General features: G+C 40.7%; 2 protein-coding genes across 3 annotated transcripts; both read right to left on the bottom strand.

Annotated features, from left to right (window-relative positions):
- Positions 1-65,723: 65,723 nt before the first annotated feature.
- On the bottom strand, positions 65,724-114,336 carry Sp3 (Sp3 transcription factor). Of its 2 annotated transcripts, none has more exons than XM_048345230.1 (7): positions 114,199-114,336; positions 113,459-113,613; positions 112,822-112,962; positions 102,912-104,271; positions 77,635-77,827; positions 71,410-71,606; positions 65,724-67,446 (listed from the first exon to the last, which is right to left on the bottom strand). In XM_048345230.1, exons 1-7 carry the CDS (start codon positions 114,203-114,205, stop codon positions 67,130-67,132), a joined length of 2,370 nt encoding a protein of 789 aa, XP_048201187.1. In that variant the 5' UTR covers positions 114,206-114,336; the 3' UTR covers positions 65,724-67,129. The 2 variants fall into 2 exon arrangements, with proteins under 2 accessions (XP_048201187.1, XP_048201188.1); XM_048345231.1 differs by having other exon boundaries at positions 112,822-112,833; positions 113,579-113,613.
- LOC125350550 lies at positions 114,245-114,923 on the bottom strand. Its single transcript, XM_048345232.1, has 2 exons — positions 114,614-114,923; positions 114,245-114,537 (listed from the first exon to the last, which is right to left on the bottom strand). Exons 1-2 carry the CDS (start codon positions 114,921-114,923, stop codon positions 114,245-114,247), a joined length of 603 nt encoding a protein of 200 aa, XP_048201189.1.
- Positions 114,924-144,179: the final 29,256 nt, after the last annotated feature.

The raw sequence follows: 144,179 nt of genomic DNA, 5'->3' as shown, positions 1-144,179 counted from the left end.
ATAAGTAGAATTTGAGTTTTTTGCTTATACTTGCTAGGCAGGTACATTTATCACTTGAGTCATGTCCCCAGACCAGAATTTCATTTCTTTAAAAGGACATTCAGGCACTATCACTGAATCTTATCTGAATACATTGGAAACCATGTATACTGGTATTAGAACTAGGAAAGTGAAAGGGAATACCAAAATCGAGAGACACAGGATAAAAAGACAAACGACTACAAAAGCAATACTTGCAAAACTGTTTGGTGTAAACCAACTGAACAACTCACAGGGGAGAGGGAAAAGGGGAGGGGGAGGGGGGAATGAGGGAGGAGGTAACAAACAGTACAAGAAATGTACCCAATGCCTAATGTATGAAACTGTAACCTCTCTGTATCAGTTTGACAATAAAAATTTTAAAAAAAATAAAATAAAAGGACATTCAGGGGGCTGGGAATGTGGCTTAGCATAGAGTGCTTGCCTAGCATGCCTGAAGCCCTGGGTTCAATTCCTCAGCATCAGATAAACAGAAAAAGCCGGAAGTGGCGCTGTGGCTCAAGAGGTAGAATGCTAGCCTTGAGGGATGGTGCTCGGGCCTTGAGTCCCCAAGCCCCAGAACTGGCAAAAAAAAAAAAATGTTTTTTTTTAAAGGACATTCAGGGCTAGAGGCATGGCATAAGTGGTAGAGTATTTGCTTAGCAATACAAGGACCTGCACTCAAACCCCAATACCAAAGGGGGAAAAAAAGCACATTAAAATTGAAATCTAGTTATAGGATCAGGGCTGGATCTTAATGGTAGAGACTTGGTTTGTTCCCAAGCACCACAAAAAGGGGTGGGGGTGGCAGAAGTTATGAATATGTGAATATGATATGTGAATTATGCGATAAAGAGAATGGTGGAAGAAAGGGTAAACAAATCCAGTCATTAGATTCAATGTACATTATGTAAAAATTGAAACATGGACCTTGAGGGTAGGGATGGGAGAGAGAGTAATAGAGAAGAAGGATAGAAGGGGTGACATTGCTCAAGAAGCATTATTCTCATAACCTGACTTATGAAATTGGAACCTTTTTGTACAACTACTTAATATTTGTATAAGCCTGGTTACAGTAATAACCCCCCTTAGTTAAGAAAAGAAATATAATCAAGGCCCAAAACCAAAATACACTCTAAACCAGGAATGGCATGTGTTCCACCAAACTGATGTCTACAACAGGCACCAGGCAATGAGGGAGAGCCTAGTGGTGCTGCTAGCAGACAGGCTAACTGGGTCTTAATCCACCAACATTCTTTGATTGGAGTGTGAATACAGATTCCACTAAATGTTCAAGCTGGTTCAGCTTTTCTACAGCTTTCCATTCTCGCCGCATCTGTCAGAGAAAATAGTCCAAATTTACCTCATGGAGAATATCTCTTTCAGGATGTAAGTGTGTCAAAACTTGGGATATGTCAGGATCCTTCAAAATCTGTAGGCATTGCACTTCCTGGGGAACAGCTGAGAGCTACCCACGTCCACAGCTTGACTGATTTTAACCCTTCCCACTGAGAAGGTGATGGGTGTCTTGTAAATCAGGAGTGATTTCCACCCACCGTCTCACACTCTGTGAGAAATATTTACCATCCCCACCAGCTTCTGCTAGCCTTTGAGCTGCTCTGTGAAAAAATGTGAAGTAGGCTAGCCAGGGCAACTGAACTGCAACTGCCAACCTCCATGGTGGAAAAGATTTATCCCTTAAAAAATGTAGGCTATCTCTGTAGAGATCCATGTCTTAGCAGCTTTCCACTCTGTGCAGAAATTGTTGTCAGGGAGACTGAAACAAGGGCTTGTCATGCAGTGGCCATTTTGTCACTTGTTCACTCAGATACTGAGAGAACTTTGCGGTGGGTGATTGCTTTCCACTTCCCATTTACTCAGCCAGACTAACCCAGAAGCAATCGAACCTACAAAAGATGTGATCCTGCCTGTTAATGACAGATTCATAAAATGGGCCAGATGAGCTTCCAATCAATGCTCAAAGAAAATGCGGACATGAATCCCTGGGAGGGGGGCTGTTGGCACAAAACACTGCGAATTGCTCTATAGTCTTACTCTCCTCCTGTGAATTCCTATAGCACTCATTATGCGACACACACAATTTAGCACTTGATTATATACTGTCTCATATTGTTCTCTAATTGTGTCGCCACCTAGAGAAGAGACAGAGTTTCTTGAAGACATCACTTATTTCCTTCTATGATTCCTATAATTGTCCTTTACATCTCTTGTCTAGTAATTTTGCTTCCTTCATGGTATAGACTTCAAATCTACTCAGATGAGGGAAAATAAAATTAGCACCTTCCAAACTAAAGAACTAATACAAGAACAAAAGAGGACCCAGTCAGAAAATACACAACTAATAATGTGACACCTCTTCAGAAAATCTCTCAGGTAAGAAATGCATAGCTAAAACACCTTTGCCTAAAATGAACAGACTTACCAGAGTCTCTTAGCTCTTTTGTGTTTCCCATGTCTTTTCAACATGGAGAAGGACCTTCAAAAACACAAAAAGGCCAGTGGAGCTATACCTCAAGTAATAGAATGTCAGCCTTGAACTAAAAAAAAACAAACAAGAGCACAAGGCCCTGAGTTCAAGCCCTAGCCCCCTCCCCCAAAAGAAACCCAGCATGGATATATTAAGACATATCTACCATCATAGCTACCTCGTCTCTAGATTAGTTAACATCATAAATGCACAGCCATTACTATGGAATCAGCTGCTTGAGATTCTGCAGACACAGCTATGACCTGTTTCTAGAAGGATTATATTATATCTCCCCTTATCATGGCAGGCAAACAACCATTTTCAAGTACTTTAAAAAAAAAAACACAAAAACAAAAACATTTTGTTAATCTGGATACTTTGTACAAGGCACAACCAACCTCATTGTGAATTCCTTTCAAATAAGCAGTGTGGAACCATCTTCAGAAACGCTCCTGGCCATTCTGGACTAACCCACACAGGTCTAGCAAGAGCTCAATGTGCCCCAAGCAGAAAGACCACGTGTGACAGAGCCAGGAGCCTCCTTTGTGTCTCCTAAGAACATTTCAGGTTCTCACTGACAAGTTTTTGTGAAGATCAATGTACTCCTTAAAAAGAGAAAAACGCTTTCTTTATAATACTTATATGTGACAACTAGAAAAGGCAAAATTCAATGCCACATGAACATCTTGACCCTCCTTGAAGTTCTCTGCGCTCACAAAGGATTTGTGGACAGACAGGCAAGTCAGGAATGATGCCCACATCCCTGCCTTCCGGCAAAACCACACGTTTAAACAGAGCACAAGAGTGAGGCTTTGTACTATTTTTAAACTCTTCAGAGAGAGAATTCCTCCTCCCTGCTCATGGTTTATCAACTGGCTGCCTTACAGAATTATTCTACCTACTGGGTGATTTGTGCCTCAGCAAGATGGGGCCTGTGCTGCCTTCTGCCCCATTTCCCCTCTGCTTTTAGTCAGGACTGTGAAGAGTGCAAAAATGAAAATACAAAGCCCTTTGTTAAGCAGAAAAGGGGGAGGAGGAAGAGGAGGAGGAGGAGGAAGAGGAGGGGGAGAGGGAGGGGGAGGGGGAGAGGGAGGGGAGGGGGAGGGGGAGGGGGAGGGGAGGAGGAGGAGGTTCTCAAGATGATGACAGGGGACCAGTAAGTGGAGAGCAAGCCTGAGAAACTGGCCTGGAGGAGACAATGGTTTAGACACTTAGAAGTCTACTTTGGCCCATGTGTATATATATATATATATATATATATATATATATATATATATATATATGTCCCTCTTTGATTTCTTCATGGCATAATACTGTCTACTTTTTGTTACTTGTTCATTATCTTCCTCATTGGAATGTGGAGACCGCTGTGCATCAGTGGCTCACACCTGTAATCCTGGCTGCTCTAGCAGCTGAGACCTATAGGGTCTCAATTTGAAGCCAGAGTAGATATAAAAGTCTAAGAGACTCTTTCCAACTAACCAGCAAAATGTTGACTGGAGATGTGGCTCAAATCATAGAGTGTCAGCAAAAAGTCAAGCAAGAGGCCCTAAATTCAAGCTCCAGTACTCAAACAAAAAGTGTGAGCACTGTAGATTGTCTCTTATTTAGCAATGCAGTGCCAGCATTTGTTGAGCACAAAGCAAGTATGCAATTTGCAGAAGGAGGAGGATCAAGATAGCACTGGATGGAAAGCAAGCAGGAGAAAGAGGGACAGGAAGGACCATTACCTATAGTCCATCCTCAGCCCTTCCCTAGCAATCATCTGTTCTTCATTGCCTTAATATTCCATCATACCTATTTGGCCCCAGCTGTGTCATGACAGATAGGACTCAAAGAAAACCGGACAAAATGAGCACTACTGAGGACTTGTCACAGAGTCTTCCTCTGTGCCTGTCCTTTAGTATCACTGAGTCTCCTTTGCCTCATCTTGTTAGCAAGAGGAGCTGTGAGACTCAGACTAAAACAGGACAGTGCCTGGAACAATCTCTCCCCTCCATCTTCACTCTTCCTCTAACTGAAGCTCAGTTCTGGGGACACCTTGGCTTTCCAGTCTTGTCTTTCCCCTCTGAATTTTAGCTCTCACATATTCTCTTAGCCCTGACTACTTCATGACTCTTCAGGGGAAAGAGCCCACTAGCAATTTTTCTCAATGTTCTTCCATCCAAATTCCCAAGGCTACCCACAGGTAGCTTCCCAGGCCTATGATCCAAAATCAACAATCATTCTTGTTCTAGTCAGTTTTATTTGAGGGAAGAGAATATCAAGTCACATGATGTACAACTTCCTGTTAAATGAGTTTGAGCATCTGGAGGACCATTTTACAACATAAAGTCCTTGCAATTACCCTAATGGGGTGAGTACTATTAACTTTGTACTGGAGAATGAATGATACATGTTCAATATCCCAGTTGATAAATATTAGAAATCATGTGTAGCTAGAACTACAAAACTCCTACTGGGAAGCTATCTTCAAAAGAGAGACAAAATGAAAGGGGCCCAAATGCTTTCCAGCCCTCTGAAGTCAGAACTTGTGCTTCCCACACCACTTTTCACACGTTGACCCATCAATGAGTGCTCCAGTCACTAGGGCTGTAACCGTGAAGATCAGGTGCTGAAACACTAGGAGTTTATTGATTTGCTTATAATCCAAATCCATGGTGCCTGCTGAAGGAAAGATTTATTCCAGGCCTTTTCCCTTAGCTTATGGGTACCCATCTTCATTTTCCCATGGCATTCTGCCTGTAAAAATCTCCCCTTTGTATGAAAACACAAGCTGGATCCAGGTTCACCCTACTGATCTACTTAGCTTGAAAAGACTCGACTTTCAAACAGTACAAGAAATGTATCCAATGCCTAACGTATGAAACTGTAACTGCTCTGTATATCAGTTTGACAATAAAATTTAAAAAAAATAAAGACTCGACTTTAAAATAAAGTCCCATCCGAGGTGGGGGCGGGGCGCTAGGATTCCAAACAGAGAAGTTTCATTGGAACACAGGTCGGCCCACACTGGCAAGTGAACTGCAGCACTTTGCGGGTCATTACATGGTTCATCCTGTTCTTGGATTTAGGGCCAGAGAAGCAAGAGACACGAAGGTATGTGTATCTGGCCACACCTCCAGGGCTGGGGTTATTGGCTTCTTGGCACTTCCTTTCCCTCCATGAAGGATTCCTTCCAGCCTCATCATCTAGCAGTCACTATCTAACTAATCTCCTACCTTCAGCCTTCATAGACTAGCCTTCCTGGAGCCAGGCGCCAGTTCCTAGTACAGCCTCTCTATGCCATGGGAGGCTCCACATGCTCACTACAGGCCAAGTAGGACTCTTGTTTTAAAACACATGCCTCACTCTGTAGGCTAAGCAGACTTAAAGTGAGCCAAGTTCAGAGATGAGTTGAGGGTGTGGCAATGAGGTTAAAATAACAACACTCACTTGGGGGTACTGTGATCTTGAACTTTCCAGTTTCCACAGCGTGTGAAATAAATCTGTGTTTTTTATAAACTGCCTGACTACCGTATTTTGTTATAGAAGCACAAAGAAAGCTAGTGTCACCCTAAATGGTTGATGCAAGGTTGTAGGCTTACGGCTTGCTTCTACTTCAGCTCTGCTATGGATTGTATGGCCTTCAGTACTTTTTAACTGCTCTGAATTGCAAGTTCTTCATCTTCATTTCTTCAAAATTAGATGATACGCCCAAAAGATTAGACCTATACAAGGCAGTTAGTAAACATTCCAGAGATGGTAGCTACAAAAAAAAAGTTGTTGTTATTATTGTCATAAAATAGTTGTTGTTATTATTGTCATCACAGATTTTGCCTGTAAAAAAGTTATAACCTACCATTTCTCAGTGTAAGTTGTTCCAGTCATATGGAGAAAATCAAACTTGAATAAGAAACCTAATAGAAGATTATCAATCTATTAAATAAAGATAATAATCCGGACTTGACAAATAACTAGTGAGTCTCTGCCTTCTACTAGGCATATTTTAAGATATTGGTTAGTAAGGCACATTTCCTTTTTATGGTTAAATAATAATCATATGTATATACATATACATATATTTGCTTTGTTGTTGTTGGTGGTGGTGGTAGTGGTGGTGGTCAGGGTCTGGGGGCTGCCCCTGAATTCTTCTGCTCAAGGCTAGAATTCTACTACTCTGAGCCTCAACTTCAGTTCTTGTTTTTTAATGGTTAATTGGAGATGAGTCTCACAGACTTTTGTGCCTAGAATGGCTTTGAACCACATTACTCAGACCTTAGCCTCCTATGTAGCTAGGACTACAGGCATGAAACCACCAATTCTTGGCTATATTCACCTTTTCTTATCTCCTGTGATGGAGTCAGCTGTTGAACATTTGGGTTGCTTACACAACACTTTTTAGTTTATAAAATGCCATATTTGATTCTTACAAAAGATATATACATATATGTGTGTATGCATGTATGTGTGTATGTACATAGTCTTTATATACATAATATTAACCCTAGCACTATATAATTTATGTACATATATACTTTATATATAGATCTGTATATAAAGATATACATATATACTGCGTACTTTATATGTAAATTTATAATAAAATTACCTTTTTCATCATAAATATATCATTTATGTGTTTGTTAATATATAGTAGATTCTGCATACATACATAATGAATACTGGTCCTATAATTTCATGTATTGCTGTAACCAGAAAAAAATACTCTTAAGAAAGTTACTAGGTAAGAACAGCTTAGAAAAAGGCAAGAAAAATAAGAGAAAGCAAAATTTATTTGTGTGAACAAACAAGTAGGTGTTATAGGCAGAGGAGAGAAGAGAGAGCTAGGCTGTATCAGCACCAGATGAGAGTTGTTTTAGAAAGAGAAATCTCTAGAATTAAAAACTGTAGAGATGTTTCATATGTCATTAATGTAAATCTCTTCCAAATTCCTAAACTTTTACAAATATCTGCTATATACCCACCAATTCTTGCCAGAGTGGGTTTTACCAGCAGTGTAAGGAAAGGAAGTGTCACTTCAGGGTAGATGAGGAACCTGAAGGGACACATGCATACAGGAGCAAGGTTATCAAGACATTGAGCCATTCAGCAGACATGGGCTCAGGCCACAGGGGAAAATGTTCAACTTGGAGTTTTATTGGCCAGAGACAGGAATAAGAAGAGTATTAGAGCTGGCATTGGTGATTCATGCCTATAATGCTAACTACTCAGGAAGCCAAGATCTGAGGATCATGATTTGAAGCCAGCCCCAGCAGACAAATCCAAGAGACTCATCTCCAGTTAATCAGTAAAATGTCTGAAGTAGCTAGGTGCTGTTGGCTTATGCCTATAATCCTAACTACTCAGGAGGCTGAGATCTGAGTTCTGGGGTTGAAGCCAGTCTGGGCAGGAAAATCTGGGAGAATCTTTTCTCCAATTACCCACTGGAAAACCACAAGTAGAACTGTGGTTCAAAGTGATAGAGCACTAACTTTGAGTAAAAAAGCTGAAGGACGGTGCCCAGGCCCTGGGTTCAATCTCCATGACCAACAACAACAAGAATGTCTAAAGTAGAGGCATGGCTCAAATGGTAGAGTGCCAGCTTTGAACAAAAAAGCCAAGTGAGAGTGTGAGGCCCTGAGTACTAGCAGATACATGCAAACAACCACAACAAAAAAGTAGTACTTTGACTAATCATATGGTGTGAAGATGAGGATGAGAATAGGTAGAGATGGGAATTGGCTAGAAAGAAGCAAAAGGGAACTTCTGTGATGGTGATTTGACAGATGTTTGTGTTACATTTGTCAAAACACAGCAAGTGAACACTGAATAGTTCAGGAGACACAGGGCTCAAACCAGTGAATAAGGGAAACAAACCATTTCCAGAGACATGGTCAGGAGCAAAGGCATATCTCCCCAGGAAATGACAGTCAACCTAATTGCATTTGAATTTCAGGGGACAGGGGAAGTTAAATTCAATGGTGTTAATGTTATGTACAATGGTGGAGAAAAGCTATAGACATATTAAATTCTAGCTTATGACATGCATGTTCAAATGTTTACAGGGAAGTATATAGATGCCTACCAAGTTACTCTGAAATACATTTACAAACCAGAATGATTTGATGGATGGAACGACATGCAGAGACACATAGCATACAGCTTTCGACTTTGGGGCATGCTTCCAATTTTTCCTAATAAAATGTTGGGAGAGAAAGGATCATTATCTTTTAGAGATACAGATTAAAACACTTATGGATAAGATTCTACATTGGCTTGGATTTGCTTCAAAATAATATGGACAGAAGGGTGAGAAAGAATTAAAGAAATGAAGCCAAGAGTTTATAGTTATTGAAATTGGTACATAGGGCTTACTCTCCTGTTCCATTCCTATGTGGTGCTTGAAATGCCCATAAAAAAGGGGTTTGTAGAGATGAAACATAATGTTGCAATATGTTTCCTCCTAATGTCTGCCTTACTAGGGCTTGAACCTCCAGGCTTTGCACCTTTCTCTTGGCTAGTTAATTGGAGATAAGAATCTTGTGCATTTGTCTGCTGGAGCTGGCTCAAACCATGATCTTCAGATCTCAGCCTCTTGAGTAGCTAGGATTGCAGTTGCGAGCCACTTGCACTCAGCTTTAAAAGTCTTTTTTTTAGAAAACTATAAATTCATCAGGTGCTTGTGGCCCATGCTTGTAATCCTAGCTACTCAGGAGGCTGAGATCTAAGGACTGTAGTTCAAAGCCGCCCAAGTAGGAAAGTCCATAACTCTCACCTCCAATGAACAACCAAATAGCCAGAAGCGAAGCTGTGAGTGAACTGGAAGAACACTTGCCTTGAGCAAAAAAGCTCAGAGACCACACCCAAGTTGCCAGGACTGGCACAAACAAACACACAAACAAACACAATGTACATTTTTATCCTTCCTTTCTTCCTTCCTTCTTTTCTATTTATTTGTTCATTTATTGCTGGTCATGGGGCTTGAACTCGGAGCCTGGGCACTGTCCCTGAGCCTGTTGGTGCTCAAGGCTAGCGCTCTACCACTTGAGCCACATCACTTCCAGCTTTTTCTGAGTAGTTTATTGGAGTTAAGAGTCTCATGGACTTTCTTGCCCAGGATGGCTTTGAACCACGATCCTCAGATCTCAGCCTCCCAAATAACTAAGATCACAGGTATCACTCACTGAACCCCAGCTTTTTTTATTCTTCATAGTAACAGACTCCCATTTTAAAAATCAAAGTAGCTAAGCATGGTATAATCCTGACACTCAGATATCTAAGGCCAGAGAATCATGAGTTTGAGGCTAGCCTGGGCTTCTTAGCAAAGTCTTTTTTAAAAAATCAAAAATACATTTTTTTAAAACCAAAGAGCAAGTGTAGTCTTATTAAGGTCATTTAATTAAAACATGTTGCCTATAATGGAGAGGGGCCAGTTCCTTTCCTGAACAGATTCCCAATGGAACCCATCCATGAGGAACTTAATTTATCAACTTCAACTGACACAGCCCTGTGACAAGATGATACTGAGGCCCATCCCTCAGACCACACACATGGATTGAAGAAGCCAAGGCCTGAGATACAGGAGTCAGGCTCTGCTCAGTAAGCAGGCATTCTGTGTCCAAGTCAATACCCTGCCTGTTTTTATCTTGCCTTTCAAGCAAAACACCAGAACTCCTCAGTCCAAAAGAAAAAGAGAATGTTTCCAACGTTCTCCAAAATGGAGTTTCTTCTATATGTTCCCTATGCAATAAAGCCTAATTCAAAGAAACACCCCTGCATTCTGATGTTTAGCCAGAAATATGACAAGGCAGAGCTCTCTTCCAAGATCTTCTGCCTTCCTGCTTGCCATGAAAAACAAAAGCTCCCCGTGCTGCACTCCTTCCTTTCAGCCTTCTCCTCCCTCCAACCCAAACTTTCCTGTGGGATTCCCAAACATTTCTTTATGAACCTGGGTTAAACCTGAACAATCGAGTATAGAAAAACTGAAATGTTGTCTCTGAACAGTTTGACACCTGAAAATAACTTTGTGCTTGTGTGTTTGGTATGCGTTCTGGAAGAAAGCCCAAGTGATTTTCTTTGCTCCTGAACTGGTTTGTCCACACCTGTAAAAGGGAGCCACCCTTCTGTCTGTGAAATAGTGGGGGTTATTGTTCTGTGAGCTGTAAACTTTGGGGTATTATTAAACAGTATTACCCCCAAGGGCAAGAGAGGTACCTGAGGGATGGGTTGGTGAGAACAAAGGAAGCCGTGATCAGCCAGAGGGCCCTGAGGGATCATGGGCACTGAATGGCCATGGCATCCAACTGGACACCAGTGTCACTAAGCATAATCAGCACCCTCGAAGGAAAGCCAAAGAGCAGGAAAAAAGCTAGAAGGTCCAGAGGGAGGGGCAGAAGGACTGATGTAAGTTGGTCTCATGGGAGATGATGGAGCTAGCCATCACTTGGTACAGCACCAATAAAGGAGGAGGAGTCTGGAGCTAGCCTGACTTGAGTTTGCAATATGCCTGCTCTACATTGCAATTGGATGGCCCCAAGTAGGTACTTGGACTTCAGTTTCTCCACTTCTAAAGTGAGGGCAATCATAGTTGGAATTGATCAGGCATCTTGTACAAGCCAGTTCCAAATGATAAAGCTTAGCAATAGAGCCCGGTGATCATTCCCCAGCCTTAGGCTGTTATCTACCTGTTAGAGTTGTTATACAATAATGATCATACATAAGATCCTCTGGGCTGCCAAAACAAAGTAGAGTAATAGCAAAGGAGGTCTTGTTCATCTAAGAAAGAAACAGGTATGAATATCTAGCCTCTGACTGTGTCTTTGGCCATTTTCTGTTGTCATATCAGAGCATTTCAGAGTGACTAACTAATAAGGGAAATGTATGCACTTCATCTCATGCTTCTATAAGCTAGAAAGACCAAAATTGGACAGCGTATCTCATGAAGGCCACATGTAACATATTACTGTAACATAGCCAAAACCCGAGGGCAGTGGATGCCAAGTAAAAGAAAAAGAAAAGCATTCCTGAAAGACAGGATTTCATCCATTCATGAAGGCTTCACGAATCCAGCACCTCTCAATCAGCCTCACCTTCCCAACACTGAGAAAGTGGGGTCCCCATGCATGAATTTTTAGGGGATACACTCATACCATGGCACTGTTAGGTACTAATCAAACTGAGAATAGAAAAGAAGGGCAGGGGACAGAGAAGGCTGTCCAGATTATGGAGCCATGGGGACTACCACTCAAGGGATGTCAGAGCCAGCCAAGATGCCCTGAAGGAAGTGACAGGAAGTAACTTAGGGGAATCCACAGGTAATGTCTTCTGCAGAAAGCTTTAATATTATTTCATGAACGATGGGTAATCCTGGAAGAAACACTAGCCTAAAAAGTACCTAGAACCTAAGAAGTTTGGTGCAGCACTATGATATTGGGAAACAGCTCCAAAAAATCCTTGAATTCCCCAGAGAGTCTTCTGCACACAAATGAAAGGAGTAGTGGTTGGGATCCCCTAGATATGTCAGGGTGAGGGCTGATTGCCAAGGGAATCAATGGAAGTGATTAAAGTGTGGGGATTTTTCAGCCCCATTTTCTGGCTGGAGGTTGACTTGATCAACAGTGGTGAAAGATGAAATCAATCATGCTTACTAAGGAAGGCATCATAAAAACCCAAAAGCACTAGGGTCAGGAAGCTTCAGATAGATAAAGGTTCTTGGGGTCTTCTGGAGGAAGACTCACCAGAGCCCCTTCTCCCACACCCTGCCCCTAAGTCTCTCTTTATCTAGACATTCACCTAGAACCTTGAGGAACTAAAGGATTTCCTTGATTTCCATGAGCCATGGTAGCAAATTAATTGAACCCTAAAAGCAAACTATGAACAGCCTGATTTATAGCCAGTCAGTCTGAAGTACAAGCCACAATCTACTATCTGTGACTGGTATTTGATGTGAAAGGTAACATATGGGACTGAATCTTCAACCTGTGAGATCTGATGAGATCTGTTAATTTGGGCAGACAGTGTGTAGATTGCCTGGAATTAAAGGCCACCAGATTCATGTCCACTCGCGAATTCTTGGTGTGTATCGAAAACCACACACATAGGGCCTCAGATGTGTTGGGTTGAATGTCTGTTTCACAGAGGAGGAGAGGTAAATTTTTATTTCTTTTCTTGCCTTTTCTTTTCCACACCTCTCAGAAGTATGCAATCCAGAAAAGTCTGGACAGAATAAACATCACAAGCAAAATACAGAGAGATAGCCACTAGGACACCTTGACTAAGCACTTAAAGAAAAAAAGAAGAAAAGAAAATCAGGCACTAGAGGGCCAAGAGTCTGAGATCTGAAGATTGTGACACTGTTATCTCCAATTAAGACACAAGATCAAATTTTGAGGCCAGTCCAAGCAAAAGTTAGCTAGACATTACTGCAAAAACTAGCTGAGTATGGGGCCCATACTGAGTATGGTGGAACACACTTGTGGTCCCAGCTACTCCAGAATTAGGAATAGGTATGAGAATCAAAGCCCACCTGGGCAAAAGAATGAGACCTTATCTGGAAAACAAACTCGAACTAGAGTGTGGCTCAAGTGATAAAATACCACCTAATAAATTCAAAGCCTTGAGCAAAATCCCCACTAACTCAAGAAGGGGAAAAAAGGCCTTGCATTCTCCCTTGACTTTTTCATTCAAGGCTGGTTCTCTGCTATTTGAAACATAGTTTCACTTCCAGAAATTTTCTGGTTATATGAAAGTAAGAATCTCTCCGATTTTGTCTGCCTAAAGTGGCTTCGAACCTTGATCCTCACATCCTCAAATCTCAGACTCCTGAGTAGCTAGGATCACATACATAAGTAAACTACTAGCACATGGCTGGAGATATTTTTAATATTCAGAAAGGCAGACTATATTCTAGCCATGAAATAATAATATAATGCTTCTTTCTTTAAAAAAAAAATAAGTCTACAATAGGAGCCTGTAGCAAATGTTCTATAATCAGTGACTATTGTTATTATCATTTTCATTACCACACACTGATGCTTTTCTTATGACTACCAGATAAAGCCTCTTTTACTCTTTACCCTCAGCCCTGCCTGCCTCCTCCCTATTTCCCAGAAGCAAGCCAGCTTCCAGATGTTTCTGCCCGTCCCTCTGTCTGGATCCCTGCATGGTTGACTCCATTTTACTATCAAACTTCCCTAATTAGCTGGCTGAAACAGGGCCTCCTACACCTACTCCTACTTCCCTGGCCCCTGCTTCCTTTTTTCTCCAAACTGCTATATGCATTATTACATTGCACAGTGGCTCATAAATATTTGTTGAATGGGGAGATGGCTAGATCTTCATTATGTCAGGGGAAAGGTGACTGAAAATATTCCACAGAGCACATAAACCAGCCCTTGTTTTCTGTCTCAGCCTGACTTCTAAGATTTCTCTGAATCCCACTCCCAGTCTGGCCTTTTCCCAAGACTGGGCAGCAATACATATGCTCTGAGGGAAGGGAAAGAACAGGACTGGAGTTGCAATGAGAAGCATCACAGTGAACATCATTCCTGTGCACACCAGGCATTTAAAATTCACCCTAATGCCAGGCACCTCCTAACTATCAAGGAGACTGAGAGTTGAGGATCGTGGTTCAAAGCCAGCCCAGGCAGGAAAGTAAGTGAGACTTGTATCTCTAAGTCACTGCTAAAAAACTGTGGCTCAGAGTGGTAGAGTATCAGCCTTGCATATAAAATCTCAGGTACAGGCCCTTAGTTCAAGCCCCAGGACCAATACCAAAAAATTAAATTTAAAATTATAAAAAAGCATCCTTGCTGGGAGCCAGTAGCTCACGCCTGTTATCCTAGCTACTTAGGAGGCTAAGATCTGAGTATCACAGTTTGCAGCCAGCCCAGGCAGGAATGTTCATGAGACTCAACTCCAATTATCAACCAAAATGCCAGAAATGGAGGTATCGTTTAAGTGGTAAAGAGCTAGCCTTGAGATGAAGCTCCAGGACAGCACATAGACCCTGAGTTCAAACACCAGGGACTGGCACACACACACAAAAAAAAATGGCTGGGCACTAGTGACTCAGGCCTGTAATCCTTGCTACCCTGGAGGGTGAGAGTGAAGATTCGGGGTTGAAGCCAGACTGGACAGGAAAATCCATGACACTTATCTCCAATGAACTAGCAAAAAGCCACAAGTGAAGCTGTGGCTCAAATGATAGAGTGCTGCCTTGAGCACAAAAGCTGAGGGACAGCACCCAGGCTCTAGTACCTAGGCCTTGTACACACATACACATACACACACACACACACACACGCAGACACACACACATGCTTGGCCTTGTCTAAGGCAGACCTGTTGTGCAGGGATTTCCAAGTTGGAAGGAAGAACCATGGGCTAGCTCCAGCTTCTCCAACAAGCCAGAATTCCACCAACTCAAAACCAAACTAACAGCTCAGGAATTCTAATCCATTCTTCCAGTCTCGGATTTCTTCTTCATGCTGGCAGGGCAAATTACAGTCTTTTTATTATATTGCTTCTTTACTGTGTATTTTATTTATCTCTGTCCTGCTATCTAGTTTGGGACTTTTTTTTTTCTAAAGCCTTACTTGTTCCCACCATTTGTATTCTTGGCTACACCACCAATCATTGTGACATACCTCTCCAAACCTTCAAGAATATTTCTCTGGGTTGTGTTCTCCAATCCTGCTATCTTCACTAATCTGGGGCCAAATGCTGAACTATCACTTACTGTGGTGAATTCAATATTCTTTTAGTACATGTAGCATTTTCCAAAAATCTCAGATTTTCCTCCCAGGCAAGTGGCTACTCAAACTAGGTCCCCACCAGCCAACCATCGAGAACAAGTCTTGGTAGAATGGAGAGGTTGGACCATATTTACAGGCCTACCCAAGATAGGAGAGCTATAGTCTCCTGTCCTCTGTGGATGGAGCCCCCAAAACACTGCATAAATTAGCATCTCACTTTACTTCTCTGAGCTCTGCAGGGTGAGGCCTATGGAGGTCTTGTTCACTACTATATCCCCACAGTGGTCAGAGTGTCTGGCACATAGTAGGTGCTCAATAAATAATTATTGAATGGATTCATAGATTCCCTCCCTCCCAAAATATAGGTACTCCAGCTTTCTTTTTTTTTTCAAATTTTTATTATCAAACTGATGTACAGAGAGGTTACAGTTTCATACGTTAGGCATTGGACACATTTCTTGTACTGTTTGTTACCTTGTCCCTCATACCCCCCTCCCCCCCCTTTCCCTTCCCCCCCCCAGGTGTTCAGTTCACTTACACCAAACAGTTTTGCAAGTATTGCTTTTGTAGTTGTTTCTCTTTTTTTACCCTGTGTCTCTCAAATTTGGTATTCCCTTTGAATTTCCTTCTTCCAATACCAGTAAACACGGTTTCCAATATACTCAGATAAGATTACAGAGATAGTGTAGGTACAACCACAGGAAGGTGATACAAGAACATCATCAATAATAGAAGCTACAGATACACATAGGACGTTGAAAGTAGTTACAACTGTGATATAACAATTGTTTCCATAACATGGAGTTCATTTCACTTAGCATCATCTTATGTGTTCATAAGGGTATAGCTATTGGGCCTTGTGATGCTCTGCTATGACTTGCCTAAACCTGTACTAATTATTCCCAATAAGGGAGACCATAGAGTCCATGTTTCTTTGGGTCTGGCTCACTTCACTTAGTATAACTTTTTCCAAGTCCTTCCATTTCCTTACAAATGGAACAATGTCATTCTTTCTGATAGAGGCATAAAATTCCATTGTGTATATGTACCACATTTTCCTGATCCATTCGTCTACTGAGGGGCATCTGGGTTGGTTCCAGATTCTCGCTATGACAAATTGTGCTGCGATGAACATTGTTGTGCTGGTGGCATTACTGTGATTTTGTTTGTGGTCTTTTGGATAGATACCCAAAAGTGGGGCTGTCTAGCTTTCATTTATTGGTCACTACAGAGCTGCTGCTCTTGGCTTTAGCCCAAGTGGCTCCGTTTCCTGTTGACTACTGACTAAAGGACACCTTCAGTTACAGAATGGGAGTCAAGGCTTCTAGTAGGAGTGCCAGCAAAGAGGAGGCCATCCAAGACAAATAAGAATATCCTGTCACAAGGCTGGTCCAGTGGCTCACACCTGTAATCCTAACTGCTCAGAAGGCTGAGATCTGAGAATCGCAGTTTCAAGCCAGCCTGGGCAGGAAAGTCCATGAGATTCTTGTCTCCAATAAACTACTCAGAAAAAGCCAGAAATAGCACTAAGGCTGAAGTGGTAGAGAGCTAGTCTTGAGCAAAAGAACCTCAGGGATAGTACCCAGGCCTCATTCAAGCCCCAGGACCAGCAAAAAGAAAAAGAAAAGAATGTCCTCTCCTAACTTCTCCTTTGAGCCTTTCCAGCCATCCACCTCCCATATCCTTCCAGTTCTAGCATGGTCCAACCCCAAAGCAGCCAAGCATCAATTCAGTGAAGCATTCTCCCTGTCCACAACTCATCCTCCTGTGAACCTCTAGCATCCGGGTCAGAAAGGCTCCTCCCCTGATACACACAGCCCTCTGCAGAGCCTTCCTGCATCCTTTATAACTTGCTTTTTCTTGTATTTGTGTCCTATCTCCTCAGCCTCACTGTAAGTTCTACCTAAGTAGAGATTGTGGGGTGTTTTTTTAAAAGTTGTTGTACAAAGGAGTTGCCATTCAACAAAGCCATTTATGAACACAATGGATCTTGATCAGTGTTACCCCTTTCAACATTCTCAACCATCCCTCCCAATCCATCCCTTCCCTCACATTTCTTTTTTTTTTTTTTTTTGCCAGTCCTGGGCCTTGGACTCAGGGCCTGAGCACTGTCCCTGGCTTCTTCCCGCTCAAGGCTAGCACTCTGCCACTTGAGCCACAGCGCCGCTTCTGGCCGTTTTCTGTATATGTGGTGCTGGGGAATCGAACCTAGGGCCTCGTGTATCCGAGGCAGGCACTCTTGCCGCTAGGCTATATCCCCAGCCCCCTTCCCTCACATTTCTTAAATTTTGTAGAATATACATTGACTTTTTGAATGCATGGAGACTGTGTTTTGGATTTTTCTTTTGTTCTGTCTTGGAACATCAGGCCCATAGAAAATTCTTGCTAAAGTTATCCTATTCCAAGTTCTAGCCCCTAATGCATTCCATCACTTCATTTTAAAAGTAGGATCGAGGGCTGGGAATGTGCCCTGGTGGTAGTGTGCTTGCCTAGCATACATGAAGCCCTGGGTTCGATTTCTCAGCACCACATAAACAGAAAAAGCTGGAAGTGGTGCTGTGGCTCAAGAGGTAGAATGCTAGCCTTGAGCAAAAAGAAGCCAGGGACAGTGCTCCAGTCAAGCCTCAGGACTGGCAAAAAAAAAAAAAAAATTGAAAAAGTAGGATAGAAGATGAGAAGAGAGGTCAGAGAAGGGAATGGAGAAGAATATGGGGTATCAAAGTGATACTCACAAGATGCTATGGTGGAAATGAACTTTACAACTTGGGGGGAAGGGAGTCGGGAGGAATAGCATGAGAAAACAAGAGAGGGGGAAAGAAAGAACTGAACAAAGACAAGATGTTAGGTCAAATTTGGATGAAATATTGAGTGAAGAACCCAGTGTTCCTAAAAGAAAAGAACTGGCTCACACCTGCAATCCTAGCTATGTAACGGCCAATGTGAGGCCCTGAATTCAAGCCCCAGGACAGACAGACAGACAGAAAGACAGACAGACACACACACACACACACACACACACACACACACACACGAAAAAGAGCAAAGCATTGTCACCTATTTTAGCAACCCTCTCTGTTCCTTTCTCATATGCATCTCATGACTAAATAGTCAAATCCCTGGACACAGCCTCCAGCATGACCCTCCAGATCACCTGCAGGGCAGTTGTGTTACATTCCTTGAAGCACACAGAATCCAAACACTGGGAAGATCATAGAGCCAGAGATTTTTTTTTTTCAAGCTGGAAGAATGGAAGAAACTAAGGAAAGGGACAATTTTACCGGTCAAGTTCAATGTCCCCTTTCAAACCATGTTTAACTCTGGAAATGGTATAATAGATCTAGTGTGCAAATATGTAAAGTTTCCTGGGAAGAGGATTTATCAATTGTTCAGAATCTTCAAGAGGTCATGCTACCTGAATGTAAGAAATGGCCATTCTGGACTAACGTTGATGTTACAGATGCAAAAGCTCTGACCAGAAGGTTAGATGGAATGCTTCAGGAAATAGAGCCAGCCGAGTGGCAGCCAGCACTATGACCTAATTTTCCTGACTTCTGGCTGTCACTTCCACCCAATGCCTTTTTGTTGTTGTTATTGTTATAAAGAGATTCTCTTTGTGGCACTATTTGCTCTAACAGGATTTGACCTGCCAGTGTTCTGGATGCTTTGTTCTGTTACATTTTAAGTATCTTCCATTTGCCTGCTTTCCTTCACCCTAATCATGCCCACAGAGATGTAATTTTCTCGCTTCTCTTTTTCTATTACCACCTTATTTGGCCTTTGCTCGCTGTCTTTTCTGCTACACATGGCATGTCTCTGGGTGCCCTTTTGTCCTTCCATTCTGATTTTATGAGAAGTATTTATTTCCATGTTTTCTGTATTTGCCTGGATGTATTCTTACCGAGCCAATGCTAAAACTCTTCTGTCTCAGCGGGAAGCTCCTGCTCACAGCAATTACGCCCGCTGTCTTCCTTTTCATTTTCCTTCAGCTCTTGATGAAATTGTGCTTCCAGAAACCCTATGAATTCTTTCTCACTTTCTTATGTAACTCAGTGTATTTGCCCATTTCTTTTCCATATATGTGTGTATACATATATATGTGTGTATATATGTGTGTGTATACATATATATGTGTGTGTGTATGTGTGTGTGTATGTGTGTGTGTGTGTGTGTGTGTGTTTGGTTGGGCATTTGCCTCATTTCTTCTCCAATAATTTGGTGGCTTTTTGGTCTTGCATGTCGGCCATGATCTGCAACCCTGGGGACAGTATTAGTGTCCATTACATTCTGTTGGTACTTATATCATTCACTTGCATAGCAAATCTGTGAACCTGTCAGATGCTTTGACTGTGAGCCTGTTTCCTGGGGGTGGGAGTGGTTTTGTTTTTTCTTTGTGGTTGTCACTGGGTATTCTTTTGAGGAAAAGGAATGATACTCTGGGGTACAATTTTGGGGCTACAATTTGGAATGTGTTCTTATATTCTATGTTATATCCTTTAAAGAGTTTGCACCTTGCTGTGTGTGGTAGCACATGCCTCTAATCACAGCATTGAGAAAATGAAAGCCATAGGATCTCAAATTTGAGGCCTGGGCTGGGAATATGGCCTAGTGGCAAGAGTGCTTGCCTCGTATACATGAAGCCCAGGGTTCGATTCCCCAGCACCACATATATAGAAAATGGCCAGAAGTGGCACTGTGGCTCAAGTGGCAGAGTGCTATCCTTGAGCAAAAAGAAGCCAGGGACAGTGCTCAGGCCCTGAGTCCAAGGCCCAGGACTGGCAAAAAAAATTTGAGGCCAGCCTGTAGTACCGAAAGACCTTGTTTCAAAATAATAAACAACAAAATAGAGCTCATGCTTTGTGTATGTATATGTGAGCCTGGGAAAGAGTCTAGAGTGTATTGATCAGCTTTCTATTACTGTATCAAAATACCTGAGATAATCAGCTTTAAAATGAAGAAAGTTTATGTGGGCACAGTGACTCATGCCTGGTGGAGGAGGAGGAGCTTTCTTTGGCTGACAGTGTTGGAGATTGTGATCCATGGTGGGTTCTGGGGCTTCTGGGCGTATGGAGAAGCAGCCCATCGTGGGTGGAGCCCAGGGAGCATGAAATTGCTCACTTCATGACAGCTTGGAAGCAAGAGAGGGGGAACAGGGTCTCAATATCCTCACCCCCATATGACTAGATGACTTCCAACTACCTCTTTAAGGTGCCTCCATCTCCCAGGAGTGCCACAGAAGGGGAAGCAAGCCTGTAACACATGTACCTTTGGGGGACACTGATCCAAACCACTGCACAGAGATTATCTCATTGGGGACTGCAGTATGGATTTCACTATGTCTATCAATAAATATACATGCAAGAATCAAGTGTCATTTCTACTCCAGCCAACCCAGCTCCTTGCCCTATCCTACTAGAGGCTAAAAGTTCAGCGCCACAGAAGAGTGCTTATGAAATCATGGTCCTTACTTGTCATACTACTGTTCCGAAGAAGCCAATATAGTCACCCGGGCTGGTGTGCTTGAGGACAAGAAGCCACAGGCACTCAGATCCCTGCTGGCCCCTTCTTTGAGCTGTGACCTGATGATAGTGACCGTGCCTCAAGCACAGAGGAGAGACTGATCATTACTGCGCTGCTGCTAGATCTTGACATGAGCAAATTGATTCATTTGAAGCCCCACTGAATAGGTAAGGAGTGGCAGAGAGGTGACATCAAGCCTCTGCTATATTGCCTGGTTGGCACAGAGTAGGACATGTTCCAAAAGGAGTTCATGACGCCTCCCCCAACGTCAGTGAGACAGGGCCAGAGACCCTAAGGCCATTGCCATGGCAACTGCCCACATCCCACCCTTTCTTTTCTGAGTGCCGTAATACTCTGGTGAAGCTTGAATCTATGTACAGTCTGTATTTTTGCTGCCATTGGGAACATATAGGAATAATGTTTTCCAGATAAAAGCTTGAACTAAGAGGATCAAAAACAAATCCAGAGCTGTGTCGCATGTAGTATGGTCTCCAGCCACCCAGGAACACAGAGCACATGCCCAGTGCAAAGCACTCCACCTCAGCCTTTGTGAATTTATAAGACAATAGTGCCTGGCCACTTCACAGTTCTAGTAGAGCGCCAGCCTAGCAGGAAGCCTTGGGTTCAAATCTCAGTTTGGAGCAGAGGAGCAGAGGAACTAGCCAACCATGCAGTGAGAACCTATCTTGAAAATAACCAATGAGGCTTGCAGCATGGCTCAAGCACAAAGCCCTAGGTTGAAAACCCCAATAGAAAAAAAGGAAACAGGAGAAGGAGGACGGAAAGAAGGAACTCTAACCATTCTTTCTACTCCCAACCTTCCTGCCTTGATCTCCTGCTGGCAAGATAGCTGGGCCAGGAGACCCTGCTGTTGCCCACATAGCCAGTGTCAACAGGGAGAGGCAACAGGGAGAACAACACAGGGCCAAGGGAGAAGCCACAGCACAGATGCGGATGATACCTTTACTAGGTGAGAGTGGAATCCACATTCCTCCCAAACACACTCAGGGAACATTAGCAAAAATGGACGTGTGTGTGTGTGTGTGTGTGTGTGTGTGTGTATGCTGATCCTGGGTCTTGAACTCATGGCTCAGACACAGTCCTGGAGCTTTTGTGCTCAAGGCTAGTGATCTATCACTTAAGGTTGTTTTGGGTGTCTGATTAAAGATAAGAGTCTCCCAGACGTTCCTGTCTGGGCTGGCTTCAAAGTCTGATCTTCAGATCTCAGCTTTCTGAGTAACAGAACCTGCCCTCTGATGGTAAAACTATACAGTGATGTAGGCGCCAAAGACAAAAGGCCAGGCAAGGAGAATCTCAGGGACTTGGAAACTTTAGTAGTAAGCCTAGTGTAGTAACTCAAGGGCATGTGCTTATCAAACAGGAAGCCTTGCCTTCCATCTCTATCACCAGGAAAAGAATAAACTTCTTGCCACTGGTAGCTCAAACTTGTAATCCTAACAACTCAGGAGGCTGAGATCTGAGGATGGAGGTCTGAAACCATCATCGGTAGACAAATCAAAAAGACATTTACCTCCAATTAGCCAGCAAAAAGCCAGAAGTGGGTCAATTGGCAGACAACTAGCCTTTAACAAAAAAGCAAAGTAAGAGCTGAGAGAGAGAGAAAGAGAGAGAGAGAAAATATACTTCTTTTTAATTTTTTAATCAACATCAATCAGTTGTACAAGAGGGCTTCACTTTAACATGTCAGTTTATGTACACATTGGATCTTTTTTTTTATTTTTTTGCTAGTCCTGGGGCTTGAACCCAGGGCCTGGGCACTGTCCCTGAACCTCTTTGTATTCAAGGTTAACGCTCTACCACTTGAGCACTATTTTTGTCTTTTTCTAAGTAATTTATTGGAGATAAGAGTCTCATGGACCTTTCTGCTGCCTGGGCTGTCTTTGAACTGTGATCCTCAGATCTCAGTCTCCTGAGTAGCTAGGATTATAGGCATGGGCCACCAGCACTTGCCTATATATTGGATCCATTCCATCATTCTCTCCCCTCCCCCTTGCCATTCCCAAACCAGTTCTACAAGTTTCATTGATCTCTTTTCACAGGTATATAAAAAGTTGTGATTATATACACCCTCTCTCACCCTGTCCATTTGTCCAAGAATAAACTTCTAGTAACTAGGGGGAGGGGAGAGGAGTTAAACCTAGGGTTGTAACAAAAATAGTACTGAAGAGAACAGTTATACCCATAAATGTTCCATATTAAAAAGTTAATGAACTAAGCATCTAATCTAGGACAATGGAGATGAAGCAAAAAATGGTTGTCAAGTGCCAGGGGCTCATGCCTGTAATTCTAGCTACTCGGGAGTCTAAGATCTGAAGATTGTGTTCAAAGCTTCCTGGGTAGGAAAGTCCATGAGATTCTTATTTTTTTTTTTTTTTTTTTGCCAGTTCTGGGTCTATGAACTCAGAGCCCAAGCACTGTCCCTGGCTACTTTTTGTTCAAGGCTAGCACTCTACCACTTGAGCCACAGCACCACTTCTGGCTTTTTTTTTCTATATACATGGTGCTGATGAACTGAACCCAGGGCTTCATGTATACGAGCAAGCACTCTACCCAGCCTGAAATTCCATGAGATTCTTATCTCCAATGAACCGCAAAGAGCCAGAAATGGAGGTGTGGTTCAAGTGGTAGAGTAGTAGCTTTGAGCATTAAAGCTCAAGGACAGTGCCCATGTCCTGAGTTCAAGCCCCAGGACTGGCGCATGTGCACGTGAGTGCACACACACACACACACACACACACACACACACACACAATAAAGGTGATGAAAAAACAAAACTAAAATTGAGAAAACCAATGAAGCCCATTGCTGTTTCCCGGGTAAGACTGAAATAAACTACAGGGCAGATATGGGGGGGAAAGAAGGAAGGGAAGGAGGGATGAAGGAGGGAGGGAGGGGAAAAGAGAGAGAAGGGGAGGAGAGAAGGGAGAAAGGGAGTAATGAAGGAAGAGAGAGAGGAGTGAGCAGGAAGGCACAAACTGCTTCCTCTCTGCTTCCTTCCTCACAGTCTGAGTCTCCAGTTCCTAACCTCCACCACCCTGTCTTTGGCTCTGTATGAGCTGAAGCGGTTGGTGTGTTTGAAATTACAGCCTAAATGGGCCAAGTCTGGGAGTGAATCCGGGGTCTGCTGAGCTTGTGCAGAGTGTACTGTGTAGCCTGCCCAGCAGAGCCTTCTGGGCTCTGATCTGGGATGTGGGAGGCCCAGGCACTACCTAAATGAGGCTAAAACAATAGACAGGAGGCTGAGCCTGCACGGGAGGAAGAGATCACAGGCGGGAAAAACACAACAGTGCTGACCTGGAAAGTGAAACAAGCAAAAGACAGAACAGAGTTTTTCCCTCACTTTATCTCCAGCCAGCTCTGTACTTGCTCTTCACAAAGTGGGACCCATCATTTGGGAGGGATTTGGGGGTGCTGGAGGGCTCTCTGAAGGTACAGAAAAACCTTTTCTGTGTGCTGTTTGGGGAATATTCTTTGAGTTTTTGTTATTTTCCATTTTTCTTCTGTGGCTTTATAATACCTTTTCTACAGGGACCACACATCCCTTCACAGTGCTGCAGGCATCTTTGTAAAATGGAGACCCATTCACGCACAACCTTAAGATATGTGGACCAGAAATAAAGCACTCACCCAACTCATCCAAACCGCAGGGTGTTCCATTCACTGAGGACTCTGAAAGGGAAAAGAACTGGGGACCAGGTGCAAAGAGTCATCTTCAACTCCATAATTACTGAGGGAGACACATTTCAAAACCAGAGGTGTGGAACGGCAGATAGTGTGGGATGGAGGTCCTCCAACACAGGCAAAACTGCTGCAAACCACACCCCTGTCATAAATTAGTAATACACCCCAGACTCCACACTCCACACCCCAGCCGCGGCTGTCCTTTGAATCTCAGCACACAGCAGAGCAGGCTTCCAAAATGGAAACATGGTCATTCATCTGCCCCCATCAAAAGCTGCTTAGCATCTTTCCAACTGTTGATATCCTCTCATTAATCTTCTAAGGCCATCCTTGTAGTAAGAGAAAAATCTCCGCATTCCATCCAATTTTATGAGAAACTCAGTTCAGAATTGAACTAAAATCATCAGTATCCTCCCTTTAAAGAAACATCTCCCTGTCCCAAATGGCTCTTTCACTCCCGAATTTAATTAAAGGGACACCATAAGAATTGCATGTTCTGTTGCTTTCCATGCTCATTAAAAAGTAGAAATAGGGTAGGGGTCATGGTACATGCCTGTAATCTCAGCTACTCGGGAGGCAGATCAGGAGGATGAATGTTTGAGGGAAGCCTAGGCAAAAAGTTAGTGTGATTCCCTTGTCAACAAATAAACTGAGCATTGTGGTGTACATCTACAATCGCGGTACCTAAGCAGAGGCATAGGTAGTAGAATTGAGGCCAAGGCTATCCCAGGATAAAAAGACAAACAAGGTCCTACCTAAAAAATAACTAAAGCAACCTTAAAGGTCTAGAACACAAACGCCTGCCTGGAAAAACAGAAACGCTGCATTTAATCTCTAGTATTGTTCACATGTGCATATATACAGAGAGAGAGAGAGAGAAAGAGAGAGAGAGAGGTGAATGGCATTATCCTGTGACACTGATTTTAAAATTCTTATTCTTACTATTTACAATCATCACAGGTAAGTAGAAGATGTATCTGTATCTACATAGCTTCTAAGGAAAGAGCCTCATCTTCTCCCATTATTCCTTCAACATAGCAGACCTTGAACTTGAATGAGATTTCTTTTTCTGTTTTAGCATCTAAGTATGATGAGGCCTCCAATGGCCAATACTAGTCCTTACTATATTTTTTATCTTAAATTCAGATTCTTCCTATACATGCAGGAAGACACCTTCTGTAGTTTTTAATTCAATGGCTCAGATATCAAAAACAGTCTTTACAAATAATCTCTGAAAATTATCAAGAGCATGATGATTTGACCTGACTGCTCCAGGACCTGTTTATATTGACAATGATTATCCTACAATCAAACCTAAGACATACATACAGTAATAAACCTCCAGGCTAAAGCTCATTACAGAGCCAGATACCAGTGATTCACACTTGCAATCCTAGTTACTCAGGAGGCAGAGATCTAGGGATCATAGTTCAAAGACAGCTTGGACAAGAAAGTCCATGAGACTCTTATCTCCAATTAACTACCAAAAAGGCCAGAAGTGGAGCTTTGGTTCAAGTAGTAAAGCTCTGGCCTGAGCAAAAAAGCTTGGGCCCTGAGTCCAAGCCCCAGGACAGGTATGCAAATAAAACAAATAAATAGCTTACTACACAGGACTATAATTCTTCTTGATCCTTCAGAAGAATTACCATAACAAAATAAGAATGTTGTTTCAGCCTATTTTTCTTTATTTTCATTAACAGTTGTAACACAATTCTGTGATAGGCCAGTGCTGGTGGCTCATGCCTGTAATCCTAGCTACTTAGGAGGCTGAGATCTAAGGATCAAAGTCCAAAGCCAACTCAGGCAGGAAAGTCTGTGAGACTCACATCCAACTAATCAGAAAAAAAGTCAGAATTGGAGATGTAGCTCAAGTTGATAGAGTGCCAGACTTGAGTGGAAAAACTAAGTGACAGCACCAGGCCCAGAGTTTAAGGTGCAGTACAAGTACACATCCACAAAAAGTTCCATGATAAGTTATACTGTGACTAATTCAGAAGTGAGAGTGCAGGCTGCACTTCCAGTATAATAATATAAGCATGTCTCTTAGGCAAAGCCCAGTACTGTATTTTCACCCCCAAATTGCCAGAAGTCTGGTATGCAAATGAAGTGGAAATGAAGTGCTCCCTGAATAGGCATTAAGCAGGCGTTAGGAGGAAAGACAGTAACCGTCCATCATTTCAATGGTCCCAGCCCAAAGGTGCTTGAGTCACTTTGACAGGACAGCCTATGACAGCTTCATAGGCCTTGTTTCAGGCTGCTGGCTCTGGCGGATGGGAAAGAGTGAATGAAAATGGCCCGGTGAGTCACCAGTGGCTGTGGATCAGGCCTTTCACCCCAGCTGGCACAAGGAACCTTTTTCCACCTTGGGCCTGCCAACTGCACCTACATGGGGAAGGATTTTATGGAGCTTGGCTTTAAGTGGATTGTATGCAATCAATCAGAAAAAGAGCCAAACAAATCACTGTTTGAAGCCTGAGTAAGGTTTTGGGGGTGCTCACCAAATAGGCTCTGCTCTGGGACAGCACCGGGCAGGGGGGAAGTCTCAGGAGCTTCACCTACCTCACCATGAAGACAGGACAGTGGCTGCATAGTAATGCCTTTCCTCTACAGGGATTAAGGATAAAAGCAGCCATTGTGTGCCAGCCCAGGACTAATATTGGACTAATATTTCTATATTCCCATGCTGGTGACTCACACCTGTAATCCTAGCTACTCAAGAGGCTAAGATGGAGAGGTTCAAAACCAGCCTAGGTAAGAAAGTCCATGAGACTTCTATCTCCAACTAACCAGCCAAAAGCCAGAAATGGAGTTGTGGTTCAAGTGGTAGAGTACTAGCCTTGAGTGAAAAAGCTGAGTGGAAACACAGGCTTTGAGTTTAAGCTCTAGTAACCCCACACACACACACGCATGCATGCACCAAGACTTCCTCGCACAACAGTCCCACATTAGTAATGATTCATTTATTCATGGAGGAACACAGAGCAGAGCAACTGTAGCTGGGATGAAATGCCATACTCCTACTACCAAACCCTCAATGGGACAGGCACTCAGAATTCCATTCTACAGGCTGATCTTCAGGTATTTCTTGACTGACTGCCGAGTGTACCTGCACCATCTACCCACATGCTTCCATCCTGTTTCACCTCATTGTCTCTCTGGAAGAGAGGATGACCTGTAACTAGGAGAATTCAACTTCATAACCATTTGGGAGAAAATTACCAGTAATATGACCTCATTAATATGACAGTCTACTGATATTGCTAATGCGCTGAGAATTCTACTTCTTGGAAAGAATATATTTTAATTAAATGTTCTAAATCTAATAAACTTCTATGTATAAGTGTCTGCATAAATATATTTTTTCCATATATTCTCAGCCAGGTACCAGTGGCTCACAGTGTAATCCTAGCTACTTTAAGGCTGAGATCTACAGGATAATGGCTCAAGGCAAGCTAAGCAGAAAAGTTCTTTAGACTCTATCTCAAAAGAACCAGCAAAAGCAGGGCTGGAGGTGTGGTTCAAGTGGTAAAGCATCAGCCAAGAGCAAGAAAGCCAAGAGAAAGTGTGAGGCTTTGGTACTGGCATTTTAAAAAAAAAAAAAAGCAGTACTAGCAGAAAAAATAATGTATTTCCCAGAAATAAATGTAACACAGTACAGTTATCTGACCTCATATGTGAGTTCATTTTCCAATAACCTTTTCATTTCAAAAGAGTCTTGATTTTCATCACTTAAATAATAATTTCTTTTCTTAGGAAGTGAAAGCCAGTAATGTAACTTAATCTTTTCTTAATGTTTGTGATTGAGCCAGATGTGACTGGCTCACACCTATAATCATAGCAACTCAAAAGGCTGAGATCTGAGGATCACAATTCAAAGCCAACCCACACAGGAGACCCTTATCTGCAGTTAACCAGAAAGCTGAAAATAGAGCTGTGGCTCTACTTTCTAGTGTTTCTAGTGTTTGCCTAGAGCAAAAAAGATTAAAAAAAAAAAAAAAGGTAAGGGACAGCGTCCAGGTCCTGAGTTCAAGCCCACACTAGTACATACACACACACACACACACACACACACACACACACACACACACACCCCACTGAGCCTCAGGAATAGCTGTAACCAGGACTGCTGAGCCTTTAGAGGTCTTTCTGCTTTTCCCATCCCTTGCTCTCCTGAGATCTCCTTCTTGTAATGCCTTCATCCACCCATTGGAGGCAGAGCCTCTCACCCATCAGCTACAGCTTCCTGGAGTCAGAACAAGAAAGTAAAGACAGCAGAAGATTCTGTGTGGTTTAGTTCAGGATACATGCCAGTTCTCAGACCAAAACCACAATTACCAGGAAACACAGCACCAGGGCGGGTCCAAGAGGCCTTCCTTCGGCCTGGCATAAAGTACCACACTTGGAAATTTGAGTCCAAAGTGTACAAGTGCAACCATATCAGGTGCCAGTGTCTCACACCTGTAATCTTAGCAACTTAGAAAACTGAGATCCAGAGGGCTGTGGTTTGAAGCCTGCCAAGGCAGAAAAGTCTCCAAGATTTCATATCCAATTAACCAGAAAAAAAGAAACCTGGTTGGAGGCATGGCTCAAGTGTTAAGAGCACCAAGATCGGGGCTGGGGATATAGCCTAGTGGCAAGAGTGCCTGCCTAGGTATACCCGAGGCCCTAGGTTCGATTCCCCAGCACCACATATACAGAAAACGGCCAGAAGCGGCGCTGTGGCTCAAGTGGCAGAGTGCTAGCCTTGAGCGGGAAGAAGCCAGGGACAGTGCTTAGGCCCTGAGTCCAAGGCCCAGGACTGGCCAAAAAAAAAAAGAGCACCAAGATCTCAATACCACCACCAAAAAAAAAAAAAAAAAAAAAAAGCAACTCTGTTTGGCTTGTTCTGTTGAGACAAGGTCTCACTATGTAGCCCAGGCTGGCATCAAACTCTCCATCCTAATGCCTTAGCCTCTTAAATTCTGGGACTACAAGTATGTACTACCACACCTGTCAAAACTCCCTTTGCATATTAGATCAGTCATTTCCAAAAGTAGATTTCTTAGAAAGTAGTTTCAGAAAGTAGATTACTTAGCAAACAGAATAGTAAAGCTTCATCTCATTCATAGGACAACCACAACAATACTTGTTTCCCCCAAATAAAACTAATTGTATGACTCACTTAGAATGATGCAACATGAAAAGGAACTGATCTATGGTGACATCAGGCAAGCACTATAGGTTTTTTTATTCCATATTTAATTTTCTCTGATATTCAAGTAGTTCTTCTGAATGTAAAACAAAATCTTTTACACTAGCCATTTTAGAATGCATTGATGACCTGCTGTTCTAATTCTGCGATGTCAGCAGTGCCAGGAAGCTAAGAAAAGGCCCAGAAGGAGTCATTAGAGGAACTGCTTTTCCTTCATCACACCAGCGTACTGGAACTGGCACTAGCTGGAGAGTATGGTGTTGGCCATCTGTGTCAGTCAGCTTTGTAGAACTAGAAGGAAATACGGGAGGCAGTACATTCATGAAGAAAAAAAGGTTACTTAGCTCACAGGGTTGGAGGTTCAAAGTTCAAGGTCAGGTGGCCCCCTGCATTTGGCCTCTGGTTCGGGCAGTGAATGTTGTCACTTAACCGGGAAGTGGGAGGCAGGGATGGGGAGCAGGCTTGCATCCTTAACAATTATCTCACACCTTAATCCCTTTGGCTGGCAGGGTTCTGAATGGAACTCAGAACTTGCCACTAGGCCCCACCTCTTAAAGGCGTCACAACTTCCCAGTGCCACCACCCTGGGGGCCAAACGTAGGCCCTTGGAACTGCTCAAACTACTGCAGCACCACAGCAAACTGACCACAGGACTGTGCCCCAGAGGCAATGGAGGTGGCTTCCTAGTCTTCCCCAATAGTACTACTGCTCTCAGCAAGTTTCCTCACTACTTAGTCTAGAAAAAAATATTTTACAAAAACAAGCCAGGTGCTGGTGGCTCATGCCTATAATCCTAGCTACTTAGGATCTGAGGATCATGATTTAAAGGCAGCCTGGGCAGGATAATTCATGAGACCCTTTATTTCCAATTATGCTGAAAGTGGAGCTTGTGGCTTATGTGGTAGAATGCTAGCCTTGAGCAAGAAAGCTCAGCACCCACACCCAGAGTTCAAACCCCAAGACTAGCAAAAATTAAAAAGCAGCCCTTGGGCCAATACATATTTTGGGGCAGCAAAAAGCCCTACTTTTCTCACCTCCAAAATGAGGATCAGACTTTACAGGTTTGCAATTCAAATCACAGGCAATAATCCATTTAAACCACTCAAGACCTAGAAGCACTCAGCAAATAGAAATCATCTTTGGTGGGTTCTCCCCCCCCCCCGCGTTTGTTATTGTTATTAAGGAGTTGCACAAGGGGGTTACAATACTGTAAGCCAGGTTAAGAGTACAATGTTTCTTGTTCAATGTCACCCTTTCCTTCATGCTCCCCCATTTTCTCCTCCCATCCCTACCCTCAAGTCACATAGTTCATTTTTCATAATGTCTATTTTTATTATCACCTCCTGGAGGGAGCAGGGCTAAGCTGGGCTGCCAGCCTCTCTCCATGGACATGAGGTCCAGCAGAGGGGGGACCAGATGGCCCACAGAGAAGCCTGGGTGACCAGGAGGAGAAAGAGCAGGAAACAGCCTAGGCCTGGTGAGACCCAGCCAGAGAGGCCAGAGAGGAGGCTTCAGTGAGTCAACCGGGGCGAGTCAACCAGGGTTAAGAGACAAGAAGGACACACGTAGACACAATGTGACCATCTGTGACCTGGGGACAGAGCCCAGGAAAAGGCTGCACAGTTTGCTGTGAGGATTCTTGCCTAGTAATCCCAGCACTGGAGACGTGGAGGCAGGAGGGTGTTATATTCAACACCAACCTGCACTCTACAGACAAAGCTTGTGTTTAACACACACACACACACACACACACACACACACACACACACACACACACACAATTCCACTTACACCAGAGGCTGAGATAAGGAAGATTATGGTATGAGGACAGCCTGAAGCAAACGTTAATGAAACCTCTTTCAGTCAATAGCTGGAAATGGTGGCAAACTCTGTGATCCTATAAGGTTCTCTGGAAAGGAAACCCACCAAATGGGTCAGGCAGAGAAGAGTTTATTGGAGGGAAAGCAAACTGCCAGCCGACACAAGATGGAGGCAGCCCTCAAGCCCTGAGTTCAATCCCCAGAAGCAGCACAAAACAAACAACAGAAGACACTGTACAAAAAGAAATATATTCATTACCTGATTTGTGCAATTTTTTTGGGGGGGGGCAGGCTTGAACTCAGGGCCTAAACACTGTCCCTGAGCTTTTGTTCAAGGCTACCACTCTACTACTTGAGCACAGTGTCACTTCTGGCTTTTTCTGTTTCTGTGATACTGAGGAATCCAACCCTGGGCTTCATGCATTCAAGGCAAGCACTCCACCACTAAGCCACATTCCCAGCCCTTCGGTAACCTTAATCCCTCTGTACATCACCTTTATAATAATAAATTATTTTTTAATTCCATATGAAAGAGAAACTGGAATGTTTCCTTTCTGTTGTCCTGTTGTCAGGAAGCCATTCTGACTGCAGTTTGATGATGCTAGCAAGCCCTCCTGTCCTAACTGAGTAACACACACACACACACACACACACACGCCACCGCCCATGTAGTCAAGACTGAACACTTCCTATACCCCAGCTATTGGGGTACCCCAGCAAACCAGACAGGTGCAAATCCCTGGGTCCCAGCAGCTCCCATTCTAGTACATTTGAGCAGAGATAAGCAAGCAGAAGCACATTCAATGCAAAATGACATTAGCATGGTGGAGCGCCCAGCATGAACAGACAATGGCAGTTTGTACCTGCAGATGGCTTAGAAGATTCTGTTAAATCAAGACCCAAAGGAAGTAAGGAGGTGAACAACATGGCTATGTGGGGCCAAGTGTTACCAGCATGGTAAAAAAAAAAAAAAAAAGCCAGTGCAAAGGCCCTGGGGCAGCAGTGTGCCCGGCTGGGGAATAAGGAGGCCTATCTGGCTAGAGAGGACTGAGCCAGGAATAGGAGAACTCCAGGAGTTAGTACAGATTCCGCTGGGCCTCAAAGGCCACCGTGAGAAGTTTTGCTTTTCCTGTGGGGGAGAAAGCAAGCAAAGAGGATTCTGAGCAAAAGGACTTGATTTGGTGTTATTGGGGTAGGCTTGCTCTAGCGTCCAAGTCTGGGAGAAGCAGAGTAGGCGGAAAAGCTGGAGGCACTGAATGCCAGCAGAACTAATAGGAAGGAGCCCCGGAGTTGGGGGGAAGGGAAAGGGCAAGGATGCTGGATGCCAGCAGGGAGGTAGATCCGGAAGGATTTCCTGGCCTGCACTGTGGGAGGTCTGCCTTCATCAACTCTGGCTGGGGAACGGTGGGTGGGGCAGGGGAACGGTGGGCGGGACGGAACTGCGGTGGGCGGGGCGGGAAGGGGTGGGCGGGGCTGGAAGGATGTGGGTGGGGCAGGGGAAATGGTGGGCGGGACGGAACTACGGTGGGCAGGGCAAAGGAAGCGGTGGGTGTGGCGGGAAGGGGGTGGGAGGGGCAGGGGAACGGTGGGCGGGGTGGGAAGGAGGTGGGCGGGGTGGGAAGGAGGTGGGCGGGGCGGGGGAACGGTGGGCGGGGCAGGCCACTGTGGCACAGGGAGGATGTTGCAAAGCCGGGAAGGAAAATCCTGTATGCTACTTTCACTCCACATGTTGTGGCCGCAAAGGGCAGTGGCCCTGCCTTCCCTGCCTGTAGCATCACCAAGGCTGGGCTGCCCAGACCCGGAGAGGAACCTGAAGTGCACACATTCTAGCCATCCATCATGCCAGCACCGGGGAGTGGGGGCGGGGGGGGGGGGCGGGCAGAGGAGCAGCTCACCTTGGTGAAAGCTGAGGGCTTCTAGGCCCCTTCGGTGGCAGCGCCATAGTTCGGGTTATCTCAGGGTGACCTCGGTGAGTGCCACTTGGTGGCTACCCACAGCATCTCTGACGCTGCCGGAAGAGACCCAGCCCCACACCACAGGGCTTGGCTCCCAGGAAATACGAAGGCGCAGTGCTAATAGGCCTGTGATCACATAAAGTAATGCTTATCGGGCTGGGAATGTGGCATGGTGGTAGAGTGCTTGCCTCGCATGCATGAAGCCCTGGGTTCGGTTCCCCGGTACCACATAAACAGAAAAATGGCAGAAGTGGTGTTGTGGTTCAAGCCGTAAACTGCTAGCCTTGAGCAAAAGAGGCTCACAGAGAGCCCAGGCCTTGAGTTCAAGCAATAAATAAATAAATATTTATCGAAATGAATTCCAAGATAGGGAAACAAGAGGTGTTTTTTTTTTTCTTGTTGTTTTTGTTTTCGTCTTTTTTTGTCTTGTTTGTTCATTTATCTGCCTTGAGAGAGGATAAGAGGGGGGACAGAAATGGAGGGAGAAAAGGTGTGCAAATGTAGCAATGGTACCCACTAGACACTATGTTAAAAATGAACTATATACAACTTGTAGGTGGGGTTGAGAGAAAAACTGGGAGAGAAGGAGGAAAAGGGTGACATTGTCCAAAAATAAATGTACTCATTACCTGACTTATATAACTGTGACCCCATGCATATCACCATTATAATAACAGTTTAAAATTTTAGAAGGGCAGCCTAGTGGTAGAGGCTTGCCTCATATACATGAAGCCCTAGGTTCGATTCCTCAGCACCACATATATTAAAAAAAAAAAAGAAAAATTTAAAAGACACCACTGACTCAAATTGAGACATCTTCCTTCACCAGTTTTGCTTCCAGTGTGTCCCCCAGATTTCGTGCACTCAAAATTCAATCCCCAAATGCATAATGGTAGTGGGAGATGAATGAGTCCCAAGGACTCTGCCTGCATGGATGGCTTCATCTACTTGGGGATTTATGGACTAAGGCATTGTTCAGGGGATGCCTTGGTACAAAAGTGAGTTCTCCCTGGCACCCTCACCGGCCCCACACCCACTATGTTGGGGTACAGCCTGAGGCCCTCCTCCCTCGATGCAGAACAAATGCCAGGCACAGCGTTCTTGCACATCCTCGCCTCCAGAGCCAATGTGCTAAGTAAACCTTTGTTCTTGTCTGGTATAGCAACAGAAGACAGACTAAGACATTAACCTTTGTGAAAATCAACATGAATAACAAGTTCTTTCACTTGAAGGTAAAATCTGGTCATTCTCTTTTTTAAAAAATGATAAATATATGTACAATAGAATAAGTCAAGATGCCCCACAACAAATGGATGAATAAATAAGATGTGGTATATGTATACTATGAGATTTTAGCCAGACATAAAGAAAAATAACATCATGTCATCTGCAGGAAATGGATGCCATTGAAGGACATCATATTGAGACAAAACAAGCTTAAAAGATAGAATGATAAATGTTTTCACTCATATGAGGAAGTCAGATTAAAAGACATACACTTCATGTACACATGTATATAAATATATATATACATGTGTACATATATATACATAGTTATTTGCATAAGTAAACATGAGCCTAACTGAAGGACTACTTAGAAGGAGAAAGGGAAGGGGCAAGTGAAAAAGAGTGAAATTTTTTTTAAATAAATATAGAAACAGCACAAAGCACCTCCATGAAAGCTGTCCATCAATGGGGGGCGGGAAGGGGTGACAAAAGCGGCTCTGTAAGAAGAGGCTGGGCTCACAAGGAGGATTAAGTCTGTTGAACATGGTTGAAATAGATGGTTTGCAACTATGAAACTCAAACAATGGAACCTGGTAAAATGGTTTAGGGTAGGAAGGAAGAGTGATAGAGGGGTGTGACTGACTTGAATAGATGGTAGACATGTATAGAACGATATCAATGAAATCCCCCTTTATAACTGATATAAACTTTTTTAAATGATGGCTTGGAGCCTTTTGTAATACGGACAATAGAGATAATGCCTGATCAGGATTGATACGGCTTTTTCTGGAAATATGCTAAGTTCCTGGTACCTCTCCCAGCATATGAGGAGGGCTGCAGGCCTTTGCACTTGATTCTGTTGCATTGTAAGAAAGTTTTAAAATGAAGCACTGCTCCAACCCCTCACTTTGCATCATCCCCACCCCCTGACCACCTCTCCTGCTTCTTGGAGAGACTGAGATTTAGCTTGGACCAACCAGCCTCCACTTCAATGCCATGGGAAAATGACTGGCAAAGAGAGCACCCCTCGCTGGGCACCAGGCTTACAGTGACCGGTGACCGTACCAGCTCCTCTGGGGTTCCATGAGGAGAGGACAATCTTAACACTACCACTGCTTTTCTCCTGATCAAAGCTCAAGTGGTGTAAGATATCACAAGAAATGTATTCACTGCCTTATGATGTAACTGTACCCCCTTTGCACAACACCTTGTCAATAAAATTTAATTTAAAAATTTTAAATTAAATTTTTAAAAAAGCTCAAGTGGCTCCCAAGATCCGAAATGTCTGCCTGGTCTTTCAAAGTCTTTCTTCACCCTTAACTAACTCCATTCTTTTACAGCATTCTAGAGGCAGTTTCTAAACATTTTCTTAGGAAGAAGATGTGCACAAGCAACTGGCAGGAAGGACATATTCGACACATATATTCTGGTCCTTATAACGAAGTGAGCCGGCTCACTTTCAGTATAACTAGGTGCGACAGAGGAATCTGTGGGGGAAAAAAAAGTGTTAGGCTCATTCAGAAAGAAATATAAAAAGAGCCAGGCACCAATGTCTCACACAGGTAATCCTAGCTACCCAGGAGGCTGAGATCTGAGGATTACAGTTCAAAGCCAGCCTAAGCAAGAAAGTCCATGAGATTGGAGGTAAGAATGTCCAATTAACCACTAGAAAACCAGAAGTGGCGCTGTGGCTCTAAGTGGTAGAGCTCTAGCCTTGAGTGAAAGAGTTCAGAGACAGCACCCAGACCCTTTAGTTCAAGCCCTGCAACTGACACCCCCCCCCCAAAAAAAAATCTTTCTTGAATGGTTATCTTTTCTACAAACAGTCTCGGTGACACTGAATCCAGCAGGTAGCAGATACCAGCCTCAAGAACGCTGTGGTGTAATAGCATATGCTTTCATCCACGCTAGCTTTCTCTTTCACATGGATGATGAAAGTACATTGGAACAATGGCAAAGCCTTCTGCCTACAAAAATACACCCCCAAATGAGACAGGTTTGCATACTTTGCACTTCTAGGCTTATGAGGATTTCAATGATATGCAGAATAATAATTGAAGAGTTAGTAGAAAGTTTAATCTCTGATGTGCTCTTACATATTTAAGTTCTACTTTCATTATTTTCCCCCTTGAGCTCAGGGCCTGGGTGCTGTCCTTAAGCTTTTGTGCTTCACCACTTTAGCCATAGCTCTACTTCTGGCTTTTTTGGTGGTTAAGTGAAGATAAGAGTCAAATTGACTTCCCTGTTCTGGCTGGCTTTGAACCTTGATCCTCAGATCTCAGCTTCCTGAATGGCTAGGATTACAGGTGTGAGCCACCAGCACCTATTCCGCTACATCCTTTCAAGGTAGAGTATGAGACAGACCCACGCCTGACTTCATATGGATCTGAAGTCCATGTCAACACACATAACTCAAAGGTATGTTTGTCACAAGAAATAGGCTCTCATTACTTTTGACTAAGCATGAATGCACACATCCGCACACACACATGCATGGGGACAAACACTCTGATCCTCCACAAATCTTCCCTGCGGGCTTCCAGGAGTATTCATAAGAGTGACATAGGAATCCTCCCAGCCTTTCACACACCCGACACACTCCTGCCGGCCAGTGTATGTGGGACCTGAGTCCCCTCCTGAGGCAGCTGTGCCGTGCTTCTACGTGCAGTTTCTGTCACTTACCATCTCTCCTGCATTGCACAATTGTCCTTTAGCTCATCCTCGTGCAGCAGCACGGCCCTGGAAGAACTCCCACAAGTGATGGCTTGCCCTGCAGCTGGACTTGCCAGGAAGGGAGGGAGTGGCGTTTTGGAGGAAGCAGAAAAGCCCGGCTGAGCTCACCAGGTATTTCCCCCAAAGCTTTCTGCATTCTCCAGCAACAGACGCCCCACCCCAGGGTGCCAGCAAACACCACATCCAGGGCTACCCAGCACCCCGCCTTCCACACACCTGCCAGGCGTCTTCCACGCCCTCTGCAACCAAGATTGCTGCCAAAACAGCCTTCTCCCCAGATGTTCAGGGCCCCATGCCAGCTCCCCAGGAGATCCTCCTGTCCTTAGGTGGCCCCCTGCTCATCTCAGTTCACCACCCATTTCTCCCACAATCAGGCAGAGACTTGCTGCTCGCCATCCCACACCGCTGTTCCTAAGTAAAAACATACCCCTGCATTTTGTCTGTTGCCTACCATAGGAGCTCAGCCCCTGTCCTGGGGAGCCGGGGGAGTGGGAGGAGCTGGGGGCTGATGCCGCGCTGCAGGGGGGACTGCGTGGTCCTCCGAGGACCTCCTTAGCACGCGCGCTTCCAGCTCAAGGTCTTGCAAGGCTCCCCTTCGGATTTTCCACGGTTTCCTTTCCCTCCGTGGAAGCCTGCCCCTCCTGCTTATTTTTAGATTTGATTTTATGCCTTGGAAGAGGCCAAGACAGGGAATGTTGGTGGGTACAGAAGAAACAAAACAAAACCAAAAAAAAAAAAAATCCTTCCTTTTCTTTTTTAAGTAAAAGCAGATGACAAAGACAAGTCAGTCATGGAAAATAATAGAGGTCACATGTTTCTGGCTACATCAGACCTAACTGATCAGAGCATGCTCACCAAATCTCCTCGGCCTTGCTGTGTGTGTGTGTCACTTAGCTTTCATGACTGGCACTCTATCACGTGAGCCACATCTCCAACCTGGCTTTTGCTGGTTTTTGGAGATGGAGTCTCATGGACATTTCTGCCAAAGCTGAACTGAAACCTAAATCATGAGATCTCGGTTTCCTGAGTATCTAGGATTACAGTCATGAAACACTGGCAGCCCGCTAAGGTGTTCTCTAATCACAGAACAATTCAAATTCCTGGTCTCTGCTCCCTGGTAAGTCACCCTGAATGGAATGCAGTCATCTCATGGAGCTCTATTTTGTACTGTGCACCACTTCCTTATTCTCTCCTATGTAAGAAGGTGGCTTTGGAGTGGGAGTGACCAAATAGGATGGGTTTGAAATGATCAAGTAGAAGAAGCCAGAAGTCCAGGTCAATGTCAAAAGGCAGGTAGAAAAAAATAAGTATTCCCAAACTTTTGTCCCACTCAATAGGAAAATCAGGACTCTTGATTGCAAAAGACAGAAACCCAGCTCAAACTAGCTCAGTCAAAAAAAATCTAATTCAAAGACTCACATTGTTCGGGGTAAGGCTGGCACACACCTGTGATCCCAGTACTCTAGAGGCTGAGGGAAGAAGATCAAGAATTTGAGGTCACACCACGAAATGAGTCTGGGGAAAGGAACAGATAAGATGAGGAAGAACGATGGAAGGAGTGCTTCTAATCAAGAAGCACTGGACATTTGGGCATATTAAATTGTAATCCCTTGTACGAGCTTTTCTTTCATTTCCTTTCTTTCTTCTTTGTTTCTTGCTTGCTTGCTTTTTTGGTGCTGGTCCTGGGGGTTAAACTTAGGGTCTATACACTCTTCCTGAGAATTTTTGCTCTGCCACTTGAGCCATTCTGACTTTTCCTTTCCTTCCTTCCTTCCTTCCTTCCTTCCTTCCTTCCTTCCTTCCTTCCTTCCTTCCTTTCTTTCTTTCTTTTTTTTTTGGTAGTTAATTGGAAATAAGTCTCACAGGCTTTTGTTGCATGGGCTGGCTTTGAATCATGATCCTCAGATCTCAGCTTCCTGAGTAATTAGAATAACAAGTACGAGCCACCAATGCTCTGCTTTTGTTTTAACCTTCCAATGTTCAGAAAATAAAATAAATAAATAAATTTCAGGCCAGCCCAGGCTACATGGTGAAATCCTGTCTAAAACCAAACCAAACCAAAAGAAGAGCTCATATCCCCATCTGGGAAGATCCGGGCGCTGCTGGATATCAGGGACCTGTGATAGACACTCACATGTCCCAACAGCATGCTGTGTGCGCTGCCATAGACTCCACCTCTCCATCACACACACACACACACACACACACACACACACACACACAGAGTTCTGTGATTTTTGCACCCTCCCACTCTCTTTGTCCATGTGTGCAACCCCAAACTTGTTGCTGTTTCCCAGCCTAACCAGAAGAGAAGGATTTGCTCTCCCCCATTTCCAGTTGCAAATCCCCCAAGCAGTGACTCAATTGGCACATGCCTACTCCTACGATGAGAGGAAATCATTAAGGCCTTGCTACCCCACCCCATCATCTTAACTCATCTTCTCTGAGCCTTGGCTTCCCCAATTATAAAAGGAAAAGGCTAGTGAGGAAGACATGAAGAATACTCTTTTCTTGATACCCCATGGCAAAGGCTGATACAGTGTCTACCATAGTTGAAGCACCAGTAAATGTTCGTTTTTCTTCCAAGGTGAGTCTTAATGAAGGAGGATGTCATCACACAAAATGGAAAGATTCCTTGAGGCACAGGGAGAGGTGGAAAGTGCTGTACAATTTGAGTAAGAGGCACTATAAGAGTTGTTCAAAGGAGGAGACGGGAGCCTTATATCATCCCTGTGCACAAATCACCCACAAGTTCTATGCTCTAGAAAAGGGAGGAGAAGTATTAGCTTCTGGGGGACCTGCAATGTCAAGTTGACCCATTAATCTGTAGCTGGTGAGACAGTCTTGCTGTCAAGAGGAAGATTTTAGGGCCAATATAAAAAGAATTGTAAAAAGATTTAGATTTTGATGAAGTCTGACGAGCAAAAGCTGCATTCGCTTCCATTCCTTTTTTATCACATTTTGGAGTCAAGCCAATGAACGTACCCAGCTGTGTAGCTGATGGCTTGAATTTACTACCATTTCTACAAAATGTTCCCTGTGTTGTCTTCCCTCAGACATTTCACCCTTCAGTTTTATGGGAAGAAATAGAGACTTCATAGTAAGATTACTATACCTATCATGCACAGAATCCAGCCATGCTATGATTTCCCATCTGTGCAAGCTTTAGGAGTTCAGTGCCTCTAAGACTTGGGGTTTTACATAGAATCAATTTGTCTCACACTAACACCAGGTCTTTGTGAAAGTGTGAGAAGTGATGCTGGGTTTGAACTCAGTGCCTGTGCTCTCACTTGGCATGCTCTCTCTCTCTCTCTCTCTCTCTCTCTCTCTCTCTCTCTCTCTCTCTCTCTCTCTCTCTCTCTCTTTCTCTCTTGGCTGGCACTCTACTACTTGAACCATAACCCTACTTCTGGCCTTTTGCAGGTTAATTGGAGAAGAGTCTCTCAGATTTGTCTGCCCAGACTAGTGTGAAACCTTGATCCTCAGATCTCAGCCGCCTGAATAGCCAGGGTGGCAGGTGTGAGCCACAAGCTGCCCAACTCTGATACCTGTTCTTGATAGCCAATACAAAATGTGCAAACTGGTGGCACAGGAGCAAACTTTCCCCTACCCCACTCCCCTTGTTCCTGTCCTTAGCTGTGGTATTGCCCCCGGCATCCATTCCTCTAGTTTGTAACCATGACATCTCACCGGAACTCACCTGCCTTGAGTTTCATTTCCCTGAACCCACAGCAACGGCTACCCTTTCCACCACCTGTGCTGTGTAGGGTCTTAAGAGGAGAACTCATGACTTGGTTCAGTCCAACCCTAGAACTTCAACTCATCCCAGATCCTGGTCCCGAGACCCCCATCTTCTGTGAAAGCCCTTATTTCAGTACACAGCAGTCTTCTCTAACTCACTGTAGCTTTGATCTTAACCAAAGGCTACCTGGCATTGCAATGAACTTTTATGTGTATATGTATGTGTTTCCATTCACAGTACTTAGCACCATTCCATTACACAAGAGACTCCATTGGTACATAAGTGCAGGAGTGAGTAGAATGCTTTTCTCTATAGGTTTGCAGTTTTAGTCTTTGGGAACTGAGATCTATGTCAGGCTTGAGTCTAAAAATGGCAGGTGCTGGTGCAACACTGTTGGTTACTCTTACATCAACTTGTCTCATGAATCTGGAGAACCTAAGACCAACATATAAAGATAGAATGAAACAGAACACCATGAAGGATGTCACTGAGCTATAGGCAGGCATAAGGATAGATACAGCGGAGCATCGCAAATCCTGGCCCAAGATGCTAGAACTGCATTGTGGCCCTCCCTGATCAACCACCAAAAAGCAGGCTCTGCATTCCAGTGCAAGTTATCTCCTCTCCCTGAGCCCAAGGAATTCCACAGACATCTCTCAGTACCTACACGGTCCCGACCTCCTCGCCAGCAGAGCAGATCCACACAGCAAGCATTCACAACTCCACAACTCAGAACCCAAATATTTATTATTCCAACATATTATTTTAAGATACTGTTTCCAAATGTCCCTAAGGAGAAAAACAAAGAGAAGATGCCTGCTGAAGCCAGGGCAGCCTCCTTTCCGGGAGCAACTGCCTCAACAGGGTTGCTGAGACCCAAGTCTACAGCAAGTGGAGGTAAGAAAGGAGTACTAGGAAACAATGCTGGTTTAAGGCAGTGCCTCTCTGTGTATGGTCCCTGTGCCAGAAACATCAACATCACCAGGGAACTAGCAACAAAACATACATTCTCAAGCTGCTAGATCCCCTGGATTAGAAATTCTGGGGCTGGGAGGTAGATGGGGGAAACTCACCAGCATGCCAGGTGATATACAGGAAGATTAGAGAATCATCTTCTTCAGGAAATGCTATAGAGGCAGAGAACAAAGGATTTTTTTTTTTAGTACAACTGATTACCATTCACCAGAGTGCAGCCCACCCACACCCCTAAATCAGAAAACATTTACGGAATATCTCCTATGCCCAAGCTGAGGTTAATGTGGTAAGTTTCCAGGCCTTGCTGCACATTAAAGTCACCTGGAGGACTTGTAACCCTCAGGCTGCTCAGGTAGCATCTCTAACTACTCACATCAGGACCTCCAAGGGGATGGAGGCAGGTAGCAGCATGTAGAGAAGTGCTATCACCCCCGAGACCAGACCTAACTCATTCCAAACAACAAGCAAATGAGGGATTAGGATAGCACAGAGGAGGACTGACAGGGAGCTTTCTCCTTCATCCAGGGCTGAGACCTAGATCTTCCTGCCTCTGCCTCCTGATTGCTAGGGTTACAGGCCTGTCCCACCATGCCTGGTACTAAAACTTGTTTCTTTTTTATCTCACTATGCCCACAAGGCCAACTTTAAGAAAACCTCCAAATAGATGAATCATTATTTATTTACTAATTATATCCATGCTTTTCTGCTATTACCTGGTATTTTAAAGCAAAATTTACACAGAAGGAAAGTTCATTGTTAATGAATAAGAATATAAATAAATATTTTAACGTGTCTTGTAATCATTTATGTATTCATGAACTGGTTTGTTAAATGGAAACTCTTTTGTACGACTAAAGAGAATTTAAAGTAAGAAAAAACTTGTTTTGGCTTCTTCTTTCAAACACAATTTGATTAAACAATGCTTACATTTATTTATTTATTTATTTAGCCATGCTGGAGATCAAACCCAGGACCTTGTGTTATATGTATTCCTAATAAGGCATACAAAGAACTCATCTGAGTCAAAATACTAGCTTTGCTGTTGTCTTACCTACCTGAATATAATACTAGTGTAATCAGTGTGGGGTTGTGAAGATGAAAATCCAGATTCATGGCATCTCATACAAAGAATTGAATGAAGACACACATATCATTATAAAGTAGCAAAGCAAGGACTTTGAGAGAGAATGCCATTAAGGGAAATGAAGTGGTGAGTCTAAGCTAGATGGCTCAAGAACACACATGTGATTAAGAAGTTTACTTTTCGAGGACTTGAAGTGTGGAAGGAGCTCACAGTAACTTGAGTTTCCTGGGATGAGGCCCCTTACAGGCACTGCTGGGGCGTGGTCTTCACCTGTGACCTGAGAGGCAACCAGGCTTCCACCTGCCCCCCTACCCTCCCACCCCAGCTCCCCACCACACACACACACTGAGGAGCCGGACAGCAGGGGAGTTGAGAGGAGGTGTGGAAAGGGATGGTAGCCCTGAAGGACACACCATGGAAATATTCCGCATCACTTCCCCTACATCCTGTTGCAGAATACAAAATGCAGCTTCTGAAAATCTGGAGTCTCTGCCACCTTAGTAAAGTGCAGGTCCTAACACTGGAACTGTATTTAGCACATCCTAATTCTATATCATCAAGTCCTACCTGATTCTGACTTTTCTCTTCTTGATCTGTTCAAGAGCTCATTATCTGTCACCACCTGGTGTAGCTCAAATCAGCATTACCTTGAGAAGACATTGTATATCGCAGAAGCCCTGAAAACTATCCCCACTAATGTCAGCCATGTGTTTGGACATACTGAAAAACTTTTCTGTTTCATGGAAGCCTGCCACAGTTTATATGCTAAGTGTCCTCAATGTGTGCCTCAATTTTGCAAACCTGGACCTCCTTCAAATGCTGGAAGAAGTCAGCTATGTAATGAACCCCATAGTGAATGGTGGAGGGAAGACTTCCAGCTCTAATGTGAATAACCACACTTTACATCTGGATCAGAATTTGAAATCAGAGTTTCTACAGGCTAAAACACATTCAAAATGCAAATCTCATAATAGGTTATTATTTGCCTTTAGAAATCTCATCTCAGCTACTGCTGTGTTCTCTTGCAGAGATTTCACTGGGTTTTGTGGCTTTCCTGGAGAAGTGGCCTCAGGAGTTGGTCATGGGACAGATGCTGAGTGGCCGTCTTCCTTCTGTCATTGACCGTGAGTCAGGGAGGGAATTCATTGTGCAAGGACACACAATCTTCTCTTCCAGATGCCAACTGTTCTAAGTATAAAAATACTGCAACAGGCCACTCACAGAATAAGATAGGCAGTGATCCAATCACGAGCTTACACTACATCGATGACTTCACACTCCAATCAGGGCTGCACAGTCTATAACGAGTCAACAAGGAAGCCTAAAATAGGCAAGCTGCTCCCCTCCCAAGCCTCATTCTCCCTCACCAAGCCTAGAGTGCTGGCTCCCTCAAGTTGGCAAGGAATAGTTCAGGAATCTAGACAGTCCCATTGAGCTTTAGAGGAAAACATAGTAGTGACCAGGATGGCTTTTCTCTGTGTGTTTTAAGAGGAATAGCATGGTCATAACAAGAGGTGAAGTATACAAAAACCTGTGCCTATTTGCCCAACATATTTGCCCAACCTACCACCAAGAGCAAACTGCTTCCTCTGTTTTATATCCCCCACCCCCAACATACTCACCTTTGAATTTTAAGGGAAAGAAGAAAATGATAAAAATCAGGAACCTGCAGATCCTCTGAGATGTTTACTTTTAAGCTGGACCAAGGCACTACCCACATATCACAGGCAAAAAATTTCACCCTGGCAGGGAAATGGACTAAAGTGGCTTAATGGATATTTTCCATCTCTAATTTCCATGATTAAAAGAAAGAGGTTGAGAGGGGTACATGTGGAGCCTATTGTGAGTTTGCCAATGAATCCTAATTTAGATCAAAGAGAGTCTATGTGACACTGAACCATAAACACCCTAGTGTGCGTTACTTCAAGGAACTTGTTAGTGTGTTCCCGATGGCTATTATGTGATATAGTTGCGCTCCATAGCCTGCACCCTTTAATTACTAATATAGGAGAAAATCCCATATAAGAGGGAGGAATGTAAATGAGACCTCTGCTCTTTTGAACCTTTTTATGCATTTGCCAAATTAAAATTTGCTGTGGATTTGGTTTTTCCCTGATCACTGTTGGTAGTGATCATTTGGTTCATGGGATTAAATCGGACTTTTCCCCAAAAAACGATTTCCGATCCGTGTGCAGATTTCAGACCTTGATGTGTGCTTTGCACTGAGACATGGATCATCAGAACCAGATTGGGAACAACTTTGAAGTTTTCAAAGGTATGGAAGAAATCCTCTCCCATTCTCATCTTTCCCTCTGCTGATCATTGTTTAAGTGCAGGTCAGAGAGCTTCAACTGAGACCCATGAAGCCCAAGGCACAATGTCCCACCACACTAGGCACTACTTGTAGCGTGTGGCTGTGCTATGGAAACCATGCTCTAAGGACGGTGGTCTGCATCAGCAGGCCACACACTACCCTGGGAGATGCTTGCCCTGAGTTGTCAAGCCTCATTTCAAAATAAGAACAGCCACAAATGTCCACTGGATCAGCATGATTTTCATAATACTTCCTTCTCTAGGACTCTTCTGCCCTCCATCCACAGACAGGGGGGAAAAAAAAAGGAACTGACAACAGCTTTGCACTTAAATGAAGAGCTGAGTGGAGGATCAAGTCCTGTGCAAAAGCAAAGATAATTATGAGACAGAAGGGGTATGGAAGAAATCAACCAATCAGTGAGATGTGCCTTGCCCCATACTGCATCTTGTTCAATAAAGCAAACTCCTTCTTTTGCCATCTGTCTCCAACTACAAAGAGATAATAATAATAAAATCATTGCTTAATGAATAAACTAAGTAGAGGATAATTCCCTGGAAGATCATATTGGTGTTCTTCTCCAAAGACTGCCATATTCTCAATGAGGCAGAGACTGCAGGGGAGCGCTTGATCGTGCACAAACAGGGATGCCCCCAAATCAAAAACCAATGCAGCATACATATGTCAGCATTTAAAGCTCCATCAAAGAAACATCCAACTTTTCAGCTGTAACCCAAATATAAATTTTCCTTCCCCTGTCAATTAGCAGATTACAAAACTTCTGTAGCAGGAAGCCCATTCTGCCAGCAAAGCCAGCGTGTTTGGAATGGGTCCAGGTCAGACAGATGGTGTGGAAAAGGGGGTGCAATGAAACATTCCCTGTCTGCGAAGTCAACCGTTCTTTCATGCAGCCAGTGTAACCTTTGAAAGGCTGAGCCTCAAGGTGAAGTACAGCGCCACACAGCTGGAGATGCATACAGATGTCTAGACATGCCACAGTAGACATGACAAGCAGACAAGCACCAGAGCGTGGCTTCAGGGAAGCGTTCAAAGAAAGAAGATGCACAAAGGTTGAATAGTTGGTAACTTATTCTTTGACACCTAAAAAGTCCTGCACAGTCTCACCCAATGAGCAGAGAAAGACAACTCCTGCCTTCTCCAAAAATGATGTGCTTGTTTCAATTAGGGTAATAGAAAGCTCTTGTTCTCTTAGGCATACTTATTATACAAAATGTAGTCAAGTCTAGAGCCATGGGGGACCACAAAAGATATTTACTGTTACTAACCACCACCTGTATGTATCATACATAGTCTACTGGCAAAATTTGTTCACTTGTCCTTCACACCTACCCATTGCATGCAAAAGCTTGATGCAACAGTTGATGACTACCAAAGCTATTAATTATTGATAAAGCTATTGATTAATAAAACTAGTAATGGCAATAGTGGGTTACTGAATATAAAAGGCAAATTATAAAATGAAAACATGTATTGGTAGCTTAATTTTTTAAAAATTTAAACTCTTTTAAGATTAAAAATAAAAGCACAGGCAGGAATGGTGGTACACACACTTCTAATACTAGCATGCAGGATGCAGAGGCAGGAGGATCAGGATTGAGTTATTCAAGGTCAGCCTGGGCTACATAATGAGTTTCATTCAGACCAGCCTGTGGCCACATAGCAATACTGTGTCAAAAAAAAATCAAAGAAGCAAAACAATTTAATGAACTCCAAATTATTTCTAGATCAGCTAGGTGCCAGTGGCTCATACCTATAATCCTTGCTACTTGGGGGGCTGAGTTCAGGAACATCAAGGATCAAGACCAGCCCAGGAAGAAGAGTTCACAAGACCACCTCTCAATCAATAGCTGGGCATAACCAGGTATATCTGTCATTCTACTGACTTGGGAGACTGAGATCAGGAGGATCATAAACTTTCCTGCAAATTCCATCTTCACAGAAAAAGCTGGGTATAGTGGGCTGCATCTACCATCCTAGGTACAGCCAGAAAGAAGATCAAAGTCCAGGACTTGGTAGGAGAAAGACCCAATCTCTAAAATAACCAATGGAAAAAATGGCTGAGGTCTTGGTTCAGTGGTAGAGGACCTAACTATAGACAAGGCCTTGAGTTTGAACCTCAATATTGAGAGATGGTTTATATATTAGATATATATTATACATGTAATGTATATATCTAATATGTAATCTATATTAGATATATTTGATCAATAAAACATTTGTTGCTAGTTCTTTAATTTTAATGACTTCCTGTGACCATTAATGTACCAGACACTTTTATGTTTCATACCAATCACTAAGAAGAGTCCTGCAGTGCAATTTTAAGAAAAATTATTCCCATTATTTAAAAAAAAAATCTTGCCAGTCCTGGGGCTTTAACTCAGGGCCTGACCATTGTCCCTGGCTTCTTTTTGCTCAAGGATAGCACTTTACCACTTGAGCCACAGCACCACTTCTGGCTTTTTCTATGTGTGTGGTATTGAGGAATCGAACCCAGGGCTTCATGTATATGAGGCAAGCACTCTACCACCAGACCATATTCCCAGCCCTATTCCCCTTCTTTTGAAGGTGAAAAGAAACCAGATCACATTCTGTCAATAACCCACATGGCTAATCCCAGGCCAGAGATCTAGAAAAGTGATTATTTTCTCCAAGTTCCAAGTCATGCTTTGTCTTTCAATAGTTCTGGCCTAACAGGCCCAGTTGTGGCCAGGCATCAGTGGCTCATGCCTATAATCCTAGCTATTCAGAAGGCTGAAATCTGAGATCACAGTTCAAATCCAGCTCAGGCAAGAAAAAAAGTCCATGTAACTCTTATCTTCAATGAACCATGAAAAATTTTAAAGTGGAGCTGTTGCTCTGGTGGTAGAACACTGGCCTTGAGCACAAAGCTCAGGGACAGCACCCAAATCCTTGAGTTCAAGCCCTACAACCAGCACACACCCATACCCACACACACAAGGACCAGTTGTATTTATGTCATGTGAAGTCATACTTCCAATTTTAGCAGACCATGATTTTGTAAACACCATGAAGTTTGTGGCCATGCACAAGTTGGAGTCCAGAGGTGCTCCTGGCATCCTGTTTGATCAGGAATTAAGCTCCACCTGATATCTATCAGCAAAGTGACAGGCACACGCAAAGGCTAGCCACGGCATTTTTTATTTCCACCTTGCTCTTCCTCCACCAAAGATTCTTCTCCTTCCCTTTCTGTCCACTCATCGACAACACTGGGGGGACTGGGTTTCTGGTTATGTACAGAGGACACAAGGAAACCTTTATCCCACTGTGTTGCTTTAGCAAAAGCATAAAGACATTTTCATGCTTCGTACAGAGCTAGGTTTTCTTTGACATGATCCTGACCAAAGAAATCAGAGAGAACTCCATATCATGTTCATCATGTCTACAGATTAAAGAGGGTGCATTGCATTTGAATCTGGTGCACTATCAATTTCAAAACCAAGGCAGGCTTGTTGACCTATGAAGTCCCAGGTGGAATTGTACCACTAGTACTACTGTTTTCACTTCGGAATGACCTAGAAGATAGATGATCAAATGATTAAGACAACAATTAACTGGGTCACCAGCTTAGACTTTTCAACTCAGTTCCCTGCCCTATCTCCACACCCTACAGAAAGGAAAGGAGACAAACAAAAGCCTCATAGAAGTTACAATTGCCTGTTATAATGTTGGCAACTTGGAACTGACAATTATGCTGTTAATTGATAGTTATTTCAATGAGTTGTCATGCTTGTGGGTTGTTCAGATTAGCAATGTTGTTCTGCATTGTGATTAAACCGCTGGGTAACGGCATAAAAACTGTTGTATTCCACTACCATCCCCTCTCAGCTCAGAGGAGAAGGGACACCAGCCTTTCTCAAAGATCCCATGACTTTCCAAAGAGGCTAGAAGTTGCAGACTTGTTAAAATACAATCTTTGGCAGAACACTAGATGAATGAAATGCAATGTTTAAAGAAATTTCCTTGTATCTAAATAAAATATCAATTAGGAGAGGATGACAGTCAGCAGCAAGGCTACTGAGCCTGCCAAGGAAAATATTACTCCTTGAAAGAATGAGGCTAACAGACCCACTGCTGTCCCTGGAACTCTTTTGAACTCAGGACAGGCAGCCAACTAAAAGATAATACTGCTTTATTCTTTTTTTTTCTTTCTTTCTTTTTTTTTGCCAGTCCTGGGCACTCTGCCACTTGAGCCACAGCGCCACTTCTGGCCGTTTCCCATATATGTGGTACTGGGGAATTGAACCCAGGGCTTCATGTATATGAGGCGAGCTCTCTTGCCACTAGGCCATATTCCCAGCACCACTACTGCTTTATTCTTAAGGACTGGAGAAAAAGAAAAAAAACTCAGAAAGACATCAGCTTCAGATTTAGTGTAAATTCACACAGTACTTATTAATGCCACCTCTTCCTTTGAAATTTTTATTATTTATTTTTGTTGTGGTACTGGGGATTGAACACCAGACCTCACATATTCTGGGAAAAGTACCATATCACAAAGACAAATACTATATCTTAACGAAAAAAAAAAGCCAGAATAATGGTACATGCCTGTCATTTCAGTTTGAGACCAGTCTGGACTACATAAAAGGGCTGGGGATATGGCCTAGTGGCAAGCGTGCTTGCCTCGTATACAGGAAGCCCTGGGTTCAATTCCCCAGCACCACATACACAGAAAATGTTCAAAAGTGGCGCTGTGGCTCAAGTGGCAGAGTGCTAGCCTTGAGCAAAAAAAGAAGCCAGGGACAGTGCGCAGGCCCTGAGTCTAAGCCCCAGGACTGGCAAAAAAAAAAAAAAAGATGGACAAAGAATGTTTCAAAATAAAACAAAACCATCAAAATATCAATACACTTATCCTCACTATACATCATACTCAAAGATGTTCTGCAGCGGTTTTTCATCCTGGTAGTGGGCTTGAACTCAGGAGCTCATGTTCTTGCCTAGCCTTTCCCATTCAAAGCTGGCACTGCACCACCAGAGCCATACCTCCACCTCTATCTTTGTGCTACTTAAAAATCTCTCCGATTTGTCTGCAGGGGCTGGCTTTGAACCAGGATCCTCAGATCTTAGCTTCCTAAGTAGCTAGGGTTTAGGATTATAGGCATGAGCCACCAGCTCCCAGCTTTTTTTTTTTTTTTTTCTATTTAGAAGAGGGGGTCTTGCTGTGTTGCTCAGGCCAGTCTCAAACTCCTGGACTCAAGTGCGCCTCCTTCCCCAGCATCCTAAGCAGCTGAGACTACCTACATGTTCCTATTCCATGGCTTTCAAACTTTGCAAAACTAATTGAATTTCTTAGTGGTTTTTCTTTAACCACACAGAAGTTTTAAACTATAGTCATTTTATTAGAAATAGGAAAAGGTGATCTTGGGTATCTGCTGGCAACAAATCAAGAAGGCGCAGCCCGCCCCTCCTCTGCCACGGGTAGTTCTGGCAGAAAGGTGAACGTGACCTGTTGGAACAAAACAGCTTCCAAAGCGCATGCCACAGTGTTTTCTTATGTGGACTGAAAGATTTCAAGTTATTGAAGTTATTTCCTCTTAAATTAGGTCAAGCTAAAAAGCCTAGAAATAATTCTTGTGAAAATAATGTTCTTTTTCATGACAACTTCTTATACATTTTCTTTCTTTCACATGCTAGGATGGAACCCAGGGCCTTGTAAATGCTAGGTAAACCAGGGTTCTTTGAAAGAGTTCAAGGCATGAAAGATAAAAAAGAAAGTAAAGGAAATGTCACAGAATGGGGAACACTAAGATGACATGACAACAAACTGTGAGTGGAACACCTTGATTGGCTCCTGGAACAGACTTCACTGGAAAAACTGGTGCAATCTAAATACAATCTTTGGTTTATTGGTTTGCACCAGTTTTAAAATCTTAGTTTTCTTTTTTGTATTATTGTCATAAAACCATTTCAGGGCAGGTAGGGGCTCATTAAAGAGGACACTGTTGAAAATGAACTGTACAACTTGTGGGTGGGGAGGGGAGGGAAAAATTGGGAGTGAGGGAAGGGGTGACATTGTCCAAAAAAGAAATGTACTCATTACCTAACTTATGTAATTGTAAGCACTCTGTACATCACCTTTATAATAACAAAAAAAGAAAAAGAAAAATAGGCCTAGTGGTAGAGTGCTTGCCTCATATACATGAAGCTCTGGGTTCAATTCCTCAGCATCACATATATAGAAAAAGCCAGAAGTGGCGCTGTGGCTCAAGTGGTAGAGTGCTAGCCTTGAGCAAAAAGAAGCCAGGGACAGTGCTCAGGCCCAGAGTTCAAGCCCCAGGACTGGCAAGAAAGGAAGAAAGGAAGGAAGGGAGGGAGGGAGGGAGGCAGGGAGGAAGGACAAAAAAGAGGAGGGAAAGGAGACAACTGGAGATCCTTCTGCTTTATGACTTACGAGCTGCGAGAGTTACTAGGTTAGATGCTAATTTATTTGAGATTTTTGGTCATTCCTACACAAGGATCCAACTAACTTTACAATACCAAACAATATCACAAATGTGAAGAATAGTGAATTCATTGGCTATTGAGAGAAAAGAAGAAAAAGTTTCAGTAAGAAAAACGAGCTGGCTTCTACAAAATATTGGGATAGTGCCATTGGTAATTTTTTTTTTAAATCAAACCAAACTGCCCAAGCAATTACAAGCACTTTCCTCCTTGGTTTGATTTCTTTCAGTATGCCTAGCTAATGACAGAATGCAGGTATGAAGACAAAAGGAATTCCCACAGTTTAAACTTGAGGCAATCTACCAGGATCCTAAGATTCCAAATGGTCCACTGGAAGCATGTTTCTTTGGTCTTTTCTTGATGTCCAATAGGCGCTTTTTTTGCATTTTTTTTTGCCAGGGGAGGAACCCAGGTCCTTTTCGCATACTAAGCCAACTCTCTACCACTGAGCTTACATCCCAAATGTTTGGTTTTTTGAGACAAGATCTCACTCAGGTTTGGCACTGAACTCAAGATCTCTCTGCCTCTTAAAGCTCATACCTAAGATGATTTCCCATCCAGCTGAAACAGAACTAAGCAGAATATGCATGCTGAGTTTCCTTACTAACTTGGCATTCTTTTCTATCCTTCTCTTCCTTCCTTGCTTGTCTCTATCTCCTGAGTGCCTGTGCTACAGATGTGTACCACCATGCCCAGCACTCTATCCAATTCTGTTTTAATCTTGATTTTTTTTTTTTTAACCATTTCTCCAGGCAGCCTTGCATGAGCTCCGGCTTAGGTTTAACGGGCCCTTTTCTCTTCTGCTGTAGCCTTCTGTGTGCACTGCCATAGTGCTTTTCACTAAGAGGGAACAACTAAGCCCAGGATTTCATAGGGAACACGGTTTGCTCACACCACTCAAGTCTCCTGTCACTTTCATTCAGTTGTAAAAGGCCAGATGAAATAGCTCTGTGAATATCATTCTTAAGCTCTACTCAAAGGAGAGGAAAATTGAGATTCAGGGCACAAGGTCTGCAAAAACTAAGTCTATATCACCCTTAATGGTGAATGCAGTTGTGGGCCATGAATCTGGTCTAAATCACTAAAATCCATAAAAATAGTTATAACATGTTCATAAAACACCTCTAGCACGACTTTCCTTAAGAAACTTTAGAAGGTAATAAAAACAGAAAATAATGGGGAAAGCAATTAACTCTGGCAAAGCCTTGATAAGCTCTGCTTTATTATCTTAATTAGGTAAATTCTGAATGCAGTCCCCCAAGACACACATCACCTTCAGCAGCTTTCCAGTATGGATAGGCAACAGCCTCAACGCTTCCAGCCACCAAACCCATAGCCAGGTTTCATGCTGGAGTTTCAGGATGTATCTCTGCTTTCTACACATTCCTGGTCTAGGTAGAATGACTCTGTAAGCAGATCCTGTCATTGACAACAAAAACTTTTAAAGACCCAAGTTCCATGAGGGAAATTTGTAATTAAAATCAGACTTATGAATCATAGTAAAAGCAAGTCAAAGCAAAACTAGAGGAGAGAAAAGTGGTCAGAGAGGCTAAAAAAAAAACCCTTCTTGCCTAATTTCTTTAATAAAATTAGAGGTCTCAAAGAAATCATATCTTGGATTCAGAAGCCCTTTCTTACTTTTCTATTTGTTGATTTTTTTGAAAAAATTCTGATAGTCTTGCTATCTTACCCAAAGTCACTGCCCATTCTGAATTATTATGGAAGTTCTCATTATTTTATACTCTTTATAGAAGGAGAGAGGCAACTCCCCAGCATAATGCAACATTTGGTAAATAATGGCAAATATGACACACATATCTCTAACAGGAGCCAATCTTAAGAGAAAAGGAAGTGCTGAGTACCTCCTAAGCACCCATTTAACTCAATAAATAATCCAAAGGTAAGTAGGAAAACCTACCAACTGTTAATTGTCAAAAACATTAAGAGGTCTCCAGGCAAGTGCAATGTTAGAGGGTTAATTTACAGAAACTGTAACTTCCTTCCCATGTCTCATTCAATACTTACTCTTTTGATAATGCCTTGGAATGTTTAAGAACTACTTTCATAATCTTGAAGTAGGAAAAACTAGTTAGTATATATCTGTAACAAAAGGTGTATAGACATTTGCTGTTAGAATTATATTATTATCATAGAGAATGTCATAAAAGACAGCTGGCCTGAAAACATGCACAAGATGACGTGGGGTATTGTCAGGGCCATCACAATCTTGTAGTTGGAAAATAATTTAGGCAGCAAGCAATGCGGTCTGCTTACTCAAACCACAGAGAAATCTTAATTAAAAGAGGGAATGGAAAATACTGTGGGTTTCCCAAAAAGAAATGGGGAGGGGAGAGTTAAGTTTTCCTGACTCTAATCTCTTCTTACAAATGTCAGCATAGAGAAACATGGATTTGAGACAACTGCTTTTAGCTACCTGGTAGTGAGAAAGTCAATGGAAGCCTAGAGCATAAGGCTAGTAGACCTAGATCTCATCTCATCCCCTTTGATAAAACTACTCTAATCCCCTTTTACTCTTCTTCCTCCCCCTCCCAGTACTGGGGCTTAAACTCAGAGCCTAGGAGCTGATTCTGAGCTTGTACACTCAAGGCTGGGACTCTATCACTTGAGCCACAGCTCTACCTCTGGTTGATTTTGTTGTTGTTTTAGTTTGGCTTTGGTTTGTTTTTTGTAACAAATAGGAGATAATAGTCTCAGGGACTTACCTGCCCAACCTGGCTTTGAACCACCACAATCTCCTGAGGAGTGAGACTGGCACCCAGCTCCCTTTTCTAGCTGAATGAACATGCAAGTAACAGAAGGAAAAAGAAGGCAAACACACTTACTATTAACACAAGAAGAGAAAGAAATGCATTCTAACAAACCACAGAGCTCCGACTACTGGTTTGTTTGCAGCAGAAGAGATACATATTGATATATAAGATAATTATATGTATAATTCATATGTATAATGAATAATAAAATGCTAGAGAAATCCCCATGCCTATTATAATTGATTCCTCTTCCTTCTTCATAAAGTTCAAAATTTGAGACTTCCTAGTTCACAAAAGATAGGATCCCAAGGTCTTGAAAAAAAAAAGGTCAGCACAACTTGGTTATATTTAACTACCAAACACCACCAGTGCTGTACTGGAGGGACCAGTTATTCTTTTCTCTTTAAGGTCAGGCTCTCCAAAGGGGAGATAACCAAGGAAAGATGGAAAGCATATGAGGAGCAAGAGGACAACTGGCTGCCTACATGCTAGCCAAGAGCTGGAGACATGGCAGGGGCTCCGCATGCCTTCAGTTCCAGGTAAGGGAGTGAGAGACTAGGCTGATGATGTAGATGTGCAGAACAGTTCTTGCTTTGAGCTCAGAATGGTAATTCAATCCGTGTATGCTTTTCCCTGGTGTGGGGATTGAGACTAGTTCTACTCTGTCCTATCAGTGTGCATCATCTGCTCAATGGCACACAGTAGGGCTTCCCAGTAGTCAGTTTGCTGGCTGGTACCGCCTCTCCTGGTGTAGCAAGGGTCCAGTTAGAAGCAAGTACAGGCAGAAGAAATACAACACTGGTGAACTTGCCCATCAGGCACACTGTGTGCAGGGTTTGAGCTCACAGTACATTTAGGGGCCCAGGAAAAATGTGTTTAGCTTCTTTTAAAATTCAGAAGAATAGCTGTGCACCAGTGGCTCAAGCCTATAATCTTAGCTACTCAGGAGACTAAGATCTGAGGACCATGGTTTGAAGCCAGTCTAGGCAGGAAAGTCAATGAAACTCTTATCTCCAATTAACCAGTGAAAAGCCAGAAATGTACTGTGACCCAAATAGTGGAGTCTTGAGCAAAAAAGCTCAAGGACAGTGCCCAGACTCTGAGTTCAAGCCCCAGGACCAAAAACAAACAAGCAAAACTTCAGAAGAATAATGAATACAAAATTTCTACCTCTGAGTATATACCCAGTTATTTTCAACATACCATGTGAAATTATGTCCTTTATCTTTTGTCTTTCTTTCCTGTGGTTTTACCCCTGATCACTCTAACTGATTTTAGTACCCTGGATATTGTATGCACATGTATTGAAACTAGGGAAGGGAAAGAAAATACCAAAATTGAGAGACAAAAGACAAAAAAAAATACCAATGCAACAGCAATACTTACAAAACTGTAGGGTGTAAACCAACTGTACAACTCATAGGAAGGAGGGAAATGGGGAAGGAGGAGGTGGGGGAAAATGAGGGAGGTGGTAACAAGTTAGATAAGAAATGTACTCACTGCCTTACGTATGAAACTGTAACCCCTCTGTACATCACTTTAACAATAAATGAAAACAAAAAGAATTTAAAACAGGCATTCAAGTGCTTATAAACAAGTGTTCACAGCAACACTATTCACAATAACAAAAAAGGGAAAACAATTCAAATGTCTACCAATGAGTAAATAAACAAAATGTGGTATGTACATTTTGTAGGATATTATCAAGCCATAAAAATGAAGGAAACACTGTTACATTCTATAACATGTCTGAGTCTCCAAAGCATCATATGAAGTGAAAGAAGCCAGGCACAAAAGTGTGCAATGATTCCATTCATATAAAACATCCCCAAAAGGGAAACCCATTGGGAAAGCAAGCAGGTTAGTGGCTCTTGGGGGCTAGAAGGAGAGGCTGACAGGGAGTATCTGCTTAATGGTACAGGGGTTTCTTTTGGACTAATCTCTTAGAACTAGAGGTACTTGTTGCACACATTATAAATGCATTCAGTGCCACCAAACTGCACACTTTAAAATGCTCAATGGTACCGCATCATTACTATTGCACTGAAAACTGCTGTGCTGTTTCTGACTGCCCTTACCACAAAAAAAGTATGTGAGATTATGCATATTAATTGACTTGATTTAACCCTTCTACAATTTATTTCAAAACATCATAATACCATACATATTTCAAAACATCACGAAGAATTTTTTCAATTAAAAATATTTTAAATGACACTGGTGAAATCATAATTCATGGTTGAGTCTCAGAAAGAGATGTTCCCTGTATGTTAATCATTTAAATAACAAAATATTGTATGGTAAATGACCTGTACAATTTTAAAAAATATTTTAAATGACCATTTTATGCTGTGAATTTTATCTCAATAAACAAAAAGAATTAAACAACTAAGATGGGAGGGATGTGTTCAAAAAGAAATGTACTCATTACTTGACTTAGGTAACTGTAACCCCTCTATATAATAACTTAAAAATTAAAGTTAAAAAAGAAATGAATTCAACCCAGATTATATTCACCTTGTATCAATGTAGTCATATTGGTGTGGGGGGAGGGTTTTCAGTCATGTGACTTGAATTCAAGGCTCTTTTGCTCAAAGCACTCTACCACTTTGAGCCACAGCACCACTTCCAGTTTTCTAGTGGTTAATTGAGGATAAGAGTTTCATGGCACAAAACATGTATGTACTCTGTGAGGATCAGAGCTGAGGAGGGAAGGAGGCAGGTGGCTGGAGCCAAGCAAGTGAGGGCACACTTGCCCAAGGGTTTTAGTCCAGAAAGGCACAACCAGGCTAAGACTTAGACATTATATAAGGAGCCAATCAAGTTTCAGGCAAATTGATTATTTTTAAAACTGCATGCTAGGCTGCTATCTGGAGAATAGATTTGTTGAGATCAAGGGAAGTTCTTCTGGGAGACTGAATAAAAGGATATGCCTGTAATCCAGGCAAAAACATGCTCGCTTCTGGCTAGGATGTTGGCAGAGGAGAGATAACAGCTGCATGGCTTTGGGACACTTGAAATATCCGCAGGTTCAGTAGGAGGAAAGGAAGGAGGCATGTCAGTGCTAAAGTCCACATTTCTGACATGGCACTCAAAGGCACATAATAATGCCATTCATTCAGATAAATGCTGAAAGCCCATGTTTAGGAGCAGACTTTCAGAAATCAAGTGTTTTGGGGGGTTCTATAGGGTTTTGTTTTTAAATGGTGCTGGGAATTGAAGTAAGTGCCACACACATACTACCAAGTATCTACCTGCCCAAGAACTGAGTGTAGAACACAAAGTTCAAGATACCTGTGAAACTGCAAATAAAGGGCCATCAGGCAATTCCATATTCTTGCCACCGGGCCCTGGGGCTTGAACTCAGGGCTTAAGCGTTATTCCTGAGTTCTCAACACAACTCCACTTCTAGCTTTTTGAAGAGAAGAGACTCAGGAATTTTCCTTTTGAGCTGTCTTTGAACCTTGATCCTTATCTCAGCCTCCTGTATAGCTAGGATTACAGGCAAGAGCCACTGACACTTGACTTGGTGCCGGTTTTTTAAAGCACATGTTAGCTACATACAAGAGAGGGTTTCATTGTAACATTTCCACATATGTACACAATGTATTGCAATCAATCTTCCCCCATGGCTCTTCCTTAATTCCCTCCCCGCTTACCAATATAATTTCAACAGGTTTCATGGTTCTATCTTCATACTTGCCAATCATCTTATATCACTAGTACTTAAAGATAAAGGTTGAGCATGACCTCAGTGCTAATGCAGATCGGTGTTTATGGTCTAGCAGCTTAACAAAAGTTGTGGCCCTGTTAGTTTCTGATAATTCAAAAGTTTACTCTGCTCTTATGGAACAGACCAAGGAGGAATTTCACACTTGCACTTGTTTCCTGGTAGCTCTCAAAAGTCAAGGGAGTGGGCTGGGGATATAGCCTAGTGGCAAGAGTGCCTGCCTCGGATACACGAGGCCCTAGGTTCGATTCCCCAGCACCACATATACAGAAAACGGCCAGAAGCGGCGCTGTGGCTCAAGTGGCAGAGTGCTAGCCTTGAGCGGGAAGAAGCCAGGGACAGTGCTCAGGCCCTGAGTCCAAGGCCCAGGACTGGCCAAAAAAAAAAAAAAAAAAAAAAGTCAAGGGAGAAAAGCTTCATGAACTAAAGGTATGACTATCACTAGTCTCTGCTCCCAGTCCTAGGTATAAGTTCTGGGACATTAAAATGTCTCCAAAACTCTTCCTTTATCCTTTGCCAATTGAAAAAAAAAAAAATCATCCCAGCAAAGCCCTGAACACACGAAGTCCTGTGTTTGGACAGTACTTACACCTAACTGCCTCTTCTGCTGTGTGTCATCACATGACTTACACAGATTACTTTTCCCAACTGTGCTTAGATAGTGGAGTTTTGTGCCTATGCTTCAACTTTGTGGTTTCTAGTTTCCACTTCAGGGTTGACTGTCTCCAATGGATGAGTAACTTCTTATCCTTCATTTTTTCCTGCCATGAATTTGGCCTGTCAAGTGAGCCTCAAGTTTAACACTGGAGTACAAATAAGGAAAAGTTCTATGTTCTTTCTTCCCGTGCTGTAAAAAGTTTAGTAGGTGTCCTCATGAATTTAACTGTGCCAGGGCCACAGGGCCTAGGCTTGGGCTCTAGAATGCTTGGGATCCGTGTGATGTTGGAGATGTCACATCTGTAGAGAATTAGCAGGGTTCTACTGCAGTTCTTAAAGGACCATGTTTAGGGAGGAAGGAGGAAAGGCAAAAAGCTAGTCTTTCCCTGACTTTTGAAAAAAGGGCATATGTTGTTACAATGGGAAAAACACATGAACACTAAAGATGCCAGATTAAATATGTATTTTTTTATTTACTTATTATTATTATTTTTTTTGCCAGTCCTGGGCCTTGGACTCAGGGCCTGAGCACTGTCCCTGGCTTCTTTTTGCTCAAGGCTAGCACTCTGCCACTTGAGCCACAGCACCACTTCTGGCCATTTTCTGTATATGTGGTGCTGGGGAATCGAACCGAGGGCTTCATGTATACGAGGCAAGCGCTCTTGCCACTAGGCCATATCCTCAGCCCCAAATATGTATTTTTTTAAATAAGAAAGGAAACTAGTCACGTCATTTACTTCTCTGATAACTTTTGGGATAGAAATCACAAAATGAGCATCACTTTATCCCAAGTGCTAAGCATACAGCACACTTTCAAATGTTTGTTGACGGAACAAAGGATACCAATTCCATAAATTCTATGAAAACACTTGGGTGTGAGACTTTACCTGTGTCTGAATAAATGGAGGTAATGCCTATTCTACCTAGTGTCATGAGGCACTAGTAAGATTACATGTGGGCAAATAAACGAATATCAGAACAGGGCAGACCTAACTACCACAACCACTTCTATTTAACAGGAAACTGCTGGTGTGACCAAGTATTTCCAAAGTAGAGGGTAAGAGTTGGAAATAAGACAAATGCTTCCTCTTCTTCCTTCTTAGAAAGGGTCTCACTGTGCAGCCCAGAATGGCTTCAAATTTCCAATCCTCCTGCCTTGGCCTCCTGATGGCTGGAATACAGCTGTGCACACCATGCCAAGCTGAGATAAACCTTTTATTTGGAGACCATGTAACAGCCTATACAGAAAACCTTACTGGACCTATAGGCAAAATCTAAGAAGAGAACTATGATTTTTAGACATAACTTACAAGTCATCACAAGCATTTATATACACCATATTGATCAACTTAAACATTTAGTTTTTTAAAAGTCTGTTTCCCATAGCAATAACCAAAGAATATACAAAGCCAGCCATGGTGGTTCATACCTGTAATCCTAGCCACTTGAAAGGCAGAGATCAGCAGGACTGAACAGATGGAGAAGACTGAAGTGTAAGGGAAAAAATTAACATGATGCCATTTCAACCAATAAAGTGCAGGACATGGTGGCACATGATTGTCATCCTAAGTACTTGGAAGACATGAATAGAAGGATCGTAGTTGAGATTGGCCTGGGCATAAATTTGAGACCTTATTAAAAAAGAAATTTAAAAAAAACAGGCTGACAGCGTGGCTCAAGTGGTAGAGCCCCTGCATGACAATGTAAGATTTGAATGGAGAAATACAGAATGGGTAGGAAAATATCTTCCCTCCAATTAATCTAGAAATTCAATGTACTTTCATGAGCCTGGGACTCATGCCCATTACTAGCCACTCGAAAGGCTGAGATCTGAGAATCTTGGAGATCCAAGAACCTTAGTTCAAAGCCAGTCCAGGTAATGAGTCCAACTCTTCTTTTCAATTAGCCAGCAAACAGCTGGAGCTGAAGGCATGATTCAAGTGGTAGCCATGAGCAAAAAAGCTGATCAAAAGTGGGATTTTTGTTATTGCTAGTGGTGGTGGTGTATTTTTGCTTTGAAGTTTTTGTGGTGTTTTTTCCTTCCTTTGGGGAGAGGCTTTAAGTGTGGGAGGCACAGTGAGGCAGGCTGAACAAACATAATATTCAGTCATTATTTGACTTATGAAATGGTAACCTGTCTGTACAACACCTTAATAACAATAAAATTTTTAAGCTGACCAAGAGCACAGGGCCTGAGTTCAAGTCAAAAGAAAAATTTTAACATGATTGCTTAAGTGGACTTAATAATTGAATCCTAAAATTCACAGAAAGAGGCAGCCAGAACAATTCTGAAGGACAAGAAGAGATGAGCGATGGAGACTTCCTTACAAGACTTTTCCAAGCTTCCCAAGCAGGAGGAAGGAACTCAAGTGGGATCTTGATAAATGGTAAATGGCGTCATATAATCAGAGGAAAGGATGAGTCCTTAATAGTGTGCTCAGACAACTGATTATCCACAGTAAAATAACAGACTCCATATCACAAACAAACTGCATTGCTAAGCTAAATAGAAAAGCAAAATCATTAAAGCTTATCAGAAAAATTACTATTATGACATCAGGCCCAGAATTTCTTCAGAAAGACAGAGGCAGGGCCAAGGATATAGCCAAGTGGTATAACACTTTCCTAGCACATATAGGAAGCCCTGGGTTCAACCTCCAGCATGGTGGGGGGGCGGGGGAGAGAGACACAAAAAACTCAACAAAGACAAGTCACGGCTCACAGATACAAACAAACAAACAACAAAAAAAAGAATTGAACAATAAGGCTCAAACTGGGACTATATTAATATCTTTAAAATACACGTGCAGAACTTAAGATTATTTTAAAAGATCAACTCAAAAACACAAATATGCAAATAGTCAATGGATCCAAATAGGTCATTCCTTTCATGGGAAACATGAATTGTAAATTTATGAAGATAAACTCAATCTCACCACAGAATTAAAATCACATGAAAGTCAAAATCAGTTACCATTTCACTCCTCAGCAGTAGCTGCACGGTCACAGCCTTGAGATGAAATCACAGTTCAAAGCCAGCCTGGACAGGAAAGCCCATGAGACTCTTTATCTCTCTAATTAATCACCAAAAAGCTGGAAGTAGAGGTATGGGTCAACTGGCAAGAGCTCCAGCCTTGAGTGAAAACACTAAGGGATAGCACCCAGGTCCTACATTCAAGATCCATAGAGATGAGGGGCGGGGGGGTGGGGGGGGGGGAGAAAGAGAAAAGAAAAAGTGGTGCTCCATTTTCTAAGTTCGAGAACAGGCTCAGAGTAAAAGACAGAGAGCCCATCACATATGTAGCAACAGAACTAGAATTCAGTCCAGGTGTGTAAACCCAAACCCTTATTTACTTAATTACTGTTAAGTCTGCAAAATGCTTCACCCCTACTAAATAAAAGCAAAGCACAGACACGGGCCTATGAAAACAGGGTGTCCTAAGAATTAGAGGGACTTCTAAGCCCTCTAGACAAGTTTTCTTTGGCATATCCTATTGATCTTTCAAGACCCACTATAATTCATCCAATACCCATACTAAGTTGTCCCTCTACAAAACTTGAATTGGATGGCCCTAACCATGACTTTTTGTTGGTATTTTCTACTAGAGCATGTCACTATTTCAGCTTAGTGTATTTTGAACATTCAAACTATGTCTAATATGTTGATGTGCTAGTTGGCTTTTGGCTTTAAGTAACACCCTCCTAAACTTTCTTTAAAGAAAAAGTGGAAGAGTCTCTCTGTACAGTTATCTTATAGAACCCCACAGGCAGGAAATTCAGACAGGCACAAATACTGGAGAAGCAAATGTGAAGGTAGCCATCTTCACCAATTTGTCACCTTTACTTTATTCTCCGCTTCAAATGCTCCAATTGTGAATTCACAAGACATCAATTTCCCAACCCCCATAGTTTCAGGAGAAATCCTCTAATTGGCTCAACTCTGGCCAAATGTCCCCTCATCCAATAATCTGACAAGCTCCTCTATGAAGAGAAAGCAGCCTAAACAGTATTTCCACCATTTCTGTATCCCTCAGCTTGTAGTCGGAGTCTTTAGACACTGGGGAATAAGCTGCATTTAATAGCCTTTTCTAATCTTCAACCACCAAATACTAAATTTTACCTCTCCAATCAGGCCTAGATTTTGTGGCTGGTTTTCAGAAATGTAAAACAGTACTCTACATAGGGATGATTCGACATTCTCTTTTTCCCAACAATTCTGATGCAGCAAGTTAACTTTTAGAAGCACCAACTTAAGATTGCAAATATCATCTTTCTACATTTTGCATTGAAATCAAGACCTCATTTTGAAGGAGAAAAATCAATGCATGAACACTGATCAAACAGTGAAAGTCAAAACATTGATCCTTTCACTACAGAAAGAAAAATCTCCAGGTTAGGAAGAATGTTGAATAGGAATAAGAGTAATAGAAGAGGGTGAAGAAAAATTATTAGAGTATTACCTATCACCTATTTATTTGGTTGTATGCCAATCTTAATAAGGCAAGAATCATTGTCTTCAACAATAAATTTCACTAAAGTATCAAATAAACTAATTATGTTTTATGCTCAGTCACACAAGACTTAGTGCTCATTCAAAGTGGCGAGGTTAAAGGTAGGCTTATCAGAACCTAAGAGGGTGATACACATACACACAATTCTAGAGAAGGAAAAGCTGGTTATCTGTTTGAACTTTTTTAAAGTACTGAGGTCTGACCCTTGGTAGGCAAGTGCTCTACCACTTCACCACATCCCTCATTTTTTATTTCCAAATAAGGTTTTTCTCGTGTTTTTGCTTGGTCCAGCCTGGACTGGGACTCTTATTTTTGCTTTCCACCTAGCTGGGCCAACTCATGTATACCACTGTGCTTAGCTATTGGTTGAGATTGCAAGTGTGTGCCAAATACCTAAACTTTAAAAATGCCTCTCAGCATTTTTTGAACAGCACATAGGGTTTTCACAGTGTTTGTCATTCATTTAGTTATTGTACCTGCATTTTAAAATGTATTAAGTATTTTCACTATCCTCAAGGCCAGTTATTTAGAAGGCATCTGGCTTGGCAATAGGTATATCTTTTTTTTTAAGGTTTATTTTGTGTTTCTTGGCAACTGAATCACTTTTCATAAGTCATTAAGTATATATCTATATAAGACAAATTGTTCATTTGGGTCTTGAACTCTGGGCCAGGGCACTGTTCTTAGCTCTTTTTGTTCAAGGCTAGCACTCTACCACTTTGAGCCCCAGTGCCACTTCTGAATTTCTGGTGATTAACTTGAGATGAGTCTTACAGCTTTTCCTGCCTTGGCTGGCTTTGAACCATCCTCTGATCTCAGCCTCCTGAGTAGCTAGGATTACAGGCATGAGCCACAAGTGACATTTTCCTTGATGGTCTCTACTTGATGAAATAGTAATTACCTGCATATGAATATTATTGGCAATGGAGTAACTCTAGCCATAACAAAAACAAACTGACAAAACTATTAAATGGTGTATAATGAGAAATACTGCATTCATACACACCTATACAGATTTCATTACTAGGAAAAAACTGACCAGAGTAATTTTTCAAATATTACATTACTGGAAAATATCAACCATTAACAACATATGGATAGAAATATTTAAAACAGCTTAGACTTAAAGTTTAACATTTCAAACTTAAGTAAACAACCCAACATTCACTAACATATTCTGAGTAGAATATATTCTCTAATATATTCACAGAATCTAAAAAGTTAATTTCATTGCATCCTCTAAACTATGTTTGTAAATTCTGGGATCAAAGGGTAACTTTTCAATATTACTTAAAACAGTCTTATTACTCTAAAAGAATGAATATTTTGTTATAAATTAACAACCTCATGTAATTCTTTTTGCAATCTTAAATTTAAAAAATATTCTAAGAATTACCTAAAGGAATCTGAAGATTCAAATCATAATCCTTGTAACTTCAAAATAATACATTCCACAAATCCATTTCTATAATTCCAAGAAATACATTTACTTCTACACAATAAAGTTAAAGTATTACATTTAGAAAACTTCCTGTTTACAGGTACATATGGAGTAGACATATGCATGTACTAATTGGTACTGCTAACAGACAATGCAAAACTACTACATATATGGAAAAATAATATCTTGCTATTTTTCTCCTCCCTCCTACCCAGCCTTCATCATGAGACAGATATCATACATATTCCTGCCTGCCATGTTTACCAAAGCTTATCTTAAGATTCTTAGGAGTACTTACGTAAATTCAGGTTTATGATCAATCAAAATGCTTTGCGGTACTTTAAGAGAAAAAGCAATAATGTTTGTTATATGGTATTGATAAAAATGGATATGAATCAATATAAGCTAAGGAATTAAGAGGTTTTTTTTTAAGTTACATTTAGTAAATTCATTCTTAGGTGAAAAACTAAAACTTCCAGTACCTCTAATACATCTCATTTTAAATAGACTTGCTTAAAATTTTAGTGTCTGAAATCAAGAATCTGAAAAGGCTGTAAGTTAAAGAAAATGACACCAGATTTTCTTGCCCATATCATTGCAATACCATAAATACATAGGAATACAACAAACTCAAAAGAAAAAAAAATAGTGTTTTATTAACTACCACACTGTTATAATACACTTTAAACGTACAATAAGGTAGCCTTTAAATTTGAGGTGGTCTTAAAGATAACAAATGAACAGAATTCCAAATTTCTGAAATAGGTGAACTGCTGCAGTTATAGGTATACATTTAGGAAAATTGTATAGCTCTTACAAGACCAGCAATGTAACTTTATTTTGTACACTTTTAATTGAAAATATAAACAATAATTAAAAAATAAAAAGAAAATATAGCGTAATAAAAAACATACCTTTCTCAATTAAATGTATTGGATACATATAAATTTTAAGGAACAAGCAAAAAAAGGAAAATGGTTGATATTTAAGTGCAGACTGACTACCTAGACAAAAAAAAAGGCTTAAAAAAATATCATAAAACCTCTACTTTTCTATGACTAATATCCATATGTTTGGAGTATCGTCACTATGGAAGTGATTTTGTTATGTGTTGCATATGTTATACTTCACTGGTAATTTACATGATGGCTTTTAAGGCCCTGGCAGACATGGTTTTTGGAAACAAGATTGGATAAAAATCACTGCTAAGACGCAATACACCTCATTTTTGGTCCTCCAATATTCAAGAAAAGGGATAATTCACTATAACATTTTCTTACAACCCAAATGCCTCAACCTATACATTTGAAACTTTTTTAAACATTGGTTATATTGCCCAACTTCATTATTGAAAGAATATTAACAAGACATTATTTTGGCAAATTAATTCTTAAACATGGCTTTTCAACAGGATTTAAAAGGTGACTATCCCTAGAGTTCCATGTTAAAATGTAGTTTTCAAAATCTTACAAGAGTAATGCTTAAAATATTGTACATAGTTAACCTAATTAAAATAATTAGCTTCAAAATGACAAATTGATAAGCTAAGTAAAGCCTACACTATGTAACATTTGCTTGGAAACTTGATTTGTCAGTTATGCATAATAAAAATTCCAGTCATCAAGAAAATTACAAAAAATTTTTTATCATAACATGATTTCTTTCACCCATCAACTTTTTATCTTACAATAGATAAATACCAACATGTTCTCATTTTTACACTAAACCACACAGGATTGATGCATTTGGTTAGACTACCATTCGCATTGTTAAATTCAATTTTCTCTTTATATAACTTGGTAAAATTTCATTTCTTCTAGATTCCAAAAGTACCTACAAAACCCATGCAATTTTACCATTTTTAATATACTATGGAATATCATACAAAGTAAGGCATTTCAGTGTCATGTATAACCAAGTTACTGTCAATCCAAAAATTTTTGCACATCAATAAAAAGATATCTAAGAACTTAGGAACAATATTCTTTTCACTACTGTATAAAAATAACCACAATGAATAAGTATTTGTGTAATATTTACTCCATTGTCTCATTTCCAGAAACTGTGACAAGTTGTAAAGGTATTTCAGTGTTGGTAAGGATATCTTGATTGCTGGTGGCAGAAGTATTAACAGTTCCTATCCCTGAAACAGAACCTTGTTGAATATTTGCAAGGATAAGTGTTGTTCCTCCTGTAGTAATCAAAGTATCATCTCTTCCAGCTTCCACAGATGCCAGCACTGTACTGCTAGAATGAATAACTTTTTTATTCTGATGTGTTTTAATATGTTTGGCAAGGTGGTCACTTCTCATAAAGCGTTTTGAACATTCTGGACAAACAAATTTCTTCTCACCTGTTAAAAAAATTAAACCATTTAGTTTTAAAATTTCAACTTTGGGATGGGAATGTGGCTTAGCAATAGAGTACTTGCCTAGCATGCATGAAGCCCTGGGTTCGATTCTTCAGCACTACAAACAAACAAAAAAGCCAGAAGTGGCTCAAAAGGTAGAGTGCTACCTTGAGGAAAAAGAAGCCAGGGGCAATGCTCAGGCCCTGAGTCCCAAGCCCCAGGACTGGCAAAATAAAAAATAATTCAAAAATAATTCAACTTGAATAGAACAAGCATAATTCTGAAAAAAGAAAGCAAGCCAACACTAACAACTGAGGCTCGGGGGCCTACAAAATTTAAAACTGTTTATTTCATGAGCTGCTCCTTCAAGTTTTCTCTTACAGAATAGTTTTCTTCAAAACATCTCACTTTTACTTTTTGATGAAAAAAAAATCCTTAGACATACACTATGAAATACTAATATCCAAAGAAGACTTCATGCTAAGTTTAGTCTAAAACCTCCATTAAAAGATACCAGTTAGGGGCTGGGGATATGGCCTAGTGGCAAGAGTGCCTGCCTCATATACATGAGGCCCTGGGTTCGATTCCCCAGCACCCACATATACAGAAAATGGCCAGAAGTGGCGCTGTGGCTCATGTGGCAGAGTGCTAGCCTTGAGCAAAAGGAAGCCAGGGACAGTGCTCAGGCCCTGAGTCCAAGCCCCAGGACTGGCCAAAAAAAAAACAAACAAACAAAAAAAAAAGATACCAGTTAGGACTCCTGCTCAAACACTTCCCATAATGGCCAGGATATCTGTTCTACCAATGAAGATCTGGGGTGGAGCATGCACAAACCATCAGTCAGCACAAAATTCAAGGAAGAAGAGATATGGGGGAGCCCTGTACTATAAAAACTACCCTCAGAGAACACTCCTCGGCCTTCTCGGCCATCAAGAGAAGGTGCAGTTCCAAGCAATTTCACTTTAAAAGAAACTTGCTCTGTCTGCTTAAAAAAGATTCAAGATAAAAACCATCTGTAATCCATCCATCCATCCATCCATCCATCCATCCATCCATCTCCTTTCCTCCCTCTGTCCTTCCATCCAGTACCTGGGTTTTAACTCAAAGCCTGGGTACTGGTACTGTCTCTTAGGTTTTCCACTCAAAGCTAGGGTTCTACCACGTGGAGCCACAGCTTCATATGCAGCTTTTTTTGGGTGGCTAACTGGAGTTAAGAGTCTCATGGTTTTCTGTCTAGGCTGGCTCTGAACCATGATTCTAAGATCTCAGTCTCCTTAGTAGCTAGAATTACAGGCAAAAGCCATCAGCACTCAGCCTGTAACACCTCTTTAAAGCCCAAGTAAAAGCGCATATAGATGTTAATATGCCATGTTCATAATATTAAACCATTAACTCTCAAATATAAATTCTAGTAACAGATTTATAGATTGAAGTAAAGACAAGCTCAAGAGATTCTGTAAGATTAGTTCCAACAATATAAAATTAGGCATGTTAATGATCTGATAACCAAAATGAATACTAGACTTGGTTAATTAGCTGAAATCAGGATGCCAGCCATCTCCACTATTCTTGGAACTAATCTTATTAAACCTCTTGAGCATGTCTTTGTTTTTACCTACTCTTCCATTGTTACCTGAATTCACAGGTTTGAAAAACTTCAAGTAGGTAGCAACGTGCCTGGTAGGCAAATGCTCTTCCACCTGAGCCAGAGCCCTTAGAATGTTTGTTTAAAAATGAGATTGAACTTTAGTTTGTCTAAGACCTACTATCCAAGAGTATTATTGAAAGTGAAGGCAAAGGCCAACTTAAACCCAATAAATGTGGTTTGTTGGTTTTGCTTTTTTTTTTTAACCAAAGTTTTCTCTTTACTCTAGGAAGGTTTGAGTAAGACTTCCTACCTGAACCAATGACATCCTACTTTCTTCACCCTCTCCAATCAATCAATCAATGCCAGACACATCTTCCTAAAACATACAACTTTATTACAAGATTTTGCCTCTGTACCAAATGATATGAGAATCTAAGGCTAGCTTATAGATTACCAACAGTTCTGAGGTTCCTGGGCCTAATTTACAAGGATCTCTATAATATGCCTGAGTCCTACTTATGTATATCTCCCTTTTTGCTCATGTCACTGCCATCACAAAATGGTCTCCCAATTATATCAACATACCATTCCACTTTCTTTGGGAACATCAGTTTTAACCAATGCTCAATAAAAAAATGACACCATGATGAAATAAAATTGGGAATGCTTCTATTCTTGACCTAAAGATGTATGCATTCAATGTGAAAGCCCTAAGAAATGCTGTTCATAGGTACCTCCTTTAATCCAGTACTCATTTGGGGTTTATCGAATAACTCATAATTATTTGACTAGAGACTTTTTCTCCCATTTACAGATTCCTTTAGGAGAACCGGGGGGGGGGGGGAGGGGGGGGCGCGAACCTGGGTTTGAATTCAGTGCCTGAACTCTTATTCAGCCTTTTCCAAAGCTCACAGCTGATACTCTACCACTAGAACTATGCCTCTTCTGGTATTTTGCTGGTTAACTGGAGATGGGAATCTCTTTGATGTGTCTGCTCAGTCTGGCTTCAAATTGTGATCTTCAAACCTCAGCCACCGGAGAAGATAGGATTACAGGTGCTCATGCTATTATTCCTTTTTAATATCCTACTGATCAAACTGTACTGAGGAGAACTGTAAAAGGGCCAAGTGAAGTCTATGTTCCAGTTCACTACCCAAGATGCCTTAGCAGTCCAAGCAATAATTATCTCCTCCTGAATCTAAATGAAAGTACATTTTGTACGACATAATTTGTAACACAAAATCTTTTATTATCTAGTTTCATATTGTTTGTTGTAGTTTTGTACAAGTTAATCTCATGTGCCTAGCCACTTGATGAAATAATGGGAAGAACTAAAACTAGTAGAGCACCTAGTACTGTTCCATACTCTACAAAATAGATCATGTAATATTTAAAGTCAAAATAAGAGGTATGAAACAGTGTCAGATAGTTTATTTGGTTAATCTAGTACAGAACTTGAACTAAAATACAGATATGGAAAACTTCAAAATCCATTTTGTTCTCCATTTCATCATGCAAGTGCTTCTTCGATGTTGAGCAAAGACTTATGAGCACTTTCATCACTTTTATATGGTAGAAGGAGAAAACCATATTCATATTATATTAAGTTAGAATCAGTTTGGGTCAGTACTGTATCCATCTCATATAATCATAACACTGGGTAAAATAATGAAATTAAAAGGTTAACAACAATGCTTCCATGAAATGTCTTTCCTTTACCTTACAGATACAATAGAAAAGATAAAATGCCAAAAATTTATCAGGATTATGCTTTGTTTCAGGGTTATGGCAGAAAAAAGTAGGATGAATTAATGTGAAAACAATTTAAACAAAATAAATAGTATAGCTGTAACTTAAGATCCCCTACAGTATCATCAAAAGCTGATCAAAGTCTGCATAAAAATGAAGCTTCTATAAGATAATCCACATTTGCTTATTAGTCTTTGGAATTATTTTTAAACTAATATTACCAAAAGCAATAATTTGGTGTCATTAAGTCATATTTTAAAATTTCAATGAGGCATGAAAAAAAATTCAGGGCACCTTCTACAGCCCTATTGTTCAAGTTTATCTATTAAAAGCAATTTTGTTTTTGGTCTGAGACTGGAACTCAAACTTGGTACCTGCTTTCGTTCATTGGCTAATGCTCTAGCAACTGAGTCATGCCTCCATTCCCTATTAAAAGCAACTTTTACAGAGGTCAGGGTGTATGTAGTTCAGTGGCACAATATATGCTTGATATATGTATGTATGTACACAAAGACACATGCAGATGGAGACAAACACATACATACATATACGGCCCCAAATTCAATCTCTAGCACCCACCAAAAAATATAAATATAAGACAACAAATCAAACATAAAAGTGTTAGCAACCTGTATGGGTTCTTCGGTGCCTCTGCAATTCATCACTTCGAGTAAATCTTTTACCACAGAACATCCAGTTACATATAAAAGGGCGCTCTCCAGAATGCCAACGCAGATGCGCTCTCAGATGTGAGGTTTTTCCATAGACTTTACCACATCCTGGTATGTGACAAATATGTTGCTTCTTTTTCCCAAGATTGGTACCTCTAAAAAACACACAAAGAATATACACATAAGTATTCAAATGGACATTACTTATATGTCCTCACTAGTTTCAAACACAAGATATCACCATGAGGTCCATCAGAAATCAAAGTCATTTTAAGTCTATTTATAAGAAAATTTACATATTTCAAGCATTTAAGTTTTATCTTAGAATTAATTTTACTCCAGAATTAATTATTGCTGCCCAGCTATAAATATGCCAAAGAATTATATAATTGAAAGGACATTTGAAACAAAAAGATGTATACTATCAGAACCATTCACAAAATACTATGTATAGAATCAATTCAATTTAAATTAATAGTAGTACAAGTCTTTATTCAAAGTCATAATGTCAAATAATTTTAAAATATAGAAACCAAAGGGGATATATATATGCATATATTCATACATATACACATATATATTGCTATCTGCAGGTACAATTAAGATAGGCCAGCAGCTTAAACAGATTTTAACATGATGTAAGCATATTTACTAGAATATTTAAATAGTTACATCCTGAATATACACTGAATTGGGAGACTTCACTTTTTCAATCTAATTATATGATCTTAATCTCAGCATTCTACGAAAACAAATATAAATCAAAATGATTTTTACATTATCTTTACAGTTAAAATACACCTGTAAATCTTACAAATATATCCAGAATTTTGCACAGAGAGATATAACAAAACATCACTTTTTCCACATTGCAAAATTTGACACTGCATTTAAGTTTGATACAGAGAAGAATTTGAGACATGCTTAGATGAGTGAACAAAAAGGCATCTTAGCCTAGGCAAGAAGAAAATGTCTTTTATTCCCAAAGTGATATTTGAAAATTATATACTTTTTTAAAAGCATTATTTTTCAGTCAACTTCTTTATTTCCCCAAAGCACTGTTTCTTTAAAAAATAAAAATTAGTTTACTGATTTAAAAGTTTTTTTTAAAACATGGCATTTAACACAATTACAAAATCACATTGCATGTATTTACAATGTTTCTTATGTTATCTAACCCCCTCCCCAAATGTCTTCCACCCCCAATCTCACAGTCAAGATGGAGCCTGTAAACCTTCCATAGCCTCCAAATCTTTCTGTATAATACACCTATCGTTTTCCAATTTTTACTAAAAATGCATATTCCCCCACATTTATATTTCAATGTACTCACACTCAGTAGCATGTGAAATTGCCATAGGACAAACAGTGCTAAACGGTGCAGTGCTGGCTGTTAGATGCCATAGGTGTTCTGAACAGGGAGACATCAATGTGGACTCCAGTAGTTAGAGAAGGCTTCGTGGAGGAGGTGGGTAGAATTTAGATAGAAAGGAGGGAAGGCATTCCAGGCAGAGGAATAGCATAAGTAAAGACAAGGAGGAGTCATGCTGTTGTCTCAAGGGCAAGGATGTCATAATCTAACACAATTCACTAATTTCTGCGCCAGTCCACCCCCAATTTCTATACGTCTCTTCAAAGAGCTAAGTTGAGTAAAACAGGTATTTCTGGCTCACTTGTAATGCCAAAGTCTTGTTTTCATTGGATTCAGCTTCTAAAATTTTTCTTTAGTCTTGAACAGTCTCAAGAAAAGAGCAGTATTTGTGGCTATAGGTGCACAAATCAATTTTACATATTGTGTTCACCATAGCAATTTCACAAGAAACCCAATTCTGTTCACTCATAAGCTCATTAATTTCTTGCCTCTCCTCTAAGGTTAGCACCAACAGGTGAATCAATGTGCTTTCTTAAACTCAGAAGTGCTACTACTATACAATAAACCCTAGCAAAATTAGACCAAGCATATGACTATAACAAATTAATAGCAACAGATCACAAATCTGTGTCCTCAAAGGACCAAGAAATTCCTAGAGAAAGGTCTTTAATTATGCAAACAAAAATGAGGGTGGTGGCAGTGAGAAATATTCATTGAAAATGAGCAAAGAAAAACACAAATAGGGTTTTTACACAAATACTATATAAAGAACATCTACTTAAGAAAATCCAATTCAAGGTAAGATCTAGATATGCTAAGAAACTAAAGCCAATTTCTCAAAAACCTTCAGATAAAATATTTAATCATGTTTTCTTCTTGATTTAACAAATCATTACACCACTAATGCCTATTATATAAACTAAAAAAACTAATCATTTTAAGTTTCTATTTCTGAGTGTCTAACCTGTCCCCAGTAATTTAGGAATGACAAAATAAGTTACAAATAATAAATAAAACTAAATTCTGGGTAGAGAAAAAAAGACAAGCAAATCTAGTCTCTTTTGCTTAGAATGGGAGGAACAAAATATAAAACAAAATGCTGACAAAACAGATTTTAAAGTAATTTTTAAAAATATGGATTGATCCACATAAACCCTACTGTTGTAACACTTAATGGCTTTAGATTTCTTTAACTTTCTTACAATTAGTTCTTTTACAGTATAATCTGAAGGCTGTTTCTGCTCAGTAAACATTGACTTAAATGAAAACAATTTTTAATGTTTTCTTTAACATATTCTTAAAAAGTTAAGAGTATTGTAGACATGAATAAAATTAGTTCTCTGAAATACTATCTTGTCTATGTGTGTGTTAAGAACACGGTTAAAAGTAAAAAGGGCAAGAATATATTTTTTTAAAAATCTAAATGTCATCTATCCCCATCTTTGCCTAATACTGGAATGTTTTTGATTTGCTATATGTCAATGCTTCTAAATTAGTTGCAAAAATTGTGATTTATTTGTCTCTGCTGTATAATTGTTCAAATGAGCTCTAAGAAATAATATTATGTCAAGAACCTTAATTTTACCCAAAGTGATTCACACCTGTAATGTTAGCTACTTAGAAGGCTGAGATTAGGAGGATCATGGTTCTAGGCCAGTTTGGGGAAAAAGTTTGAGAGACCCTATGTCAACCAACAAAAAGGTGAGCACAGTCGCATTTGCCATCCCAGACACCCGGAAAGCATAAATAGGAGAATCCATGGTTCAGGTTGGCATAGGCAAAAAACAAGATCTTATTTTTAAAAAAAAGTAATGAAAGCAAAAAAGGTTGGGGACATGGCACAAGTAGTAGAATACTTGTGTACCAAGCGCATGACTCAAAACTTCAAATCCCAGTACCATACCCCCCAACTTCTTTCCTTTATTTATTATTTAACTATTACTTACTAGAATTATTCTAATTTTATTAGAATAAGCTATTTGTTAAAGATAAGTTCTAAAGAAAAAACAGTATTTTCATAATTCTTGGGATAGGAATAACTTTTTGACACAGATTCTTCTGTGACTTAGATGGGTTTTGATCTCAAGGATCCTATCTCTACCTCTCAAGTGTTGAAATTACATGTCTATGCTATGTATCATACCCAGGGAATCTGATGTTTTTGTTTTTAAGTTTTCCTTTCGGGGAATCAAACCTATCACTGAGGTATGCTCCCAATAGAGATTACTTTTAATAGTACAGTAATCAGGTAAACGATAAAAGGAAAACTGAACAACTGGAAAATGTTTATGTTAAAAACGTTTGTAAAAGTGATCTTTACTGATATAAAAATACATTTTGCATACCACTGACATAAAATTGAAGACAATATAAAATTGGGGGAAAAATCTGCACATAAGACATTAACAAAGAAATTGACATTCACAAATAACATACAATGAAATAAAAATTTTAAATGATAAAACAATATACCAAAATTATGTTGAACCTTACCAAGTAATTTAAAAATACACTAAACAGCAGGGTGCTGGTGGTTCACACCTGTAATACAGCTACTCAGGAGGCTGAAATCTGAGGATCACACAATTCAAAGCCAGCACAGGCAGCAAAGTCCTTGAGACTTTTATCTTTAATTAACGCCCAAAACCAGAAATGGAGCTGTGGCTCAAAGAAAGTAGTAGAGTACTACTCTTGAACACTCACGGACAGTGCAAAACCAAAAAAAAAAGAAAAGAATACACTAAAGAACACTGAGGTATGACCCCCTACCCCCCCTTTTTTGCCTATCAAGCTTAAAATGATAAAAGAAAAAATGATGAAAATCCATAGGCTGATGGTCAGCACATGGGAAAGCAGATCCTCTACTACACTGCTGGCGAGAGCAGAAAGCAATATAACCTTTCTGCAAACAATTCCGTTTAATCCAGCAACTCCATGTCTGCCAACTAATATTGAAGAAATAGATAAGCAGAGAAATGTGCAAGGAGATATGAGAATTTTAATAAGAACTCCCCAACAAAAGGAGATAATTACATATCCATACACAATAAATATTATACTGCCAAAAGAAATGACATAGACTTGGAAATATGATCACAGAATTTTTAAACCAAGGAGAGATGTCATAGTGAAAATAAGATGACTCTTCTACTTTAAAATACACATAATGCCTGGAAAGATATACACAAAAATGTTATAGAAGCAACCTTGAGATGGGGTAGGAATTTGGTGTGTTTAAAATTATCTATAATCACTGTATTTCTAGGGGTATTAGATTTCTAACAAATACATTTAAAATGTTTTTAGTTTAAAGAAGAAGTAAAACAAAAGGCCAGGCTCTTGCTTTCTATTACATTTGACTTGTATAAATTATCTTGACAACTCCTCTAAAATGACTCAGTTTCAGAAGAGCTATTGCCTAGTCAAGTTTCCACACCTACAATAATTTTTTTCTTTTTTTTGCCAATCCAGGGGCTTGGACTCAAGGCCTAAGCACTGTCCATGGCTTCTTTTTGCTCAAGGCTAGCACTCTACCACTTGAGCCACAGTGCCACTTCTGGCCATTTTCTGTATATGTGGTGCTGGGGAATTGAACCCAGGGCTTCATGTATACGAGGCAAGCACTCTTGCCACTAGGCCATATTCCCAGCCCCACCTACAGTAAATTTAAAAAACTGATTATAGTAATTACAAGTATCTTAAGGATCAGACAGATGCAAAAGCAGGTCCACTGGGAATTAGTATAATATTTTGGTTAAAACTCTACTGTAACTGAGTCCAAATCTCAGTACTGTGTGCTCTTGTGACTCAATCTATGTGTCTAAGTGTTAACTCTGTAGCACAATAAATTCCTAATGTTAACAGTTATTAGCTATTATTGCAAATGGAATAAGACAAACTTAAAAGTAGTAAGATAATCATGCTTATCAACTGTGTATATCAACTGTGTATCATGCTTATGCTGCTTAACATATTTAAGTATATGAGAAGAGGGCATTAATGCCTTTCATGTTAATCTGGCTTTAGAATTCTCATTTTACTCAAAGGTGTTCCAGAAAGGTACTATAACTATTAAATTGTCTTGATGTTAATTTCCTATGGTCAACAATAAATAATATTTCCCTATTTGTCCATTTGATGCTTTCCACTGTAGTCCTACCTTGCCTGATATTAACGTTGCTATTCAAGTTTTCTTTTTGTCAATATTTGCCTAGCAAATCTTTTATTACTTCTCATTGCCAACATTACTATGCAAAATTATTTAATCCACACTGAGATAGATGTGATGGTTTAAAAAAATTATGGCCTCAGAAAACAGTCTTGTAAGCTCAATTCGCCCACATTTAACACAATTACTGATCATTTTGAGTGTATTCCTGTCACATTATTTCTCAGTATTTTCAAAAACAAACTGCAATAATATAATGGCACTTTTTTATTTTTAACCTTAACATTAAAGATTTTCTCCCATAAACTTTACACTTGTATTAACTGTTATTCTCGGGTCTACCAATGAAGTTTTTATCTCTATTTAGATAAAACACATTGCTGATTTTCAAAACAGGCTGATTTTAAAGTGGTCCTGTATAATTCCATGTTGTATTTTAAACTAATTTTATTTTAAAAGGCATTTAGATCTGAAAATAGAATTGCAAATATTTTGTTTGCTAAATTCTGCCACACTCATACACACATACCTACATACAAAGGGATAATTTCTCATAATTAGTAACATGCCATGCAGTACTTTAAAATATTAGAATAGTACCTCTTCAAAAAAACTTAGAAAAGTATGGTTTATGTATGCATACCTCCCACCACCTTCTTTACAGTTGGGACAGGTACAAGCTACCCTCCGAAGTCTTTTTCCTTCTTGATGTTGTTGGTCCCCTTCTTCATCTACCACTTGTACTCTTAAGTGTGTAAGATCATTGGTATTCAATGTAGAATCACCACTGAGCTGCCACTCTTCAGGATCAGGTTCTTCTTCCTTGATCCTTATGTCTAAACAAAAAACAAAAGAAAACAAAACAAGAGATGAGAAGCAGCCCACTGGTTCTGAAGGATAACATAAATCTAAATCTCAAGTACTTACATAAAGTCATTGTATTGTATTATTGTATACATAATCATTATAGTTTCATTCCTTTCAAAAGCAGTGTTTAGATTTCATTCTAAATAAAAGATTAAGCAAAAGGGGGGGATTCTTTTGACTAATCAAGAGAGCTTACATTTTAAAAGACTCAATAAGTCAAACTTCAGTAATAGATGTCCAATTAGTCAAGTCCAATAACCAATTCTGACTGGAAGAAATTCTCAGGCCTTTAACTTTAGTTGCTCACAATTTACATCTATTTTATTTGTACTTCATGAATGCAAAAGGAAACTAAAGGAATAGGGAAGTAACCTGAAACTGTTACAAACGGAAGTTTTAAGGTAAATTATTGTTAAAATACTTATAATGTCTACATTACTCAAGAAGGATACAGAAACATATGACATTCAATATTTTTGAGTTTTATTGTAAACCAGACTGGGAAATAAAAATGAATAAAGATATGACAAGTATGAGTATGGCAAGTTATACCAATTTCTCCACCAACATCTTTACCAAAAAATACTACATCATTTCTTAAGTGGAACTAAGAACCAATCAACTGAGTGTTTTCTCACCCTAGAAACCTTAAAAAAAAAAACAATTTAGAATGAGCACTAAATATAACCCAGTAAAACACAAATTCCCACAAATTTTCCTTTAATTTATGCAACCTAATGTGTAGGCCTGAGATATAGTCGGTGGTAGAAGGTATGTGAGGCCTTGGGTTAAATCTCTAGCACTCAGAAAAATAAAATATACCTAATAACTCCACAATTTACAACAAAGAAAGCTAGACTTGTGATCCTAATTACCAGAGATAGAGATTGGGAGGGTAACAGTTCCAGGAAACCTAGGCAAAATAATTCATGAGACACTCCCCTACCCTATTCAACAAATAAAAAGCTAGACATGGTGGTATGTACCTATCATTCCAGCTACATGTGAAGCATAATTAGGAGACAGCAGTCCAGGTTGGCTGCCTAAAGTGAGACTCTTCAAAACAAAAAGCAAGAAGGGCTGAAGAAGTGGTTCAGGAACACTTGCCTAGCTAGCGTAAGGCCCTGTGAACTCAAACTCTAGTATCCCAAAGAATAAGCACCAAAAATACACCCCCCCCCCTTTTTTTGTCAGTCCTGGGCCTTGAACACAGGGCCTGAGCACTGTCCCTGGCTTTTTTTTTTTTTTTCCTCAAGGCTAGCACTCTATCACTTGAGCCACAATGCCACTTCTGGCCGTTTTCTATATATGTGGTGCTAGGAATTGAACCTAGGGCTTCATGTATATGAGGCAAGCACTCTTGCCACTAGGCCATATCCCCAGCCCCATTACCCCCAAATTTTATCAAACACTTTAAAATTACTTTAAATTTTATCAGAATAACTATATAGGGAGAAAGACATGGGATTCTTCCCTAGGCAGAAGGATGAATGGTGATACCATCCAATTAGATAGAAATTACCAAGAAAAGGACTAGAGGTATGAATTAAGCAGTACAGTTCCTGCCTAACAACTCCCCTTGTTCTGCCAGGAAGGGAGGGGAGAAGGAGGAAGGGAGGGAGGGAGGGGAAAGGAAGAAGGGAGGGGATCATCAAGAGGGAACCTTAAAGAGTATGAGCTTTGGAAGATAATGATGTGTCAGTGTCAGTATAGGTTCATCAAGTGTAACAAATTGATATGATAATAGGGGAGGCTATGCATGTAGGAGGGGATCAATGAGGCATTGCTCTACCTTCCTTCCATTCTGTTAAATTAAGTCTTTAAAAGGAGGAACTAGAGGACTACTCTATGGTGACAGAAAAGTACTGAAGGCCTACCTCTGCCAAGGGTAATGACAAGGTACAGAAAGATTTCTGGGTTGCTGGTAATAATCAACTTCTTGGTCTGGATAATCGTTTTTCTGCTACACATATGTTACACACATTTTCTGAATATTATGCTTCAATGTAAGGATAAGTTATTCTAAATTATCTTGAGATAATCTACAGATTACTTACAAATTTTATGGCCAATTTATTATGGCTTCATCTGTAGTTCCTATTTACACATGGACAAGACACCAAAAACAAAATAAATCTAATCAGAAATAGTCTGTAATGCAAAGGTTGGATTATAATTTTGTATTCCAAACTAACATGTTAAGTAGGTACCATGTGTCAGTCATTATCCTAGACTCTACAAAGAAAGCAGTTAAGAGTAAAAGTCATGCCTTTATTAGGTTTACTTTTTAATTGGGAGAAAACAAACAAGTAATTACAGAGTATTTCAAGTGTTTGGGAAATAAAAGGAAAGGACTTGTTACTATTTTTACCAGAGTATGCATAGATAGTTTTTGCCAATGTGGTGACATTTAACCTGAAGGAGAAAATGTAGTCAAAAAAGAAAAACAAGCTGGATGCATGCTTAGCATGTTCAGGGAAAAAGTAGGGAGGCCTATGTATTAAGAGTAGAATGACTGTAAAAAAGAAGAGTGTTATGATCCAAGACACACACACTCACACACACACACACACACACACACACACACACACTCACACACGGGGCGGGGGCTAGGAACATCATACTAAACCATGAAACTAAAACGATTTCCTCTAAAATCATAAACAAGGCAAGGATGTCCATTCTCTCCACTCCTTTTCAGTATAATTATGGAAGTTCTAGCTAGAGCAATAAGGCAAGATAAAGGCATACAAGGGATTCATTCACATTTGCAGACAATGTGATTTTTTATGTTTAAAGGACTCAAAAGATTCCACCCTCAGTCTCTTGGAGATGATCAATGATTTTGGCAAAGTAGTAGGATACAAAATTAACCCACAAAAATTAACGGCCTTTTGTATACCAACAATGTGCAAAGAGAGAAAGAAAAATTAAGAAAACAAATCCATGTTCAATAGCCTCAACAACAACAAAAATCTGAGAATAAATCCAACCAAGGAAACAAAAGACCTTTATAGAAAAAACTATAAAAATCGGAAGAAACTGAATATAACATAAAAATGGAAAGACTTCCCATGTTCATGAACAGGTAAAATAATGTGAAAATGGCCATAGTGCCCAAAGTGACCTACAAATGTAACACAATTCCCATCAAAATACCAATGACATTCTTTATAGAAAGAAAACAAAATCCCAATGACATTCTTTATAGACAGAAAACAATCCAAAAATTCATATGGAATGACAGAAGACCTCAAATAGCTAAAGCAATTCTAGCCAAAAACACACGCAAACCAATGCTGGTAGTGCCAAGCATCCCAGACCTCAAGCTCTACTGTAAGAGCTATAATAACAAAAACAGCTTGGTAAAAATAGACCTGAAGATAAATAGAATAGATTAGAAAGACCCAGAAATAAAATCATATAAAGGAGCCAAATATATAACAGTGGAAAAAAAGATAGCCTCTGGGCTGGGGATATGGCCTAGTGGCAAGAGTGCTTGCCTCATATACATGAGGCCCCTGGGTTCAATTCCCCAGCACCACATATACAGAAAACGGCCAGAAGTGCGCTGTGGCTCAAGTGGCAGAGTGCTAGCCTTGAGCAAAAGGAAGCCAGGGACAGTGCTCAGGCCCTGAGTCCAAGCCCCAGGACTGGCCAAAAAAAAAAAAAAAAAAAAAAAAGATAGCCTCTTTAATAATTGGTGCTGGGAAAACTTAGTATCCATATGCAGAAAATTAAAAACGTGATCTGTTTGTCACCATGCACTAGTATCAACTAAAAGTGGATCAAAGACCTCTACATCAGACCTGAAACTTTGAAATTACTCCAAGAGGGAATAAGAGAAACATTCGAACTTATAGGCATAAACTTTTTGAAGAGTCCTAGGAGCACAGCAGACAGGAGAAAGACAAAAGGGATTACATCAAAATAAAGTTTCCCCAGAGCAAAGGACATAGTTACTAAACAAGAAAGACAGCCAACAGATTGGGAGAAGAGCTTTACCAGCAATACATCCTACAAGGGCCTACTATCCAAAATATACAAGGAGCAAAAGAAATTAATTCCTCCCAAACTAATAAGCCAATCACTGAATGGGCAAAGGAGCTAAAGAGAGGCTTTTCAGAAGAGGTAAGAATGGCAAGAAATACATGAGGAAATGCTCAACTGGCCATAATGGAAATGTAATCAAACAACTCTGAGATGCCACCCCACTCCAGTTATATTGGCCAACATCAAGAATTAGAAGCAATGCTGGTGGGAATGTGGGGGGAAAAGGAATCTTATTACATTGTCAGTGGAAATATATAGTACAACCACTCTGAAGCTCTTCCCTATACCCCAGCCATACCACTCTTGGCCTCTAGTCAGAACATCACAAGCAAGGACACCATAAAGACAACTGCTATACTATTCACAATAGCCAAGTTATGAAAACAGCCCATATAACCTACATGAGTGGTACTTACAATGGAATTTTACAGTCACTAGAATATTATATCATTTGCAGGGAAATGGATGAACCTAGAACAAATATGTTAAGTAAAGTAAGCCAAGCTTAGAGAGACAAAATAGTGCATGTTTTCTCTTACATGTGAAGGCTAGATCTAAAATATAATAGGACATGATACCAGGACTCTAGGCATTCACATACAGTGAGGCTAAAGGGGGAGACTCTTAGAGGCACAATGCCTCTGAACATTTAAGTAACAGTAACTCCTCTGTGCATCACTTTTACAATTTAAAAAAAGTTTTTTAATGGGGGCCAGGGCAGGGGAAGGATCATGCAAGGATAAGCCATTGTGTACTGTTACTTAGACTATTATAAGGATGATGATGATGATGATGATGGTGATGATGATGATGATGATGATGATCTTGTGCCAGTCCCAGGGCTATTTTGTTCAAGGTTAGCTAGCACTCTACCATTTTGAGCCACAGCTCCACTTCTGGCTTTCTAGTGGTTTTAACTGGAGATGAGTGTCTCATAGACTTTCCTGCCTGGGCTGGCTTCAAACCACAATCCTCAGATCTCAACCTCTGGAGTAACTAGGATTGTAGGCATGAGCTACCAGCACCCAACTAAAAACTTTTTATTATATTCTGTAGGGAACTAGGAAAGGATGCACTGAGGAGTAATATAATCTGCATTGCATTTTATTCAAATAAATCCAGGATCACCCTGGATGTTGTACAAAGCATCTGTTGGGAGGAAGCAAAAGAACACTTAAGAGACTACTAAAAATAACAGTGGCTTAAAACTAGGGTGTTGATGAAAAGGTTGTAGAATCAGACAGTCACAAAGTATTTTGAAGGCAGAAGCAAACGTATAATGATACTTGAAGGTTTTTGTCTTTACCAACAAGAAAGCTGTGGGGCAGGGGTGCCAAATAGCACTTTTTTGGATATGTAAGATTGACATGCCTGTTAAATACTACGATGCTAATCAGGTAGTTCATGGGTCTATAGTCAAGGTTGAAGACTGGAGTACTAATACAAATCTGAATATCAACATATATAGTCGGTACTGAAATTCACACGAAACACAGAGTAGACAGAAGGAAACTCTGGGGCATTCTGAAGTTAACATGGAAATTAAGAATAGCTAGTGAGGGAGAAAACTGGTGTACAGAAGCAAATGAGGGAGTATCACTTCTAGACTACAACATGTCAAATACTTGGTAAGTAAAATAAAGAAATGACTCTTGGATTTAACAACATGGGAATTAATGGCAGTCTTGACCTGACAAGAGCTATTTCTATGAAATCAGAAGAAAACTACCTACAGTAGATCCAAGAGCATGAAAAGACAAATGTAGTAAACTCTTGATATCCACAGGTAGATGATTCTTGAGGAAAGCACCTAGGAAAACCCAGGAGGCACAGGATTCAGTGCTACAATATGAATGCTTGATTCAGTTTTCCTATAACACCTACCAACTTTTGTGAAAGACATACCTTTAAACAATCTCAAAATTTCACTTTATCACTTAAGCATATTTATTTATTTTATATTACTTTTGGGCATCATTTGCTTTTTGGAGAGAGAGATTCACAAAATTAACAACAGGCACAAAGGTGCAATGCCTATGTGCTTCTGATAACATAAAACAATATTTATTGAAATGAAACCCAAGAGATGGAAACAAGATAATTTTTCTTTGTTTTTATTTTCATTTCTTTTTGCCTTGTTTGTTCATTTATCTTTGGGGGGGGATAAGGAGAGGCACAGAAATAGAGGGAGAGAGTATGAACAAATGCAGGGGTGCTCAGTAGACAATGTTGAAAATGAACTATACAATCTGTAGGTGGAGAGGGAAAAACTGGGAGAAAGCAAAGGAATGTACTCATAACCTGACTTATGTAATGGTAACTCCTCTGAACACCATCTTTATAAGAACAGTAAAAGAAAAACACTCAGTAGACCGTACAATGACTTAAATACAACTGACAATTATTACAGGATTGAGAACTTTTCATGTTAACTATGCTGTGTAATGAAATGCATGCGTGGGAATATTTTCACATTTGTTTATTTTTTTAACATTCATTCATTCAATCAATGAATTTGTGCCAGTCCTGGGGCTTGAACTTAGGGCACAGATGCTGTCCCTGAATTTGGGGGGGGGGGGTGTTTTTTCTGAAGGCTACTGCTTTACCACTTGAGCCACAGCTCAAAATAGAGCTGGAAATAAGCTTTTTGGTAGTTAATTGGAGGTAAGAATCTCAGACTTTCCTTGGGCAGGCTGGCTTCAAATGGTGATCCTCATTGAGTAGCTAAGACTTCAAACATGCACTACTGGTGCCCAGCTTATTTTTTGAAACTATACGTCATCAAAATTGAATATAAGAAGGCAACCTCACTCTTGTAAACAACCAGCTCTTTCCAAAAGTTTTGCTGTGCTACATAGTTTGGGCCTTAAATGTCCTCCAAAAGTCCAAGTGATTGAAGTCTGCTCCCTTGGGTGGCACTACTGGGAGGTAGACATACCTTTTAGTGGGGTCTATTGGGAAATTTTTAGGTCACTGAAGCACTCCCTGGAAGAGAAACTATGGGACCCAAACACTTCTTTCTCTTTCTTTTCCCCTCCCCGCCCATGATGTCATCAGCTATGCACTACAGGCACTTTGATGATTATGATGTGCTACCTCATCCAAAGCAATAGGGCTGTGATCACAGGACTGAAAACTCCAAAACAAAGTTTGTTATACAGAGAATAAAAATTGACTAACAAAGGAAACATAATAAAGTGGCAGCAAATGTCCTAAATTAGCCCACAAAAGTAGATTTCACATATAAAGACTACCAAATATATTGTAAACTAACCTTTATATTGAGTAGCAGTCCGTATTATGCATACTAGTAGTATAAAAAATGGATATGCTTATTTAAATCTGACTTTTGGGAAGAGGCAGGGCAAGATGGTAGATCAAAAGCATTCACTTTTTTGATTCCATGAATAAAGTCAGGTAACGCAGGAGAGACTACGCTCTGAGAAGAGAAAGAGCATCAGGAATCACAATAAATACAGCAGTACAGCAGAAACCCACCAAGAAACCAAGGTCAGCAATCAGTTCCAAACCCATCCCCAGAAAAGCTGAAGACATCATCATAATGTAAAACACAGTCAGTTTTGGTGAGAGACTATTAGCTAAAAACACAAGATAATCTTATGCCTCTCAAAAGCCTTAAATCCAGTGTTTCAATGTGGAAGGCTAAGAAACTTTAGTGAATAAAGATATTCTGCCACTTTCCTAGTCTCAGAAGGTAATACCCAAGGCATCATCTTGAGATTAGTTTAGGATTGAGATACTATAGGGACATGAAAACAAGGAACCCTCATGGCTTGGGGAGTCTAAGGACACCTGCCAGAGTCAATGTGAGAGGAAAAGGAAAAGCTGACCTGGTCCCACAGAAAATTTCAAGCTGTAGGAACTTCACCAGCAGTACAGCGTACAACAGAGGTGCTCCATGGCCAAGAGTAAATAAATAACATCATCTGAATCTAGAATGGAAGCAAAGTACCAAGCCTCTGTGGCTGGCTTAAAATCTGGTCTCTAGAACCAGCCTCCTTGACTGCCTGTCTTTATTGCTTGGCTGGGTTCAAAGCCCTTTCCCCTCTGAATCACATGGCACCCAGTTACCTCCCCACACAAGGAGGTGAAGAGCAGGGCCTGAACATACTGGGACCCATGCCTGGAAATTACAGCTTAAGCATGTGTTTGCTGACAGCCAGGACTCAGTCCAGACCTAAATCATGAAACTTTATTAACCTCTTCCTCCCAAAACAGAAGTGAAATGCTACATGGGGTCTGTAAGCATTGTCTGTAAGACAAGTAGGCAGAATGAAACAACCCTTCAGTTAACCCCCAATCAAAACAGAATTCAGTGCTCAGTCCTTCCCACCATACTGATGCATTTGGGGGTCACCTTGAGCCCTGGACATTTGCTTCTGAGGGCAGAAAAAGGGTGCTGTGCTGGGAGAGGACATATGAGCAATTGCAAAACTGCCAGCCCAGCCTACAAACTGTAAAACTCCCTGCAGCTAACAGCATAGTACACAAAAAGGGGAAGCAACATAGAATCAGGCAATCTACTTTCTACAAAAGAATATCAAGTTGATTTCAATTTTGGCTGTGCTGAGGATCAGGCCTAATATCTTGAGCCCTGGGCATATGCATATTTACTGAGCCATACTCTTTAGTCCAGTAGCAAAAAATAACACCTTATCCTTCTGGAACATTGGAACTATTTCAACCAAAAGACTACAGGTGATTAAAACTCCCAACCAATAGCATGGGATTCACATGCATAAACCTCAATGTATGAGCACAGGTAATATGAAAACAGGTATCATATTTCATGCAACATTTGGTCATTTCACTTAAATAAAGGACTTGAACAATAGTGAAGCACATGAAACTTCAAACAATGAACTCAAAAGAACAATGACATAAGAATGATCAATAAAATTAGAGGATATGTATAAGCACATAAATGGATTCAGAGAGAACACAAACACCTGAATGTTATAGGAAGACAATGCAGCATATAAAGGAAGAACTGAATAAAAATCTAGAATTCCTGGGTGGGGGAGAGGGCAGGGAAGAATCTAAATAGAAATCTCAGAACTGAGAAGCCCAATAACCAAAGTAAAACCTCAGCCTTATAATTGGAACTAATGGACAATATAGCATCACACAAATGTAGTATGACTGTAAGAGGATGATAGCCTTAAGGAAGTTGGATAAGGAATACAAGGGGTTCCTTATTGTATTGTAAATTTTCTCAAAGTATAAAAGCATTCCAAAACAAACATTTGTTTTAAAAAAACAAAGAATATGATATCATGGGTCAAAGATAAAAGTAGAGGAACTCAACCAAAGAAAACAGTGCTAATAATAAAATAAAATTCTCCCCTCCTTCTGCAACATTACCAAAACACCAAACCCACAAATTGTGGATATTAGAAGAAATACAAGCTAAAGGCATGGAAAATATACTCAACAAAATAAGAGCAAAAAATCCTCCCACCTTGAGAAAGACAGTGTTATCAAGGGTATAGGCTACAAAACACAAATAGGAAATGTTTCTTAAAAATCCCTAGATATATTATAGTTTAAGTATTAAATATACTTAATAAAAAACATGGAAAGCTACAAGTAGAAGTGAGAAGTCACATACAAAAGCATACTGAAGTAAGAGATTTCTTAACAAAAACTTGATGCAAGGAGAGAATTAAGGACATACTCCAAGTCCTTATACAACTGTCAAGCCAGATTCGTATATTTAGAAAATCTATCCTTCATAATTTGAGGAAGAATAAAGTCCTTCTAAGACAAACAAAAGCTAAAAGGAATTTGTAACTACTTAAACCCTGCACTGCAGTATAAAGAAATCCTACACACAGAAAAGGAAGAAACAAGCAGGAAATAATAAATGCTATTAGACGAACAGATCAGCAAATAAGGTTGGAGGGAAAAAGCAGACATCACAAAAACAAAATAACATAAGATACTATATGCCATTCATGACTAACACTGAATGTTAAATGGCCTCACCAATCAAAAGACAAGAACAGGCCAGGTGCTGGTAGCTAACACCTGTAATCCCAATTACTCAAGAGGCTGAGATCTGAGAATTGAGGTTCAAATTCAAAGCTAGCTTGGGGAAGCATAGTATGAGACTGATCTCCAATTAACCACCAAAAAAGCCAGAAGTAGAGCTCTGGTTCAAGTGGTAGAGCATTTTCCCTGGGCAAAAGGGAGTTCAAACCCTGAGACTGGCGCCTAACAAACCAACAAAGACAAGAACAGCAATGTTGGTTTAAAAAGCAAGACCCAACCATTTGCTTCCTACAAGTAATACATCTCATTGGCAAAGACAAGATAATGCTCATCTTAGGATGAAATACATAAGGTAAGGTCATTAGCATAGGACAAAAAGATAAAAGATTTTCCAAATAAATGGACCTTAAGAGCAGGCTAGGGGCTGGGAATATGGCCTAGTGCCAAGAGGGCTTGCCTCATATACATGAAGCCCTGGGTTCGATTCCTCAGCACCACATATATAGAAAATAACCAGAAGAGGCGCTGTGGCTCAAGTGGCAGAGTGCTAGCCTTGAGCAAAAAGAAGCCAGGGACAGTGATCAGGCCCTGAGTCCAAGGCCCAGGACTGGCCAAAAAAAAAAAAAAAAAAAAAAAGAGCAGGCTATAGAGCAGCCTTAAGAGTAGCTACACCCATATCTGATAAAGCAAACTTCAAAACCACATTACTCAGAAGAGATAGTCATTTCATATTAAAAAATGGAGCAATCCATCAAGAGAAGGAAAACAATTGTTAAAACATACACATAAAACATTGGCACATCTACTTTCATTAAATAACTACTACTGAACTTACAAGCATAGGGAGACCACACACAGTAATAGGAGACCTCCAATAAGCCATCCACATCAAACAATACACACACACACACACACTCTCTCTCTCTCTCTCTCTCTCTCTCTCTCTCTCTCTCTCTCTCTCTCTCTCTCTCTCAAAATTGATACTACGGACCAAATGAACTTAACAGACACCTACTGAGTATTTCATCTAGCAGCTACACAATACACATTTTTTTCGGAAGCCTGTGGAACTTTCTCCATTAGTCATATTTTAGGACATAAACCAAGTCTTAGTAGAAGATTGAAATTTCCTCTCGTATTTACCGGGTTACAATGGAATAAGATCAGAAACCAACTAAGAAAGAAACTACAGAAAAAATCCAAGTACCTGGAGGCTAAAAAAAATAACAAAAACATAAATCAGTAAAGCCAGACATTAGTGGCTCACACCTGAAAAAATATACTGTTGAATGATAGTGGGCTATAAGAAACACATGGGGTGAGTGTCCTAGAATCTTTAAAATAAAAATACAATAAAAATACAACCGCTAGGATATAGCAAAGCCATTGCTAAGATGTTTACAGCTATATCAAAAGAGAGCTCTCATGTAAAGGACCTTCAACCCCTAGGAAAAAAAGGATGAAATTAAGAAAATGGAGATAAAAAAAAATACAATGAGCAGATGCTTTATAAATAATCCTGACAAACCTATAGCCAAACTATAGCCATAGTAAAAACAGCTTGATTTTGGCACAAAAGACATAAAACCCAAATGGAACATAAAAGAAGACCTGTAAATAAACCCACATCTGATGTTTGACAAAGGAACCAAAAACATGTGTTGGAGAAGAGAGAGCCTCTTTGTTAGAAATGGCTCTGATAAAGACGCCAACAAGGCAAAGTTTACTTCTGCAGAAGAGTGTGCCATCAGCCAAAAATCTGGCAAGCACATAGAGCATGCAAGCTGTTTGTTTCCTTTTTATCCCTAATCCAGCAGATCCTGCCCCTCTGCTCAGAATGGCCTGAGTTCAGGTTAGTCTGCAAAAGGATGTGGCTTCTTTAACTGGATTTAACTAAAAGTCAAAGAGCTTTTAATAGGATTTTTAATTAAAGTGAAAAGAACTTAAGTAAACTGTAATGCCAAGGCAGGAATTTTTCAGACAAACAATTCTTACAAGATTGACAGAAAGGAAACTATCTACTTTTATAGTAAAGAGTTTTTCTCACATCTTTAACATATATATGGTTCTGGGCAGCTCACTGGAGATGAGTGAAGCTAGACCCAAGTTCAGAATAAATCAAAGATCTTAACATAAGATTTGAAACTATACAAAAACACTGGAACGGGCTGGGGATATGGCCTAGTGGCAAGAGTGCCTGCCTCATATACATGAGGTCCTGGGTTCAATTCTCCAGCACCACATATACAGAAAACGGCCAGAAGTGGCGCTGTGGCTCAAGTGGCAGAGTGCTAGCCTTGAGCGGGAAGAAGCCAGGGACAGTGCTCAGGCCCTGAGTCCAAGCCCCAGGACTGGCAAAAATAAATAAATAAATAAATAAAAAGAAAGAAAGAAAGAAAGAAAAACACTGGAACATACATGCACAGGCAATTATTGTGACTAGGACTCCAACTGCCCAGGAAATACGAGTAAGAATTGGCAAATGGAACTGCATCCAATAAAAGTTTCTACAAAATTTCTAAAATAAAAAAACAGTCCACAGAATAGAAGACAATCTTCCCCAGCTATTCAACAGATAAAGGATTAATATCCAAATATACAAAGAAATCAAAAACTTAACCAGCAGAAATAATCCAAATAATAAATGGGCAAATGAGCTGTATAGTTCTCAGAAGCAGCACAATGGCTAATACATGAGAAAGTTCCACCTCACACCAGTCAAAATGACAATCATAAAACAACAAATGCTGGCAAACAGGCCGCGGTAAGGACCGCTCAAACACTGCTGGTGGGAATGAAAACGAGTACAACCACTATGAAAATCAATCTGGAAGTTTATCAGGACACTAAAAGTATGCTAGTTCATGTTTGTAATCCTAAATTATGCTTGTTCGAGTTTGTAATCCTAACTCAGGAGACTGAGAGCCTAGGATCACAGTTTGAGTCCAGCTCAAACAGAAAAGACCCCACATCAGTAAAAAGCAGGGCTTAGAGACATGGCGCTCAAATGGTATAGCACGAAGGAAGTCAAGGTTCTGAATTCAAACTCTGGTATGGGGGCGGGGGGATAACTGAAAATAGACCCACCTCATGGCTCAGGTATACCACTATTGGGTATACAGCCACCTCAAGGAATACAGATCAGCACACAAAACAGATACATACATACCCATGTTTATTGAAGTACTGTTCACAATATCCAAATTGTACAATCAGCAGGTACCCAACAACTGATGAATGGATAAAGAAAATATACATAACGCCATGAAGTATTATTCAGCCACAAAGAGAATAAAATTATGACATCTGTAGGAACATGTATAGAATGTTGAGCAAAGCAAACTAAACTCAAGATGCCAAATATTACATATTTTTACTCATGTGTAGAAATCTAGACTTAAAATGATGAGGAGGAGCATGATAGGAAATGAGTGGAAAGAGGGACTTTGTGGGGTTAGAGATCAGTGTAGCAGGGAAGAGGGACTAAATGGGTGAATATTAAGTATGTTACATATATATCTGTGAAGACAGCATTATGAAACTCATCGAAAGGGTTAAAGAAATATAATGGAGACTGAACGTGTTCAAAATATACTGTACACACCTACAAAACCATATATAAGAATTTTTTTTACTATTAACGTGTGCTAATAAGATAGCTTGAAACCTGACTTCATCTTTGAGGTAAAACTATTTCAATGCAAAGTAAAACCCTCAACAATCCTTAAGTGATTTAAACAGAAATTCAAAAATAACTGCTTACCACATTTAAAAACCTTACAAAGCCCAGGACTAGTAATACCACCACCACCACCCCCCCGCTAAAAAACTTGTAAAACACAAGTACTGTCATATTGTATTATGTCTATTTTCTATCATGAAGATCTGCAAAACAGCCAGCACAGGCAGCTCACACCTGTAAATCCTAGCTACTCAGGAGGCTGAGATCTGAGATCACGGCTTAAAGCCAGCCCTGGCAGGAAAGTCCATGAGACTCTCATCTCCAATAAACTACTCAGAAAAAGACAGAAGTGGTGCTGAGGCTTGAGTGGTAGTAGGCTAACCTTGAGTACAAAGAAGCTCAGGGACAGCGCCCAGGCCCTGATTTCAAGACCCAAGACCAGCAAAAATAAATAGGTCTCTAAAACAAGCTTATCTAGTGCAGACGTAAAACACTAATTTCACAAGAGAAAAATTCCTACACACCTGAGAGCTAAAATAAAATTTAAGTAATAAAACACACAAAAGCATACAATGTGATTAGAGACACAAGTTTCAATATTAAGAACTAAAAGCTCAGGATGTGACTTGATTTCTATTAAAAACGTTACCAGAAAAATCCTAAAAATCTTTCTAAAACTAGCCACAAATTATTTATCAAGAGTTAACAGAATATTTAAGGTAAATTCTTAACTGACTTATGAAATCTAGAATAAGCATACTTAATTAAATAGCTAATACTGGATTGTATGAATTATAATGGATTATATGAATTATAAATGAATTATAATATAAATATGAATTATAGCATTGTTGATGATGAGACACTCTTCTTTATCAATAACATATTATTAAGACCTTGTTCTTGGGCTTAGCAGTACAGTGCTTGCTTTACAATGCACAAAGCCCTAGGTTCAATTCCTCAGCACCAACTAAATAGAAAAAGCCAGAAAAGGCCAGAGTGGTGCTGTAGCTCAAGTGGTAGAGTGCTAGCACTGAGCAAAAAGAAGTCAGGGACAGTGCTCAGGCTCTGAGTCCAAGCTGGAGGAATGGCAAAAAAAAAAACAAAAAAAAAACAAAAAAAAAAGACTTTGTTCTTATCAAAGTCTTTCATATTCTCTGCCTTCAATTTTTTAAGCAAATGAAAATGCTTCACTTGATTCCCAAAGTTCATTTTATTTACATTTTGTCATAAAAAGCACCTAAACAGAATTACAAGATAGTCATAAAATCTCACATATTGTTTAATTAGATTTTTATAACTATTCAGATTCCTCTGGGCATTTCAGGTCCACCAAGTAAATTTTTTTCCAACTTTCAAGGGGATAATTCTAAATTATACACAAGGGTTCCTAAAAACATGACATCACTTGATGCTAAAAAGAGGGGAAAAATACTTTAAGGAACAGGCTTTAAACTAAACTTTGTTTCCTTAGTACTTTTTATTTCTTTACTATTTACGCAGTTATGCGGTTATTTTTTTTTCCTTTCTCTCTCTCACACACACATATACTTTCTGCTTTTACATTAAATAATCTTATCCCAAAATACAATCTCCTTAGACACAAATTATTACTTGTCTATGACAGCTTCCTTTCCTGGATTAAAACTAATCCTTTATTAATCTTCCTTTGTTTCAAATACGTTGGTATTTTTTCTATTAGCCTGAAGATAATATCAGGAATATTCTTCCTAAACAATACAACCTTCTTCAGTATATGAACACAAACAGGCACATACCTGGAAATAACTAGTTTTCTAAAATAAAATGCCTTACACATCTCATTTTACAGACTTACCACAAATATGTGCGAAAAGACTTATGTAATCTGCAACTAATACACTATGGATAATGAAACATTAGCTTCATCTTATTCACTCTGAACTACTAGGTAAGTGTATTAAAGAGAAGTCAATTAAGAGAACAATATTCCACTCCATCATTTTTTTTTTTTTGCCAGTCCTGGGCCTTGGACTCAGGGCCTGAGCACTGTCCCTGGCTTCTTTTTGCTCAAGGCTAGCACTCTGCCACTTGAGCCACAGCGCCACTTCTGGCCATTTTCTGTATATGTGGTGCTGGGGAATCGAACCAGGGCCTCATGTATATGAGGCAGGCACTCTTGCCAGTAGCCATATCCCCAGCCCTATTCCACTCTATCATGATGAAAGCCCTCTCTTAAAATATTCCCCAAAATAACAGATTTTAGTTGGGCATGGCGCAATAGCTATAATTTGAGCACTGAGGAGTTTAAGGCAGGAGGATCAATCTTAATTCAGTTCAAGGCCAACCTGGACCTGAAATCATCTCTCAAAAAATCAGAACAGAAAAAAATGTCCCAGGTTTTTAGTTAGGCTTTTTAGAGCTGGACATCCTCAGCTCTGTTGGTTTTAGTTATTTTTCCAATAGTCTCAAGTTTTTGCCCATGCTGGCCTTGGTCCTTGATCTTCCTACTTAACATGTCTCATGTAGCTGGGTTAAAAAAATGTACCATAATGCCCAGCTATTTAATTGGTTAAGATGGGGTCTCACTACCTTTTGCCCAGGATTATGGGCTGAGATTACAGGCATAAGTCAAGCTGCCAAGAGAGGTTCAGATTCTTATCTAGTCTAGTCTTATCTAGTCTTTGTCTAGTAAGCCCTATTTATTACTGAAAGTAACCTATAAACATTAGACAAAACCACGGAACATTGATCAAATGCTTTGTCATTTACTTGTTTCTCTGCTTTGTCTCAACTCTAACCCATTTCCAGGTCACAATACCTGTTACTCCTTTTAATCTACATCTTCCCAGTTTTATACTTAGAAACCAGCCAGGATTGTTAAAATCATGTATAAACACTGGTTTGATCAGGCCCAAGAAACTGAAGGTCCTCAAAATGAAGATGGTCACAGTGACTAACATTAGCTGTAGCACAGAGACTTTCAAACTGTTTAAAAGAGATTTCATATATTAATACCATCAGGAAGTGTTATTTTTTTCTACAGAGATTACTTGCTACACTTTCTGTAGATCAAAAACATTAATTTGTATCATCTTACCAGAAATAGAAAATGCTTTAAATAACCCAGTAAACCTTATCTAAAATCACTTTGAATTATTTCTTCTAATTAAATATTTCCCTATTGGGGGGAGGGGGAGAGTATGTAGTAGCAAAGGCTTAAATTCAGTGTTGCATATTTGACCTTTTCACCCATAGTTGGTACTTTACCACTTGAGCTATGCCTCTAGTTCAAGCTTTTTGCTTGGCTTCCAACCAAGATCCTCACATCTCAACCTTCTAAGTAACTAAGATTATAGGCATGAGCCTATGGCATCTGGCTGCTTCACTATTTCACCCCCTTTGTTTTTTTACCCAAGTCATATCTTTATATATTATCCATGTAAGGGTCAGCCTGTAAGCTGACTATTAAAAGACATAAACCAAAAAGGCTGAACCTTGGCAGTTAAGGAGTTTATCCACTTCTCTTTTGCCCCCAAATATCTAAATATTTATTTAGAACACAAAATTTTATCGTAACACATCAAGCAATAGTTTGGAAAAAAATCCCAAGCTGGACACCAACAGCTTATCCCTGTTATCCTAGGTACTCAGGGGTTAAGATCTAAGGACCGCAGTTCGAAACCATAGTCTTCCAGTATTAGCCTCCTTATTCTAGCTAGTACTAGACTTAAAAAACACTGAGACATGGATTCAGAATATGAATACATTATTTCTTAATTATTTAATGTACTAGGTAGAGGAAAAGATTACAGGCATGGAAAACAAGATTAGATGTTGATAAACACTGCCTCACGGGACAGTAAGAGCCAAACTAACAAAACAAGTATGGAGAAGAGCTCATAAAACATGAAAGAAAAGAATCAAAAGGACTTGGGACTTTTCTTGAGAAATATTAACAGCACTCCAGCAACTAAAGGTAACTGAATAAAAAATGCTTATTATTCAAGCCAATTTTTTCACTTCCATTCCAATTTCCAGATTATTCAGGTGATCATTTCAATTATTCAGGTAACCACTTCCTCCTCAAATTTCGAACACTTGCTCCTCTACCCATTTCAGCTTCTTTCTTTTTTTTGGGGGGGGGGGGGGGTACTGGTCATAGGGCTTGAACTCAAGGCCTGAGACTTATCCTTAACCTTTTTTACCCACTCAAAGCTAGCACTCTACCACTTCACCACAGCTCCACTTTCAACTTTTTGGTAGTTAATTGGAGCTAAGAATCTTACAGACTTCCCTACCCAGGCTGGCTGAGTAGTTAGGATTACATGAGCCACCAGGGCCCAGCTTCAGTTTGTCACTCACACACACCACATACATACATATATATACACAAACACACACACACACACCTACACCCCTGGAATATAGTTCTTGTTAGATGGCTTTTAATAAACTTACCTGCAATAGTAAAGTTCTAACCATAACTGTCCTGTTATAATTATCCTCTTTTCTAAAAGTGTTCTACATTACATATTGCCTGTCTCATTAGCAAAATATTTCCCCTATTACACCTTTCAGAATCTATTTCCCAATCTTCATTGAGATGTTTACAGAATTTCCCCCTTGACCAACTCTACTTCCATCTATTCTCTTCTACCTTGATAATCCTCAAAAAAAAAAAAATCTGGTCTGTAATTACTGCCTCTATTTCTTCTTTATTTCTCTCCTTTTAAGTCATTTTACTCAGCTTTTCTTCCCTGCACTTCACTGAAACCACTTAAGGGTCCTGATGATCATTGTATTTCTCCTACTTTCTTACTGTACTAGATATCCTCTCTACAACTTATAATATAAGCTCTACCTCTACCTTTCTTAGATGGTTTACTAGCTTGGCTTTACTGTCTCCTGGAGGTCTAATTTCCTCCTTTTGCTATCCTTCTCTACTTCTCACCCTTTAAATATTGTCAGTACCCTAGGACTCAACCACCAAGGTTTTTTCAATTTTGAAGACTGAAAATTTTCAGTTCTCTGGGGCTGAAGTGATAGAGGGCTTGCCTAAGAAGCAGAAGTTCAAATCCTGGTCTGTATATACAGATCATTTAGTTCTTGAGTTTTACAAATCTGCAATACATTTTTGTTATAGTTTCCAATTTGGTGGGAAAAAATGTTCAAACTTACTAGCTTTTATCTCTTAGACCATAATAAACACTTTAGTCCACATTCTCAAATTTCTACTATCTGGAGTTCCAATAAACTGATCTATTTCTATTGTTTCTACTGGTTTTAGTTGTGGTGCCTCATGTCCTCATATGCCTAGTTAACTTGCTTCTATGCTAGACACTGTATTTGAAAAGCATGGAGAAATAATTCAAACTCAGTACTATTTTACCCAACCCCTTTTCTATTCAATTCCTTCCCTAGAAATTCATGCATTTCGGGGCTGGGAATATGGCCTAGTGGCAAGAGTGCTTGCCTCCTATACATGAAGCCCTAGGTTCAATTCCTCAGCACTACATATATAGAAAACGGCCAGAAGTGGCGCTGTGGCTCAAGTTGACAGAGTGCTAGCCTTGAGCAAAAAGAAGCCAGGGACAGTGCTCAGGCCCTAATAATAGTCCAAGCCCCAATAGTGGAAAAAAAAAAATCGTGCATTTCAAAGCTCTAGAGGAAGTTTCTTTCTAAATTAAATTGAGAGGAGTGTTAAGTTCCTGTGAGACTCTACCATACAACAAAAGATTAAGAAATTATGAGTTGGCCAGGTGCTGATGGCTTATGTCTGTATGTCTAACTACTTGAGAGGCTAAGAACAGAATTATGGTTTCAGACCAATATGGTAAGCAAGGTTTCCAAGACCCCTTAAACCATACCTGATGCAGTGGTGTATGTACCTGTCAAGCCAGGCTATATGAGGCTAGAATCAGGAAGATTACAGTGCCATGCCAGCATAAGCTGCAAAGTCCATGAAACTTCATCTCCATGAAAGGGAAGTTGTATACAGTGGGTCAGGCCTGTGTTACTAGCTCCAACAGCCCAAAGTAGGTGGACTGCAAGCAAGTGAGCACAAAGGTGGAATGTAAGGTGACCCTGTCCTAAATATAACCAGTGAACAACAGGGCTAGAGATGTAGCTTAGTTTTGTTACCCTAGCAAGCATGAGGACCTGAATTCAAACCTTAGTACTAGGAGAAAAAAACAACCAGCTTTGACTTACATATGATTTCAATAATTTCATCTAATCACTACAACTGGTACTCCTATTTTATCTCCAGATCAGACTAAACACCAGATTTTGATATCCAAAATTTCCAAAACTGGAACAAAATTCAAATGTACTGGCCAGCTTTCAACTTTACTTTTCCAAATTCACCATTCCTTTAAAATTGGAACAAAGTTCAAATGTACTGGCCTTCTGTGTGTTTCATTTCACCTTTTCAAGCTACCAATCCATAAACTAAATTAACACCTTAAAAATTACATTTTGGCCAGGCACTAGTGACTCACACCTGCAATCCTAGCTACTCAGGAGGCTGAGATCTGAGGATTGCAGTTTAAAAACAGACTCTTACCTTCAATTAACCACCAAAAAAGTCAAAAGTAGAATTGTGGTTCAAGTGGTAGAGTACTAGCCTTGAGCACAAAAGCTCAGGGACAGGGCCCAGGCCCAGAGCTCAAGTCCCAGGACTGGCACCAAATAGATAAATATAAATTGGCCCAACCCTGAGGATGAGATCTGAGAATCATAGTTTGAAGCTAACCTATGCAGATGAATTCAAGAGTTTATTACGAATTAACTAACAAAAACCAAAGGAGACTTTGAGGTCCTAATTCAAATCCCAGTCTGGCACCAAAAATTCTATTTTATATTTAATTCACAGTATTTCCATTTTGTTAACATCTGAAAGTAAATTAATTCTACATACACACTTAGTGTTTTATACCAACCTAATTTCATAACCAACAAAAATTCACAAAATTTTCCAGATGTTTAACATGTACCATACCCCACAACATAGTCATCAAAAGCTGATTTCTAAAAACTATTTTTAAATGATTTTAGACTATTTCAGTATTTTCTAATGTTTAAGAATTGTCTATTCTTTGTGTGCTTTGAAAACAAACTTGAGACTTCTCTAACACACTAATATAGCATTAAGCCACACCCAATCCTGAAGTCCTCACTTGCAAGTATAACTGAGAGTTCCCCAAAGTTTTGGTCATGTTGGACACATATATGAAGGTACTTATTTCACCAATTAGAAAAAAACAAATTCTCAGCATCCAAATTCACTTAAAAATAAATCTAGTAGGGGCTGGGATATAAGCCTAGTGGCAAGAGTGCCTGCCTCGGATACACGAGGCCCTAGGTTCGATTCCCCAGCACCACATATGCAGAAAACGGCCAGAAGTGGCGCTGTGGCTCAAGTGGCAGAGTGCTAGCCTTGAGCGGAAGAAGCCAGGGACAGTGCTCAGGCCCTGAGTCCAAGGCCCAGGACTGGCCAAAAAAAAAAAAAATAAATAAATCTAGTAGATACTTGCCTGGTATATGTAAAGACTTGGGTTTAATCTCCAGCACCAAATAAGTAAATCCATTATACTCTAATATATATTAACATTTAATGAAAAACTATTAACCAAAACAATAGTTTAATTAAAAGAAAAAACATGTTTTACATTTTTACAAATCAATGTAATGCCTAGATGAAAAGAAGGTGAAGTCCCAGGTCTATTTGTGCATTCAATTCTTAGAATAGGTGTTTTGGGCTGAAGCACATTTAATAGTATCTAATTTCACAGAGACATGTGGCTGGAAAAGGAAGGAATAATTTAATAGTCTTTTGGTCAATTGTGAATGTTCTTTAATACTACACCAAAGCTCACAAGTAGCAATTTCTTGAAAGTCAATTTAAATGTGAAATCATAAATCTTTCCATACTGTTGGGGGGTCTATCTTGAGCTTTGAATGGACAATGAGTTATCATGTGAAAACTCCTGATTCTTAAAGAGCTTTCGTATAGATGTTCTGAGTGCTGGCACATTTATAATATCAAAAAATCCTATTGTTAATATCTCCATCCATCTCATCAGAAAAATGTAAGTATTAAGAAGCTATCAATCTCATGTAGTAGACTGGAGCCATCCAAAACTCTCACTTTTCCAAGGAAAGCCCAAATTTATCACTGGTAAGATATACAATTGCCAGTCTAGTTCAAGTGACAAGTTGACTTCATTTAGTTCAAGGGACAAGTTGACTTCATATTTTTTGCAAAAAATATCTGTCACTTAATACATGAGGTATCAAAAACCATAGTTTGGCAGTGGTTCTGACAAAGGGGAAAAAAACAATGTTTCATGAAAATGAGAGAAGAATTCAGCTTGTAACTCCTGTAACTAGGGGTGGGGGGGAGAAACACTTTTTCCAAAACTAGTTCTTATTTTGATATGCTTTGTTAAATCCTATTTCCCGTTTTGTCACAAAGAACATTATAAAGACATACAGTGGAAATGGGCATCACTTAACACCCAACTATGATGGTCAAAATTTAAAAAGATGGTTAAAATGTGCATTAGTGATAATTCAGGGAAACTAGAACCCTCATCACTGCTGATAAAACAAAAATGGTGCCTGTGTCTCTGGAAAAAGTTTGGTAATTCCTCAAAAAGTTAAACATAGAATAACTACAAATTCCAGCATTCCATCTCTATGGATATGCTCAAAAGAAAGTATGTCTCAAAAAACAAAGGAACTATAAATATTCATAGTAGTATTATTCATAATAGCAAAAAAATACAAAGAATTTAATGCCTACCAACAGAAAACTAACATATATCCATACATATGGAATATAATAGTCAAAAATTAATGAGGTACTGATATAAGGTACAACATGATACATGGTACAACCCCCTGTGGTCACTGTATATGATTCTGGTACACTGGATATTGTATATATGCTTATCTGAACTAGGGAAGGGAAAGAAAAATGAAGGAGGGTATAACAAATATGACAAGAAATGTACTCACTACCTTATTATGTAACTGTACCCTCTCTGTACATCACTGTATCAATAAAATTTAATTTAAAAAATTGAAAAAAAGAACTGAGGGGAGGAGGGAATAAAGAATGACTGGTCATAGGTATGGGCTGCTTTCTTTTACTCTAAAATTAGATAATAATTATGACTCTACTAGTCTATGACTACATTTAAAAACTACTATGCGGGGCTGGGGATATAGCCTAGTGGCAAGAGTGCCTGCCTCGGATACACGAGGCCCTAGGTTCGATTCCCCAGCACCACATATACAGAAAACGGCCAGAAGCGGCACTGTGGCTCAAGTGGCAGAGTGCTAGCCTTGAGCGGGAAGAAGCCAGGGACCGTGCTCAGGCCCTGAGTCCAAGGCCCAGGACTGGCCAAAAAACAAACAAACAAAAAAAAAAACACTACTATGCTATATACTTTAAAGGGTGTATGAATTATACCCTAATAACTCTTTTTTTTTTTAAAGATATGCTACCCTAAGATTTGGTGAAAATCAGGTCATATTTCAAGGAAATGGAATTTTACTTTAACTGTTAAGTGTAGTCACAAAGAGCACAGCAAATACTAGTACAGTTAGAAGTGCAATCCACCATCACTGAAAGTGTGAACACAGTGAACAAAGCAAATACAATTCTTAGTATTTTTAGGAATAGTAGTTTGATGCAAAGGACCTTTGAAAGGTCTCAAGAATCCCGAAAGATCCACAAATCACTTTATGAACTGCTATTCAAAACCACAGCTTCACAAAATTCAAATACAACCAAAGGATTTCCAAATACAGATCTGAGATTGCCAAGCAATTGTACTGTTCTAAGCACTATATAAAAAAAATTTCTCAGAGAATAAGAGAGAAACAGAAATGGGGGGGTAGGAAGGGAAGTAAAGATTTGGAGGGTAAAATTAAAGGTAATCTTTAAGTGGCAATGGGGTTATTTCAATCAGTCCAACTTTGTTACCTAATAATAAAAGAACAATCTCCAAAGAAATCCAAATACAAAGTAGAATTTAAATTCAGGGCCTCATGCTTGCTAAACAGGCACTACATTGCTGAGCCCTACCTTCAACCCTTTCAGTTTTACAAAATACTCTCACTTCCTGCTTGGGCACTAGCCTAGGCTGTGATCCACCTACTTTAGGATTCCCACTGTAGCTAAGATAACAGGTGAACAGCATCACATCCAGCTCTCTGTTAAAAAGGAGTCTCACGGGCTGGGGATATGGCCTAGTGGCAAGAGTGCTTGCCCCGTATACATGAGGCCCTGGGTTCAATTCCCCAGAACCACATATATAGAAAATGGCCAGAAGTGGCACTGTGATTCAAGTGGCAGAGTGCTAGCTAGCCTTGAGCAAAAAGAAGCCCTGAGTCCAAGCCCCAGGACTGGCCAAAAAAAAAAAAAAAAAAAAAAGGAGTCTCACAAACTTCTCTGCCTGGGCTGGCCTCTAACTGCAAACTGCAATCCTTCCAAACTTAAGTGTCCTAAGTACTATTACAGGCAGGAAAAATCAGTGACTAGTTAGATTTTACTATATAATTCTTGTACAACATCTAAAGAGTCAACTTCTGAAACATCTATCCATACTTACTAAAAATAATAACAGTTCTGACACAGCTTAAGTTCAATAGCCACTATCACAAAAAAAAACAAAAGAACTTCAGAAGAAGGTACCCTAGATCTAATTATCCAGCCCAACACTTTCATTTCATGAGGAAAGTAAATTTGCAAGAGAAAAAAATAACCTAGCCCCCCTCCACCCACACACAAAAATCAGACTAGTGTCTGAGCTAGCTATATAATTACTCTTTACTCTTGGTGCTGCATTTTCACTATGCCACCCTGATTCCACAACCAAATACTATAAAATCTTAAATTACATCATAGCAAAGCCAATGAAGACACCTTATTTTTATATAAACAAAAAGTTTATACTGCTTGGCAATATCAATAAGCCAAATTAAATTATTGTAAGGGAAAAACAAGAAATCTAAATGGCATGACAGAAAAGTAAATCCGTAACTTCAAAAACTAAAAAATTTCAGATAATAACTTCAAAGACAGTTGATGCCTACCTTTATATTGTATAAACATAGAAGTATGCATCACCTGAGTTAGACAGATGCTAATGAATTCCTAAAGTGAAAAATAAATTCTCAATTTGGTGACATTAAGACTCACAGTACTCATAAAATGACATGTTGAACTGAAACCCCTTTGTACAACTACTTAATGATAATTATTCTCTATTCGTTACAGTTTTTATGGCATGATGTCATTTAACACTCACCTGCAGGACTGTCAGCATTCTCTCCTGGATGTAGTTGTATGCCAGTAGAATCTATAGAGTTTACGGTAACTGTCTGTAGATTTGGCAACTGACCAGTGCTTAGACTAACTGGAGTTGAAGTCAAGGATCCACCTGTGGCAACTTGACCAAGCGTGAGTGTCTGAACAGGCGTCAAAGTTATTTGTTGGGCAGCAGTGTTCTGTATTTGCAAATTCTGCAAGTTCTGGACCCCTTGTACTTGAAATGTTTGCCAAGTTATCTGTCCAGAAGGGGTCACTGTCTGTGCCTGAATTAAAAAGGTTCCAGGATTCAGCTGCAACTGGAGATTTTGCAAAGCTTGTTGTGATATATTTTGACCACTGGCTTGCACACCATGGATTGTCTGTGGTGTAATACCTTGCACAATTTGGGCTTGACTGGTTGGCTGCTGAGACTCTTGAAGTTGTAAATGTTGTACAACAGGCTGTGCTGTAGAAACCTGAATATTCTGAGCCTGTGTCTCTTCAGAAACAGGCGATTGGATATAATTTCCCTGAAGATCTGAAGAATGGACTTGCCCACTAGAAGTAGTCAAGCTATTTGTGTTTTGTTGTAATATGCCTGTACTATCTATCGTAACAGGCAACTGTGATGAAGAGGATGTTGGCACAAATAAATCTGTATCAGTATTAGTTTCATTAATATCAGGAGAAACTCGCTCACCAGTCCTTTCTGAATTGTCTGAACTATCCATAGCTTGTCCTGTGTTTATCAAATGTCCATCGGCATTAATGCCTGCAGTCATTGTCTGAGAACTGCCCGAGAGTCCCAAAGAATCTAAATCAACACTATTGATTGGTACAAAGGTAATATTTCCTGGCAGACCAAGAGGCACATTAGCAACTACTTGGGTTTGGCCAGGAAAAGATGAACCACCAATTGCAACTCCCTGAACCTGGACTTGACCAGTCTGTGGTATGAGATTCTGGATATTAGCAGGAGGTGTTCCAGAGGCAAGTAAGGTTTGATTAGAGCCAGGAATGATCTGAATTTGACTATTTTCTTGATTTATACCTCCATTATCTGAAGCACCTGTGAAACCAATCTGAACCTGCTGACCGTCTGTTGACGGAATCTGTGGTATTACTTGATATTGAACATTGGACACTGTACCATTTGATGAATCTGATCCTGGTGCAACTGAAAATATTTGTTGATTCTGCAAATTCTGAAGGGGAAGAACATACTGCCCACTTGAAGTAGCAGTACTTGGAATCTGCACTAGATTACCAGCTTCATCTTTTATAGCTGAAGGTGTGGTTGACAAAACTTCCCATCGGTTTGGTGCTCCTCCTAACTGTGCAGAAGCCAAATCACCTGTCTGGATAAAGAAAACAAAAAATGTAATGCTTGTGACATATTTAAAACAATCCTCAAACTCAACTATTACAAACCCTGCTACCTGCAAATGAAAGTCATCTTAACATAATAGGGTTCAAATACAAAACACTATATAACCTATAACAATTATGACTTCTAGTTGTTAATATTTTGCCAAGACAGCCTTATCTTATTTAAACAGGAGGAAGGGATTGTCTTAATTGGAATATTATAAAATACTGGGGGACAGGAGTGTTTGACAGAGTATCACTGTTGCCCAAAATGGTCTTGAATTCATGCATATGAGATCTCCTGCCTAGCCTCCCAAGTAGCTGGGACTGTAAGTGTGTACTGTGTCTACCTACACAAATTTATCTTCTGACTTACCTATAATTTCTAACACTGTAGTTTTTTTTTAAAGGTAGAAGTGGCCTCACAAAATTATGAAGAGAGGGGCTGGGGATATAGCCTAGTGGCAGGAGTGCCTGCCTCGGATACACGAGGCCCTAGGTTCGATTCCCCAGCACCACATATACAGAAAACGGCCAGAAGCGGCGCTGTGGCTCAAGTGGCAGAGTGCTAGCCTTGAGCGGGAAGAAGCCAGGGACAGTGCTCAGGCCCTGAGTCCAAGGCCCACGACTGGCCAAAAAAAAAAAAAAAAAAAAAAAAATTATGAAGAGAGTTCAAGAAGTATACAACCTACTAAAAATATGACTAAATCAGGTACATTGTATTGCTGTACAAAAAAGAACCAGTACAGTGTTAGGAGTTAGGAAAGTAGGATCTGTATATTATTGCTGAGTCAGGAAAGGAAGATTTGTGTATTATTGCTGTAAGTTTTCAAAAAATTATTCTTTTATGGTATATTAATGTATAAACTATTCCATTAGCAAGCTATCACACTTTTTAGTTTTCTCCTCAACTATTACAGAGACTGACAAAGAGACCTTAAAAACAACTCAGTGAGAAAAGGTTGTCCTATGATCACAACAGAGAAACTCCATTAAAATATTTTTCTAGCATCTAAAGCTGCAGAATATACAGTAGCTTTACCTAGTTTAACATGGCAGCAGAATGCTAAGCCTAAATGTTTTGCATTCTGTTACTTGAAAGAAGCTGAGGTATAAATCCCACAGTTCATAGACTAGGTGAGATTAGAAACATGCCAGTTCAGAAAAGCAGAAAATAAAATCCTGCAAGTCAACATTGAAAAGTAATAGTTTTAAGGGAATAATTGCAACAAGACTTACGTTGTGCTTTCACATGCTAAATATCACGATAAAGGGCTTATGAGATTAACTCTATATGACAAGTGTTACTATCACCCCTTTTTCACACAAGAAAATTGAGGGGCAAGTTTTGTAGTTATCAAGATGGTATGATTAAGACAAAATTTAATACTTAAGTCTAATAAACCTGGCACCATGGCTCATGCCTGTAATCCCAGCTACCCAGGAGGCTGAGATCTGAGGATCACTGTTCAAAGCCAGCTTGGGCAGGAAGTCAGTCAAACTCTTACCTCCAATTAACTGCCAAAAAGCCAGAAGCAGAAGCTATGGCTCAAGTAGAACACTAGCCTTGAGCAAAAAAAAAACTCATAACACTGCCCAGATCATGAGTTCAAGTACCAGGAGGCACCAAAAACAACAGAACAAAACAAAAAGACTGCTAGGCACCAGTGGCTCAAGTCTGTGATCCTAGCTACTCAGAGGCTGAGATATGAAGATGAGGTATTCAAAGCTACTGGGCAGGAAAGTCTATGAGACTCTTATCTCCAATTAACCACCAAAAAAGCCAGAAGTAGAGCTGTAACTCAAGTGATGCCTTGAGTAAAACAGTCCAGGGACAATACCCAAGGCCTGAGTCTGAACATGCGCCTGTGTATGTGTATGTATGTGTGTGTGTATGTACGTGTTTCCTGAGGCCCTTGGGAACATATGAAAAAACACATAAAACAAAAACCTAAGCATATCTCTAAAACCTAGGTCATTCTAATACTGTTATTTGTGTCCCTTACTAACACTAGAGATGGAGACTCCAGGAAGAGACCATATATGATTAACTATTATTTCTTATTTTCTGTAACTCCACTAGACAAAGAAAACATAGAAACACATGTAGCCCAACAAGGTCAACCAAGGATATAAGATGGCTTGATGGGATCTTTGCATCCTCTAAAATAGCATATTAACTCTTTGAGAAATTACTATGAGGAAGAGGGCAGGTAATCTAGGGTTTCATCGTATTCCCAAAGGAGCCTATGGCCATAAAAGGATTGTTAAAACAAGTACTATTCTAACCACTCTACAAAATGTAGTGCAAATATTAAAACAAAAGATCTTAAATTTCTATCTGTAATTTCTATCTCTAATTTTCATGAAACTAAAGATTCTTCACCTAATATTCATGTAGTTGTGAAGTTTGTATTTTAAAAGATGAGCCATAGGGGCTGGGGATATGGCCTAGTGGCAAGAGTGCCTGCCTCATATACATGAGGCCCTGGGTTCGATTCCCCAGCACCACATATACCGAAAATGACCAGAAGTGGCGCTGTGGCTCAAGTGGCAGAGTGCTAGCCTTGAGCAAAAAAAAGCCAGGGACAGCTCAGGCCCAGAGTCCAAGCCCCAGGACTGGCCAAAAAAAAAAGATGAGCCATAGTTCATCCTTGACTCAATAAAAACTGAGTCCTTGCCAAGATTAAATGAGTAAACAATGCAATCCCTATTCTTGAATGGTTCACTCTATCCAAGCAGACCCAGCATATATACTAGTACAATGTAAAAAGTGGCATATTCTAGCTGTATGATCAAAACACTATATGAGAACACAGAAGATTGGAAGAGGGAAGGGAATTTGACATAAAAGACATTTAAAGTAATAGAATAAAATATTTTACTGTGGTCAGTTAGAAAGAGGTATTAATAAAAGTATGGAAACAATACAATGATAAAAATCCTAGGACAATATGCAGTTTGAAGTCAATTTGATCTAGAAAAGGCTCATATTCAGACAAAAGTAATGGAGAACAGCACCAAATGTTTTTATCGAGATTTGTAAATAAATGGCTTGTAGATCCCACTAAATTGTTTGGACTTTGTCCTATAGACAGTGAATGAAAGGTACTTAAAAATAAAAAGTGAGGGGCTGGGGATATAGCCTAGTGGCAAGAGTGCCTGCCTCGGATACACGAGGCCCTAGGTTCAATTCCCCAGCACCACGTATACAGAAAACGGCCAGAAGTGGCGCTGTGGCTCAAGTGGCAGAGTGCTAGCCTTGAGCGGGAAGAAGCCAGGGACAGTGCTCAGGCCCTGAGCCCAAGGCCCAGGACTGGCCAAAAAAATAAAAAAATAAAAATAAATAAAAATAAAAATAAAAAGTGAATGGTGCAATCACATCCGTATTTCATAAAGACAGAAGTGCCAGCGGAAACTGAAAAAGAGAATAGAAGCGGAAAAACAGTACCCTATACATATATCTCTAGGCCTAACCAAAACCCCAAATAGTTAAAACCTACTCATCTTACATTTTAGAATGAAGCAAGAGACATTAAAGTCACTGTCATTATTCCACTTCAGTCTGGTATTAAAATTACAACAGGAAGTCTTTTGATAGAAAAAAAATAACAGAATCTTCCATATAAACTTGACGATACTGGCACTTCCCCCCTCTTCCTTTCTTTTATAAACAAAATCAAACTTATGGCACCTAACAATTAAAAAAAAAACAAAACAGTAATAAAGTGTATATTCATGAGTGAACATAACCTGTCTACTCAATGAATTCCTCAAAAATAACTATTTAATTGACAAGGGTAGGTAAATATTGCCCAAGTCATCCCCTCTCCAGATCTAAACTGTTCTAAACTGTTCCCCAGCATTTCAGGCCATTTAGAAAAAGAAAAAAATAAATCTAAGAAAAATTATGTATTCTGAGACTTTTTTTTTTTTTTTGGCCAGTCCTGAGTCTTAAAACTCAGGGCCTGATCATGTCCCTGGCTTCTTTTTGCCACTTGAGCCACAGCGCCACTTATGGTTTTTTCTGTTTATGTGGTGCTGAGGAATGGAACCCAGGGCTCCATGTATACGAGGCAAGCACTTTACCACTAGGCCATATTCTCAGCCCCTGTATTCTGAATTTCTGTGAACAAACATAAGGTGAATGGCTTATTTAAAAAAAAAAAAAACCCAAGGCCAGGTGCAATGGTGCACAACTGTAATCTTAGCACTTAGAAGGCTGAAGCAGGATAGATAATCTTAAGTTCCAGAACATGACCCTGCCTCCAAAAAAAAACTAAAAAAGCTCTACATAACCCCCAAGATCTCATTACAGTTACTAAATATTGTGCTGAGCACAATATCAACATACACTTTATGAATGAAGATATGCCATTTTAAAATTACGAAGAAAATAGAAATGAGATGGCAGATAAAAATAAATACAATAAAACTGTATTGGAGTAATGTATTAGAGCCTCCTAACAAAATAAATTAAAACCATTTGCTTCCATAATTCCATAGAGAATAAGCCCCAGATATTTCAAAACTACAAAACTTTCTAAACACAGTCACTCATAATAGAAATTTTATCATCAATATGACAATGGAACAAAGTACACTCCATACCAAAGAAAGGGATAAATTAGTAAATAAACTGACAAAGTTATGAAAATGTTGACTACTGTAAACACCATAGAAATAAAAACAGACATTAAAAACACACAATCCAGGCAAAACAACCCACTACAAAAGTTTATTATAAGCAAAACAAAACAAACAAAAAAGCAAGGGCAGTTCTTTTCAGTAACTCTCACATTCTTACTGGCAAAGAACAAAACATTTATCATGAAAGTTGATGTTGTAAAAAAGTTGTAACAAGGCACTCCAACTCTCCCTCTATAGGTGAAAACAAAATAAGGTACAAAGAACCAGAACCTATATTAGCCCTCAGTGGTTGGTGACACCAGCAGTGATGCTACTATAACAATTCATTACATAGAAGAGCAGTCTCCAATGCTACTGGTCATAAAAATGATGGATGTGGAGTTGAAAAAAGAAAAGAAGTATCTTCTTAGTACACATGGAAGGGGGTAGAAGATTCACAATAGTTATATAATATTTTGGAAGGGGAACTTTCAGCCCCCCAGATCGATTTTATAAAAGACAGAAACATGTAAAAAGGAGGACTATAACTAAGATCAAGATTGAAACTAAAGTAGAGTCAAACTAAAAACCATTCTTAAGCAAATATTCAAGTAAATCTGCAAGATTTTAGAAGAACTCAAAAAGACTTCAATGCATTGGTTACAATGACTGTAGGGCTTTTTTGTTATTTTATTTTGTTTGGCAAGGCTAGGGATGGAACCAAGGGCCTTGTGAATGCTAAGGCAAGCAATTCAACCATTAAGCAACAGCCTAATCCCTAATATTATTTTGAGTAACTGCAAAATGTATTCTTAAAAAAAATAAGATATCCTTTTTAGTTCACTTCTATTTGTAAAACTAATGAACACTAAATTTATAACAAACATTAAGCAATGATTTTCATATTTGCTTAGTTTATTTCACAAATGAAATAAATTAATCCACAAGTTCACACATGCAACTTGGACAAGTTAATAGCTGCTACTCTATTTCCTGGCTTATTACAAAAAATTAATCATAGCTTCTAGTAATAAAATATAAAGAAACCTTGCCATAGAACCATCTTTGGGAATCTGTATTGCAGGACAGGTAAGACTATTTTGTGATTAGACCTCTTAGGCACTATACTAAGGGTAAACAAAAACCCTTGGTTAGGATACTTCTATAACAATTTCAAAATTCAAAATACTTAAACCCCATCTTCAGTGTTCCTGATTGCCTTTTTAAGACCCCTTTACTCTTGAAAATACTGAGCTAAACTAGTATAAATTTGAACTGCACGTGTGTATTTAAACACACACTATATACAACGAGGTATCCTGAATTCGATTCCAAAGCAGAAAATGGACATTAATGGGAAAACTAGCAAACTCCAAATAAAGTCTGTAGTTATTTTAGTTAGTAATATCCGATCAATGTTAATTTCCTAGTTTGGAGGAACACTACCATGTTAACATTTGGGGAAGCTGGATAAAGGATATAAGGTAATTTGATTCTGTAATTTGATTCCTGTAGACTGAAATTATTCCACAATTTTTATAAACACAATTACAAGAAAAAATCCTAATATCTCTCTCATGATCACCAGTAATTTGAATAATGAAGTATATTCCCTAAGTTAATTTTTTGTTTTAGTTTTGTTTTGTTCTTTTGCCAGTCCTGGAGCTTGAACTCAGGGCCTGAGCACTGTCCCTGGCTTCTTTTAGCTCAAGGCTAGCTAGCACTCTACCACTTGAGCCACAGTGCCACTTCTGGCTTTTTTTCTATATATGTGGTGCTGAGGAATCGAACCTAGGGCTTCATGTATATGAGGCAAGCACTTTACCACTAGGCCATATTCCTAGCCCCTAAGCCCATCTTTAAATGGAAAAAATAAACTCACTTTATTATATTTTGAGGTGCAATGAAAAATTATCTGAAATTCACTTTGAACCAGAAAATTTTTTCCCACCAAAGTTCAGCGAAACATGCAAACTAAATCTTACTACCTTTACTCACATGAAAATATCTGTACACAGGTACCAGATTTTCAAATCTACCCTTTATAAGGTTTCTGTGACAAAATTGTATTTTAATTTTATTTTGGCTGACAAATTATAAGGTGTTTGATAAATCTCTATTTCTTAAGATTGATGCTAGCTCATCTGATGAGAAATGTATTGTCAGTAGGGATTGGATAATTCAGAGTTAAAAAATGCTATACAAATATATTTGGCTACAAATTGGGGCTGGGGATATGGCCTAGTGGTAAATGCTCACCTCATACACATGAAGCCTTGGGGTTCGATTCCTCAGCACCACATATATAGAAAAAGCCAGAAGTGGCACTGTGGCTCAAGTGGCAGAGTGCTAGCCTTGAGCAAAAAGAAGCCAAGGGCAGTGCTCAGGCCCTGAGTTCAAGCCCCAAGACTGGCAAAAAAAACAAAAACAAAAAAAAACCCAAATATATTTGGCTACAAATATAGTTCGCTACAATTGGAAAGAGTATTTCTACTCCTGGCCATGAGACTTACATACATAATATTTTCAACTGTAAGTTCCTTTTTCACTTCTCCCCTCCCCCATTTGTAAGCTGATACTTAAACCTAGTAAAGTGATAGTTACAAAAAAAGTGTGTTCTATTTGAAATCTAAAAAATAAAGGTAGAAGAAATGTTTTTCAACATAACCAAAACACTTATTTTGAAACTTCGGGAATAAAGGGAGTTTATTAAAAGGGTTTACTTATTATACCTGGATTAAAAATACATTGCTTCTCAAACAATGTTATGCTTTATATTGTCACCTGTTTACCACGGCACAATTAAGATATTAAAACTACTCACATCGTCCAGAGTATAATATGAAACTAAAATTACAAATGTATTTACCAATAATGTAGTTTAACCTGAAAGTTAACTTTTAATGCCTAGACACCTTAAGTTTTTGCTACTATATATACCAAGTATCAAAGCTGTGTCAATTATAGACTTATAGTATTCGTTATTCAAAACACAATTACACACAGACCAACTTCTATAATCCACCTCAAAAAGTCTGACTGAGAAGGCTTTCAACTTCACTAGGTGAACTCTGCTAAAGCTGTAGCATCGATCCAATGTGAAATCCACAATTAAATCTACAATCTGTTACTAATTTCGTATCACGTTCCTATATAACATTACCAACTCCTCCCGGTCCGATGCCTACACCGTAAGAACACTTCCAAAAGAACCCCCACCATACTTAACAGGGTAATAGTCACCCTAAGAAGAAAAGTTTGACGACCTATCTCAATTTCAAATATGGTAAGCGTTAACAAGCATGTAAATAAAAATCTTGACTTACACTTTTGTTTGTAACATACTCATTTTCAAAAGCTGAAGTAGTAACATCAACAGTCTCTCTAAAGGCTTCATTTACCTTACGTAGGAAATTTGGTGCAAATTTGTAGTGGTGTGCACGGTGAGATTCAACGATTTTGAACGATCAGTAAAAAAGTGAATTCCTGCATACAAAAGCCTAGAAGAATAAGCCCTTTTCTTAAGGATCTCCTACTAAACTCAGATCTAACAACTTCCAGAAACTGCAGGCCCTGGCTTCGTGGCTGCTACTGCCCGCAGCCGGCAGGCTGTGCTTGAGCACGCAGGGCTCCATGAAGGAGTTTGGAGCCCAGCTCAGGGATTGCTCAAACATCCATTTTGGAGAGCTCGCCCCCACCCTCCCAGGCTTCATTTTATCGGGAATTTGGAGCGCGGGCCAACGTGACAATTCTGAGAAAGCCCGGGCTTGGCTCGGGATCCAAACGGGGCCGGGCAAGGGCAGGGACGACGGGGCGCGTGTGGCGGCGGCGCGCGCGGGCGCCCTTTTGGGCGGGCAGCGCAGGCCCGGGATGGCGGGCGGGCGGGCGGGAAGGCCGCGCGCGGGACTTACCGCTCCGGCGGCGGCGGCGGCGGCGGCGGCAGCGGCGGGGGCCCCGGCGGCGGCCGCCTCCTCGTCGTCGTCGCCCGGCGATGGCGGCCCTATCTTGCTGCAGGTAGCGGCCAGCAGAGCGAGCGGTGACGGCTGAGTGTCCTACCCCCGAGGGGCGGGTTCAGAGAGGGAGACAGGGAGGGGGTGGCGGTTAGGGCCCGGCGCGCTCGCACAGGAAGTGCGGCCCGGGCCTGGCCTGGCCTGGCCTCGCCTCCCTGGCCCGCGACGCCCCGGAGAGCTCGCCCGCGCTCCGCTCCTGCACCTTCTCGGCCCGCGCTCCCGAGCGCCCGCTGGCCCGCCCGCTGGCTCGCACGCACCCGGCCCGCGGCGGCGGCGGCGGCGGCGGCGAGCAGCGCGCCGGGTCCCCTCCGCCCGGAACCCACCCCGGGAGGGCGCGCACACTCACACACGCACAAAAAGGCGGCGGGCGGGGGAGCGCGGGCGGGGTCGGAGCGTTGGCGCCTCGGGCGGGCAGCTCCCGGGGCGGGGGAGGGGAGGGAGGCGCGGGGAGGGGGAGGAGGGGAGGAGGGAGGGGAGAGGCGAGGGGAGGAGAAAGCGGCGCGAGGGGGGAGCCAGGCCGCGCTCCGCCGCTCCTCACCTGGGCCGCCGCCGCCGCGCCGTTTCCGTGCTGCTGCTGTTGCTGCTGCTGCTGTTGCTGCTGCTGCAGATACTCGCCGTGGCCGCCGCCGCCGCCGCTGCCGCTGTCCACATCCAAGGCAGCCATTTCCTCTTGTTTCACGGGCTTTTCGGGAGCTGCAGGCACAGCGGGGGGGGGGGTTGGGGGAGGAAAGCGGGCGCGCGCGAGGGAGGGGGCCCGCGGGCCGCGGCGCGATTCCTCCGCGCCGGGCCGAGGCCCCTTCCCTCCCCCTCCGCCCCCGGCGGCGGCGGCGCGGCGGCGGCTCCCTCCTCCCCTCCTGCTGCTGCCCCCGCCCGCCGCGGCTGTAACCCTCCTCCTCCTCCTCCTCCCTCCTCCCCGCGCTGCCCCTGCCCCCTCTCCTCGCCGCTCCTCTCCTCCCCTTTCCCTCCGCGGCGCTCGCTCCTCTCGCACCGTCAGTCACTCACACACGCCCGCCCGCCGCCCGCGCCCGCACACTGGGGGACGCGCTCCCGGCGGACTGCGCCGCCCGCCCCGCACCCGGCGGGGGAGACAGCGTTGCTGGGCTGGAGGGCTGGGCCGTGGCTGGCAGGGAGGGCAAGAGGGCGGAGGGGAGTGCGGCTTTCTGCCTCTCGGACACTCGGTCGCACATTGGGGCCGGGAGGAGACGGCGGCGGCGGCCCCGAGCAGGCTGTGGTCGGCGGCGGAGGCAGCAAGGGTTGCTCTCTCTCGGCTTTACGTACCGGTCATAGTGTGTTTAGGGCACCTCAGGCGGGGCTCCCCGCCGCCTTACACATGGTGAGGAGCGAAGGCGGCAGCGACGGGAGAGGATGCGGGAAGCGGCGGCGGACACGGCCGGAGCGGTCCGGGTTTTTTTTTTTTTTTTCCTATTTTGATTGACTGTGCGGGAAACACAAAAGGTGGAGCCTCCAGCCCAAAAGGGGGGAAGAGGGTGACAGCCCGCCAGGAAGTCCCGCCCCTCTTCTCCGTTCTTATTTGCTGCCACGCTCTCCATCGTCTGCGCTCATTGGTCCGGACTCCTGTCTGTCGATCCGCTAGGCAGCGCGCTTCCTGTTTGCCCCCTGGGTGGAAGGAGAGAAACAATAAGCGGCCGAGGTTGTGTACGTTCTCGGTCAGCGGCCACTGCTCGAGCGTTACCCCGCTGCGCCCGCCTGGGCCTCCGGCTGCCGCTGCCAGGCCAAGACATAGGCCTCTTCCACCTCCCTGGTTTTCGGAGCAGGCCCCTCCAGGCTTTCGGGGAACTGAGCTGGGGAGGAAGTCCTTCCCCGGTGGCTCGGGCTGCACTCGTCCCCTCCATCTCGGCGGGATCTCCCCAGGGCCTCGGGCTCCCGGAGCTGCCGCTTCCCGGTGCTGCCCGGAGGCCGCCGCCGCTCCGCCCCGGGGCTGCCGCCGCTGCTACTGAGCGCAGCGGACCCGCCCCAAGAGCCCGGAGGGAGGGCGCTGGCATTGGGGGGAGACACCCCCTTCCAGGCCTGAGGAGGATTTTCTCACACGTTCGGCTCTGATTCACTGTCAGAGCCCTCCCGTTCCCACCCCCCCTCCCCCAGGTCTCCCACCCACACTTCGGAGTGCCCTGGAGGCTGGCACTTGGAGCCAGGGAGAAATCTCAAATCGCTTCACACCCGACCGGAGAGCTGTCATTCTGGCCCAGGCAAATTTAAAGTCGATTTTATATGTAGCATGTATACGTCCAATGGGGCAGAATACATTTTTTAAAAATCATAATGATTTTGTTGCACACGTATGACCCTTTTCTGCTTAATCTTGCTGGTAGCAGGTAAAGTATCCCCAGGAAAAGCCCATCTGCAATTGCCAACATTTTTAAGATAGTCTCAATGAACTATCCCTGCCCTTAGAGCAGTTTTAACTATTTTTTTCATTTACTGCGTTTAACATTCCTTCTCTAACATCCTTGCTAATCTTGCTGTGATCTTGGTGGGGGGTGGAGGGCGGGGAATGCACAGGTTTTATTTGTGTTCTGCCAAGTAAGAAGACATCTTTGCTTATTGCCTTTAGCTCTGTTTGCCAAGAAGTTAAATATAAGCGGTGGAAACCGTCCACAATATCCCTTTTCATTAGAAATCTGAGTCAAGCAAGAATTATTTTCCATTATTATGATGATTATATTTTGCGTAATAAATGAGGCTATGGTAGGGGAGGAGGTTTTGCTGTCCAAGCGCTTAAACTAGATTTTGTGTCTACTAAGTAAAAAATTCTTAATCCATTTGTAAGAGACAAAAGTGTGCCTCTAAGTTCCAAAACATTTAAATTTGTCACCTAGGATGGTAAAGTATGGTAATCTGATAGATTACCATGGAATTGACCTAATAAAATACAACAAACATGCACAAGACTTGAAATTCTAAGTCCAAGAATAGAACTCATATCTTTTAATAGAATTGGCCTCATTTAACTAGAAGACTTACTTTGAAAGTTGAATAGTACCATTTACATTTGAGTGTTTAAAGGAAAATGAAACTCATAGATTGAGCTAGTGGGTAGAAAAGAGAATGGCTGAATTAAAGGACAGGACAGAGATGTAAATAAATAGGTCCACAGAAAGGGAGTTAATATTTCTATGATCACTCTGGGCCTGGTTAATGTTGGACAGAGGGTAGCTCATTCCTTGGAAGAGATATGTCAAGAATTTTCTTGTGTTTTTCCAGGAGTAGGGATATCACATGTCCATTTGGCAAAGGATCATTCTAGTCACCATAAATTCATCTCTTTATTGATGCTAATTGCAAGTGACAGGATGCAAAAGCACTTCTTCCTGAGAAAAAGAAAATAACATACCTGAATTAACTATTGGGCTTTGGGTGCAAGGCTCTTAAGATAAATAGATGTGTGTGTGTACATATATGATAATACAGATGTCATAGCAAAAGTACCACTCACTACAGTCAGATTCTGAAAACCTCAGACCACACTTTTAGAAACAGTGATTGTCTTGGAATATCTAAAGGTAGCTGAAAATGAAAACAGATTCTATTGGAGACTCCTATTGGAGTGAGATCTTGAAGTACAGCCAGGCACATAGCTCAAGGTAGAGTGCCTGTCTAACATGCACAAGGCCCCAGGTTTGATCATTGCATTGTTAAAATATACACACATAGTAATTAAAAAGTAATGAAATTTAATTGAAAGATCTATTTTCTTAGAAGGTTACTCTCAATAGGACTTACTACTTATCTACATAGGAAATCAAAATTGCTTAAGAAGCACAGTGCTGGGTATTTTTTATATGCTCTTTCCAAGATGATTTGAGAAAACTCTGTGCTGACCCATTGTTTACCTCATGTCAAGAGAGATGAGTGTCACTTTACCTTACCATCACCTTCCTTACTTGAAGTTTTAATATAAGGGTGTTTTTTTTTTTAATTCTTTGGAATGTAATGAAAAGTGGAAAGTCCCTAAAGGTGGGGTGAGGGTGTGGTTTAGATGGTAGAGCACTGCTCTCCCAACTGTGATGTCCTGGGTTCCTTCCCCAGTGTGACAAAAAGGAAGTCTCCAAAGGTATCTAAGCCCCTACTGACTTAGACTCCTTAACTGCTCTCTCCTTTACAAAGAGATGATTGCACTAACCCTGCTTGATCTGCATCTGTAAAGGACCTAGCCATTGTGTATTAAAAACCCGGCTACTGGGCTGGGAATGTGGCCTAGTGGCTAGAGCCTCGTAAAAAACCAGGATATCCAGATTTACTAGATAGGACAGCTAGGACTATTCCCTTCTGGGCACAGTACAGTTCCTACTTGTACATTTCTGTGGTTTTGAACATCTAAGTTGACCATATAAAGTTGCTAAAGTTCAACTTTTTTTTTTAATGTGACAATTCAAACCCACATCTGTCAATTTCTCCAATCAACATAATCCCTAAATAATCATTTTTAAAGATTCTCCTATCCATTATTTGAAAAATAAATGAAAAACTCAATAAGAGTATAGCTCAGTGGTAGAACAGAAGCCTTAGATTCAATCCCCAGCATGATATAAAAGGCAATCAGTACCTACCTCAAGCAAATCTTCCTGAGAACATGAACTCGTGTTAGCAGCCATATGCTCTGACCAATACTTGACATGTTGTAGATGTTTAATATTAAGAAAAACTGACTAGATCATTTTCTTGTGGGAAAATGATGACTGCAAATTAAAATTAATTGATAAATACTCGGATGAAATTCCTTTAGCCTTATAGTAGTTCACCTCTTGCAAGATCACCTTCTTCAAATGAGTTAGACCCTCATTCTCATTCAGGCTTCACATCAAGGATATAAATGGTGCAAAAGGACTGATCCTCTTAACATTTAAGGAATCTTATTTTCATTATTGGCATTGACATTTCTTTGTATTCAAAGCTTTCTATTGCTGGAGGTGTCGATCTAGCAGTAGATCACTTGACTAGCAAACTCAGTGCTCTGAGTTCAAACCTCAGCTATGGAAAACAAAATCATCTACAATATCCCTGAAGTGATCCAACCGACACTAGCTTTCTAAGTCAGGATAACTTTCTAAGAAAAGATGATTTATGTATTTGTAACATTTTAATCACCTGTCTTAGAAGAATATACAAGACTAAAATTATCTTGTTTGTAATAGCAATCCCAGGAAGAAACTTCATTTAAATAATAATAAACAGCCTATCATTCTTAACCTGTAATGTCCTTAAATGACAAAGAACAACTTTCAGTATTAGAGTATCTTCATATTTATTTCCTGACCAATCTCTGTTATAATGTATTCTTTTTTTTTCTTTTTCTTTTTCTTTTTTTTTTTTTTTTTTTTTTTTTTTTTTGCCAGTCCTGGTGCTTGGACTCAGGGCCTGAGCACTGTCCCTGGCTTCTTTTTACTCAAGACTGGCACTCTGCCACTTGAGCCACAGCACCTCTTCTGGCCTTTTCTATATATGTGGTGCTGAGGAATTGAACCCAGGACTTCATGTATACAAGGCAAGCGCTCTTGCCACTAGGCCACATTCCCAGCCAATGTATCCTTTCTTTTAATCATATAGATCAGACACATAAACTAATTTCAAAATAGCACAATCACAGCCTCTCTGGATGAATTTTTTAATAAAGTGACAGAAAATTAGAAATATTGAATACAGATTTTTAAATTGCTTTAAAGGAATAGACTTTTTCTAATTCCCCCCAAATAGCTGAAATACTACATCATGTCACTCCATTGCAACCCAAGAGCTACAGTAAAAATTATATACCTATTGTTTTCATCTGTTTATTGCTAAAAGGAAATATCTAAAGCTGGGTACCTTATAAAGAAAAAGGTTGTTTAGTGCATAATTTTGGACTGACAGTCCAAGATTGGGTAGTCTCATCTGTTCAGTCTATAGTGAGGGTATCCCCTGGCCCCTGCTTCATTACAACATGGCAGAAAAGAGGAAGAGGAACTATATGCAGAAGAGATGCTAAAGCAAAAATCCAGAGAGATATAGGGACCAGGCGCTGTCTGCAACAATCCTCTCACCAGGAAATTAACTGGGTTCCCCATTGAGAACATTAATTTCTTCCAAGGGGTGGGGGGAAATGCCCTTGTGACCGGATTAAGTCCCACCAGCCCCACCTCTTAAAGGTTCTACTGCCTATCAATAGCACACCCCACTGGCAACCAAAATTCCAGCATGGAAACCTATGGAAGACATATTTGAACCACATGCAAACCACACTACCTATATATACATAATATACACACACATACAGATATGTGTGTAAGAATGCATCATACAACCCATCATAAATTGATAAATTTTGACATACGAAAATGAAATTTAAACTGAAATGAGAGATAATCCTCTCAAATAATTGGAAAACTGAAGAAATATAGCTGTAAGAAGGATAAATATATTTATGTAAAGTCTTAAAATCAAATCCCATCCCATATTATACAGGGATATCAAAGTGTGTGGCAACACTAATGATATCTTTCAAGGCAATGATAAATACTTTTTTCTCACTCCTGGCATCTTGGCACTCAAGTCCTACCCCCAAGTCGTATCTCCAGGCAGACAAATGCTAAATTGTAAATATGATTACCCTTAATGCAAAAAAAGAATGGACTTGACTATATTGTGATTATTTTATTATATCCTCATATTGCTTTCTTTGTCTGAAGTACTATATTTTAACTTCAAAGTCGTCTTGTTGCTAGTGGAGTTTGAACTCAAAGCCTTGTGATCTACTACTTGAGCCATGTTCTCAGCTCTTTTTTGCTTTTGTTATTTTTTGAAGTCTAAATTTTTGCTTCCTGCTTGGCTGGGATGAAAGGCCCAGCTTTTACTATTGTTGTTGTTGTGATGAAAGCCCCGGCTTTTACTATTATTATTATTGTTGTTGTTGCTGTTGTTGTTATGGAGTCCACAAACTTTTTGCCCTGGCTGACCCCCATCTGTGATCTTCCCACTCTCCACTCCCTGACTGACCTTCCTAGTAGCTTAGGATTATAGGTATGAGCCACTGTACCAAGCTTTGAAAGTATTTTAATAAGTGAATGCATGATGAAAGCAGTGAAACAAGTATGCCTACTTGTATCTACTAAAGCTAGAGGTGACTTTAGGCAACCAATTGATGGGGTGGTAGTTGTTGTTGTAGAAAATGACTCAATATGGGGACTGGGAATGTGGCTTAGCAATAGAGTGCTTGCCTAGCATGCACGAAGCCCTGGGTTTGATTCCTCAGCACCACATACACAGAAAAGGCTGGAAGTGGCACTGTGTCTCAAGAGGTAGAGTGCTAGCCTTGAATAAAAAGAAGCCAGGGACAGTGCTCAGGCCCTGAGTCTAAGCCCCAAGACTGGCAAAAAACAAACAAAACAAAAAAAGTAAGAAAATGACACAATATGACTAAGTGTTCCAGCTTTTTAGTACCTGGGGGGAGGAACTGAAATGAGGAATGTGAGGAATAGAACTAGGCCTATCATAAATGTGGTTTCAGATGTGTTGGAGTAGGGGCACCAACAGAACACCAGACACTTGTAAATTTGAATCCAAAGCTAAAAGGAGAAACAAGGGCAGAGTGGAGACTTAGCAGCCTATGCCATCCTCACATGTCCATTTACCCCCAGACATGAAAAAGTCTCCTGTCTTAAATAACCTGGTTATAACCCTGTAGTTGTCTCTAGTGATTGTCTTTTATTCCTTTCTTTGACCCAGGTCTCAAGAACTTACTCTCTTCCTGCTGCCCTTCTAACACTCATTGTATACCCAATTCAGCATTTGATACTGTACGTTTTTCCTCCTTAAAATGATCTCCTTGCTAAAGATATACAATGGAATAAACATAGCCTCTTCAACTACTGGTGCTGGGAGAACTGGGCAGCCATATGCAAAAAACTCAAAGTAGACCCAAGCCTATCACCATGCACCAAGATCAACTCAAAATGGATCAAGGACCTCAACATCAGACCTGAATCCTTGAAACTACTGAAGGACAGAGTAGGAAAGACACTAGAACTTATAGGCACAGGAAGGAATTTCCTGAATAGAGTCCCAGGGGCACAACAAATAGGAGAAAGACTCGACAAATGGGACTACTACAAATTAAAAAGTTTCTGCACAGCTAAGGACATAGCCACCAAAATAGAAAGACAGCCAACGATATGGGAAAGGATATTTACCAGCACAGCAACAGACAAAGGCCTGATATCGGTCATCTACAGAGAACTCAAAAAACTAAGCCCCTCCAAGCCCAATAAACCTATTAGGAAATGGGCAAAAGAGCTAAAGAGAGACTTCTCAAGAGAAGATATAAAAATGGCAAAGAAACATATGAGGAAATGCTCAACATCCCTGCTAGTAAAGGAAATGCAAATAAAAACAACCCTGAGATACCACCTCACCCCAGTTAGAATGGCCTATACTCTGAACTCAGGAAACAACAAATGCTGGAGGGGCTGTGGGGAAAGAGGAACCCTTCTCCATTGTTGGTGGGAGTGCAAATTAGTACAACCACTTTGGAGAACAGTATGGAGGTTTCTCAAAAAGCTCAATATAGACCTACCCTATGACCCAGCCATACCACTCCTAGGCATCTATCCTAAACAGCAAAATCCAAGATATCAAAAAGGCATTTGTACTACCATGTTTATCGCGGCACAATTCACAATAGCTAAAATATGGAAACAACCCAGATGCCCCTCCACAGACGAATGGATCCAAAAAATATGGTACTTATACACAATGGAATACTACATAGCGATTAGGAATGGTGAAATATTGTTATTTGCAGGGAAATGGTCAGAACTCGAACAAATAATGTTGAGTGAGACAAGCCTAGAACACAGAAAACAAAGGGGCATGATCTCCCTGATATATGACTGTTAACAAAGGGAGACGGAGAGACAGTAGAGACCAAGTCTGTGAATACTGTATATGTTCTTGATACATTGTATATTGCATATATGTCAACCTGACCTAGACAAGGGATAGAAAAACAGGTTGTAAGATATCATAAGAAATGTACACACTGCCCTACTATGTAACTGCACCCTCTTTGCACAACACCTTGTAAAAAAATTTATGTCCAATTAATAAAAAAATAAAAAAAAAATAAATAAAAAAAAAAAATGATCTCCTTCCTTAAATATCCTCTGCTTCCTGGGTTTCTCTCAGCGTATATCTCTGTTTTTACAATGTTGTCCCATTGCAACAACAACAATCTATAACAATGCAAAATGTCTATTTTCCCTGCCCAAGACAGTAGCCAATAACCACATAAGGCTGATGTGACAGAGAAACTGAACATTTTTATTTATTCATTTTTATTTACTTTTAAGTGTATTTTTGCCAGTCCTGAGGCTTGAGCACTGTCCCTGGCTTCTTTTTGCTCAAGGATAGCACTCTGCCACTTGAGCCACAGCGCCACTTCTGGCCATTTTCTGTATACATGGTACTGGGGAATCGAACCCTGTGTTTCATGAATATGAAGCAAGCACTCTTGCCACTAGGCCATACTCCCAGCCCCTGAACATTTATTTTATTTTGTTTTAATAGATGTACATTTAAATGGCTATGTGTGGCCATTAGCTATCAGATTGAACCGTGCCTAAGTATGAACATGGCTACAGACTCAAGTTTTGATTCCTTGGGCTATCAGGAGAAGTTTGTCCCTGAACATTGATCATTCCTACAACTCCAGCCCCTCTCTCTAAACTCAGTCCCAAGTCTTATCTTAAGTTGTCCCTGACTGGGTTCCTGTTCCACGTTTGTAGATACCATAAATTCCTCTTGAATGTCTCATTTTGTCTCAGACTCTAAATGCTCAAAGCTAAGACCCTAACTTCCTTAGAGATGCAGATTTACCCTCCTTTCTGACAGTTTTCTACCATGATGGTTCTCTTAGAAGTCCAGACAAAATCACATGAGTTACAACATGCTGGCAAATTTTCCTACACAACATCCTCTTGTTGAAACTACAAAAGTTACTGAGCTCCACCCTGCAAGACACCTACCCTGGAGAAGCAAATAAGAAGCAAAATATACTATCCTGAACAATAGTTCTCAAGATATCAAAAAGACATATGCACATCCATGTTTATCGCTGTACAATTCACAATAGCCAAAATATAGAAACAACCCAGATGCCCCTCTACAGATGAATGGATCCAAAACATGTGGTACCTATACACAGTGGAATACTACATAGCGATTAGAAATGATAAAATATTGGTATTCGCAGGGAAATGGTCAGAACTTGAACAAATAATGTTGAGTGAGACAAGCCTAGAACACAGAAAACAAAGGGGCATGGTCTCCTTGATATATGACTGTTAGGGTTGGGGGTGGGGGAGACAGTAGAGACCAGGTCTGCGAAACAAAAAACTTCTTGTCAAGTGGTATTTCCACATGTTTGGGTCAGCAACCTTACATTATGTATCTAAAACCAAACAACTACTAAACATAAAAAGGTCTAAAATAGACCTCTCAGTGGATCACAATAGTTCAACAGCTATGTATATATGACCATATAAGACAAAGATAAGCAAACTCTATTGTTGACATTATATTTAAAGTTCTAGGTGAATTTCCTTGGGCATACACCATGTGGCTACTGTATATGATTTTGGTACACTGGGTAATGTATATATGCCTACCTGATCTAGGGAAGGGAAAGAAAAACAAGGGTGTAAGGTATCACAAAAAATGTACTCACTGCCCTATTATGTAACTGTACCCCTTTTGCACAACACCTTGTCAACAAAATTTAATTAATAACAAAAAAAGAAACAAAATATAAACTAAACACTGATGGCTCCTATCTACTCAGGAAGCTGAGATCTGAGGATGGCTGTGTAATAACAACTTGGGCAGGAAAGTCTGAGACACTAAAGTCCACTTAACCACCAAAAAGTCAGAAGTAAAGGTATGGCTCAAGTGGTGAAGGACCAGCCTTGAGTGGAAAAGGCTAAGAAAGAGTGTGAGGCCTTGTGTTCAAGTCCTCATACTGGCACAAAAATAGAAATCATACATGAATCAAAAGAAAAGACACAATGAAGTCTAAACTACACAGTCAATTAGGGTAGAATAGTTAGTGGTAAAGCACTTGCCTAGCATTCACAAGCCCCTTATCCAGTCCCCAGTACTGCTAACAATAAAATAAAATAGACCAGATGTATTGCCAAAGAACTTTCCAAATTCAGAAAACACTGGTCAGGCAGCTCCTTCTGGAAGGCATCAAAGCTTGCTCTGCCATGGCTGGACCTGCTGCTCAGGGCTCTAGGATTTCCTGTCCTTTGTGTTCTACAACTGTCACCCTATTAATTTTCCTTTCCCTGGCCCAAAAAACCTTTAGTGATTCCCATACAAGGGTATTTCTCACAATGGCTCACTGTCCCAAAGGCAGGAGATCCCTCCCTGTGCCCTGCGCTCCTTTGAATTCTGAGACTTTAAGCTTCAGTTCAAGTCACAACCTCTTACCATACAGCAATTGCTTCCACCTACTGGTAATTCCCTCATCTTATGCTTCCATTGCACTTGAAGAGGACACCTCAGTAGCACACATCATTCAAGAGTTAGCATTGTCAGCCCCAATTTAACCCTAAGCACATTGTGCACAAGCATAACTTACTCTCTGTGATTCTTACACAGTGACTTTCAAGGAGAAAGAGTTATACCCTGAAAACAAAACAGCTTTCTCTGATTGCCTTTGGTTGACATTTAACTTATTTAAATTTCAAATATATTAAGGGAAAATGGGAGTTTTCTTATGTCTTATCAAAAAAAGATGCATTGCTTAATGAAAGGGATCAGGAAACATTTCTATAATATTCAGCAAATAAAAGATAACAAATAACTATTGATAAGACATTGATCTTTTATGATTAATGTTTCAAACTTTTTCTTTTAATGAAGAAATTGATAGTAAAACTGTGGATTGTAAAGCAGCACAAAATAAGTACTCACCAAGCTGGGTACAATGGTTCACTCCTGTCATCCCAGCTATATAGGAGGCAGAAATAAGAAACTCTCTGTCTACACCAGCCTAGACAAAAATTTATGATCCCATTTAAAAAATAACCAAAAGAAAACAGAGCTGGGGGATGGGGGGAGGGGAAGAGTTGTGGCTTAAGTGGTAGAACACTTGCCTAACAGAGGCCAGGCCCTGAGTACTTACCAGTTGAACCATTAAAAGTTATGAGGAGGGCTGGGGATATAGCCTAGTGGCAAGAGTGCCTGCCTCGGATACACGAGGCCCTAGGTTCGATTCCCCAGCACCACATATACAGAAAACGGCCAGAAGCGGCGCTGTGGCTCAAGTGGCAGAGTGCTAGCCTTGAGCGGGAAGAAGCCAGGGACAGTGCTCAGGCCCTGAGTCCAAGGCCCAGGACTGGCCAAAAAAAAAAAAAAAAAAGTTATGAGGAAGCCGGACTGTGGTAGCTCTCACTTAAAATCCTAGCTACTCACAAGACTGAGGTCTGAGGATTGAGGTTCAAAGCCAGGCCAGCAAGAAAGCCCATGAGGCTCTTATCTCCAATTAATCACCAAAAATTTGGAAGTAGAGTTGTGGCTTAAGTGGAAAGGTGACCAAACTTAGGGACAATGCCCAGGCCCTAAATTCAAGCCATAGTACCCGCACACAAATATATACATGCTATATTTGTTTAAATCCCATAATCAGGCTTGGGAAAATGGCCTAGTGGTAGAGTGCGCCCCTCGTATACATGAAGCCCTGGGTTCAATTCCTCAGCACCACATATATAGAAAAAGCCAGAAGTGGCGCTGTGGCTCAAGTGGCAGAGTGCTAGCCTTGAGCAAAAAGAAGCCAGGGGCAGTGCTCAGGCCCTAAGTTCAAGCCCCAGGACTGGCAAAAAAAAAAAGAAAAAAAAAAGGAAAAATACCATAGTCAACGATTTACTTATTCACAACATTTGAATTATTATTATATTATTTATGTTAATATATTATTTATATAATTGCTATGTGATTTTTTCTACCATGCTTAGTTTCTCACAAGCCCTTTTTTTACTCTGTTTTGAACATTCTGACTTGAAAGTCCTCTTGAGAGTTTTACTATGTAAATTATACTTATTTTGTGTACGTGTGTACATATATATGTGCACATTCATGTGCACACCAATACTAGGGCTTGAACTCAGGGACTCATGCTCTTACTCAGATTTTTACTCAAGCCTGGCACTTTACTACTTGAACCACACCACCAGTTACAGCTTTTGCTAGTTAATTGGAGATAAATGTCTCTTGAATCTGTCTATTACCCAGGCTGCTTTCGAACTGCTGCCCTCAGATATCAGCCTCCTAAGTAGCTACAATTATAAGCCTGAGCCACCAGTCCTGTACTTCACTTTTTTAAAGAAAGACTGAATTAAATAAAAAGATTCTTCTGTGAAATAATCTTTCTCTTTTGTGGTTCCACAATAAACTGAATAAGCGACTTATCCGCTTATGTCCTTAGTCTACTCAAGTCTGTTCATTCCTTCTTGTATTGGCTGGCCCTCCCTCTAGTTCTGTATAACGAACTTACTGCATGGCCCTTCTTCCAAGTCATTGCCATACAAAATGAGTAAAAATGGTCTGAATATTGATTGCTGGGGCTTTGTAATCCATCTATTCCATACTTTGATATCAGAATCAATGTTTAATCAGTAGTTCATCCCTATGTAACTTCTGGATTAGTTGTTTGTATACTATCTTTTATGGTACTTTATCCAAAAGCCCAAATGATTGATAGCTTCCCTCAACTGATATGTATTATTAGAGCCAGAAGTTATTTCACATCAGTGAGGCAGATAAGCTGTGAACCCATGTTTACTTTTTTTTGGGGGGGGGGGGACAGTCTTGGGGCTTGAACTCAGGGCCTGAGCACTGTCCCTGGCTTCTTTTTGCTCAAGGCTACCACTCTACCACTTGAGCCACAGTGCCACTTCCGGCCTTTTCTGTTTATGGGGTGCTGAGGAATTGAACCCAGGGCTTCATGCATGCTAGGCAAGCACTCTACCACTAAGCCACATTCCCAGCCCCCATGCTTACTTTTAAATGAAATCATAGCAGTCCAAAGTTCCTATTGGCTGTTTTCCTACAGAATCTACTCCAATGTCATCTTCTCTGAACAAAACTTTACCCAAAAGAAAGGGATATCTGGGGACTGAGCAAAAATTTTATGAGGATTTTACCTATTATATTTGTTATAGACATAGTTAAAGTGTTTCAAGTCCCTTTGTCTTCATGGAACAATCTAATGATCTATTAAGAAACAAAAAATATTTCGGCTATAAGAGTAAAAATCAGGTGGTCATAATTTGTAGAACTGCACCTAAAAAAAGAGTTGAGAGTTTTATGTTGTAAGTTATACTTACTGTGTATGTGTGTGTGAGAGTGCATGTACCCGTGCACACCAATACTAGAGCTTGAACTCAGGGACTCACTCTCACTCAGATTTTTACTCAAGGTTGGCACTCTACTACTTGAGCCACGCTGTCAGTCTCTTGAATCTGTCTTTCTAAGCCAGTTTTGAACTGCACTCTTCAGATATTAGCCTCCAAAATAGTTAGGATTATAGACATGAGCCACCAGCACTGTACTTTACTTTTTAAAGGAAAGAATGAATTAAATAAAAAGATTCTTCACTTTAAAATGCTTGCTAGGAAGGGTATGGCTTAATGGTAGACAGCTTGTCTAGGAAGCACAAGGCCCTGAGTCTCACAGACTTTCCTACCCCAGCTGGCTTCAAACCGCAATTCTAAAACCTCAGCCTCCTGAGTAGCTAGGATTATAGGCATGAGCCACCAGCCCCCAGACCCACTAGTTATTCTTGAGAGAGTCTTATTTCCTGCCCCAGCACATGACTAGACCATGATCCTCCTATTTGCACTTCCCACCATAGCTGAGATGACAGGCATGCATCACCATGCCCAGCTTTTTCCATTGAGGCAGGAGTCTAGTGGACTTATCTGTCTAAGATGGCCTGGAAACCCTTAATATCAACCATCTCAGCTCACAATTAAGCTCACAATGCTTCTGCCTCAGCATCCTGAGAGCTGGGATTACAGATATGTACCATCATGCCCAGCTATTTATCTTACTTTTAAATAAAATTTTTATTTCGGACACTTTTTTGTTGTTCTTTTTTGGTAGTGGTGATTATATTGGAGTTTAAACTCAGGGCCTCACACTTACTGATCTGGTGCTTTGTTACTTGAACCATACCTCCAGCCCTACTTTTTGCTGGTTATTTTTTGCAGAGGTGGAGTCTAGGATTGTTTCTTCCCAGGCTAGCCTTGGATGACAGTTTTACAAACCCTAGCCTCTTGAGTAGCTAGGATTACAGGTGTGAGCCAACAGTGCTTGGCTTGAAATATTTTTTAGAGTTATAAAAAACAAACATAAGGGGGGTGGGGGGAATGAGGGAGGAGGTAACAAACAGTACAAGAAATGTATCCAATGTCTAATGTATGAAACTGTAACCTCTCTATACATCACTTTGACAATAAATAAGAAAAAAAATAGAAGGTTGCAGAATAAAATAGAATTCTTATATATCTTTAACTCTGTTTCCTCAATGTCAACTGACAAATCATCTGAGTTTTTTTGGACTGGCTTGGTTTTTAGCAATGAAATTCCCATATCCCAAGCAACCTTTCTCCCAGGTATCCTCAGCTGGCAATGTTACCATACACTGTCATACTCGTATCATATGTTATAATGGAACATTTGTCAAAGCATTCTTACCAAATTCTAGACTTTGTTTAGACTTCACCAGTTTTTCTACCAATCCCCCTTTGCTATTAGAGGATTAGTCAAGGATACCACATTCACCATGTTTAGGCCTGGAGTCTACTGACATTTTCTCTTTTGTTTTTTTCCTCTTGACCCCCACAATATCTTCAGTATTAAAGGAGTATTGCTGAAGCATTTGGTAGGATGTCCTTCGATTTGGATTTATCTGATACCTTCCTCATGTTTAGTTTGTGTCATGGACTTTGGGGGACTAATGTGTTTGGTTTATTCTGTTGGGGGTCCTGAGGTCTGAACTCAGGGCCTTGCACTTGCTAGGCAGGCACTCTACCCCTTCAGCCCCCTAACTTGTTTATAAACTACAGAATATCAGTGCTTATTTTCATGGCTACATTATAACCATTACAGACTTTAAATTCCACAGAACATCATTTTCAATAAAAGAGATGAAAGTAAATCACTTTTGATAATAAATCACTTTTGAATAATCCAAGATTATTCAATAAGTTAAAGTGAACTTTCTGATTCTAAATATGAATTTCATATTACTGTTCTAATTGTGAGAAAAGCCTTCTTCTCTATCAAAGTAGGTCACTTGCTTTCTGTCAATCTTGTGAGAATTACTTTTCTGAAAAGTTCCTGCTTTGGCCAGATGGCTTGGCCCTTATTGATTAAATTTTAGTTATATCCATTTGTGACTAGACTTTAATTAAGATATCCTGTTACGGGCTGGGCATATGGCCTAGTGGCAAGAGCGCTTGCCTCATATACATGAGGCCCTGGGTTCAATTCCCCAGCACCACATATACAGAAAACGGCCAGAAGTGGCGCTGTGGCTCAAGTGGCAGAGTGCTAGCCTTGAGCAAAAGGAAGCCAGGGACAGTGCTCAGGCCCTGAGTTCAAGGCCCAGGACTGGACCAAAAAAAAAAAAAAAAAGATATCCTGTTACAAGATGGTTGCATTTTAGTTATATCTCGTTCCTGTTAATTAAAATATCCTTTTGCAGATTGTGAACCTGAGCTCATCTGAGCAGAGGGGCAGGGCCTTCTGAGTTAGGGGTAAAAAAAGAAGGAGCTTGCCTTTTCTATGTATTTGCCTGGTTGATTTTGAGGAACAGTGTACCCTTCTGCAGAAGTAAACTTTGTCTTTGATGAGTTCCTTTCCAGTTAATGTCCTTATTCCTATGCCACACCCCAACATCATAAGCCATATCTAACATAAGAAAGACATAATCAGGGCTGGGGATATGGCCTAGTGGCAAGAGTGCCTGCCTCGGATACATGAGGCCCTGGGTTCGATTCCCCAGCACCACATATACAGAAAACGGCCAGAAGCGGCGCTGTGGCTCAAGTGGCAGAGTGCTAGCCTTGAGCGGGAAGAAGCCAGGGACAGTGCTCAGGCCCTGAGTCCAAGGCCCAGGACTGGCAAAAAAAAAAAAAAAAAAAAGAAAGACATAATCAACCATCTTAGCAATTTTCAAGCATACCATCATTGTTATTGACTATAGTCTTTATGTTGTACAATAGATCTTGAGCTTATTCCTCCTAACCAAAATTTTGCAAGCTTTGACCATCATCTCCCCACTCCTGCCACTTCTCCTAGAATCTAGCATTCTACTCTGTCTCTGAAGGAGGTCCTTTAATTCCACGTGAGGTCATGCAGTATTTGTCTTTCTGCATTTGGCTTATTTCACTTAGTGTAATGTCCTCTTGTTTCCTTCATATTCTTTTCTAAGGCTGAGCAGGATTCTGTGTGTGTGTGTGTGTGTGTGTGTGTGTGTGTGTGTGTGTGGTCACTGCTCACCTTTTGATGGACACCTTAATTGGTTCCATGTCTTGACACTTAGGAAGAGTGCAAGAGTGCTACATGGGTGTTCAGGTGAGTCTTCCATTGTCATTACCATTGGATATGTACCAAATAGAGGCATGGCTGGATCACATATACTAGGGATTTAATATCTCCTCCCAAATTCATGATGACATTAAATCATAATAATAGCAACAAGGGAGACCTTTAAGAGGTGACTTGGTTATAAAGGTTCTGCCTTCCTGGATTTATTTGGTTCGGAGAAATAAGCTCAAGAGATCAATTGTACAGCATGATGACTATAGTCAATGGCAATGCATTGTATATTTGAAAATTGCTAAGATGGCTGATTTTTAAAGTGTCCTTTACAAAAACAAACACATAAGGGAATGCATATGTTAATTAACTTGATTTAGTCATTCTGATATATATGTATCTATATATATTAAAGCATCATAAGTTATGGGAATTAATTGTTACAATAGTAGGTTCCTGCTAAAAAGGAGTTTGGCCCAATTCCCCCCCCCACACACACGCTTGGTTTCCCATCTGCTGTGTTGTGACAATAGTGAGAAGGTCCTCAGCAGATGCTAGTACCATGCTCTTGAACTTCTTTTTTTTTTTTTTTGGCCAGTCCTGGGCCTTGGACTCAGGGCCTGAGCACCGTCCCTGGCCTCTTCCCGCTCAAGGCTAGCACTCTGCCACCTGAGCCACAGCGCCCCTTCTGGCCATTTTCCATATATGTGGTGCTGGGGAATCGAACCAAGAGCTTCATGTGTAGGAGGCAAGCACTCTTGCCACTAGGCCATATTCCCAGCCCATGTTCTTGAACTTCTTAGCCTACAAAACTATTTATTATTTATAAATTATGTAGCCTGTAATATCTTGTTACAGTAACTGAAAATAAAGATATGGTAGCTCTATTTTTTATTTTTTTAAGGAATCTCTATACTATTTTCCATAATGGCTATTCTAATTTACATCTTCATCATAGTATACAAAGGTTTTCTTTTCTTTACCTTCTCACCAACATTTCTCTTTCATCTTTTTTTATAATAGTCATCCCAACTCATGTGAGCGCAGTTTGCTTCTACTTAGTCCTAGGGCCTCAGGAAGGTTTGTTACTCACACACTCCCCAGAATATGACCGTGCTACAACCTTACCATGGATATCTTATTTCCAATGTGCCCATGTGCAGACAGAGGTGTTAGCAATGGAGGGAATCACGGGAAGTTCTAAGGTCTATGAACAAGACACAGATGCGCCAGTCTTCAAACTTTCAGATTATCCCCTGGAAACAAAGGGCTGCCAGTTCTGTCCATTGCCCTTTCCTGTTAAGAAAGGGGCCTTGATGGAAAAAAGGAGACAAGATGGCCTTAACAAAGGTAGGTGCGGGTAAGGGAGGAACCGCTGTCTTAATCATGAGCTCACTCTGTCTACTGAGTCACAGCCTGGTCCTGAAGAAGGCATCTCCTATCTCACAGATGCTAAATGGTATGTTTAAAATAGTAAAAAAGGACATGGTTTTTCCATCAATTTAGTGACCACTTTTAGAAACCGATCTTATTCTAAAGCTACAAATCAGAACAGATGAACATTCAGTCAGCCACCCCAGGTCACAGCCCTGCTCCTGTTCAGTGAAGCTGTGTTATAGAAGTCTTTTCTTAGCCCTTGTAAACTGCCTGCTTTCTAACATTTCCTTTTTGGTGACCTTGTTTTGCCATCCAGTTTCAATATTAATGCAGCATGGAAGAGGAGTAGGAGAGGGATGTTCTAGCCTGAGCTGGAAGCTGGGCTCCAGGCCAGGATACAGATTCGCCTGGGCATGTCTGATGGGCTTGCCAGGCGTCTCTGCAGGAGGCGGTGCAGAGGCTCATGGGTGGGGGAGGGGGAACATCCTAAAGCATTGGGGAAGAAGGGATATCACAGGTATCACAGTCATTAGGGGATCAAAAAAATATGTGCTCTCTGCATGAGTGCAAAGTGCATCCTTCCTTCTGGCTGTGCGTGTGTGTGTGTGTGTGTGTGTGTATGTGTGTGTGTGTGTGTAGGTTGGTTGGTAGGTAGGTAGCCACTAGAAAGGAATACCACTTCAGCACTGAAGTTGGCTTCCTGGTGGGGGAGAGGGGGGAGGAACGACAAACTAGGGCTTGAATTCAAAGATGGGGTGCTATCCCTGAGTGACCTTTTTTGTTCAAGGCTTGTGCTGTATTACTTGAGGTGCAGTTCCACTTCTGGCTTTTTAGTGATTAATCAAGATACAAGTCTCATGGACTTTCTTGCCTGGGTTTGGCTTTGAACCTCTAGCCTCTGATCTCAGCCTCCTGAGTAGTTAGGATTACAGGCATAAGCTACTAGCTTCTGCAGCAGGAATTTGTAGCCCCAGAGACTATGGTTCCTGGCAGTCCATGAATAGATGCAGGGCCAGGTGCCAGTGGCTCACGCCTATAATCCTAGCCACTCAAGAGGCTGAGATCTGAGGATTGCAGTTCAAAGCCTACCAGGCAGGAAAGTTTCTGAGACTCTTATCTCCAATTAACTACAAAACAAAACAAAACAAAAAAGCCAGAAATGGAGCTGTGGCTTAAGAGGTAGAGCACTAGCCTGGAGCACAAAAGCCTAGGTACATCATGCAGACCCTGAGTTCAAGCCCCAGGATCAGCAAAGAAAAAAAAAAGAAAGGAAGGGAGGAAACGAGGGAGGGAAGGGGGGGGGGGAAGAAAAGAGAATAGATGCAAGGGTTCACCAACCCCTATAAACTACAAGCAACTTACTGATCTTATTTATCTCAAAAGAGGTTCTGTGATTTTTTAATAGGTTCTCCAAAGAGGGTATGATCCTCAAAAGGTTAATAGCCACTGCCTAAGCAACTGCCAAAAAAATATTGTCACAAAAACATTTCATATGATTGAAAAAAAATGCTACTAAAGCAAGTATTAGCCAGTGGGAGAAAAGGCTGCTTTCTCAGTTAATATAACTTAACTTTTACCTCAAGCCATCAGTGTTGTGCTAAAATATCCATGATGCAAAACAAATATGAAATCTCCCCCATGTCTACTACAAATGCCTCACCTCCTCCCCAGCAAACTTTAGGCCTTGTGGACCTCTTTAGTAACATCTGACCTAGTATTCTAGATATTCACACATCATGTCTCTTCTAATTATAACCTTTGAGACAAGGAACCATGCTTTGTCCAGCTTCTATCTTAGAGTCCAAACAGCACATTTACTTACTTATCATTAGATGTGGGGAAAAACTCATCATAACTCTCTGATGTCTGCCAGGCCTTTTTGCTCGCTCTACTAAAAACAACTAACCCTGTTTCTCTGTATGTTATGAATTGAAAATATATTCCTTGTAACTTCGATTGTCTAACTAGATTGATTTACCCATTTAGTCATCATGCAGTATTTACTTTATCAGTTTACTTTTTGTGAACTTCTCGGAGGGCTAGGAATCCATATAAACCCAAACTACTTAAAAACTACAGATTTCTTTGTGTCTAGTGTCCTGGTTGGTATATGTGTCTCAGAGCACAAACACAGCACAAGTTTCATAAGACACAGATGCAGCACAGACAGAACAAAGACTGGGAGAAATTTAAAAATAAAGCAAAACTAATACAGAGATAGGAATTATGCAAATAAAAAGCCAAATTATCATCAGGTTATGGAACTAGATTCTGCAGAGGAGATAAGCCAAAGAAAGAGAAGCCTGAACCTGCCTGTAGAAGAGAAAAGAAAGAAGACAACCCAGGCTCAGAAATGGGTGTGGCTTGACAACAGTTTAGAGCTTTGGAACTGGCTCCAGGCAGGCTATGCACCGGCTGCCAAATTTTTTCTAACCCTATTACCCTATATGGTTTGTTCCATATTTATGTTCAAAAACCTCTGAGTGCAGCCATTACATGCAAGATGATGTTAGTGAAATTGATTTGGAGTCTGTTTGTAAAAGTAGAGCTTAGACGAGAGTATTTGCAAATTGATTTGAGGGCATTTTTGGTTCTCAGAGGAGCCCATGGAAAGAAACCTGGTCACTTAGTCTTGTTTTTCTCTGTTTCTTCTCAGTTTAATTGTGTATTTGCTTATTTCCAAACCCACCCACATGTTAGTGTACCCTTAGTTCCTCATAATCAGTGTCTCCAGCAAATGTGTGATCTTGTTCATCCTTTCAGCTTAATGTCTGAACTGTATTCTGGAATGATAATTCTAGAGATGTTGATTAACTGATAATAGGCAGAGTCACCAATGTCTGGCCAACCATTCCATAGGCAAGGATCAAACTAGGGTGACTTAAATTTATACAAGTTAATGCCGCCCCAAAGAAACATGGACTCTATGGTTTCCCTAAGGGAATAATTAGTACGTCTTTAGGATAGTCATAGCAGAAGATGACAATAGCTCAATAGCTATGCCTGTATGAATACATAAGATGATACTAAGCAAAATGAACTCCACGTTGTGGAAATACGTGTTATATCATTGTTGTCGTTATTTTCAACATGCCATGTGAAACCGTACCTCTTTTTTCCTCTCGTATTCCCTCTCTGTGGTTTTACTTGTGCTATTACTGTAACTGATCTTAGTACCCCAGATACTATATATACTGGTATTAGAACTAGGAAAGGGAAAGGGAATACCAAAATCGAGAGACAAAGGATAAAAAGACAAACCATTGCAACAGTGATACTTACAAAACCAATTGGTGTAAACCAACTGTACAATCCATGAGAGGGGAGGAAAGTGGGGAGGGGAGAGGCGGGGAGAAAAATGAGGGAGAAGGTAACAAGTTGGACAAGAAATGTACTTGCCTTACATATGAAACTGTAACCCCTCTGTTCTTCACTTTGACAATAAAGAAGAAAAGAAAAAGAAGAAGAGGAGGAGGAGGAGGAGGAGGAGGAGGAGGAGGAGGAGGAGGAGGAGGAGGAGGAGGAGGAGGAGGAGGAGGAAGAGGAGGAGGAGGAGGAGGAGGAGGAGGAGGAGGAGGAGGAGGAGGAGGAGGAGAAGAAGAAGAAAAAGAAGGAGAAATTAGTGCCAGCCAGGTGCCTATGGCTCACACCTATAAGTTTGGCTACTTAAGAGGCTGAGATCTGAGGATCATGATTTGAAGCCAGCCCAGGCAGGAAAGTCCATGAGACTCTTATTTCCAATTAACCACCAGAAAACCAGAAGTGGAGCTGTGGCTCAAATTGGTAGCGCACTAGCCCTGAGCAGAAAAGCCCAGGGATGGCATCCAGTTAACAAGTTGTTTGGTGGCTATATGAACTCTAGTTTAGCTTCTGATAATAAATACACCTCTCCCAATAGAGAACAGCCCTAGGACCCACAAATAATTTTATGGTGAATGTAACTAGATAGCTTAGTCGTTCCATAAACTCATATTGAGTACCTATGTGTGAGAACCATCGTTAAACAGAACACCAAGAAAAGTGTCCCACCTGGGTCTCATCTGTCAACGCTTGTGGTAGGTTTGCATCTTTTGAAGGTCTGAATTCTTGGAGGTCTTTACCTTGGTTGCCCCTGGTATTTGCATCTTCAGGCCCGAAATGACTTTGCTTTCAGTCCTCTGAGTGTTTGGAGAATGTCTGTTCTCAGAGCCCTTTTCCCATATGTATATGCACCTGCTAGCGATGACACATTCCTGACCACTTCAGCCTGGGGTTTCTTAGGCTCTGGCTATTGGGGACCTTAGACCACAGAGAAAGACTCTAGGGCAGAGTCTGGGAAAATATGTGTGGGTTCGCTTTAACCCTCCTAATTCCTAGATGGAGAAACTGAGACCAGAAAAGGGCTCACCCCTGTAATCCTACCTCTTCAGGAAGCTGAGCTCTAAGGATTGTGGTTTGAAGCCAGTCCAGGCAGAAAAGCTGTCAAACTCTTATCTCCAGTTAACCACCAGAAAACTGGAAGTGGACCTGTGGCTCAAAGTGGCAAAGTGTTAGCCTTGAGCAAAAGAGCTCAGATATAGTGCCCAGGCCCTGAATTCAAGCTCCTCAATCGTCCAAAAAAGAAAAAGATTTCCTGGTGTCACACTGAGGTCTTAGGTATGTCCTTAGTCCCTTCCCCCCAGCCCTCTCACTTGCAAAACAAATGACACACCAGTGTGAGATACAACAGGTCAAAAGAGCCAGAGGTGCGGCAGGCAGGTCTGAAAGGTCAGGGAGCTCTTACTTGGGAATAATAATGGAGAGGACTGAATATCTGGTTAGACCAGAAATCCACCCAAGGCTATGTATTTGAGAGCCTTGGTATATCTTCTATCAAGCCAAGCAGGATTAAACCTAGGCCTACATATTGGTGTGGAGGTTCTGAAAGATATGGCTACTGGCCAGGCTACAGTTGTTAAAGTTTAAAAAGAAAAAAAAGTGCATTATAAATCTCTTTGTTTTCAGATTTTTTTTTTCTGTTTTCTAGGATGACTCAATTTAGAAAGGGTTCAGTATTGTCACAGCTGGGCTAGACTAAGCTAAGAGAAAAGCATTTTTTTAGATCTCCTACACTAGTGGTAGGAGGAACAAGCCAACAGCTCTGGTGATTAAAGAATAAAACAGAGCTAAAACCCCAGGAAGCCAAACTCACCTCTCATCTCAAGATTTTCTCATAAAGAGCCTTAGCAAAAATAAGTCTTTAATTTAAAAAAAAAATCCACATATGATCTAGGATACCTATGCAGTATTTTATAACTTTAAACATTTCGGACCACCAAATCAATTAAGCAACAATTTGATGTCAGATTTACTTTTCTTCCATTGCACACCAGTTTAATGACTAGAGGAAAGATCCCTTACTTTTCTAAGCCTTGCTATCTTTACCATCCATAAAGCAGAGATGATTTTTTTTTTTTTTTAAACTCTCGGGGCTGGGAATGTGGCTTAGCAGTGGTAGAATGCTTGCCCAGCATGCATAAAGCCCTGGATTCGATTCCTCAGCACCACATAAACAGAAAAAACTGGAAGTGGCACTGTGGCTCAAGAGGTGGAGTGCTACCCTTGAGCAAAAAAAGATGCCAGGGACAGTGCTCAGGCCCTGAGTTCAAGTCCTAGGACTAGCAAAAACAAAAAACCCTCTAATCTACCTTGTTACATTATGAAAATTAAATGAACAAACCCACGAATGTTATGCAGGTACTGGGATATGAAGGCAGTACCTTGAGCTCTCATTGTTTTTTTGTTGTTATTTTGTTTTTGTTTTAGCTTAAGGCTGGTATGCTACCTCTTGAGCCACAGCTCTGCTTCCAAGTTTTGGGTGGTTAATTGCTGTCTGGGCTGGCTTCAAACTGGGATCCTCAGATCTCAGCCTCCTGAGTAGATAAGATTATAGGCATGAGTCACCAGCACCCAGCATGAATGCTTTTTATAAAATGAAAAACACTGTAAAGTTTTAATTACCATTATCAGTTAGATATTCAATTTAAAATACTATTTTTAATTGAGTTTAGTCTCATGTTCCGGAACTACATGAACTTGAAACTTTTTTGATGGGGAGAGACTGTTACATGTTGTTAAGGTCAGTTATTTAAAATTCAAAGTAGCAAAATTAATTCCTGTAATTATTGTGTGAATGAAAATATTCTTTCTTTGAAAAAAATATACACTTTCTTTTCTTTACCACAGAGAAAAGTTAAAAGAAGAGCCAGTGGAGTGAAGGTTTTTTTTTTTTTTTCTTTTCTTTTTTAACACATCTTACAGAACAGGGGACATATGGTCCCTCGGTGGCTGGGTTGTGAATTTTGGTGTATCTCAGTTGCGTGCATTTCAAAAGGCTCATGCTTTGATGGCCAGGAAAAATCACAGTTCTTTAACTTTATTCCCACCACGGAAGTGTTTGTAACTTATATGAAGATCTTCTTTGCTCTGATAAGCAAAGTTTGGCCACTTTGGGTCTTTGATTCAAAACAGATTTCTATAGATTTGGCTGTTTTAAACAAGTTGACAATGGGCAGATATTTATTAACATGCATAGGATCCAGAGAGAGAAAGAGATATCCTTACAATACAAAATTCTTAAATCTACACCTGCCAACCTCCAGGGCATAATTAATGTTATTTTAATTTATTTATAAAGTTGTACCCTTTGCAACATTGCCCATGTAGAGAAAGTGCACACAATATAAAAAATATTGGGTGACGAAAATTAATAGCTTAAACTAATTAAAAATGAGAACTTATAAAATAGTCTATTGCCAGGCTACTGGGAAGGAGAAAAATACTATGACCATCAAAACTGGGACACATTAGAGAGAGATTCTTTTTCCTAAGTGACTGAAGAAAAATAAGAGTTGGCTGGGCTTTGGTGGCTCACGTCTGTAATCCTAGCCATTCAAGAGGCTGAGATCTGAGGATTGTGGTTCAAAGCCAGCCCAGGCAGAAAAGTCTATGAGACTGTTATTTCCAAGTAACCACCAGAAAACTGGAAGTGGAGGTGTGGCTCACAAAGTGGTAGAGCACTAGCCTGGAGTGAAAAAGCTCATTGACAGTGCTGAGGCCATGAATTCAAGCCCCACAACCTGCCCCCCCCCAAAAAAAAAATTGTTGATAAGGTCAGCAAGCTGTAGTAACCATGAATGACTTTCCACCAGTCCTACAAAGGTCCCTGAGTGAGAGCTATATAGAAGACCACAGCTGGGCAGGGTGGCCTCTACAAGATACAGAGCCCCACATTTATCACTACCTAAAGCCTTGTCTTTAAATGTATTACTAGTCTTCCCTGATGCTATCTTCCTTATTTTCTCCAATAGGAAAAAGTATTTAACTATTTTTTTCAAGTGCTGGTGATCAAAAGCCAGAGCCTTGCTTATGTTAAGTAAGCACTCTATCACTGAGTTACACTCACCCTTTTTTTCCTTTCAGTTCTATATTATTGATGATGATGATGATGATGATGATGATGATGATGATGATGATGATGCCAGTACTGAGGCTTGAACTCAGGGTCCGGGAACTGTCCCTGAGGTTCACCACTTGTGCCTCAAATCCACTTCTGGCTTTTTGGTGGTTAATTGGAGATTAGAGTCTCATGGAATTACGTGCCTAGGCTGGCTTTGAACTATGATCCTCAGATCTTAGCCTCTTGAGTAGCTAGAATTACAGGTGTGAGCCACTAGCTCCCAGTGAGTTCTATATTATATTAAAACTCATATTGAATTAATCTACTCCATATATACAAATCTCAAAACTAAAAACAGATATTGTAAGTAAATGCACACAATAGTTAGGAACAGACACACATGCAAGTATGACATATATGAACGCTCCCATGTTTATCTCTGAACTTACTGCCTTCCACAGATCTGGTCACACAGAGAGACCTAATTAGTCTAGAATTCCAAACACGGTACCATCTATTTGGCTTCCTTAAAATGAGTGTACTCTTAGTTTTTCTTTAAGCCTCTACAAAGTTTTGCATTGCTATCAAAATATTTTTGGAAATTCTGTAATGTTTCTCCTTTTCCCTTAGCTTCTTATTTCTGGCAAGAACTAAGCCCCAAAATATCTTTCCTCTGGGACACTGAAATAACAGTCCCAATGCAGCTGCCAGAGCTATAGCATAGCTATTCAGAGATTTGGGACAAATTTCCAAGGAAGGCCACTTGTAATTCTAATTATCGGAGTCAAAAGCCCAACCTTCTAAGAGGTTCAAAGAACAGGTGTGTTCAATGGTTTAAATCACTCTGGAGCCTCTCATTTTCCTTCCTGATTTGATCTGCTGTTTCACTTCTGTTTCTTTGCTCCTTTCATCTCAGCCCCACCCCTCCTCTGGTTTTTATTTTAGATGTGCAGGAAAAAAGTCAAACAGCCCCTCCAACGCCAGGCCCTGAAGGCACACTCCCCTGCCTTCCCATAATGATGCCACAGAACTAAGTTCTTCTTACACAGGACCACCTCCTTCAAGTTTAAGGCTTGAGAAGCCAGGCACTGATGGCTCACACCTATAATTTTAGCTACTCAGGAGGTTGAGAGCTGAGGATCACTGTTCAAAGCCAGCCTGAGTAAGCAAGTCGGTGAGACTCTTATCTCCAATTAACCACCAGAAAACCAGAAAGTAGAGGTAAGGCTCAAATGGTAAAGCACTCACTTGAACAGACAAAGCCAAAGGACAATGCCCAGACCCTGAGTTCAAGCCTGCAACAGAGACACACAGACATAGACATAAAGACACGGATACACACAAACACACACGCATGCATGCACCAGTGAGAGGAAGGCACATCTGGAGGAGGAAAGAAAACATAGGCCTTCACAGGGGCTTGTCTGGCCCCAAGAGGCTTCGTGCAGACAAACAAGGCTGAGGCCCACGAGGTGGCACACAGGGCCTTCTCTGAGTGTGTGCCCAAACCACTTACCTTGAGATCAGTGCCTCGCCTCTTAGAGTCCCCTGGGAATTATTTGTTGGGTTTTTGTTGTTGTTGTTGTTGTTTTAAACACCTTTGCCAAAAAATTGTTTTCAAACCAAACAAAAACAAAAACCTTTGTTCAGGCCCATTGAACTGAATCTCTGTGCCTGTGCCTGGACCTTGCAATTTTTTTTTTTTAAACAGCTCCCAGATGATCCTATTGTGCAGCTGGGTTAAGAACCACTGATGGAAGCTATCCAACCCCTGAGCTTACTCCCTTCCTTCCAAATCCACCCCAGGAGATTTCGCTGCCTGTTCTCACACCAAAGATTTCTGGGAGTCAGGAAGTAAAGTCAGGCAGCCTAGGGAACACAGTAGGTTGGGAAAGGAAGAGATTTGGAAGAGGTAGAAGGGGGTGGGCTGCCTGCCCTCTCTCTTCAGCTGGTGGGCACAAGGCTATCTGTTCTCTCTTCCTAGGACCTGCCTTCCCCCTCTCAAGACCTGGAGAATGAGATACTTATGTGTCACAATGCTCAATTTCTCTCTCCTAAGGGTGACAGAAAAAAAACATCAGCACTTGAGGACACAGGAGGCTCAGGAACGGTGAGACAGAAGTGTTAGAAAACAATATCCCCAGCTAGCAAAAGACAATTTAAAAATTAAGTTACATCTATACTCAAAGGGGTAGGATGCAAGCAGAAATAGGATTTTACATGCAGAGGAGCTTGAGAGGCACAAAGCTGTTGGAATGTTTGACATAATGTGTTCCTGTTCACACCAAGGCTGAGAGTCTGCTGGCAGGGAGTGTGTGTGTGTGTGTGTGTGTGTGTGTGTGTGTGTGTGTATAAATGGATCTCAGACCTCCAAACCACCATGGTCCCTTTAGACCCTCCAATTGCTCACCACACAGATAGGAAAGTATTAGCAAGCCCCCACTTAGAGCTCAGAGCTCAGATGATCATCCTCTTGGGGCTTAGTCAGTCCCTTGTTGCCTAGGCAACAAGTGTCCAGACACTGGACACTTCTAGGCCAGTGTCTGTGCTAGGAGAGGGGCCTAGGCTGCTGCTGAGCTTTTGCGCTGAGCTCCTTGGCCATCTGCCTGCTTTCTTCTGGCACACTGCTGCTGCTGCTGCTGCTGCTGCTGCTGCTGCTGCTGCTGCTGCACAGTTGGCCCCACCCCTTTCTGCCCCTCTCTCCCCAGATGTCTCAGAGTGTATGCAGGAAAGCATGTTCTTACAGTTTGCTTGACACATTCAAAATCAGGCTTTCCCCTGCAACCTGAGTGGACCATGTCTAGGCTGTGTGTTAAGGCGGCCCAACAGGACAGTGCAAATGCTTTGCATCCTCCCACTAGATGAGCTAAATGGCTCTGGGTTTCCCCTGGCACCAGTCTCTGATTTGTGAGCACCCAAACTCAGGTCCTTGTCCTCAGAACAACCCTTAGCACCAAGGTGAACACAGATGTGTGCTGTGGATGAACTGTTGCTACAGAGGATAGGATTTCACCCAATCTTCCTTCCACCCTCCCTCCGTCCCTCCCTTCCTTCCTTCCTTCCTTCTTTCTTTCCTTCATTCTTTCTTTCATGTGCCAGTACTGGAGCTTGAACTCATTCATGGCCTTGCACTCTTGGTTGGCTGTTTTGCTCAATGCTGGCACTATACCATTTGAGCTACACCTCTACTTCCAGCTTATTGGCGGTAGATATTATGGGGATTTGCCTGTCTGAGCTGCCTTGGAACCTCATCCTTCAGATCTCAGCTTCCTGAGGAGTGAGGATTATAGTCCCCAGCTTTCCATTTTCTTATGCAATGAAAAGCTTCCCCATCCACACACAGTTAGTTAGCCAATGAAGTTCTTTCTACTACCTGGAACTTTAGGTCTCTCTCTCTTCCTCCCCCCCTCTCTGTTTCTCACTCCCTTGCTCTCTCACTCTCTCTCAATTTAAGCAAAGACCTGAATGAGAAGGAGTGCAAATTAATGAACCACTAAGGCTCCCATCCTCTGTACCCTACAATTAAACTTTCATGTATCCAGGCCTGCTCTGGTCACCTTTCCTTCCTGCACTCAAGCCAACAGCACAACTCCCCAAGTGCTAAAGTGTGCACCTTCTATCTTTAAGAATAGTTTTGTAAATGAAATGTACACATTCTATCCATCTATGCAGTTTGTATTCTGATCCAATAGTAAGACCAGGCACACCTGCAATACTGAATGTGATTTGGCTTTGAAACTCAAGATTGATAGAAGAGGAGGAATCCCTGTGGCCAGTCCCACCATTCTAGGAGCCAGCAGGAAACACCATGCCTGGAACAAATATTCCTGCTGCAGGCGTTTCTTGCCACTCTCATTTAAAACAAAACAAAACAAAAACCAGAAAAACATGAAATGTAAAAAGTCTCCAGTTCTGACCACCCCCCATAGGCTTGGCCCCAGAAAAACTAGGAAATGGGCCAGGAGGGTCAAGCAGGCTTCTAGGCTTTACTTGCTTAAATGGAAGCCAAGGACTCCCTTTCCCAGTTTAGGATACAAGAAAAGAGCTCAAGAGCACACACATTCCTGAAGAGGAGTTGTTGTTTTAGGTGTTTCACTTGTTTGTTTTGCTTATTTGATTGTGTGTGTGTGTGTGTGTGTGTGTGTGTGTCTGTGTGCTGGAACTGGGATTTGACTGAGAGCCTCATGTTCTTGCTTGTTTTTTGCACTCAAGGCTGGCACTCTACTACTTGAGCCACACCTTATCACTACTGGGTCTTCGCTGGTTAGTTGAAGATAAAGGTCTCGTGGACTTTTCTGCACAGGCTGGCTTCAACCACAATCCTCAGATCTCAGCTAGGATTGCAAGTGTGAGCCACGGCTGCCTGGCTCTGAACAGCTCAACAGAGCAGAAAACTCAGAGAAGTATGTCAATTAGTCAATATAATAATCATCTTGATGATCATGATTTCTACTGGCATTCTAATCCTACCTCTGCTAGTTAAAGGCTTTGTGACTTTGGCTAAATCATTTAAACTCTCTCCATAAAATGTTGATCACTATGTCCTCCACCCTTAACTCAGGCTGTCCCAAGAACCAAATGAGATCATTTAAATGTTTTGAAAAATTCAAAGTTGATTTGTAAACTTTTTAGATTATTCATTCTTAAGACTACTTAACCAAAAATTTATGCTAAAACAGATATTCCACCTAAACATTACACCAGATAGACAACCTCTTAGCTTTTGACCACTAAATATGCAGCATTCAAGACGCAGAGAGTGCATCTGCCATATTGTATTTGTCTTATTCTATTCTGAACTATGTGCTAATAGCCCCCATTGCATAAAACCAGTTATGGAATTTGTTAAAGTGGGCTTCCACCTACT

The sequence above is a fragment of the Perognathus longimembris genome, chromosome 4 (assembly GCF_023159225.1).
Source record: "Perognathus longimembris pacificus isolate PPM17 chromosome 4, ASM2315922v1, whole genome shotgun sequence".
In the NCBI taxonomy this organism is placed as follows: domain Eukaryota; kingdom Metazoa; phylum Chordata; class Mammalia; order Rodentia; family Heteromyidae; genus Perognathus; species Perognathus longimembris.
The sequence above is the reverse complement of the archived record's forward strand: the minus strand, read 5'-3'. Positions and strand labels throughout refer to the sequence as shown.

What these genes read in the sequence shown, in the direction of transcription:
- LOC125350550 (XM_048345232.1), bottom strand. Translation starts at nt 114,923, where the DNA reads ATGCCAGCGCCCTCCCTCCGGGCTCTTGGGGCGGGTCCGCTGCGCTCA. An exon ending in GCCCAGGCGGGCGCAGCGGG is followed by an intron (nt 114,538 to 114,613) that starts GTAACGCTCGAG and finishes CCTTCCACCCAG; the next exon opens with GGGGCAAACAGGAAGCGCGC.
- Sp3 (XM_048345230.1), bottom strand. An exon ending in GCGCGGCGGCGGCGGCCCAG is followed by an intron (nt 112,963 to 113,458) that starts GTGAGGAGCGGC and finishes CCTCGGGGGTAG; the next exon opens with GACACTCAGCCGTCACCGCT. An exon ending in GCACCGAAGAACCCATACAG is followed by an intron (nt 67,447 to 71,409) that starts GTTGCTAACACT and finishes TTTTTTTAACAG; the next exon opens with GTGAGAAGAAATTTGTTTGT.